This window comes from Natator depressus, chromosome 1 (assembly GCF_965152275.1).
Source record: "Natator depressus isolate rNatDep1 chromosome 1, rNatDep2.hap1, whole genome shotgun sequence".
In the NCBI taxonomy this organism is placed as follows: Eukaryota; Metazoa; Chordata; order Testudines; family Cheloniidae; genus Natator; species Natator depressus.
Window position 1 is genome coordinate 36797741 of NC_134234.1, and position 111902 is coordinate 36909642.

General features: G+C 43.0%; 2 protein-coding genes across 10 annotated transcripts in view; one reads left to right on the plus strand and one right to left on the minus strand.

The window, feature by feature from the left end:
- Nucleotides 1-14285: 14285 nt before the first annotated feature.
- On the plus strand, nucleotides 14286-79102 carry ELMOD1 (ELMO domain containing 1). Of its 9 annotated transcripts, none has more exons than XM_074957457.1 (15): nucleotides 14286-14453; nucleotides 14991-15075; nucleotides 23568-23771; nucleotides 33614-33710; nucleotides 44537-44675; nucleotides 48680-48825; nucleotides 48964-48992; nucleotides 51679-51776; nucleotides 61593-61722; nucleotides 67031-67164; nucleotides 68468-68536; nucleotides 68991-69014; nucleotides 71979-72029; nucleotides 73366-73499; nucleotides 77627-79102. In XM_074957457.1, the coding sequence occupies exons 6-15, from the start codon at nucleotides 48681-48683 to the stop codon at nucleotides 77797-77799; spliced, it is 987 nt and encodes a 328-aa protein (XP_074813558.1). In that variant the 5' UTR covers nucleotides 14286-14453; nucleotides 14991-15075; nucleotides 23568-23771; nucleotides 33614-33710; nucleotides 44537-44675; nucleotide 48680; the 3' UTR covers nucleotides 77800-79102. The 9 variants fall into 9 exon arrangements, with proteins under 9 accessions (XP_074813558.1, XP_074813568.1, XP_074813519.1 ...); XM_074957467.1 differs by lacking the exon at nucleotides 44537-44675 and adding an exon at nucleotides 44720-44781; XM_074957418.1 differs by lacking the exon at nucleotides 44537-44675.
- Nucleotides 79103-111531: 32429 nt separating this feature from the next.
- SLN (sarcolipin) overlaps nucleotides 111532-111902 on the minus strand; it is a 479-nt gene continuing 108 nt past the window's right edge. The window contains exon 1 of the mRNA XM_074943391.1: nucleotides 111532-111902. This exon is cut by the window's right edge and continues 108 nt beyond it. Within this exon, the coding sequence (XP_074799492.1) occupies nucleotides 111829-111902 (74 nt within the window). The 3' untranslated portion in view covers nucleotides 111532-111828.

Genomic DNA, 111902 nt, shown 5'->3' on the forward strand with positions numbered 1-111902 from the left:
TTGGAAAGAATAAATGGAACAATTCATTCCATTCAATAAATTAAACTTTTTCCTTAATATGAAGAAATTATTCTTTCCAGCAGAATTACTGACATTAACTGACACTACAGTCGTGATCGACGCCCTGAGAATGATCCACTGGTGGTCGATTTAGCGGGCCGAGTGAAGAAGAAATTAATATGAAGAAATTATCCTTTCCAGCAGAATTACTGACATTAACTGACACTACAGCCGGGATTGACGCTCTGAGAGCGATCCACCAGCGGTTGATTTAGCGGGTCTAGTGAAGACCTGCCAAATCGACAGCAGATTGCTCTCCAGTTGACCCCTATACTCTCCCCCCAGTGAGAAGAGTAAGGTAAGTTGACAGGAGAATTTCTCCCATCAACCCCCCATGGTGTAGACCCTGCGGTAATTCGACCTAAGGTACGTCGACTCCACCTATGTTATTCACTTAGCCGGAGTTGCATAGAGTAGGCTGACTTACCACGGGAGTGTAGACATAGCCTAAGCGTCAAGTAAACTAAATGAGCATACTAGCCACTTCACTGAGCTGTCATCTGTCTGAAAGCTATTTGAGTAAGCTTGACGCACATTGTCTCTGACGTTGTCATCATTTACATGCTGTTGTTATTGACTCAGCACCTGCTGGCAAGACCCACAAATCAGCACCTCCTTCTCCCTCCCAGCGCCTCCCGCCTGCCACAATCTGCTGTTCAGCGGCATGCAGGAGGCACTGGGGGGCGGAGGGGGAGGAGCGGGGGCAGGAAGAGGCTGGGGAAGGAGCAGGAAGAGGCAGGGCAGGGGTGGAGGTTTGGGAGAAGGGAGTGGGGGCGAGGCCTGGGGCAGAGTGGGAGTCGAGAACCCTCCCAGGAACTCAGGAAGTCGGTGCCTCTGTTTCTATTTATTTATTTAAATAGATAAACCAGGGTGAATAAAATCAATTATTTAACAACAACAACATACAGATTTAAAAAATCAAATAGGATTTTTTCATTTAAATTAAATTGGAAACTGACAACATATGTTAAGGCCTAAATTTCTTATAAACTATAAAATCATTTAAATTAAATACAAAAAATAAGATTTAGAAGCACGTTTGCTGCCAAGTTTTAAAGAAAGTCAGACCACAGAACTGCTGCAAGTCACTGGCTAAGCATCTGGAACCAGAGTCTGTTGAAGTGCTAAACAAGCCTTTGACAGCAGTAGCCTCTTCTGCAGGTGCAAAGAGAATATTTTCTTCATTTCAATTTATTCTACTAGTTCAGTTCAATGACTAGTTCATTCAAAGTTAAGAAACCAGTTGGGAGTTGAAAAAGCAGGAAAGCTTGATATCCTTTTCCAGTCTATGAATAGAAAATAGATGTGAGAGGATGAAATCTACTATTTGTAAAATCTTGAAGGACATGGTGACCAGAAACAATCAGTTCAATTCATTAATGACAGATAATGCTTCTTTTGTTTAACAAATCAGTTCATTTTAATGTAAAACATCTTTTAATAAACTTTCTCTTACGTAATCAGCACTTTCAAGGTAGTTTTATTTTAGGGCTGTCGATTAATTGCAGTTAACTCACGCGATTAACTCAAAAAAATTAACTGTGATTAAAAAATGTAATCGCGATTAATCACACTGTTAAACAATAGAATACCAATTGAAATTTATTAAATATTTTTAAAGTTTTTCTACATTTTCAAATATATTGATTTATATTACAACACAGAATACAAAGTTCTCACTTTATATTTTTTTTTGATTATTGTTACAGTGCAAATATTTGTAAACAAAAGAAATAGGATTTTTCAATTCACCTCAAACAAGTACTGTAGTGCAATCTCTTTATTGTGAAAATGTATCTTACAAATGTAGATTTTTTTTTGTTACATAACTGCACTCAAAAACAAAACAATGTAAAACTTTAGAGCCTACAAGTCCACTCAGTCCTACTTCTTGTTCAGCCAATTGCTAAGACAAAAAGTTTGTTTACATTTACGGGAAATACTGCTGACTGCTTCTTATTTACAATGTCCCCTGAAAGTGAGAACAGGCGTTCGCATGGCACTTTTGTAGCCAGCATTGCAAGGTATTTACGTGCCAGATATGCTAAATATTCATATGTCCCTTCATGTTTCAGCCACCGTTCCAGAGGACATGCTTCTATGCTGATGATGCTCATTAAAAAAATAATGCTCTAATTACATTTGTGACTGAACTCCTTGAGGGAGAATTGTATGTCTCCTGTTCTGTTTTACCCACATTCTGCTATATATTTCATGTTATAGCAGTTTCGGATGATGACCCAGCACACGTTCATTTTAAGAACACTTTCACAGCAGATTTGACAAAACACAAAGAAGGTACCAGTGTGAGATTTCTAAAGATAGCTGCAGCACTCAACCCAAGGTTTAAGAATCTGAAGTGCCTCCCAAAATCTGAGAGGGACAAGGTGTGGAGCGTGCTTTCAGAAGTCTTACAGAGCAACACTCCGATGCAGAAACTACAGAACCCGAACCACCAGAAAAGAAAATCAACCTTCTGCTGGTGGCATCTGACCCAGATGATGAAAATGAACATCTGTTGGTCTGCTCAGCTTTTTTATAGATACTAAGGTCAGAAGGGACCATTATGATCATCTAGTCCGACCTCCCGCACAATGCAGGCCACAGAATCTCACCCACCCACTCCTGCGAAAAACCTCTCACCTATGTCTGAGCTATTGAAGTCCTCAAATCGTGGTTTAAAGACTTCAAGGAGCAGAGAATCCTCCAGCAAGTGACCCGTGCCCCATGCTACAGAGGAAGGCAAAAAACCTCCAGGGCCTCTTCCAATCTGCCCTGGAGGAAAATTCCTTCCCGACCCCAAATATGGTGATCAGCTAAACCCTGGGCATATGGGCAAGATTCACCAGCCAGTTACCCAGGAAAGAATTTTCTGTAGTAACTCAGATCCCACCCCATCTAACATCCCATCATAGGCCATTGGGCCTATTTGCCTTTGGATCGTTATCAAGCAGAACCCATCATCAGCATGGATGCATGTCTTCTGGAACGGTGGTTGAAGCCTGAAGGGACATATGAATCTTTAGTGCATCTGGCACATAAATATCTTGCGATGCTGGCTACAACAGTGCCATGCATACGTCTGTTTTCACTTTCCGGTGACACTGTAAACAAGACATAGGCAGCATTATCTCCTGCAAATTGTAACCAAACTTGTTTATCTGAGCGATTGGCTGAAGTAGGACTGAATGGACTTGTAGGTTCTAAAGTTTTACATTGTTTTATTTTTGAATGCAGTTATTTTTTGTACATAATTCTACATTTGTAAGTTTATAACAAGATTGCACTACAGTACTTGTATTAGATGAATTGAAATATACTATTTCTTTTGATTTTTACAGTGAAAATATTTGTAATAAAAAATAAATATCAAGTGAGCACTGTACACTTTGTATTCTGTGTTGTAATTGAAATCAATATATTTGAAAATGTAGAAAACATCCCAAAATATTTAAATAAATGATATTCTATTATTGTTTAACTGTGCGATTAATCGTGATTAATTTTTTTAATCACGCGATTAATCACAATTCATTTTTTAATCACTTGACAGCGCTAGCTTTATTTAATAAAAAATGAACATATTGGTTTGTGCATTTTAATTGAATATGAATTTCCATTCAAAGAGGACTTGACACAAATCACAAGTAAAATATAAATCATAATCTAGTAAACAAGAAATGAATCACTCACCATTTTCTAACATAATAAAACATGTAAAAGTAAGCATATAGGTGCCGACTTCCCCTCTACCTGGGGGGTGCTCGACCCCCCCCCCCCCGCCCAGGCCCCGCCCCCACTACACCCCTTCCTCCAATTCCCTATCCCACCCCACCTCTACCCGACCCTGGTCTTCTCCCGCCCCGCCTCTTTCCACCCCCTCCCCAAAGCGCTCCACGTCCCCATTCTTCCCCCTCCCTCCTGGAGCCCACCTGCACACCCCAAAACAGCTGTTTGCAGCAGGAGGGAGGGAGGGAGAAGTGATCAGTGGGGCTACCGGCGTGGGAGAGACGCTGGGGGGCAGGGGGAAGAGGGGAGAGCTTGGCTGCTGGTGGGTGCTGAGCACCCGCTAATTTTTCTCCGTTTGTGCTCCAGTCGGCGCCTATGAAAGTAAGAATATGCACATGCTAAATAAATAAGTAAAGTAAGAATCTGAATAAATGTAAGTAAAGATATATATTTGCTTAAATAAATGTGCACAGATATAATGTGTCCTCCTGGGTAGCAAAATAGAGCACCAAATTTATGGAAAAGTTATAATTAGTGGCAAATAATATGTTTTAATGGTTACCACCTAATGAGAATCCTTTTTTTTTTTTTAAGGAAAATAATTAAAAAGTACAAATGCAAAACAAGATTAAAATCGATGATCAAATCAAGGTTTCCTGATTGCTGGTTTAAATCATTATTAAAATCAGTGATTTTAAATTGCTTCGATTTAAATCAATCTACCCGGGTGTAAACTAAAGCTCTAGCTGCCTATGCAAATAGTAAAGATGTAGGATTCATAAAGGTTTATGCGCTTGGCAACATTCAGGGCACACCCGGAGTGTTGTGTAGGAGCAGTGCACACACTGCTCCATCCAAGGGCATCAACCTTGGAATCTCGCCAAGATGATATGAACCGTGGGAAGCCTCTCAGGACTGGGCTCAAGGCCCGAGAGCAAGGAATGCGGTAGACAGAAATTGGTAAATAAGAATGTTAAACAAAGCCAGTGTATTCCTTTTATCTGTTGGAGAATGTAATGCGCGGGGGGAGAGAGAGAATAAAGGGGAAGGTGGAAAGCTGACAGGCAGAAGCCTGTTAGCAGAGACCAGCCTGCTTGCTTGCTAAAAGCTGTGTTCTGTCTTGTCATTGAACCGCCACAGTAAAGAGCCTTAATATAAAGGAGAGCTGGCTGTATTTCAAGGAATCCCTGTTGAGGTTACAGGGACAAACCATCCCGATGAGTCGAAAGAATAGTAAACATGGCAGGCGACCAGCTTGGCTTAATGGTGAAATCCTAGCGGATCTTAAACATAAAAAAGAAGCTTACAAGAAGTGGAAGGTTGGACATATGACCAGGGAAGAGTATAAAAATATTGCTCGGGCATGTAGGAAAGATATCAGGAGGGCCAAATCGCACCTGGAGCTGCAGCTAGCAAGAGATGTCAAGAGTAACAAAAAGGGTTTCTTCAGGTATGTTGGCAACAAGAAGAAAGCCAAGGAAAGTGTGGGCCCCTTACTGAATGAGGGAGGCAACCTAGTGACAGAGGATGTGGAAAAAGCTAATGTACTCAATGCTTTTTTTGCCTCTGTTTTCACTAACAAGGTCAGCTCCCAGACTGCTGCGCTGGGCATCACAAAATGGGGAAGAGATGGCCAGCCCTCTGTGGAGATAGAGGTGGTTAGGGACTATTTAGAAAAGCTGGACGTGCACAAGTCCATGGGGCCGGACGAGTTGCATCCGAGAGTGCTGAAGGAATTGGCAGCTGTGATTGCAGAGCCCTTGGCCATTATCTTTGAAAACTCGTGGCGAACGGGGGAAGTCCCGGATGACTGGAAAAAGGCTAATGTAGTGCCAATCTTTAAAAAAGGGAAGAAGGAGGATCCTGGGAACTACAGGCCAGTCAGCCTCACCTCAGTCCCTGGAAAAATCATGGAGCAGGTCCTCAAGGAATGAATTCTGAAGCACTTAGAGGAGAGGAAAGTGATCAGGAACAGTCAGCATAGATTCACCAAGGGAAGGTCATGCCTGACTAATCTAATCGCCTTTTATGATGAGATTACTGGTTCTGTGGATGAAGGGAAAGCAGTGGATGTATTGTTTCTTGACTTTAGCAAAGCTTTTGACACGGTCTCCCACAGTATTCTTGTCAGCAAGTTAAGGAAGTATGGGCTGGATGAATGCACTATAAGGTGGGTAGAAAGCTGGCTAGATTGTTGGGCTCAACGGGTAGTGATCAATGGCTCCATGTCTAGTTGGCAGCCGGTGTCAAGTGGAGTGCCCCAGGGGTCGGTCCTGGGGCCGGTTTTGTTCAATATCTTCATAAATGATCTGGAGGATGGTGTGGATTGCACTCTCAGCAAATTTGCGGATGATACTAAACTGGGAGGAGTGGTAGATACGCTGGAGGGGAGGGCTAGGATACAGAAGGACCTAGACAGATTGGAGGATTGGGCCAAAAGAAATCTGATGAGGTTCAATAAGGATAAGTGCAGGGTCCTGCACTTAGGACAGAAGAATCCAATGCACCGCTACAGACTAGGGACCGAATGGCTTGGCAGCAGTTCTGCGGAAAAAGACCTAGGGGTGACAGTGGACGAGAAGCTGGATATGAGTCAGCAGTCTGCCCTTGTTGCCAAGAAGGCCAATGGCATTTTGGGATGTATAAGTAGGGGCATAGCGAGCAGATCGAGGGACGTGATCGTTCCCCTCTATTCGACACTGGTGAGGCCTCATCTGGAGTACTGTGTCCAGTTTTGGGCCCCACACTACAAGAAGGATGTGGATAAATTGGAGAGAGTCCAGCGAAGGGCAACAAAAATGATTAGGGGTCTAGAGCACATGACTTATGAGGAGAGGCTGAGGGAGCTGGGATTGTTTAGTCTGCAGAAGAGAAGAATGAGGGGGGATTTGATAGCTGCTTTCAACTACCTGAAAGGGGGTTCCAAAGAGGATGGCTCTAGACTGTTCTCAATGGTAGCAGATGACAGAACGAGGAGTAATGGTCTCAAGTTGCAATGGGGGAGGTTTAGATTGGATATTAGGAAAAACTTTTTCACTAAGAGGGTGGTGAAACACTGGAATGCGTTACCTAGGGAGGTGGTAGAATCTCCTTCCTTAGAGGTTTTTAAGGTCAGGCTTGACAAAGCCCTGGCTGGGATGATTTAACTGGGAATTGGTCCTGCTTCGAGCAGGGAGTTGGACTAGATGACCTTCTGGGGTCCCTTCCAACCCTGATATTCTATGATTCTATGACTTGTTATGGGAGAATGTAGAAGTCTTTCACTGCTGGAGTCGGGGGGCTGGTTATATTACAAGTGCTAGTCACTAGGGTATATGGCCAAGTTTGGCAGCTAGGAGTTGGGTTTGCTTTGAACCCTTTAAACTGAAGCTTCGGATGGTTAGGGTCCTTATTATGGGGTGCCTGGTCATCCTACCAGCCTCCTGGAGACCATACATTCTCCTCTGCAGTGACCCCGGTGTCCTTTCTTCCTCTTCAAACAACAACTTGTGGCTCAGCTCTCTCTGTGCTGAGTGCTATTGTCAAGTGAATTATTGTACACACTCTGGTGTGAGATTCACTAAACCATAGTCTTTTACAATCTGGTGGGGACCTGGATTTGGGGTGCCTTAATTTCATCACACATCTGCATTCAGCTGTTGACTAGAAGGTCCCATGCCAGGACCAAGCACAGTTGCACCTAGTTTATCCTGACGTGGAGCTTGGGTTGGGTGGCTGTAGGGGAGGAGGAGCTGTGCATTGGCAGATGGGCCGAGGTCAGATGTCTGTTTAGACTGAAACTGGGAGAAAACATATTTCAACAGGCTGGGATACCAGGACAGACTTGCTAAAGCAGCACATTCCCTCAATCTGGGAAGTGTGATCATCACCTTAATTTAATCTGTCTTTCACAGTTAGGGAACTGCTGCAATAATAAAGACACGAGCTGTCGGTTCAGCTGTGTTTATTCCACTGCTGCTTCTCCACTATCAGCAGTTTCATTGTATGTGGCAGCATACTTCTATTAAATGTATGATAAAACTGGGCCCAGTTGCCTATTGCATTAAGATCCATTAAGTCACTTGTGACATAAAGACAGCAGATCTGGTCACTAGGGAATAAGGACTTCTGGATGGCAAACAGCTCTTGACACAGGGAATGTGTCAGTGGAATGACTGAGGAAGAGGGTGTGACCAGCTGTGCTCTGACTGTTCTCTGCTGACAAAATGCCCCCTCGAAGCCATAGGCAGCTCAGTGTAAATTAAAGCAGCCCTGAAGCTGCTCAAATTTATGCCAGGTGATGGGCAATCCCCTGCCAGCTCCCAGAATGAGAGCAGGTGCAAAGGTGGTGGGGTTTGAATGGAACTAAGAATCGGGGCTATTGACTTTGTTTAAAAAACTAAAGTAAGAAAATATATCTCCAGAGGGACGTACGCTCCCTCCAGGAAGGAAGGCATTTACACTCATCTAGTGTCACTCTTGCTTCCTCTCCCTCTTCTATTGCAGTTCTTATGAGTACTTCAGTGTTGGACAAAATATTTTCTTCTTATAGTATATCTGAAGTAACAGATTATACAACTAAAATATTTCAATTACAAGCTGTATTTGTTACAAAATGTAAAATGCTACTTTATACCTGACAAAGAGGAAATAAAAGCTATATAAGCGCTGGCTTCCCATGAAAACTAATTGAATAGTAACTTCATTGTCTTAATGGTAGCTGAGTGGCACTGGCAATGAGGAAGGAACATTGCTTGTAGGTGTTAAAATCATGATAAGTTCTTCATAGGGGCATATTATACACAGTTTGTGTCAACCTTGTCTCGATCAGTCAAATGTGCAACAACAAAAATTTCCCATCTGAAATAATAAGTAGCTTTGGCTTTTGATTTACATTGACATCTGAGCTAGTTGTGCTGGTATATGCTTTTGTTGCTGCTCCTGTCACCTTCTTTCCAATAAGAAATTAATCTTGTGGGTGACCTTGCTCTTTCCTTATGACTCCCAGCAGGTTCCTTGAGCCATTGCTGGGAGAGTGTGACATTACTCAACTACTGGGAGCTTGTATTTTTCTGCTGAATGTGTTTGTTTATTTTTACAGTTTTTACCATTTCTAAGTGCATAGGTGTAGGCAGACATTCCACAGATTTCCTGGGCACAAGATTTTATACAGATGGCCGGGGTGTTCTGTTTCTTATTGGGAGTTTTATGAACATCCTAGTAGCCCTGTTTACCTATCAACATCTGCTATGTTAGGGACCACATTTTGTAGAATGGCAGGTCTGCCTTGGGAGACTTAGGCTGTTCTTTGGGCTGGAAGGTGGCCGATGTGACAGACTGGACCTGATTCTCAGTTATTTTGGTCCATGAGTTGGAAAAAGTGGGGGTTCGGTTGTGCGAGAAAGTGGTTCTAAGTCACATTTGTGCTCTCTGTAGATTCATGGAACCATTCAGGGGCCATTGTGTTGACCAGTGCAAATTAGAGCAGCACTGAGTTGGTTTAACTTGCATTCTGGTTCCCACAGCTTCCTACAGGCTTCAAGAAGAACAGAATCGCTGTAGTGCAGTGTGCTCCCCATCCCTCCCCTTCATATTCCTGATATGTCCCTTAGATGCAGGAGCTTGGAGCAAGGCTGGCATAGCACCCTTATGCCAGCTGTACAAGGGCTGAGGAGGCTCCATGTGCAGGGTCTTCTCAGGGGCGTATAAAGGGATTGTAGCAGTGTAATTGAGGGTCAGGCCCAGGGCCATCCCCAGCAATTCTGGGTGTGTGTGTGGGGCCCCAGGCCTCTGCGGGGGGGGGGGGGGCCAAGGGGACTGGCCCCACGTCCACGGGGGGGAAAAGGGGGGCTGGCTTGGGGACAGGGGGGAACCACCCCCCAGCACTCACCGGTGGCACGGCTGGGGCAGGGTCGCTGCACTTCCCACTGCTGGTGAGTGCAGCCCCCGCCCTGCTGCAGAGCTCAGGGGAGTGGGGGTGGGGCTGGGGTAGCACGCAGCTGCGCAGGGTGGTGCCCCAAATTTCCTGGTGCCCTGCGCATCTGCGTACTTTGCATATGGGTAAGGACGGCCCTGATCAGGCCTATTGATTTTAATCTGTGAATGATTCATTATAGGAGGGCCTGGAAGCACCATCTATTTTTAAGGTGGCCAACACTTCCCATGGTACGAATCTGTTTTCAGTTGCTTATCACTTTGCCAAACTTAAACCATTTGGGCTGAAATTCTCCGTGCCAGGTGTCTGCCTCAGGCTAAGGTTTTTTGTTTTAATTTCAGTTAAAACAAAGGAATGTATCTGAGAATAACATTAGGGAAAAATACTGTTAAATTGATTGGGTTAAACCTCTTCTAAACTATTTTGACCTCCACCCGTCATTTACAATAGATGAAAAATAGCTAAAAAGCCCCACCCAAAACAAGGGCAAGTGCAAGACCATCCAATAATTCGAACTTTGAGGAGAGAGCACCACAATCTTTGCGTATGTGAGTGTGTCTGGGTGGGACAGAGACAGAATACACAAGCAGAGGCAGACAGAAGCAAAACAGCAGAGCGAAAAAGCCAAGCAGATACAGCATGGAAACACAATGATGTAGCCGTGAGATAAAGCTAACAGAAAATGCTTTTCCGGTACAGATTGTTGACTGGAAAGGCAGGCTTGGAACCACAAACAAGGGAACTGTTTGTATCCTGCTACTTGATTCCCTGTGTGTTCACAGAAAAAGGACTGTATGTTGCTCATAAAAAACACGATTGCATCAAAGAAAACACAAGACTCCACTGTAAATTTCTATTCCCAACTGGAACACCTACAACCCCCCCAAATTTTTGGTTAGCCACTCAGGGTTAACACTACACTGTTTTGCCCATGTTAAAAAAAAAACCCCAAAAAACTTACCATCATTTTCGTGAGAAGCTCTAGCACATCCATGCTTTAGAACAAGGGCTTGACATTTCAGGAAGGGGTCAGGAGTGTTGCTCTGGTGTCAGGGATGTGCTTGTTGCTCTCTCTATGAGGACTCATTCAAATTTGACCAAGTTATAGGCCTCTGAAATATCCCAGTTTGTACATGGTCAGTAAAGATTTGTTAGAGTTTGGCAGCTAAATTCCCCAAAGTGTTCATCTGTACTGATTATTCTCCAGAGTCCAGCCTAGGCCTGCACAAGGCTGAACAGGGCTTTCCCTGCAATTGCTTCTCCCAGCTGCTGGGGATGAGGTATGAGAACTGAGAGCAGGACTCCTGTGGAAAAAACACAGTATGTGATTGTGTCATAATGTATACACACAAGGGAGCTGAATTAAAGTTGCACATGCAGCCTTAATTCTGGCATTTCCTAACTACTGAGTGCCTGATTTTGCAACCTCAACATTTTTAGCAAAGATTTGTGGACATAATATTTGATATAGAGAAAAAATAACTGGTAAAAATGGAATTAAAAGAAATATAAGCCTGGTCTCTTTAACAGGCAGGCAATGAGCTATTTTCGAGGTCACATCTTTGGTCAGGGATGGGAAACATTTGAAAAGAGGTTAATTAGCCTCCTCAGGGACTTCCTCCAACACCAGACAAGCAATTGGACAGTGGATGGATACCAGTGTGGGCTGAAAGTCTGCATGCATACAGCTTCAGAGAAATAGCTGGAGAAATCTATGTAACTGGAGGAAAAGCTGGAATCTAGATCTGTTTACCCAATGGCAATTATCATAATAGTGAGAGACTTTAAAGCATTCTGTGGACATTTCATGAAAGAAACAATTGTGATCTTCCCTTGAAGGGGACACCTATGTAAATATCTTTGCTTGAATGCCTGGGATTATGTTGAACAGGTTGACACTTTGAAGATCAAAAGGATCACAGGCTACCATAGGGGTGGGGTGAGGGGGAGGGATCCAAGACACTTGATATGCATGGTGGTGGGAGACAGGGGAAAGCAGCAGATGACAGTTTAGCTAGTGTGCAGGGGCATCTCACTGGCAGGTTAGCCAATAAAGGGGACATAGAAGAAAGGGACAGGCTGGCTAGAAGTTATTTGGTCTTTATAAATGCTGTAATGACTTGAATTGTACCAACATCAGTTTATTTTTTGCCAGCTGCAGGACTAGATATCCTATGCAGCCCATTTCTTTTGCTTTAATCCTCTTTTTCCTCTATCCTCATTTCTATTTAGAGCAAATCGATCCTAACCGAGCAGACTGCTGCACCCACTTGAAGCCCCATTTAAATCAATGGGGCTCTGCCTGGGAACAGCAGAATGCCTGCATAGATCACAATGCAGAACTGTGACCTTCGATTGTTTTTAAGGTTCAGTCCCTGTGCTAGGTCCTTGAAGAGCAGAGAACCTTCTGACCCTTCCTGAGAAGGGCACTTGGGGATACCTGTTAGAGGGTTGCCTTGTGTAAGCGGGGGAATAGTCCCGCTATTGTGGGGAACTTTCCTGGCTTCTGCACTACCCCAGTGAAGTGGGCTAGTGAAAGGATCTGAGTCTTTGCTCCCACTTCCTTTACCCGGTGGCCTCCCTGCCTTTGAGGACTCCCCTTCCACTCTCCTGTCTGGCAGAGTCCTCGTAACCCCAACAAGGCAGAGGCCAGGATTCCAACCCTGCTGTGGTCACCTAGAACAGGGGCTAGGGTGTCCCCATTCCGGGATACTCTCTCTGCACTGGGCACTTCTCTGACCCACTGACCATTACATACAACTTAAAGCAAATGCAAGTTATTTAATCAACAATTAATTTTAAAAAGAATAAGGAAAAATGGGAAAGGTTAAAGGAAACACATCAACCCGCTCTGTGGCAGGAAACATCACAAACAGTGTCTCTGGAATGTCAGGGCAGTTCACAGTCTGTTCCTTGTAAGTCCCAGGCCTTCTTCTCAGGCCCTGGCTGTGCTGCAGGGATGCTGTGGGTTGGACACTTGCTCTAGTGGTGGCCTCACGCTCTCAGGCTCTAAGTGGCAGGACCCTTCTTCCCAGTGTCGCCCCCGCCCTGTCGGGGTTACGATCCAAGCCTGGCCTGCAGAGCCTCTTGGCTGAGGCGTCTCCCTGTGCTGGGCCCGCTGCCCAGGGTCCCCCTCGCTCTCTCCAGCTGCTCACCGCACCCAGCTCTGGACTGCTCCAGCCCCAGCTCCACCACTCTGTCTCAGCACTGCTGCTGCTCTGCCTCCAGCTCCCTGGGCTGCTTTTTTGGCCTCTCTGCCTCTGGTTGCTACAGCTCTGCTCCCAGGACAGGTCTGCTCTGCAGGCTGCTTCTGCGACTCTGCTCCCAGCACTGACCTGCTTCCTGGGCTGCTTTTCTGGCCCCTCTGGCTCTGGTTGCTGCAGCTCTCCTCCCAGGGCAAGTCTGCTCATTCTGGGCTGTGCCTCTGGCTTTGGGGCTGCAGCTCTGCTCCCAGGATAGGGTCTGCTCTCTCTGGATCTGGCACAGCTCTGCTCCCCAGCTCAGCTTGCGCCCCTCCTTTCTCCGTACCTCAACCCCACTCTGTCTGACCCAGACAATTCCAGCTCACCTGGAGGACGGGGCCTCCTGACTCTCTGATTAGCTTGCCCGCCCTGTCATTCAGGCTGACCTGGAGCATTGGCCTCTCCCCATTGTTCCTGGGGACTACCAACCTCAGGGTCCTCGTTTCCCATAGACCCTTCTCCTTTTACTACTGGGAGCTAGCCAACCAAAACACCCCCACTGAATGTTAGTAAGGGAGCAACAGTACCCTTACACTTGGCTAAGTATAAGTGTCACTCAGTAGGAGCACAGGGAAAAGGGAACCAAAAAGTCATATACAGTACAAAGTACACCAGCACATTTCTAGTGCCTGCATGCAGTAAGTATGACTAATGCAATTAAGACTGCTGTAGTCCACTACTCAAAGAATTATTTTTGGATGTAGTATTTTTATCATATTTTTGATGAGGTTGCAGTTCAGTGCCTACAAGAAACTGTGTATGCAACACATTGCCAGGGAAAAAAAGCATGGACTGACAGTGGGCACAGAACAGTGTATGCAGTTTATCTCCAGTGCAAAACCGTGCCCATAAAATCAGACCCTCGCTCAGGCCTCAATCTTTTAAGGTGCTGAGCACCCTGCCCTCCATCCAGCAAAGCACCTGTGCACATGATTAACTTCAAGCAGGCCCATTAATTTCAGTGTTAGGGAGGTGCTTAAATGATTTGGTGGATGAGGGCCAGAACGGTCTCATCTTGCAGCCCTGATCCCTTAATGTCTGCAGAGCGCTGGGGCTATGTCAAGGGCTAATGTCAGCCAGGCAAAACCTCTCCCTCAAGGCATGTCAGTTTCTATCTTTTCTGTTGGGGGGAGGTGCTATGGCAGGCGTTCCCCAGCGCACGCAGGGGCCCCGGGCAGTGCCCCGCCTGCCCCAGGGCACGCAGGAGCCGCAGGCGCTTGACCCCCTTTCTCAGCCCCGCCGCCTCCGCCCTCGCCAGTAGGTGGCAGCCGCACCGCGTTCCCCGCCCGCGGCTCCTGCGCCCGCCCCGCCAGCGCGCGTGCGGCCCCGGCCCCGCCCCGCGCCCAGGCTGCTGCTGACCCACATTCCGGCAGCGCCTCCGTGCAGCCTGTTCCCGGGGCAGCCGAACTAGCGGCTCATTGCGGCAGCTGCCGAGGGGGGGAGGCTGGCGAGCGGCGGCGGCTCCGCGGCGCTATGGGACCCTAGCACCCGCCGCGGGCAGGAGAGAGGTGAGGGAGCCGCACGGGCGCCTTGCAAATCCCCCCTCCCCCTGCACGCGGCCGCGCTGCCCTGGACGGAGCCTGGCAGCAGGGTGCCCTGCCAGACAGACCCAGCAACAGTGTGTACCCCCTCCCCCACCCCCGCGCATTTTGCATTTCTCCCCGGTTATGGTTGTGCAGCCTCCCGGGCGTGGTGCATTGTGTATCCTGTAGCCCGGTAGCAGCCGCCTCTCGCCCTTTGCTCTCAGTGGCTGGGGCTGGGCTCAGCAGCAGCAAGCCCCGTGCAGGTCGCCTAGCGACGGTGTATCGGATCCTGGAGAGGCGCGAGCTCCTGGGGTGCAGAGGGTGCGGGGGGGTCTCGCCCGCCAGCACCCCGGTGCCATCCGCATCGCAGCCAGATGGGCAGCGGCTTCCCTGCCTGCTCCGTGGGCCGGGAACGGGGGGATGCTGCGGTGATCGCTGAAGGCTTGTGGCAGGGCTGTAAACACTAGTGTGTGGAGCAATTTCTTTGAGCTTATGATTATCCGATGACTCTGGTTACTGTAGTTCCAGGCTGTCTTCGTGCCAGGACAGCTACTCACGGCCGTATCCTTTCCCAGGTCATTGTCAGGAGAGGGAGTAGCCAGCGAAGGTAAGTGCTGGAGAAAAGAGGGTTTTATTTTTATCCTTGGCAGAATGCTCTACATTTGTATAGTGACCGTGTCTAGCCCAGTGACACACATTCATAATCCTTTAGAACTGGCATGAAAAGTCTCCTTTTCTTTTGGAATTTAGTTGAGTAACTGTCATTAAAATCTTTGGAGTTAAAGTTTGTCCCTTTACATTTTGGACTTTGGGATTTCAGTTGGATTTTATGTGGTAGAGAAATTAGGTCGCTTCTTGGACTTAAGCACACAAACAAAAAATCCTAAAGCACTGAGGGGGCTATAGCAAATTCTGGGCAGATATCCAGGTGCCTTGCTCTGCAGCTCTGCAGTGTTTGTGTCATGCAGATGGTTTGACAACCATCCTAATACAAGTGGAGTTGCCAATATGGTGGAAAGCAGAGAGAAACACCTGAGGCCGGATTTGATCTCCATTGCACCATTGTGCATAACTCCACTGAAGTCAATGGAATTATACTGCTATGAGATCAGAATCAGGCCCCTTGGGGTGCTTATCTCATGCAAACCCCCAAGATATTACAGTCTTCATTCTAAAGTTTGCTCTGGAATCAACATAATTGTAATCTTCAGGTTTATATCCCCCACCAACCTCTATCCTTTTCCTTGACCCCTCCTGCCTTTTTAAAAAAAAGTATTAGAGGAAAGAGGCCACAGTGTATTCAATAATTGATGAGAAGTACTGTTACTGTCCGAGTCCCAGCAGCTCAACATTCAGATAACAAACAGTTCTGGTGACAAAGGCATTTGAAACAAAGGAGCCATTTTAGAAGATGCTTGAGAGAAATTATTTATTTCCATGCTTTTGTGGTTGTAAACCCAGCGATCACTTTTAAATTGGGGATACCGTTTTGGAGAGCGGAAAACTGAAGTAACATAGAAATAAAATAAAGGAAATAAAGTTAAATTTCCTTTCTCTACGACATATATTTTCCAGGTGCACTGCTGCTGGTTTATTGTCATCTCCTGTTACAAACATCTGGTTACACAGTGAAAGAACTATTTTGTGTACTTGTCCAGCCATGAATAGTTGAAATGGTTCAATGTGCATGTGCTGCTCGTCTTGCTTAATTGAGTACTGATGCCTACGTGTAGTAATTTCTGGGAGGATGTATTGCGTGCTTTTCATCCTGTTACATGGTGATAAATAAATTAGATCTTAGGAGCAGTGATACAGTAGACAATAGCATCTTTCTGTGGTTACCTTTAAAATTATCTTTGGGATAGTCACATTTCTAAGCCAAGCATGAAGAATCCAGATGTCTTAGTTTTTAAAGTTGGTGTATTATTTTGGTGAACACTGTTGCTAGAAATGTTAAGTGTGGTTTTCAACTTCATCTTTTGGAATAGATTATTTATTGCCTATCTAGATTCTTGCCTGAAACTGCTAGGCATTGTTTTTCAGAGATGTTATATTTCACATTAAGACAAATGGCCATCTGTAGAAAAAACTTCAGGAAACAGTTGAATATGAATGAATGCTACAGATTTCCCACAAAACACGTTTAAATTTCCTGCTAGCTTTGTTGCATTTCAGGGAATAGGTCTGTATATCGAGTTATCATGTAGCTGTGTAGAAAGTGCCTCTTAACCCTTTGTGAGTCAGAGCCCACAGGACAGGTGTTGCACAAAGTTTCAGTAGATAGATACTGTCCTTAGTTCTATGTAGCAAAGAATTTTGTTAAATGACAAAAGATCTCTTGTCCTTGCCACAGAATCATAACCTGATGAGACTAGTACTGCTAACACAGCCAGAATGCTAAACCATACTTCAGCTATGGCACTTCAAGGCTGTGCTGCACTAGCTGTCTTTTCTTTTAAAATTCCCACTGTTGCCAGCTGCAGTGTAGCTCCGTAGTGGGAGCAGTAAGGTACACAAGGTTCCAGGTGGCTGCTGGCAAATTAAGCACCTTGTATTCTAAATCTGCTCAGAGTAGGTTTGCACTCAGAGCTGAACTGTGATCAGCACTGGTCCAGCTGCAATCATTATTGGCAATGATTCTGTTTTATTATATAGAGGAGGTATAAGATGCACAAGACCAGACACAGGAGATCTTTATTTGCTCCATGGACCACTTGCAGCACTAGCACAAAGATGCGAAAAGAAAAATCTGGGCTGGCTGGAGATCAAGTCCTACTGGTTCTAAATGCCCACTGGGTCATTGGGAGAGTTGGTCTCTGTACCATTCATGAATGTCTGCTAAGCCTCATTGAGAAGAAGCTTTGTCTTATGCTCCTCGGTAGTCTTTGTTGCTTGATGGTATAGATCAGGGGTGGGCAAACTACGGTCTGGTGGCCAGATCTGGCCCGCCAGCCATTTTAATCTGGCCCTCAAGCTCTCTCTGGGGAGCAGGGTCTGGGGCTTGCCCCACTCTGGCACTCGAGCCAGGGAGCAGGGTTGAGGGCCGCTCCACGCGGCTCCTGGAAGCAGCAGCATGGCCCCTCTCCAGCTCCTACGCTTAGGGGCAGCCGGGGGCTCTGCTCTGCACACTGCCCCCACCCCAAGTGCTGCCCCCCCAGTTCCCATTGGCCAGAAACCTCCGCCAATGGGAGCTGTTGCGGCAGTGCCTGCAGATGGGGCAGCGTGGAGAACCGCCTGGCCATGCCTCTGTGTAGGAGCCGGAGAAGGGACATACTGCTGCTTCTGGGAGCTGCTTGAGGTAAGCACTATCCGGAGCCTGCACTCCTCAGCCTCTCCCTGCACCCCAACCCCTTGTCCCAGCCCTGATCCCCCTCCCACCCTCCGAGCATCCCTAGCCACACCCCCAGCTGGAGCCCTCACCCCCCCCCCCCCCCGGAGCCCCCTCTCACGCCCTGAACTCCTCATTTCTGGCCCCAACCAGAACCCTCACCCCTTCCAGCACCCAACCCAATTTTGTGAGCATTCATGGCCCGCCACACAATTTCTATTCCCAGATGTGGCCCTCGGGCCAAAAAGTTTGCCCACGCCTGGTATAAATCATAATAAGACCACAAGCCCAGGGAGAGAAGGATATTTTCAGGAGTTTATGGAAGGAAGGAGAGTCCTAATCCAGGGGGGCGGGTGTGAAAGGGGCTTGCTAGGTCCTGGGAAAGAAACCAGATGATTTGAGGAGATCCAAAATGGGGAGTGAATAAAAGGAAGGCGGATGATTGGATTTAGGTGAAATAAGATGGAGAGTGGGGATAACTGATGCTGGTGAGGGTAACCCTGAGAGTTGTAGGTTGATGAGGGTCTGAGAAGAAAGCCCGTGGGGTAGGGAGGTGATGAGAAGGAGCTGAGAGGTTCAAAAGATGGTTTGCAGACTTGATGTATGAAGAGAGGGAAATTGTGACATGTTAGAGGTGCTTGGAGGAGTAGGACTGACTTGGAGGGGGCCTAGCAGGTACAGGAGTGCTGGAATCATGGTTCTGCACCCAAAATGAATAGCACTTGAAGTCTTATACCTATGCGCCCCCTCCTCTCCCCCCCGGTGCTACAATACTTACAAAGTGGGATCTGAGTTACTATAGAGAATTCTTTCCTGGGTATCTGGCTGGTGAATCTTGCCCTATGCTCAGGGTTCAGCTGATCGCCATATATGGGGTCGGGAAGGAATTTTCCTCCAGGGCAGATTAGAAGAGGCCCTGGAGGTTTTTCGCCTTCCTCTATAGCATGGGACACAGGTCACTTGCTGGAGGATTCTCTGCTTCTTGAAGTCTTTAAACCATGATTTGAGGACTTCAATAGCTCAGACATAGGTGAGAGGTTTATTGCAGGAGTGGGTGGGTGAGGATTCTGTGGCCTGCATTGTGCAGGAGGTCAGACTAGATGATCATAATGGTCCCTTCTGACCTTAATATCTATGAATCTACTGTTGTTGGTTTATCCTCACAATAGCCCTGTGAGGTAGGTAATTGTAATTATCCATCAGCTATAGCTGGTGAGACTGAGGTGCAGAGATTAAGTGATTTGCCCAAGGCTGCAGAGCAAATCCATGCTAGAGCCAGGATTAGAACTCAGGAACTCCTGGCTCGTAGCCCAGACCACAATCCCTTGGATCGTGCTGGCTCTTCATTAATTCATTGTTCATCCACCATTAATGCTTTTATGGAGGTGTTTGGGGAAAGAAGACATCAACTGGGGAAAACATAGCATGCTTGTGAAATTTAAACCTAAATAAAAAGGAACTGCACTAGGTGATACCTTTTACCTCTTACATAATACATATAAACAAGTCTCTAATTGCAGCCAGTAGTACGTGTCTGAAGTCATTCAATTTAGAGAAGGAAAAGAACGCAAATAGGTTCCAGGTCATTCTGTGTTCATGATGCTGCCCTGCATGAACCAGGAACAGGTTGCTTTATGGGCCATTTCCAAAATACATAGACGTTAATGGAAGTCTTTGCATTGACTAAGTGGCCTTGGTATCCGTTACTTGCATAAACAATAGCATGCAAATATGATGGAAAAAGAAAAAATATGGGATCTGCTTCTCACCCTCCTCTACAGTGTTTCAGGTCATGAGAGTATATCCATCTGTAGTGTGGCAACTTCTATGTCAACATTCCTTTATGATCACAGTGCCAACAAGGAGGACTGGTACATGCTAATGTAGTGCCCCCTCTCCACCCAGTTACCTTCTTTAATGCCAATCTGCTTACAGGTTTTGATGGACAGGTCTGGATCCTGCCACTCACTCAGCAGAGTGTATCTTCTTTATTTTTCCCTATGATTTTATTTGGCGGTGCCTCCACCCCTTTTGCCCCTTCCTGGCAGGGTCGCCAAGGCAGCTTGGGAGGAAAATTCTAACCATATGGTAACCCCCACTTACTTGATAGTTGGAGACCCCCAGGAAATAGCACTAATATAATTACTGTGTTGAATACATTGTATGTATTTAACAGAAGACAAATATAACAGGGTAAAACACGATTCTTAGGGTCACTGGTGCCCATGCTGATAATACCAGTGACTTTCCCCAGTCACAGGACCTGATGTAGCAAATGTAAAATTAGTGTCCTGTTGGTACGCGTACTTTGTTGGGGCCCTTGGTGACCTATGACCCCGATATCGTCTCTGCAGTGGTTTAGCGGTGTGGCTGACTGGGTTCAGTACAGCCCAAAGGACTCACAAGTGGGAGGAGGTGGTAAGTCCCTCCACAGGTTTAATATGCAGCAGGTTATAAAATCCCCAAACCCTTACTCCCTGGCTTGAGGACACAGTTCAGGGAGTAGGGAGTCCCCAAAACAATTTCCCTGACTGACTGACTAAAAGATGGTGCACTCACAAACTCCATGAATGATCCTCAGGTTCAGAGATGACTCTGGACTCGGTCACTGCTGAGGGGCTCATCTCTGCTGGCAGGGATCCTCTTCAGGCAGGAATCAGGCTGCTTCTGGTCCCAGGATTTCCCCTCACCACAAAGTGGTGCAGGGTTCAAGGTGCAGATTACACAACTGTACTAAAATCCAAACTGTAGTCTGCTACCCCAGCGTCCAGACTCGTTTACAGCAGGCAGCAGCCCTGGACTAGCAGCTAGAGCGGAGCTGACCATGTGGTAACCAGTCTCCCCTAGGGAGCTGGAGAGCTAACTCAGCCTGGCTGGGGAAGTTTCCTAGTAAAACTCTACAAACTGGGAGTCATCAGTGGAGAAGGAAAAGCCCAGCTGAGGGATCTTGCTTTCAGGTCCCTAGAGGCCAGTTCTCAGGGGGAACCCTGCATGCAGGCCTGGGACTCACCAGCTCCCCACACAGCCAGTCTTGCCCTTGCCCTGGCTGGCTCCAGACTGTCTCAAAAAAAGACTTCTCCCCTTTCCTGAGTTTCCTGGGAAGGGCATCTCACTCCCAGGCAGACTCTGACTCTGCCTTGGCTCCCCCTCCCTACCAGGGACAGCATGCCTCTCCCTGAGCGGCTGGCAGACAGAGCCCCAGGAATCTAGGTAATCTCCTTGGGGGTTACACTCCACTGAATGCGTCCGATGAAGTGAGCTGAAGCTCACAAAAGCTTATGCTCAAATAAATTTGTTAGTCTCTGAGGTGCCGCAAGTACTCCTTTTCTTTTTACTAAGAATGGAAACACTTTGGGTACAAACCAGTGCCTGTAGTTGTTGGAAGTTCTCAGTTTCTGTGACTCTGACATGGCGATCATCATACTAAACAGGACAGCTTTTTCTCCAAACTTGCCTTGACAAAACTACAGCACTGCTGATAACTGATATTTTTCAGTCACCCTGATTCCTGCAGGTATCAATAACATTGGTGACCTGGACGTGTACAATGAAACAAGTTCTGGTTCTTTGGAACATAACCGACAGAATTATTTCTTTGAGCAGATCTTTCCCCATTGTTAACTTATGGAGATTTGATAGTCCCTGGCACAGGCAATGGTGAGAAGACGTGAGGAGAGCTGGTTTGGGGGAGGGAGTGAGGGGAACTCTCATCGCACCAGTCAAAGAGGAGAGGGGAGCACAGCTTGCCCAAACCAGGGAGGAGAAGGGGAACTCTCCCTTTGCTTCTATCAGGAGATATGGAGTTGTGCTCACCCCCATATCTTTACACCCTGGGCTTGAGCTAAAAAGGGAACAATGACTTCACAACAAGCCTCCCATGCACCTACTGTGTATGGAAACCACTCCGCAAGGGCACGCTGGTCAAACTCAAGGGGCCTTTGTGAGGCGGCCATGTTTCTCTTTCCACCCATTGCCTGTCTTATCTGTGTAGATTCCAGGTTCTTGGGGGCAAGAACTATCACTCTGTGTTTGTACCATACCTGGCACTGGATAAAGATAAAATGAAAAACGTTATTCAGCCTTGTTTGTATTGTGCAGAAGGGGAAATGTAGCTCTGAAACATTCATTGTGTTATATACAGATTGCATGGTGCGGCTATAGCTGCTTCCTATGAAGAAGAGAAGGAAAAAAATCATAGTGTGTAGAATGAAACTGAAACTTACAAATGAAGAGCCATCTCATCCTTTCTGTGGGGGAAATCCAAGTGAAAGGGAGGGAATTCTGTGAGTTGCATCTTGCAGAGTTTCCTCATCACAAGAGCAACTGATGGAACATAGCTCATGTCATGTACATTATCACATAAGCTATTGTAAAAGTTCATGGGATTTTCCCTTATGTTGTATGTGAACCTATGTGAGTTTTACTGTTTTGCATGAATACTCTGTGCCTCAGTTTCCCTGTGTGCTGCACAAATACCTCAGTGGTGGGAATAGGGGTATGTGACTTTGGCTGAGACCTCTGGGGCAGGTGAGGCTGCACCAGCTGTCTGCAAGTACGCTATGACCGGTGCCCTTTGTAACCTGAGACCCAATAGGTGGATGCGGCCTGGTGACTCTTTGCCCTAGGAAGCGAGACAAAGAGAATAAGGAGGAGCAATGGGGTGTCTGAGGTTGGGTCGTTGGAATCTGTCAGTCTGCTGTGGGGAACTGGAATGGGGGGAGTCCGGGGCATCTGGCCCAGGACTCCCCAAGATGGACTTGGCTGAAAGTCACTGATTTCTGTGGTAGCAAGTTCTGTTCTACGCTGTTCCTGTCAACTAATAAACCCTTCTGTTCTACATGCTGGCTGAGAGTCACTGCTGACTGCAGGAGTTGGGGTGCAGGGCCCTCTGGCTTCCCCAGGAGCCCCGCCCAGGCGGATTTGCTGTGGGAAGCGCTTGGTGTGGAAGGGGATGCTGAATGCTCTGAGGTCAGACCCAGGAAGGTCAAAGCTGTGTAAGCTTCTTGCGCTGGAGACAGTATGCTCAGCGAGAGGAGGCATGCTACCCCAGAGTCCTGACTGGCTTTGTATGGAGTAGTTCCAGAGCATTGGCCTGGTGACTCTATGACACAGGCCCAGATCACTTTCCCTACAGATATTTGTGAAGTGTTAGACTCTCTTTCACAAGCGATGTTGGTGCTCATAAGAAATTCTACCCTCCTATTCTTGTGAAGTCTGGAACTTCTACATCGGTGTTACTATGTTCTATGAACAAATTATTTGGTTGTATATACAGTCCAAGAGTATGACAGTATGACATAGTATGACAAAGATGCAGGATCACAGCTGTCATTCGCTACAGTGCAACTGTAAGATCTTTCTCCCGCCAAGGTTATCGCTATCAGCTTCAGCACGTAGGTCACAATCTCTAAGATGGCATGGACTGTACATCCTTACTGAATTCTCATCATATTTCCTGTCATACATTTTCTGGAGACTTAGGCTTCTGTGACTGTTCACTTTTTTTCCTTTTCAATAAAAAAGACAATGAAACTAATGTTGAAAATACAGCTATGTAAAGTGATAAAAAGACAGAGCTTGAAAATTTTGCCCAATACCTACCTACTGGTGGGCTGAAAATATCTTCACCTACATATCCTTTGCAGAGTAATGGTTCTGTTTGTGTACAATTGGATTTTGAGTAATATAATGGTAATGCTGTCAATCAACTTTCTATTTAATGAACTTTTTAAAAAAGTCATTTACTGCTGATTCTCTTGCTTTAATTATAGCTTCTAAGGCCACGTCTACACTACCTGCCAGATTGGCGGGTAGCATTTGATCTATCGGGGATCGATTTATTGCATCTAGTGTAGACGTGATAAATCGATCCCCGATCACTCTGCCGTCAACTCCGGAACTCCACCACGGCGAGAGGCGGAAGCGGAGTCGACGGGGGAGCAGCAGCCGTTGATCCCGCGCTGCGAGGATGCGAAGTAAGTGATTCTAAGTCGATCTAAGATACGTCGACTTCAGCTACGCTATTCTTGTAGCTGAAGTTGCGTATCTTAGATCAGTTCCCCCCCCCCCCCAGTGTAGACCAGGCCTTACTCTTCCTGACTTTACTCCGCTTCTTCTTTCCTTCAGTAGATCATGTTGTATCTCTTATATTCCTTTTATCTCCCTTTAGTCACTTACAGCGTTCTCTTTCCCCTGCCATATTGTGTTCTTTGCCTTCTTCCTGACTATTTACACGAAAAATCATTTTGTCAACACAATATCTCCCCCCACACACACACACCAACTCTCACATGTAGCTTGGAAATTTTACCAGACAGTTAACAGCGTAAGAGGGGGGTGGGAGTGGGAATGGGAATAGTCACTGACTAGAGGTAACACCCTGATGAGAAACAGCCCTTTCTTTCCACACAGTTGCTGGGAAAGGAGCATGGTGTGTGATTCCTACCGGGGTGTTGTTCCTGGACCCTGCTTGATGACTTTGTATTTCATATCCATCTCTGCCTATTAGTTGACTGACAAATTGGAATCTCTTTCCTGGTCTCCAAAACCTTCTTTCTTCTGCAGTGGAGACAAAACGTTCTCCGTCTCTGCTCTTAGTCCCCTCAAGCCCCACTGAGGTCTCAGTTGCCTGGCTGCTGTGAGGGTGGGCTGTTTCTGCTACTCTCTGTAAATGTTCCCACTACCCTACTCGACTCATAGCTTCCTTGTTCAGGTTTTCTTCTTCTATGACTAGCTTCAGTGCCTGCCTCTGGTGCTGCTCAGGGCGATCTCAAGCAGCAGAAGAGTGAAATTGACCTAATTCACCTTAGTTCATGATTAGTCAGAGGGTTGTGAATAGGGACAGTGAAAACTGACAAGACTATGGTGACTGCTGCAGGTTGGGGAAATGATCAGGAGCAGCAGAAGCACTGAGCCTGTTTGCAGCCTTGGGAACATGCCCCTAAATCAGTTTATACCAGGTTCACATTTGGCATGTTTGCTTTACGATCTACAAACATTTAAAATAAAATGAAAGCTTACAGTCTGCAGAAGTTGAAGACGCTTGCTTGGGAATACTTCCTACTCACCATAGGCATATAGATCTCTTTCCAACCCTGTTAAAAGACTTAAAGCTTGCTCGACAATGTAATCCATAAAATGTGCTTTGCTGTGCATTGTGCACACAGTCAGGGCTCCCAGCAAGGTCACATACATACACACAGAATTGTTCTGGTTTCCGCGGCATGCAGAACAGCTCATTGAGCACCAAGTAGGAAACAAATCAATAGGCCACAGAATTTCCTAAAGAACTGTTTCTCATTTCTGAGTCAGCTCAACTGCAGACTCATCAGGAGAAGTTCATTGTATATTGCTCGTTAGCTGTGTCTGGAGTCCTGCAATCCACAGAGGCACTGTAGTAAATAGTTAGCACTTTCCACCAGAGGATATCAGTGCTTCAGAAACATAACACTCCTCGTGCCCTCCGTCTGCAGAACTGTTGTGTAGTGGCTCACTTTACTGGAGTAATGTACATCCTGGGTCCTGCTGCAGTCGTTTGGCTCCATGAAATGTTAACACAAGGATAGTTTTCTCTCTCGCACCCCGTTTCCGCTTGTCTGTCTCCTGTAGCATCAGGGTAAAGTTGTCACTACCACAAAAGCATTCCGGATGCAATGGTAGGAGAGCTTTTCACTATATGAAGGATTTCTGCTCAATCAACATGATTCGTGTTGGAGTTTCCCTGAATTTCTAGATGGTGCTGTTGCATTATCTTCCTTTCACCTTAAAGGGCTGTCCTGCATTGTCCGGTTGCATCTCTTTGGTAAGACTTAGATGTTCATGTCAGTTGTTACCCAAAATCAGTGTGAAGGCAATTAAAGTGCTTATTGACTGGCAACTTGTTCAGCATTGTGCTAATCGAATGGTTAATTTAATCCTGTTTGCTACAAGCAAACGTCACAGAAGATACTTGTCCTTTGTAGAATTCCACAAAATTAAACTGAGTTACACCAGGGATGCATTTGTCCCTTTGATCCATTGTTATCGGAAGGATGCCAATGTTTATCATTCCCATAAACTGTTGTGTACAAGGAATTGTCAAAGATCTCAGGCAATCCTAGAATTCAGTTGCTTTTAGGAGTCAGTAATGAAGACAAAACTGGAGCAAAGGTACCATGGCCTTCAACTCTTGTCGACAGTAAGCAGAGGACCAAGAAAGCAAAATAAATAAAAATTGGGCAGCAGCATTTTGCAGTTTGGAACAGTTGTCCAAATGGCTGCTTGGTGCTTGTGATGGTATCCCCGTACCGCTGCGCTTCGCTTTTGCCAGGGCAATCTTTAACAGAGGACACAATGAAGTTAGAGTAAAAGAGGCAAAATTCATGGACGTATGTGTGTATGTATATATTTTTAAACAAGTCAAATCTCAGACATTGTACGCAAAATACCATTATCATTCCCTTTATAGAAATACAAATGACAGGAATAATGCACATTGGATGATCATTGTTAACTTTTTAAAAACATACTGTTGTGAACAAGCCATGATAACAATGAACTGCTATGAGTGCACCTTTGTGACTTTCGTAAATGAAACCAGATAATTTTGAAATGTCTTTATAAATTACTTAGCATGGGAAAGAAGTTATGAAAGAAGAGTGTTGAAATTGTCAGGTTTTGAAATTTTTGCTGCTTTCTGACGAATAAACTTTCATTTAGGCAAGTTTTGTCCTTTGCAAGGTAAAAGAGTTTGATCTCACAATGTAAAACCTGGTCATGGTTACTCAGCTTCCTGTTCCAGTCAAACCATACATCACCTGTTCTTCTGCCATGGGAAAATCTGCATAGGGCTAGGAAAGTTTGAGTTCAAATCTGGCACCATCTGTGACGTTATATGTACCACCTGACAAAGGGGTGCTCTGGAAATGCAATGTTTGAACTTAAGCTCTCATGCTGCAGGATGAATTTGAAATGCTCAGTCTTCTACAGATTCAGGAAGTAGAAGATTGAATGAGTCAAAATTTAAGCTTTGATTTCCCCATTAACTGCCTGGTGTTGCTACCGGAGATCCCTAGATTGTTTTTGTTTGTTGCCTTGGTGGTAATATTGTATCCATTTTGAAGCAACTATGTTTGCTCAGGAGCCAAATTGAGGGAGGGGGGAAATTGTGTAGTTTTAGCTCCACCCACAAACCATGCTGCTGCTGCCAGCCACTTGAGATGCCAAAACACCATTGCCTGCAGATTGTCTTCGTGATAAATCAGTTCCCTGTTATGTCTTGCATGCAGTGATGTCAGCTGCCCTCTCTTTTGCTATTTGTCAAATAGTTAATGCTGTTGGCATACACACTAACACAGGGGTTCTCAAACTTCATTGCACCATGACTCCCTTCTGATAACAAAAATTACTACATGACCCCAGGAGGGAGGACCGAAGCCTGAGCCTGCCCGAGCCCCACTGCCCCATGTGGGCGGGGGGCAAAGCCCAAGCCCAAGGGCTTCAGCCCCAGGCAGCGGATCTCTAACCTGAGCGCCGCTCCCCCCCACCCTGAGCTAAAGCCCTCAGGCTTCAACCGCGGGCAGTTGGGCTCGGGCTTCAGCTATGGTGACCCCAGTAAAACAGGGTCATGACCACTTTGGGGTCCCGACCCACAGTTTGAGAACGACTGAACTAACATCATTAGGTTTCAGTTATGTGCCTACCTAAGGTTCTTGCATGGCCCCATTGCCATAGTATCTAAACGCCTCACAGTCTCTAACATGTTTATCCTTGCAATGCCCCTGTGAGGCAGGGAAGGGCTGTTATCCCCATTTTACAGATGGGGAATGGAGGGCCGGAGAGACGAAGTGACTTGCCCAGGGTGTCAAAGGATGTATGTGGCAGAGCAGAAATTGAATGCAGGTCTCCCACGCCCTAGGCTAGCACTCTAACCAATGGACAGTCCTTCTTCACAAACACTGTTGCGGTGAATGAGGGCATCACACCTTTTACAGATATTGCTCCAGACCATCTGCAGACAGAGGGCTTGCCTGCACTTAAAATGCTACAGCAGCACAGCTGCGCCACTGCAGCATTTCAGCATAGACGACACCTATGCCAATGGGAGTAGGAGGAGTTCTCCCATCGGCATAGGTAATCCACTTCCCGAGAGGCAGTAGCTACGTCAACAGAAGAATTCTTTTGTCGTCCTTGCACTGTCTACACGGGGACTTAGGTCAGCTTAACTGTGCCATTCAGGGATGTGTAGATTTTTCACACCCCTAATTGATGTCGTTAAACTGACTAATTTGCTAGTGTAGACCATGTCTGAGGCAGAGATCACGATGTTGGTTAAACTCAGTTCATGATGTGACAGTTACTTTACAACCATAAGGACTAGACTTAATACTTTTTAAATGAAAAAGTTTAGATTCTGGAGATTCTAAAATGGCTGACTCTCAAAACCAAAACAAACAAACAACCTTGTACAACTCCCATATTTTCTTCAGCGAGGCAGTTTCAACAACAAATGACATGATTTGTGCTGATTATCTACATCCCATTAAAAAAAGAGACCAGCAACAATTACAAGTTTTCTATTGATGTGGAGTCACCTCTACGTCTTCATCATGGGTCACCTGTGTATTGTCAGTACACTGCATTTTCAGCACTGATGTTTTCTTATGACTCAAACATAAGACTTTGAAACTCTACAATAAGCATTAGTGAGTCAGATGAGTTTGCTAGTCAAATGCATGCTTAGGCCTCTGTGAAACAAACAAAACTGTGCTGGTTTTCTTTCTTTTTCTTTGTGAAATCAAATTGTATTTGAATAGGGTGATTTTCTTTCTTCAGTTGTGTCTAGGGGACCCTTTTTTTTTCTTAACAAAACCAGGACTTTAGAGTTAAGATGTGAAATCTAGCAGTTTACCTTTGATTTATCTCTGCCTCTAGCAAATCTTAACCTTTCAGACTGCTGTTTGTTTCCATCTAGCATGGCAAGATATAATCAACCGTAAGAATCATTTAAGAGCTAAAAGTCAATATTTGCTATAAAAAATATTTTTTCTTTAAAAAGTGTCTCATTGCTGCTAATTCAAGATGTGCTGTAAACCTTTATTTATAGCATTTTCTTCTCTGGCTCTTCCAACAAATCTGGTAGTGTGTGCTGCCCTTGTACCATATCGCCCACAGAGGTTTTTGTTTTTTTGGCACAGACAGAAATGTAAGCATTCTTGACTTGCAGGCAATGAACTTAAAGAGAAATTATCAATTTTCTTTTGATATTTCTTTGATCAGAAAACAGGAGACCACAAGCTGAGTCTTTTTCACAATTGCAGGACACTTTCCCAAACCTGGAATTACATTTAGCTGAAATGTTTCAATCTAATTGAATCACATTGTTCATAAGTAGCATACTTTGGTTAAAATTACGGTGTGTGGCTTTTAAAAAAATCATTGACATGTTAGTTTTGCTGGAAGCAGACGATATACTATTGAGTTGTTACATTTTTGTGGAAATGCATTATAAAGAGTCTGGCGAAAAGAAATTGTAAGGGGATAGTTCTGGCTGTTCTAATTTGTTGTAATTTCATGAATAGCCTAGCATGTATCCAGTCAAGACCAGGTACGTCTTCCTGTAGTGTAAGAAACCACTTTCTAGAAGTGAATGCTGCTAACACTGCTGGGCTCCTCAAAAATAACAGCATTTAAGGGGGTGATCTAGCTAAGAGGAAAACTTTGTAATTCTGCTTCTTTGAAGATACCATTTTACAGAACTCTCAGCCTAGTTTCCCAGCATCGCGGCAGTCTCTTAGGTCTTAGTGTCGTGGGGGTGGGTTAACTTGCTTGAAGGCAGCAAGAGCAAAGTCTGGGTCCCTGACTGGCCATCCCATGCTGAGTATGGATACTGCCTGCCAGTCACAGTAAGTTTCTACACCTACATGGGAGATGGGACTCAGGACCAAGAGACCCCTCTGCTGAAAGGCCCTCTGCCTGCTCTGCTCTCTTTGGCCATTTGGATGGAGTCTGGCTGCCTGCCTGTAGCTAAGCAGAGCTATAGATGTGCATCCTTGAGGCAGTAGCCTTTGCTGCCATCTCATTCACACCAAAGGCTTCCCGTACTTGGTGTTGGGCCAGGTCTGTGCATTTGGGTCTATAGCTTTTTAAAGTTCCTAGGGTGAAATCTTGGACCCAGTGAAGTCAGTGAGTGTTTGCCATTGATGTCAATGGGGGTAGAATTTCAACCCTAATCTTCTTTTTTTTCTAGAACTGGTTTAAAAAAGAAAAAAAAACTAGTTTTGTGAGTAATTTCAAAGCCGTTTAAGGTTCAAATGGTTCTAAGTGGACCAAGGTCTAAGTTTTTTTAGACATTTTTATCTAAAGCAGCAGTTCTGAAACTTTAGCAACCTGAGGACCCCCATTTTGATTAAAAAATGTTTGGGGACCCCCAACCCCCCCCTGCTCAGCTCTGGCCCTGCCCCTGCTCTGAGGCCCTGCCCCTCTCTCCCCTCCCCCTCCCTCACTCGCTTTCACCAGGCTGTGGCAGGGGGTTGGGGTGCAGGAGGGGGTGTGGGCTGTGAGCTGCGGTAGGGGGTTCGGGTGCAGGAGGGGGTGTGGGCTCTGGGAAGGAGTTTGGATGCGGGGTGCAGGCTCTGGGCAGGGGGTTGGCGGGGGTGAGGGGTGTAAGCTTCGCCAGGAGGTGCTTACCTCAGGTAACTCCTGTAAGCGACTGGCACATCTCTCTGACAGTGGCTTCTAGGTGGGGGGCCAGGTGGTCTTCACTCGCTGCCCCTGCCTGCAGGCACTACCCCCGCAGCTCCCATTGGCCATAGTTCACGGCCAGTGGGAGCTGCGGAGTTGGTGTTCAGGGCAGGTGCAGCGCACAGAGACCACCTGTCCCCTCACCCCAAAAAGAGCTGCAGGGACTTGCCGGCCACTTCCGGGAATGGTGCAGAACCAGGGCAGGTAGGAAGCCTGCCTTAGTCCCACTGCACTGCTGGATTTTTAGGGTGCAGGAGGCGCAGGGAGGGAGGGGGAGGAGTTGATCAGCAGGGCCTGTGGACCCCCTCGGAAGCCCCCAGGGGTCCACGGACCCCAGTTTGAGAAACACTGATCTAAAGTATTATCAATAGGGCCATGAAAAATGTGTCATGGACTGTGAAATCTGGTCTTTGTATGCTTTTATCCTATATTATACAGATTTCACAGGGGAGACCAGCGTTTCTCAAATTGGGCGTCCTGTCCAAAAGGGAGTTGCAGGGGGGTCACAAGGTTATTTTAGGGCGGTCGCGGTATTGCCACCCTTACTTCTGCTCTGCCTTCAGAGCTCAGCAGCCAGAGCGCGGCGATGTTGGCCGGGCGCCCAGCTCTGAAGGCAGCGCTGCCGTCAGCAGCAGCACAGAAGTAAGGGTAGCAGTACCGCCACCCCCCACCAGTAACCTCGTGACCCCCCCCAAACTCCTTTTTGGGTCAGGAACCCTACAATTACAACACCATGACATTTCAGATTTAAATAGCTAAAATGAAATTTACTATTTTTAAAATCCTATCACCGTGAAATTGACCAAAATGGACCGTGAATTTGCTATGGTCCTAATTATCAATATTTTTCATCTGCCAAAACTGAGTTTTTCATAAACATATGTTGTTGAGGTGTTTGCTTTTAAAATAATAACTCTGGTATGAAAAATGGAAGAAAAACAAACCCCAAACCAATACTGACCTTTTAAAAACCACTTTTTGAAACAGAACAATTTTTAATTACAAACTTTTCAAAAACTTCAGACGAGCTCTACTTTTTCCACAGGACCTGCCCTTGGCCCATGAAGACAGAAAGTTTCACAAACCCGTAATACTAATGATTCCTACCACTGCTACTCTGAATTTTGGGTTGCAGAACCATAAGTGCAGTTGATCTTCCCTCTGGAGCTCTGGTAATAGAGAAGCACGGTCTCCAACAGGAAGCTCCTTCGCTGACCAGGTTGAAGAAGGAGCTGATTGGGGATGCTCAGAGGGCAACATATATGCTTAGCAAGGGGTGGTGTATGACAGCCAGTAGAGGGCCTAGATTGTGTCCTGTTCCTGCTCCTACTGTCATTAAGGGTCAAAATATCTTACGACTAAAGGCTGTTTCATTTATCTCATGCTAAGACCCAGCAGTGAGAATGCTGTACGAATTATATCTTTAGACAGAAAACTATTGTGGGGGAGGGGGCAGTTTGTCTCCTCCAGTCTTTGCGCTTCTCCTCCCATTTCACCTGCACTTGATATTGTCTAAGGAACATCAAAAGCTTCTCTAGGGAGCATTAGAAGCCTGCTTGCTGTGTTCATTAATGAACCAGAGTTTGTTGTTAGTCTCTGTCCATCCTTTCAAGCAGGCTGTATTCAGGGGACAGCAGCATGATTCAGCCAGTCAAAAACAATCTAAATGGAATGAAGGTTTCACAGTTTAGGGATTATGTATTTTTAGCAAGCAGCATGATGTGATCCAACCAGATAGCTGTGTTTTTATAAATGGAGCACTTGATCTTTTCTTTATAGCAGGTGACAGTATAATATTCAGAGAGGTCAACAAGAGGAAAGGAAAATGATCACTAAGTGGAAGAAGGAGAGTGGGGGAGGAGGAAATTTGCATCAGATTAGCAGTATCATTTGGTCCTGCAAAAGTACAGGGTGTCAGATTTTCCAGGGTTCAGCTCCCTTTGAGCCCCAAACTAAGTTGTAAGATTTTCAAAAGGATGCTGAAAAGGATGCTCTTTTCAAAACGTTGGGTGCCCAATTGTGTGAAAATCTGGCCTTTAATCAGAAGCCTAAATGAGAACTGAATTCTTCTGAAAATCTGATTTGTAGGTAATTAGATTTTTTTTCAAGACATTTTTGCTTCCTCTGCCTTTTAAAAACTGTGATGTAATTATTACTGGAACAGAATGTGCTACCTTGTTGGTGGTTCCCTTTCGGTAATGGATGAATGGTCCCTATATTTGAAGTCTGTAAAGTGTTTTTAGATCCTCCTAGATGAAAGGTGGTAAATAGGAGATGTTTTATTGATCCTTTTGAGTATTTTGCTGTGTAAAATTGATAGTTGAATTCTACATCCTGTTAGAAGTGTTATTTCAGGGTAAAAACAATGCCACATTTTAGAAGCTTATGGAGAAAGGAGGTTGCTGGGGAGAGTCCCAGAAATCTGTCGTGTACAGGCTTGCTTCCCAGAAACAGACTTCTTATCTGAATTCCACCCACTGCTTTCAGCTAGCTGGTAATCACAATGGAACTTAACTAGGCTTGCAGGTCTGAGAAGAGTCTAGTGGAGATGCTGAGAAAAATGTGAGGAAATAAATTGCAAGACAGTAAACATATCACCTCAGGGGTCTTGTTGCCTGGAAGGGTAGTTACCTGTCTCATGTCTCCCATGCATGTCTCAAATCAGGATCCAATTATAATGCTTTGCACTTATTTAGTGCTTTTCATCCAAGGATCTTCAAATACTGCTACAGATACTTAAGAACAGAGGCTTACAATGCCCATGTGAGGTGAGGTGCATTTTTTTTTGCAGTTACAAATGGGAAGGATGTTGCAAGTTCCAAGGAAGTCTATGAAAGAGTTTTTTTTGGGAATCCAGGCATTCTTGCTCTTAGTCGTGGGCGTTATGTAAGAAAATCTGTAACCTGAAAAAGTCATAGAGCAAAGTATTATATGTAAGATTTCAGGCTGAGGACTTGAACATAAACTTACTATTTTTGTTGGCATTAGAATTCATAAAACAATTGCAGGAGGTATGTAGAAGAAATACACTGACCAACTGAGAATGTTGAGACACTATTACATCTCTGTTAGTCAATATGTCTTTTTTTTTCTACAGCATCAGTTATTTCTGCAAGAACAACTTTATCTGTGATCGGTTGAGAAGGATCGTGTGTCTGGAACATCAAAGCCACCACAATGAAGCACTTCCTGAGGTAACCCTTCTCCAAAACCATGTCTAATGATAACTCGTTTCATTGTAGAACAATTTTGCTGTATTTTGGCCATAATCTTCCATGTTACTAGTGGAATATAACTTATTATTGGTTGCTTTTCAGCCACTTTGCCACTACCATTTAATTAAAACTGTCAAAATGTTAGATTTTATTAAAACTACATTTTCAGTTATACAGAATATTGGAACTGGCCTATTGAATCAGATCAGTGATCCATCTAATCCAGTGGCGTGTCACCAGTACTTGATGTTTCAGAGGAAAGTTGAAGAAACTCACAAATGGACAACTAAAGAATGATCCATTAATGGCAGAGAATCCCTTTGGTACTGCAGATTTCAATATTGTTACTTGAGGTTGATCATCCGTAATGATCTGGTACCTAAGCCAAACTTGCTGCCATGACTCTCTTGTTTAAATGGGTTTCCTTCACTACTTCTGTCAGCAGTGATGTAGTGCTAAATTTTGTAGCGTAGGAGCCCTGTAGAGGGGATCTCAAGTTAGTAATACTGTCACATGCAATAGGGTTTGAATATGGGTGCTTTGTCTTATGGTGACACAGGGATTTTAGATTTTGGAGGCTAACGTTTTACCAAGAAATTTTATCTAATGGAAAATCTGCACAACAGCAATTGTGAGCCTTCGTGCATTGGTAATAAATACACATACGTCTCAACATGAAACACACACAACTCCGGTTTTATTTGCCAAACTTCTTATTGGCCAAACTAGGTAACAAGGCACGTTCAAAGCACACATATTGTTAGTCAAAAAGCCCACTGGCACCACATGTAAAATACTGTCTTTACAACATTCATGTTCTCTGCAAACTTCATATGAGGGGAAGATTCACTGGTTTGCTCCAGCTACTTGTGAGCTACTCCATAAACCTGATTTGACTGGCTAATCAGACCAGGTTGACAGTGGTTTTCCACAAGCCCCCACTTATCCTGACAGACGTCCCAGCAGCTGTGACACACACCCTGTTCACTGCAGCCCCTCATCCCACAGGCTCTCAACACTCCCCGTTCACCTCTTAGCCCACCGACAACTCTCCCTCCTGCCGCTCACCCACCGCCCCTGGGACTTTCCTGGCCATTCACCAGCACATCCCTGGCTCAACACTCTGTTTCTGTCCCAGGCTAGAGGGGCTCCTCTCAACCACAGCTACCCAGCAGCTTCGCTAGCTGCCATCGCCCAGCTAACACACGCACAGCACAGGCCAAATTTGAGTGATGAGTGGTATTGCAGCCTTGCACATGGGATCACAGTGCCAGTCCAGTTTGGTGCAGGCAGAGGGAGGCCAGGCCAAACCTGAGCGGCACTGACATTGAGCGCCAGGTTGCACCGTCACTAGGGGTTTGGTCCAGGAGGCTGCTCCTCCATCATGATGGAGCGGCTAGGCCAAACCTGAGTGACACTACAACCTTGCGTGCCAGGTCGCAATGGCACTTGCTCAAATTTGGCCCGGCTGTTCCCTGCCCTGAAGGAAGGGTGGCCGAGTCAAATGGGAATGGCGTTGGAACCCCGTTCACCAGGTGAAGTGCCAGTGGGCTGCTCTGTCCTGGATTTCAGGTGCCGGAGCTACGCTCCGGACCACTCCAGCACCACAACACCCCATCTGTCACTGGCTGTATATAAGCCCCCGGGGAGTGTTGCTGATGATTTGGATTTGTATGCACGCAGCCAGCTCTGATTTTAATGTGCTTTTAGTAAAGCTCCTGTTTTAGTCAAGCCCAAATCAGATCGACAGTCCCTTCATTTTGACCAATATAACCACTTCCCCGTTGTTTGTGAGTCTTTTCCTGTTGGGTGACTAATTAGGGAGAGTTGGCATTGCCCATTGTGAGCATGGTGATGGGCACACTAGAAACTAAAATTCCTGTGGATGCCCAGAAAGAAACTGCCATCTCTCTACTTCATATTATGATGCTCCAAAAGGCAGTGAATGGCGAAAGAGAGTCTTGTTTGTTTACTTGGGAGGCACTCAGGTACTATACTCGTGAGAGCCAAATAAGTATCTTTTTGGGAAATAATTTTTCCCTTTCATGGAAAAGTCTAACATTTTGAAATTACTTTCCATTCTCATTTGGATTGAAAAGTCAAAATAGCAAAAAGTTTTTGCAAAATGGAAAATTCTGAGAAGTTTCAATTTGGAAATGTTGAAGTGGAAAAAGTGGACAGTTTTGAAGTATGTTTCAAAATGAAATCTTTCATTTTTGAATTGACATTTCAAAATGAAGCGTCTCGTTTTGAATCTCCCCCATCATAAAATCCAAAACATGAATCTAAATTGACATTTTTCTCTGAATTTTTTTCTCAAAATAATTTTCCAGTGTTAACATGTTTTTTAGTTGAAAAATTTCAACCAGCTTTGTTCAATAGATAGTGAGCAGCAAACTAGATACCAGCATATAGTGGATATGATTGCAAAAATGCAATGAAGTTTTTGGAGGTGATCATTCCGGTTTAAATAGCACTAGTGAGACAACACCTAGAAACTGTGCACAATGCTAGACATCTGTGATCGAATTAAGAGTGGCAGAACAGGAGCTTTCCAAAGCTGATATCTACTGTTTGCCAAGGTAAAAGAACTGCCTCCTAGTGCAGTCATTTTTCCAGGTAGGCTCTAGGGTAGTGCTTCTCAACCTATTTACCATTGTGGTCCGTGTATGCAGCTCTCTATGCATTATGGGGACCACATCCACGCAATATGTGTATATATATTACCTGTGTGGCCCTGAGGATGTCACATGGGCCGCAGCTGTGTGCTGATTGGGCCACAGATTGAGAACCACTGCTCTAGAGTAAGGAGACTGGGTAGAAACTGAGGGTGACAGAGGTATTTTGAAGCTGCCTCTTGCTGATGGAGTTCATTTGAAGCAAAATGGAAACTAATCCATCCCTGTGGACTTCCCAGAGTGGCAGCCATTATAAAGACGACTTGGGGAGAGAGCCTGAGAACCAGAATAGGCTCTAGAAAAAGCAGATCATATGATAAAACATGTCTGTGTAAGTTCAGAGCCTGTGGCATGAGCGATTCTCTCCATTAGTTACGGAGGTAGGTTTAGGGTGTGGATGTGGCTTGTGTATTAGAAGTAAAACGTTAGAGTGGTCTTGTGTAAAGGAAGGATGACCTTGTGGTTAACACACTGGACTGGGACTCAGGAGCTCTAGTCCATTCTGGCTCTGCCCCAGACAAGTCACATAATTGCTCGGTGTCTCTTCTCTGTCTGTAAAATGAGAAGTACAATTCTTGCTTTCTCCCACCTTCGTCTGTCTTGTTTACTTGGACTGTAAGGGGCCATCTCCGATTGTGCTAGGTGCTGTACATATACATAACAGGGCCTCTAGGTGCTACTAGAGTACAAGACACTAATTCATGTCCTGATGAGGCTAAACAAGACAAATATAAGGGTCGATATAGGACAAGTTTTCAGTAAGGATGAAGATGTTGTAATTTTCATATTGGGTTCTGTGTGGTTTTTAATCTGTTCCTTTTCTGTTGATGTATTGTTTTGGGGTTATTTTTATAATCTGTTTAAAATCCTGACCCATTCCTTTGATGTGGTGATTGTTGTAAATATGGTTTGTTTTAATTAAATATCAAAATTTTCAGGGCATACTATTTAAAGCGTATTCTGTCAAAAATAGATTTTAAAAAATTGATCACTTTAATAAAAAAAAAAAAAAAAAAAAAGCAAAGCTTAAGAGGAAAATATCCTTTAAAGGCGCTTCTTACCCACAACTCAGAAATGGCTGAACTCAAAAATTACCTTTCCTCACTGTGAAGCAGTATGTCTTCCACAGGGAGGGGGGATGGTGGGTTAGTGTTAGAAAAGTTTTCAAAAATTTGGCATTGTATGTGAATGATAGTGACTCTTGCTGACATTGAGACTAAGTTGTTATATGTAGGACTAAGGTAGAAAGATTCCTACGAAGAAATTAGTTATGATGCTGCTTAGTGACACTTCATTTAATAAACTGAAGCCTTGCAATGCTTGAGAGATTAAAAAGCACAATCAGTCTTTCTCTGTATAGATTATATTTGATTTTAAACCCTTCCTTCAGTCATTCCTTGTCCACTTGATCAACTCATCCGTTCAGGCCCTTCCCATGACCCTGCCAGTGAGAGAAAATGGACTTTATGGCGTGTTTGGAAGGATAATCAATTTGCCTCTGGCGAGCCAAAGGAGTAGCAAATTCCAGAGCCAAGGTTTCTCATGGAGAATGCCCTGCCAGCAGTCCATCCTATTTAAAGCAAGGGGACTCCACCTTAAATCTCTCTGCTGATCACAGTTGTTGTAGTGCTGCACCTTGGGTTTCTCAGGTAACCAAACCCCACCCCATTTAATGACCATTTGGCAATGCTGAAACTCTTGCAGATTTTGTGGGGTGAGTGGTAGAAGGTACCATCTGCTTGTGAAAGCGTGAGGCTATTCCACATTCCAGCGGTGGTCCAGCCAACTAAAGACAATGTAGTATTCATTGTACATTAGGGATCTGCTTGGGTCTGCAACTTTCCACATTCTGTCTTTTAACATCCCTTTTGCTTTGGGAAGACTTCCCTGAGAATTTAAAAACTGGACAGATGCTGTTCCTGAATTGGGACTGTCCATATGGTCAGATTTATTTATGCACCTGAACCTTCACTCTCTTATTGTGCAGCACCAACAGAGGACTTATAAATATTGCAGAGAGCATTCTCATGGAGAGATTAATATAACCTCTCCAGAGCTGTCTTTGTTTTCGTTAGTTTCTCGCCTTCATTTGTTGGACAAACCCACGTGAAATGCTCATTAGATCTGGGCGCTCAGTTATCAGATAATGTAGAAGTAAGTGTGAATTTGATAAGCCAACCAGAAGGGAGGGTTGTTTCTTGCTCTCACTTTCTGATTCTTATCACACGTGCATAGTCTGGGGTTTGTTCTGTTTGCTTCAGTTTGACTTCCTGGCTCAACACAAAAGCAGGAACATTTTGGAGAATTTCCTGAAGTTTGAAATTTTGGCAAAAACGGGAAAAGATTCTCATAGAAAACGTCTCCACTTTTCAACCAGCTGTGCTCACAACTGGATCTTGGTGAGGCTGCCAAGATGTCACTTCCTTTTATTATTATTATTATTTTATTTCAGATACTAAAATATAATTAGTTACTTACTGTACTTAACACCTGCTGAAGTTGGTTGGAGTGCAGTTTTTCTCAGTAAATCTCAGAAATTTGTCACCCTCCCTTGGTCTACTGGTAAACAGCCTCCAAGCACTAGCAAATTTTTACAATATGTTATATATCTTGCTCTGATCCCATCAAGTAAAATAAAAATCACCGAGGCAGTTGAAAGTAGGGAATGCGAAGGTGCAGCTCCCAATATAGAATGCTTTTGAATGACTCTGTCCTGATGTGTTCCTTGGTTGCTATAGTGATTTTCCTCCATGTATAAGCGGATGGGCAAATTGGAATTCAGTCTTCCTTATGTCTGAAAAACTGTCTGATATGTCGTACAGTTGTTTTAAAAAAAGGAGCTATCAGGTTTGTGTGGGGCAGACAGATAATTCTCCTTGTAACGATGGCCAACAGAGAACCTTACTGTTGATCCTTATTTACAGCTGAAAGTTACACAAATAAAACGAGGACCAGTCAAATTGAATTGTTCATAAAAGTACAGTGTAACATTTTTAAAGGGTTTTTCTTACTTGGACAAGCTGCTGGTCTGTGGATGGAATACAGAAGTCTTATTTTTCCAAGCTAAAATCGGAGTGCAGTAACGGTACAGTGAGCAGCTCTCAGTGTATTGCACCAGCATCCAGCAGACAAAATGAATAAACATCATCCATTATCTGACGTGACAGAAATAACATCTTTTCCACTGATTTGTGTATGTCTGCAGGGAACAAAGTAGTTGCATAGGTCTCTTGTGTATCTGCAGTATGTAAAACTAGGCATGAAGGGAAGATAGTAAGGGTGGCAAACAAACTGTGGATCTATGGGATGGATTTTTAAATTAGAACGTTTGTTTTAATTTATATCAAACTTAGTCATCAGCACTGGGCATCTAATTAAAAAAGCCAGTTTATCAAGGACTCAGGCAGTTGAATTTGTTCAATACTGATCTGTTCTTGGCTTTGAAAATACTAATCTTCCTACAGCTCTGAAAAATCATTTGAGACCAGAAGAATCGGGCTTGTTCCATTCATTAATTTAAGGTGGGATTTTCAAAAGCTCTCCTCACTGGCCTGAGTTACTCCCACTGAAATCATTGAAATGCTGAGCTTTTTTTGAAAATCCCACCTTTAAACTCCTGGGGGGTTTACTTCCTGCAGGACAGGATTTTCTCAGACGTAGTAGGGAATTCGGGAAATCTTTGAGCTAAAAGAGGATTTGATCTTTTACAGTGGATAAAACAAGTACTCTTGTCTGCAATAAGAGAACTCAATCATGATTAACTTGCATTTTTCATGCCTTTTGTAGTATTTGAAAGGCTGAACAGGCAGTTAATTCACCAGTCATTGACATTCAGCCATGTTTTGGATGGGACACAGCATTTGTTTAACAGAGCATGGGCATACAGTAGAACCTGAGAGTTACAAACACCAGAATTACGAACTGACCAATCAACCACACATCTCATTTTGGAACTAGAAATACACAATCAGGCAGCAGTGACGAAGACAATACAGTACTGTTAAACATAAGCTAAAATAAAAAGGGAAAGCAGCATTTTTCTTCTCCACAGTAAAGTTTCAAAACTGTATTAAGTGAGTGTTCAGTTGTAAACTTCTGAAAGAACAACCATAATGTTTTTTTCAGAGTTACGAACATTTTAGAGTTATGAACACCTCCATTCCTGAGGTGTTCGTAAATCTGAAGTTTTCCTGTATTGCACAATGGTTTAGGACCAGAGGGAAAGAGCAAGGGAACTTTGGATAGATTATTAATCGAGTTGAGATGTGGCTTCAGTATTAATTTTGGTTGAGTCTTTTCTCAGATTTTCAGTTTGTGTTTGACAGTGGATGACAAACATAGGTCCCCATGTCTTGGTATGATGGAGAAGATCAGCAGAGTTAAACTACCCTTTATATAAAAGTCTGACTGACCTGATCAGAAAACACCACATCAAGCACGCTTTTCTATGACGATTATCAAACTCCGAGGACACTATCCACTCCATTAGGATAATGATGTTTAACACAAGTTGAAAGGACCATGGGGCTAACTGAGAGCAAATATCTGACACCCTTTGCAAGCTCAGCTGAAAATGCTCATGTGGATAGCTTCAGAGTGAAGAACATCATCTACTGAGTTATCACCACACTCATGCTGAATAGGAAAGCTTCCTGAGAGCTTTCCTATTCAGCTACTCTTCAGGACCAGCTCGACTTAGTTTGTGAGATCATAATAGTCTAAGGAGTTAGCTACATGGGTAATACACGCAAGTTAAAGCATGTTAAACCCTCATTTGGAAGCTCTAATTCAGAAGTTGTGTCCTTAGTTCGCTGTAACCTAATCTGAGGAGGAATACATTACAGTGTTCTAAGGCCACTTTACTTCTGAATGAGAGCATCCACGTGCGGGTTTAATGCACATTAACTTTGCATCTTTAGTTAATTTGTCTTAACGTCACTGAATGTCGTTGGTAGATGATACGGCTTACAGGCCTGATTGGTTATTGCTTCCCATACTTTTAAATCTGACGTCAGATTGTAGGAATTCTATAGCTTCTAGCACCCTCCTTTCTCCTCTCCACTTCCTCACTCATGGAAGAGACTCCATGGTTAGCATTATCACTGCTGTGCTCCTTCACAGTAGCTTTTTGGTTTCATCGCGCTGCTGGTGCTGCAAGGAAAATCGAGAACAACAGCGTAAGGCTATATGCCCAATTCCTTTCTTTGTTGAAGTAGCTCATGGCAGAAAATGAACATTGAGAAGACCCAGAGAAGAAGAATAGTGACATGCAGAAAGGAAAGCTTGAGTTGAAGACTTGATGAAGTGGAAGAGCAAGAAAAAGAAAGAGGTGAGATAGGGATGCGATACCCATGGTCAGTCTAGTGAGTCAAAGAAACCCCAGAGAGAAAACCCCCACAGAAATTCCCTTGTCATCTGAAATAGTATGGGAAAGATTATAGTTAAAAATTATAATTAAATCCCTGTAACATTTCAAACCACTGTGTGGTATTCTGCAGCTATTAGACATTGCTGTGTGAGCCTGTTCCTAGGTACACCGTATATCTTAAGGGGTGGGAAAGCATAGCAATGTAGGGCTGGAAGAGACCTCAGGAGGTCATCTAGTCCAGCCCCCTGTGCTGAGGCAGGACCAAGTATACCTAGACCATCCCTGAAAGGTGTTTGTCTAACCTATTTTTAAAAGCCACAGGTGATGGAGATTTCACAACCTCCCTAGGTAACCTGTTCCAGTGCTTAACTATCCTCATAGTTAGGAAGTTTTTCCTAATAGCTAACCTAAATCTCCATTGCAGCAGATTTAAGCCAGTTTATTTCTTGTCCTGTGCTCAATGGATATGGAGAGCAGTAGATTACCATCCTCTTTATAACAACCTTTTACATATTTGAAGACTGAACATGCTCAATTCTTTCCTCATAGGTCTTGTTTTCTAAACCTTTAATCATTTTTTGTTGCTCTCTGGACTCTTTCCAGTTTGTCCACATCTTTCTGAAAGTGTGGCACCCACTGGACACAGCACCCCAGTGAGACTCACAACTGCCTTATGAATGAATGACTTCTCTTATAAAATACGTACGTTTTTTACCTCTTTGAATTTCTATCTTTGCTGAGAGCAAGAGCTTGCCCATGTGGGTATCGCTGTGTCACAGGAAGCTGTGTGGTAGCAATGACACCCTATTCCGCTTCCTTGCCATTCAGGTAGAATCAGTGCGAGGCACCGGCAGGTTCTTAGAATTCTAATACGTAACAATTCATGTGCAGGTTACAGTTTATCAAACTGGTTTTTGAGACAGAATGGGAGGCTTGATACTGGTGCTTCCCTTTGAACACTTGCTGATCTTGAAGAATTCTAACCCTTCAAGCTATAAAGTATTTGCGCGAGGCATGTTGGAGCTGCTGTGCCAGGAGGAAGGCGTGTGTGTGGCAGGAAGACAATGGACCAGGACAACATTCATGGGTAAAGGGGGAGGTGGTGTGGGAGGCAGCAGCAGGGGGTAAAGAGAGGAAGAGAGAGTTCTGAGTAGTTAACTCTGCCTAGGGTGACCAGACGGCAAATGTGAAAAATCAGGACAGGGGGTGGGGGGTAATAGGAGCCTATATAAGAAAAAGACCCAAAAATCAGGACTGTCCCTATAAAATCGGGACATCTGGTCACCCTAGCTCTACCCCCAAACCCCCTTTTGGAGCCCGAAATAGAGATGAAACGTTTTCTTAGGGTCAGAGTAACCTTTTCTAAGCCATGTTATCCCCGTTACGTTGAGCTTCATTAATATATTACTCTGCATGTAACAAATCACTTTGAATACTCAAAATTTTTGGGCTAAGGGATGGAGTTCCTGTGTGTGTGCACGCGCAAGTACATACGCTCGCACGAGAGATTTATGCAAGGTAATGTGTGCGTCTGTATACACGTGTGTACTAGTATTAATGCATCATTAAGGTTCAGGCATCAAGCACTCACAATTAAGACATTTACAGTTACTAGTTTACGTCTAACATGGCCACATGCATATTATACAGTATTTTCTTTTTGCGTTTTTCCTGATTAAATGGTACTGCTAACTTATGTGTGAGGCCCTTCATTTTATGTTTGTAGTTTGTTTAAAGTTTCCTAGGAATTTATCAAAAAATTTTAAAAGGTGAAAATCAGGGCAAAAAATTAACTGAAGAGTTTTCTGGGTAAATAGGGTAAATATTGGGAACAGGAGGACAGAAAAAAGCAATAAATAGAGATGGCATCTTGGTACTGAGTGGCACAGGTTGTCAAGCCACCATCTCTCCATCCAGACTCAATCACCAATCTATGCATATGACACGCACGCATGCATGTGTGTGTCTTGCAGTACATTGCCTTAGTTTAACAGACTGCCTTGCAATTACACTTAGACTAATTTATTATTAACATAAAATCTTCTACCTAATGTAACATATTGGATTTTCATAATATAATCAGTATTTTCATAGACTTCAGTGGTCCAAAATAAGAGTGAAAATTGGTAAAAAAGCAAATAGCTTTTGTAAAACTAGGAATTTTGGGTTAAAAAAGACAGAAGGCTTTCCTTCTGTGTTAAGTATGCATAATGCAGACTGTACATATGTGTGTGATGATGTGCGTGTGTGCAGTGTTGTGGAGCTCATGCTGTGGGGGAACAAACCCTACTTTTTAGAAATGTCCTAACTTTTGCATACTTGGTTTTCTGAACCTTAATGTTGAATTAATACTCACTTGAGTGGAGAAGTTTGATTATCATTTTGGAACCACTTTGAGCAGGTGTAAATGGCTACACAAGCCAGTGGCGAATCAGGCTCTACATTTTCTGTGCAAAGAACACATGTGCCAGACCTAGAGCAAGCTTGGGGGAGGGGAGGAAGGGGAATCTATTTCCACAAGAATTTGGAAGGTATTGGCATATGTTGCCAGAGGCAGTCGTGTGTGTCATCCAACCTAATTCAGTGATCATATTGTAATGCCGCACTAGATATTTATTTATTTATTTATTTATTTTTATTTTATTTTATTTATTTTAAATTCTCAATCTTTGTTTCACTTGGTGGGTGTCTAGGAATTTGTCAGTTCACTTTAAAATAAAAACCTAGCCCATTTCATCAGCAGTGTGCTTTCATTACAGGATTTCTGCAAGCAAGAATTCATTTTTATTAAAAAAAAAAAATTGAAAACAAATTTCAGTAACTGTTCATACCATTCTCGTTGTAAAGAAGACTTCCACTATCACAAGGTTAAGATGGACGAGTAGTATAACATTACAGGTATCTACAAAACAAAGATTTTTTTTTTTTTTTTTTTACTTTAGGTTCCTAGTTATAATTAATGCAGTCTGCTTTATTAAAAACAGCCACTGTCAAACGTTTTATGGTAAGTCACATTTGCAGTATCTTTGTCATTTCTTTAGCACTGTGGTCTATTTTTAATAGCTGTACTTTTGGTTAATAATAAAAATAACCTAGCATTTATCTAGCTGTTTTCGTCTGTAGATCTCAAAATGCTGTGCAAAGGAGGTCAGTATCATTATCCCCATTTATAGGCGGGGATAGCCATGCTTAGTACAAGCCATACACAAAATTATAGTGGTGAACATAAATTGGAACGAGGGAAAAACAGCTGTGAAGTCCAAACTCCTTATACCACTATAAGCATGTTTCATCATTGAACCTAAAGGCAGTGCCAGAATAACACGTCACGACTAGCAAGTTTCCAGGAACGCTCGTTCTCCATAAAACCAGATTTTTACCAGTAATGAAAGATGGATTGTCATGTTTAAGCTCCAAGGGAATGAGTTAACTACAACCATAGAGTTTTTATAAAGGAGCTATGCTGTTTGTAAGAGTAATTCTCTGCATTGGAAATAAACATTTTGATTGAGCAGCTTGCTTGGAGATAAATGGATCTTTCTTCTATATGCAAAGAAGAGATGACCACTATGGGCTATGGACATTGCTGCAATAGAAGTACATTGGAATCGTAAAATGCACTGCACACCAAATAGTATATGATATTCATTTACAGCACATATCAGTGATCAAAAAAGCAAATTTTTTGTCTTACTCCATTTGGGTCCCAGCCAGCAGTGCTCTCAGATAGAACTCCCGTTTACTTCATTGGAGTTCTTCCTTAGTAGGAATGCAGATGAGCATTTTAACGTTCCATCAACTTCATGAGGTATCTGTTGCTGAGTTGTGCTTGTTTTGTTGTTTGAAGATAGTAACCTAATCCAGGATAGCAACAACCACAATGACTCATGGGGCATATGTGACTGCTGGAGTACTGAAATGTCCAGCTTTAGAGTCTATTTTTGCAGGAGCAGAATTGAAGATTATGGATGAACACATTGGCTGCCTTTGTATGACACATTTTATTCTCTCCTTTCGCCTGATTTATACTTCTGACTGCTGCAAAGACCTTAACAATATCTGTGCATCTGCTTAGTGGTGGGATTTTTTTTTTCCTAACTGCTGTTTTGTTTGCTCTCTTAATACTAAAAAGTTGGTTGCCTGGCATATATTGGAGTAAATCCTCACTTTTCTTTTAATGTGCAAGAACATTTTAGTGCTAGCAATTGGGGTATTCTCCATATCTGTGTATATTTGATTCCAGAGGGGACACATCATTTAGGCTATGTTTACACTACAGCTTATGTCCGCATAATTTGTGTCTCGGGGTGTGAGTAAACCACCCCCCTGAGGGACATAAATTACACCACCATAAGGGTTGGTGTGGACAGCACTATGTCGGCAGGAGAGGTTCTCCTGCTGACATAGAGCATGTTCACCATACGCGGCACAGCTGCATCGGTGTATGTGTAGACAAGCCCTTAAAAGTCATCAGGCTTTCTGACTGAATCCAAAATACAGACTTCCTGTGGCATAAATACTAAGGGCGCGTCTACACTAGGACACTTAGGCAAGTTAAGACAAATTAACTAATGGTGTAAAGTCAAAGCACATTAGTTCGGGTGCATTTAACCCTCATGTGGATGCTCTCATTCAGATGTAAAGTGGCTTTCCTTGGTTTTAGCTTAATCCTCCTTCAAAGAGGATTAAACTAAACTAAAGGAAACTAAGCACCCACACAGGGGTTTAATGCACCTTTTATCTTCACACCTTTAGTTATTGTGGCTTAATTTTCCTTAGGGTATGTCTACATTTAAAATGCTACAGTGGCACAGCTATAGCCCTTCAGTGTAGACACTACATATGCTAACATCGGCATAGGTAAACCACCTCCCCCAGAGGAAACTAGGACTAGGTCCACTTAACTAGGCCACTCAGAGGTGCAGAATTTTTCACACCCCTGAGTGACCTAGTTATGCTGCTCTAATTTTCTGGTGTAGAGCAGGCCTTAGCGTCTCTGTGTAAATGTGCTTGTAGGGACTGATCTTGACCTGTTGTGAATTGATACTGCTTTATTAATGCTGACCCAGTTTACACTGGTTGAGTATCTTACACAGTGGTCAGGTGTACACTACAAAGTTTTGTTGGCTTAGCTGTGTTGGTCTGGAGTGTGTTTAAAAAAAAAAACACTCTAGCTGGTATAGCTATGTCTGCAAACCCCCAGTGTAGATGCAGGTATGCTGAGAGAATAGTTCTTCTGTTGGAATAGCTGTTGTCATGTGGGGACATGGTGTTACTGTGTCAACAGAAAACTCCTTCTGGCAGCATGAGTCACATTTACATTAGGGACTCTGCTTGTATAGCTATACTGCCAAAGCATTTGAAGTGTAAACAAGGCTTTCGTATTTTAATATAACTAATTTCAAGAACTTGACACATAAGCTTAAATTCGGGATCTGTTGCCAAATATGTAAATTCTGTATAATGTTTTCCAAATATTCTTGGCACTTACATAGCATTCATCACATTACTTCCTTTTATATAAAATTATAGTAGAATGAGAGACGTGGAACTTAACGGGTTGCTCTTCTTGAGCCCTTTTAACATAATACCATTGAAAACTAGTGAGTCATTCTCCCAATTATCAGAACTATTTTTGTAATTAGACTGTTGCTTCTGAAATTAGGGTCTGATCCTTTGGAGTGCTGAGTGCTTCCTGCACTTCCCTTCACTCCTAGTGAAGCGAATGGGAGTTAAGAGTTATTTGACACTCTGCAGGATCTGGTCCTTCAGATCCACAGCAGTAAAAGGACTACATGGATGATTTGCTCAGAGAATGCATTTCTTGGGTCTGAAGGTTTTTCTGCAGATAATAGTCACAGTTCTGTCAAAAAAAAATTTAACTGCAGGCATGCTATTGTGGCTTTACTTACCTAATTCCCTCCTAACTAAACACAGCAAATAATAATAATAATTGTGGAACACTTGCTGCCATCACATAGTTCACTCTGTGCGTTATATCCCTTTCCCCACCTTTGTCTGTCTTGCCTATTTAGACTGTAAGCTCTTCGGGGGCAGGGACCATTTATTACCCTGTTTGTACATCCTTGATTGGTCCTTAAGAAGTACCGTAATAAATGCAATAAAACATATTGTTAGAATTTTTATTTTAGTAACAAAATAATGACATGACTGTAAAATAGAATCCTCTTCAGAACTGCAGCGTACCTAGACTTCTGTGACCTTGTGATTATTATAAACACTGCTGTATAGCTGCTCCCCATCTTCAAAGGGCTGAACAAACATTGGCCCTTCTTCAGGAATCATCCTTGTTCAGGACAGCCACTCAAATGCATGATTAAAGGAAGATTCAGTGCTTTCCCTAATTAGGGCCATTCATTCTCATGCCCTGGGAATTAGGTATCGTTGTATTAATCAGTATTAATAATCCTTTAACATCTCCATTCAAGATGAGAGGTTGAGTGACTGGCTCAAGGGGATAGAGTTTGTATCAAAGTGGGATATAGAATTAAGGAGTTGTGGCTCACTAGACTTTACAGTACTATAATCATTCTGAGCTCTGTACACCCCTTATTATATGGGCATAATTCCTGTTGACATTAAGAAGCCTTATGCACACAAACTCCTGTATTAAGGCGGGGAAGAATTTCATAGAACTAAAATTCTTTTGGGGATTCTTTTCTGAGCTGATTCGTGGTTTGGCTTTTTCTAACTGGGTAAAACTGAAGGGCCTGATTCTGCAAAAGTTACTTGTATAAGTAATCTATTGCAGAATAAGACTCCATTTGTTCCTTGTATAAAAGTTTTGTCCTTCAGATACACAGTTAGGCATCTTAAAATCTTGCCTGTTTCGTTTAGACAAATTCAGTTCCAAATTCTCACTTTAACGTTTCCTTTGACAGAATGTTTGTCCAGGTGTGCCTGTACTTCTACTGTAAATGTTTGTGGCGCTGTCTGAAATTTGTGGTGAGGAAATTAACAGGACGATGTGAATTACAAAGAATCTGTTACAATATCAAACCTGGGGCCAGCAGAACTATGAAGATAGGTAAGTGTAAAATACCTGGTATTCCTCACGTTTCTGTTCTTGTCTATAAGTGTGGCCACTACACACGCACAGTGTATGTTGTTTGGCTTAAAAATGAACTGAACTAATTACGTTTTTAAATAATTGTTTCCTTAACAGAGACATCACTGAGGGGTTCAAAAAATAAGGTGAGTGAACTTCTCTCTCCCTCTTTCTCTCGTATACTTTTCCACTCAGCATTTCACAGCATGCCTCTTTCCAATTTGTAAAATGAAATTTAACAGTTGATGACAACATGTTTGTCACGGGGTGCAGCCCTCGTCCCCAGAATGGCACTGCTGCCTCCTAGTCATGCTGCAGATTAGCTCAAGGCCAGTGCCCATGTCCGTGGTCTGTACACCGGCACTCTCTTTGCTGCTCCGCTCTCAGCTCCCAGAACTGCAGCGTCCTCTTTGCGACTCAGCCCTCAGGCTATGCCATAGTTTGTGTTTCCACCTTCCGAGGGAGGGGAAGGGAGAGGATAACTGTCCAACAGTCCAGCCATTTTTCTCAGTGGCGAGGAGGGATCCGGGCCTGCCCGCTACTCTGCACCCCAGCCGAGGGACTCTGTAAATAGCAGCCTCCTGCTGCTCCTCTGTAACCTGTGTCAATGCTGCTATGTTTCCCTGGGCCACTTTCCCCATGGCCCCAGCACCTTCTTCACCTTACCTCAGGGCACTCAGCTGCTCAGTCCCAGCAGCCAGCCAGAAGCTCCCTCTCACTCCCCCAGTCCCTGCTGGTAGCTGCTCTGTCCAGGGTGCGTAGTTCTCTCAGCCCTCCAGGGACACAGTCCTTTCTCCCTGGGCTCCCAGCAGCAACTGACCTTGCAGCTCCCCTTTATCCCAGCCTGCCGGGCCTAGATTGGGTGCTCTTTGCAACTACTCTCTGAATGGCTGGGCTTCACACAGCCTCTCTGGGATGCTCGGAGGACTCACCTCCCTTGCTCCTTCTGGGGCAGGGCATGATTAACCCCTTCTATGCTTTTGTGGGGTAGGCACCCCATCACAGTGTTCACTTGTCAAAATTAGCAGACTAGTTTTCCCACGCCACAAAACCTATATAAAGACTGACACACTTTAGCATAAATAGCAACCTCTCCTCAGGAGAAGTCTGTGGCTAGAGTAGCAGGTGGTTTTGCAAGATAAGATTGAGTTCAACAAAGCTATATTGGGAAACTGTTTGTGTTTATAAAATGCTTAGTGCATTGTAGACAGTAATGGAGACAAATAAGAAAAGGGAGACAGGATGATCTTGTGGTTAAGGCACTGGACTAAGACTTAGGAGTCTTTGGTTCAGTTCCTGATTTTGCCAAAGACTTCTTGGGTGACCAGGGGCAATTCATTGAATCACCCTTTGCCTCAGTTTCTGTATATGTAAAAATGGGGATATTACTTCTGTACCTTATGGTGATTGGGGGACATGTAGAAGTACCTGGACAGTGTGGTGTTTGTCCCTCACTTTTATGAATGTTCATACAAATATTTAAAACAGCCTTTCAGTCTTTTCTCCTCAAACTGTAAAACTAGAATTCTGTTATTCTAAATACATTGCATGAGTTAAAGAGAAGAGCATGAGAACATAAAAACTATATTTTCAAACTATACGCTTCTGTCTGGGAAGGGAAATCCAGTGTCATTGGAAAGCATGCTATTTATATCTGCATTACAAAAAAATTGCACAAAATAAACTAAATGGCATCTACTCTATACATGTTACAGTGCCGCTAATGGAAAGTATGAACCTACATTGTGAGAAGTTTTGAAAATTTGACCTATGAGGAAAGCGTGAAAGAATTAGGCATGTTCAGTCTAGAGAAGAGAAGACTAAGGGGGATGTAATAACAATCTTCAGATATGTGAAAGGTTGTTATAAAGAGGACCAGTGAAAAATTTTTCTCCAAATCCACTGACGGTAGGACAGGAAATAATGGTCTTAGTTTTCTGCAAGGGAGACTTAGGTTAGGTGTTAGGAAAAACTTTCTAACTATAAGGGTAGTTTTAAGCACAGAAACAGGTTATCTAGGGAGATTGTGGGATCCCCATCCTTGGAGGATTTTAAGAACAGGTTGGATGCTGTCAGGGATGCTCTAGGTATTCTTAATCCTACCTCAGCATGCGGGGCTGGACTAGCTGACCTCTTGAGGTTCCTTCTAGACCTCGTTTCTGTGATTCTGTTCTACATACTGAATACCTGCATATGTGCAAGTGACAAGTGAGGTTGCCAGAGCAGATTCTCAAAAGACTTAATCCATTTTGAACTTCTCTGAGTTCTTGCTAGATTTTGATAATTTGATGGTTCAGAGGGTCTTTCCTATTAATTCAGTCTAGCGATTGTGCATCTCTAATCTTGGAATACATGGGGGAAAAAATATTTTTCTTGCTTTATTGCTATATGTCTGGAGTGTGTCCGTTTACCTTACACAAAACTCGTTTACCATATACTCTGGTATTTTAATACCGTATGGAGGCCAGAAATGCAAATATATTTTCGGAGTTCGTGGTCTCAGTCTAGTTCGTATTAGACCAAAGTCCACAATACAAAATATCTTCACAGTTGGCAACCACTATAGAGATGTATAGGATTGAGTGAGCCTGGGAAGGTGACCTGGGAAGGTAACCTGGCTCCTCACGAGGAGGGAGGATGATCAGGGTCAAGGTATGGGAATTAAACACACTGGAAGGGCTGCCCAGGGTGTATTTGTTCTGTGTGCATATAGAAAGTTGGGTTTCCTGAGCTGTCAATCTAGAAGTTCTCATGTGCATCACATTCCACCGCAATGAGTATCCACTAAATATCATCTTATAGTAGTTAATTTATGTTAAAATATATTTCCAGCTGCTGCAAACTTCAGTAAGTGTTCATCCAGATGCCATTGAAAAAACTATAGATGACATCATGGAACTGAAAAAGATTAATCCAGATATAAATCCACAGTAAGTTTTTTTTATTTCTTTATCAGAAAATTTGGAACTGTTGCTGTCTTTACTGCCTGTCTCCATGGAGAATCAGGCCTTCATGCTTAACTTTATTTCTCAGTGTGAATCTGCTCTGTGCTTCTTGTCCAAATAATGCTACTGAAAAATAAGTAATCTTTTATGGTGCCTATAATTGGCAGCAGTCCTGTGCCTCTTTACTTGGTTGTTTTCTGAATCTTGCTGTCTTTTATAAACTGATATACAAACTATATAGTGGTCACTTCCCCCTGGGATGAAATGCAGCTGTGCTTGGTGTTCATGGCAATAAAAATGGTGGCTTTTTAGCAACGCACAGCAACATTACGTAGTGGTTTAGCGCAGGGAAGAAAGAAGCATACCGTAAGCAATTCAAACAATATTCTCATTTCTAACTAAAATTCTCCTTTAAATTACCCAAGTTGGAATTTTGACTGGGGCAACGTGATTAACACTGTCATTTTTTGTTTTTATTTAAATACCACAAGATGTCATTGACCAAAAATGGTCAGGACTTTGGTTTTATTTCTCATTCAAAAGATGGTATTTCAAAAAGGAGTAATGATTTTCGGGTTACCTCGATTTTCTGGGTGTCCAATTTATGACACCCTACAGGGGCTTGATTTTTAAGAAAGTGGCAAGCACCTTCTGAAAATTGGATCCCTCTAAGGTTTTCTTTTCTTTAAGCCAAAAATTGGATGCTTCCTGCAAGAGATACTGCGGTTGACCACAGGTGGATGGACTAGATTCAGGAAGCCCTGAGTGAAATAATGTGGTCTGTGTTATGCAGGTCATCTGTATAACACAGATGTAGCCTGCAGGTTATATAGACTGGAGCATCACAATGGTCCCTTCTGATTTTAAAAATCTGTGAAGGTGACTCAAACTGGGTGACCCAAAAATCACTAGCTGCTTTTGAAAAATGTTGGCCAATGTGTTCAACAGCACAATACCCCTGGATTCTTGGCTGGGAGTACAGTAAGAACTCGGAGGGAAGAATGCCATCATGTTCATCACATGGTAGGTTCAAATCCTGTCAGTGAAAATGGCAGTAATTAGGGCAGTATGAAAATATGGCTTCACCAATTGCTGGGGAAATAAGGATTGAGCTCTGGCGCTTAATTTGAGAGAGAAAATAAATTTAAATTGGCTTAGGTATTAATACTGTCCATGTGGACTGAAAACTGGCTAAAAGACCATAAACAAAGGTTCAAGGTAAATGTCAACGAATACAGCTGAAAGAAGATGCCTAGTAGGGACCTGCTGATTGGTATTTGGTCCAGTGTTGTTTAACATCTTTATCAATGATCTAGAAGGGGTACACTGATTAAAATTCACAGACCGTGTCAAACTGAGAATTGTTGAAGAGAAGGATGAATACAAATAGATATGAGAAATTGCATTGTGAGGCAGTGTGGTTCAAAGAATAGGGCTGGGACTCAGGAGGCTTGCTTTATATTCCCAGACATGGCACTCACCTGCTGCTTTATCTTGGGCAAATCACTTAACCTCAGTGTGCCTGTCTTTGGCCTCCACCTCTTTGTCTGTCTTGTCTGTTTGGGGACTTTCTCACTATGTGTTTGTACAGTGCTTAGCACAATGGGGCCCCAGTCTCTAGGCACTACAGTAATGATAATAAAAATCATAGAATATCAGGGTTGGAAGGGACCTCAGGAGGTCATCTAGTCCAACCCCCTGCTCAAAGCAGGACCAATCCCCAATCAAATCATCCCAGCCAAGGCTTTGTCAAGCCTGACCTTAAAAACTTCCAAGGAAGAAGATTCTACCACCTCCCTAGGTAACGCATTCCAGTGTTTCACCACCCTCCTAGTGAAAAAGTTTTTCCTAATATTCAACCTAAACCTCCCCCACTGCAACTTGAGACCATTACTCCTTGTCCTGTCCTCTTCTACCACTGAGAATAGTCTAGAACCATCCTCTCTGGAACCACCTCTCAGGTAGTTGAAAGTAGCTATCAAATCCCCCCTCATTCTTCTCTTCCGCAGACTAAACAATCCCAGTTCCCTCAGCCTCTCCTCATAAGTCATGTGTTCCAGACCCCTAATCATTTTTGTTGCCCTTCGCTGGACTCTCTCCAATTTATCCACATCCTTCTTGTAGTGTGGGGCCCAAAACTGGACACAGTACTCCAGATGAGGCCTCACCAATGTCGAATAGAGGGGAACGATCACGTCCCTCGATCTGCTCGCTGTGCCCCTACTTATACATCCCAAAATGCCATTGGCCTTCTTGGCAACAAGGGCACACTGCTGACTCATATCCAGCTTCTCATCCACTGTAACCCCTAGGTCCTTTTCCGCAGAACTGCTGCCTAGCCATTCGGTCCCAAGTCTGTAGCTGTGCATTGGGTTCTTCCGTCCTAAGTGCAGGACCCTGCACTTATCCTTATTGAACCTCATCAGGTTTCTTTTGGCCCAATCCTCCAATTTGTCTAGGTCCCTCTGTATCCTATCTCTGCCCTCCAGCGTATCTACCACTGCTCCCAGTTTAGTATCATCCGCAAATTTGCTGAGAGTGCAATCCACACCATCCTCCAGATCATTTATGAAGATATTGAACAAAACCGGCCCCAGGACTGACCCCTGGGGCACTCCACTTGACACCGGCTGCCAACTGGACATGGAGCCATTGATCACCACCCGCTGAGCCCGACAATCTAGCCAACTTTCTACCCACCTTATAGTACATTCATCCAGCCCATACTTCTTTAACTTGCTGACAAGAATACTGTGGGAGACCGTGTCAAAAGCTTTGCTAAAGTCAAGAAACAATACATCCACTGCTTTCCCTTCATCCACAGAATCAGTAATCTCATCATAGAAGGCGATTAGATTAGTCAGGCATGACCTTCCCTTCGTGAATCCATGCTGACTGTTCCTGATCACTTTACTCTCGTGTAAGTGCTTCAGGATTGATTCCTTGAGTACTTGTGATATGATAGCATGTTCCAGACTAGGGAGGCAATAGCTCCTTTCCCACTTAAATTCTTCCTCATGCCTCATATTTCAGCTTTCCCCAGGCCTTACATTCCCTCCAACCTGGCAGCAACATCAACCGTGGGGAACAGGACCTTCTGGTCCATACTTTCAACCAGGGACCTGAGGGACATTACAGTCCATATCTCCCCTTCACTTCTGGGAACATCTGATGGGGAATATTCCCATTCCCAGTGGTTTTAAACCCCAGGGATCTTAGTTAAAACGAAGTGCCTAGAAAAGAGGTGAGAGAAAATCATATCCAATAAACTGTGATCAGTGTAAAATTCTCTCTCGTAATAACAGGTTTCAGAGTAGCAGCTGTGTTAGTCTGAATTTGCAAAAGGAAAAGGAGTACTTGTGGCACCTTAAAGACTAACACATTTATTTGAGCGTAAGCTATCGTGAGCTACAGCTCACTTCATCGGATGCATTCAATGGAAAATACAATGGGGAGATTTATATACATAGAGAACATGAAACAATGGGTGTTACCGTACACACTGTAACGAGAGTGATCACTGAAGGTGAGCTATTACCAGCAGGAGAGTGGGGGGGAACCTTTTGTAGTGATGATCAAGGTGGGCCATTTCCAGCAGTTGACAAGAATGTCTGAGGAACAGTGGAAGGTGGGCGGGGGAATAAACATGGGGAAATAGTTTTACTTTGTGTAATGACCCATCCACTCCCAGTCTTTATTCAAGCCTAAGTTAATTGTATCCAGTTTTCAAATTAATTCCAATTCAGCAGTCTCTCGTTGGAGTCTGTTTTTGAAGTTTTTTTGTTGAAGAACTGAACTAACTTTTAGGTCTGTAATCGAGTGACCAAAGAGATTGAAGTGTTCTCCAACTGGTTTTTGAATATTATAATTCTTGACGTCTGATTTGTGTCCAGTTTGACCAATGTACATGGCAAGTGGCATTGCTGGCACATGATGGCATATATCACATTGTTAGATGTGCAGGTGAACAAGCCTCTGATAGTGTCCTTCACTACACCTCAGACAGAGACCAACACCTACAAGATCTCTATCAAGCATTCTTACAACTACAGTACCCACCTACTGAAGTGAAGAAACAGATTGACAGAGCCAGAAGAGTACCCAGAAGTCACCTACTACAGGACAGGCCCAACAAAGAAAATAACAGAACGCCACTAGCCATCACCTTCAGCCCCCGACTAAAACCTCTCCAACGCATCCTCAAGGATCTACAACCTATCCTGAAGGATGACCCATCACTCTCACAGATCTTGGGAGACAGGCCAGTCCTTGCTTACAGACAGCCCCCCAGTCTGAAGCAAATACTCACCAGCAACTACGCACCACAGAACAACAACACTAACCCAGGAACCTATCCTTGCAACAAAGCCCGTTGCCAACTGTGCCCACATATCTATTCAGGGGACACCATCATAGGGCCTAATCACATCAGCCACACTATCAGAGGCTCGTTCACCTGCACATCTACCAATGTGATATATGCCATCATGTGCCAGCAATGCCCCTCTGCCGTGTACATTGGTCAAACTGGACAGTCTCTACGTAAAAGAATAAATTGACACAAATCAGACGTCGAGAACTATAACATTAAAAAACCAGTTGGAGAACACTTCAATCTCTTCGGTCTCTCGATTACAGACCTAAAAGTTTGTTCAGTTCTTCAACAAAAAAACTTCAGAAACAGACTCCAACGAGAGACTGCTGAATTGGAATTAATTTGAAAACTGGATACAATTAACTTAGTCTTGAATAAAGACTGGGAGTGGATGGGTCATTACACAAAGCAAAACTATTTCCCATGTTTATTCCCCCCCGCACCCCCCACTGTTCCTCAGACGTTCTTGTCAACTGCTGGAAATGGCCCACCTTGATTATCACTACAAAAGGTTCCCTCCACCCCCGGTGGTAATAGCTCACCTTCAGTGATCACTCTCGTTACAGTGTGTATGGTAACACCCATTGTTTCATGTTCTCTATGTATATAAATCTCTCTGCTGTATTTTCCACTGAATGCATCCAGTGAAGTGAGCTGTAGCTCACAAAAGCTTATGCTCAAATAAATTTGTTAGTCTCCTAAGGTGCCACAAGTAGTTTACAGCTCTTGTAGTGACAGCACAGTGATTTCAGCAGGTATGTACTTTACACCTTAGAGTTCGCTTGTTTGTGTCATATGAAATCAGGATCTTTCTCTCTCTTCCTGTCAGCAATTCAGTGTCTCGGTAGCTCCCCCACTGAGTGAGTGTTCTACCCTCTGTATGTACCCTCCGTGCGCCTCAGCCCTGCCAGTTATAACCTTCCCACTGTTTCAAACAGGCAGGTGTGAGCTTGCATTAATATATTATCTGTGGAGTCCTAGCTTGTATCTGTGTAGTCACCCCAATGTTTGCATAGATGTAGTGTGTTGGTCAGTGCTTTAATCTGTTCTCAAAACTCCATTTTGAAAGCTCCTTTCTACTGTACGGTTACGTGCCTTTCTCCCCCTCTCCCCTTCTTTCACTCTCACTCTCTCACACACATAAGAACGGCCATACTGAGTCAGACCAAAGGTCCATCTAGCCCAGTATTCTGTCTTCCGACAGTGGCCAATGCCAGGTGCCCCAGAGGGAATGAACAGAACAGGGCAATCGTCAAGTGATCCATTCCCTGTTGCCCATTCCCAGCTTCTGGCAAACACAGGCTAGAGACACCATCCATGCCCATTCTGGCTAATAGCCATTGATGGACCTATCCTCAAGGAATTTATCTAGTTCTTTTTGAACCCTGTTATAGTCTTGGCCTTCACAACATCCTCTGGCAAAAAGTTCCACAAACTGACTCTACGTTGTGTGAAGAAATACTTCCTTTTGTTTAAACCTGCCACCTTTTAATTTCATTTGTTGACCCCTAGTTCTTGTGTTATGAAAAGGAATAAATAACACTTCCTTATTTAGTTTTTCCTCTAGACCTCTATCATATCCCCCCTTAGTCATCTTTTTCCAAGCTGAAAAGTCCCAGTCTTATTAATCTCTCCTCATATGGAAACTGTTCCATACCCCTAATCATTTTTGTTGCCCTGTTCTGAACCTTTTTCGATTTCAATACATCTTTTTATGAGGTGGGGTGACCACACCTGCATGCAGTATTCAAGATGTGGACATACCATGGATTTATATAGAGGCCATATGATATTTTCGGTCTTATCTATCCCTTTCCTAATGATTCCCTACATTCTGTTAGCTTTTTTGACTGCTGCTGCTGCACACTGAGTGGATGTTTCAGAGAACTATCCACAATGACTCCAAGATCTCTTTCTTGTGTGGTAACAGCTAATTTAGACCCCATCATTTTATATGTATAGTTGAGATTGTTTTCTTCTCCTCTGCTGGTGGTGTTTATTAATATGTTGTCAGCCCTTCACGTCCCAGACTGACCTGTGAATCTCCAACCAAATTAACATTCTCTTTCCCCTATCCCCCATAGGGTGTCTTTGCAGCCCCTAGAATAATTGTTAGGAAACAGGTCAGCCTCTGCATCAAAGCCTTAAAATCTTCAGTTCAGTAACTCCATCTGTAGCAAAAATGATGTATTGATGGATGCTATCTCATTTGTCACACCTTCTGCCTATGCCTCGTGAGAGTACACCTCAAGTACTGAGCAGTGCTCAGAACACCTCAGTATCAGAAAGACCTTGACATGTTGGAGTAAATTCAGAGGAGCAAAATAGTAAAGGGTTAGACAAGACTGAGTAAATACCACAAGAAAGATAGGTATGGCTTGATTAACTGCTGATATGATAGCCAGGCCAATTCTGGCATTTCACTTTCCTCATGGGCTAAGCAAGCCTTTTTGTTACTTTGATGGGATAGCTCCAAGGAAAACCCAGGAACTGTTGGTAATGGTGTTTGGTGGCAAAGACGCAACATGACGTTGTGGGATCTATGCTACTGGAGATGCTGTCTTTCAGAAGAGATCTAAAGTCAAGGTCCAGATGAGCAGTGGTCGCTCAAACCAGGGCTTCAGGGCTCCATCTTACAAAGCACTGAGCACTGGTCCCAATCTACAAAAGCATTTAAGCACATTTTAAACTTTGCCCAGGGGCTACTCACATGCTTAACTTTAAGCATGTGTATAAGTGATTTTCTGGATTTGGGTATGCTCCATACTTTGCAGGTCTGAGCCCTGAATATCATTTTTCTAGCCCTTGATTAAATATCTCCTCTGAAAGAAAGCGCCTCCAACAGCATGCATATTTTATAGAGGGGGTGTGAGTGTGAGTGGCAGCACAGGTAGCAAGGACTATAGTTAAGGTTGCCAAATGCTTTCCATTACAAGATCTTGCTTTTAGTTGCTTATAACTTAGTCAGATTTTAACCATTTGGGCTGAAAATTTACATGCCGGATGTATACCTTGGGCTGAATTTTGTTGGGGAAACTTCAGGAAAAATTGTTCAGCCATTTCTCTGAATGAGATGAGGAAAAATATTGTTCTGTCCATGTTAAAAAATAATCTAAAAACTATGTCGCTGAGGAGCTCTAGTGCCCCAGTGCTTTGGAGCAAGGACTTATAATTTGGCAGTGGAGGGAGGGGACTTGTCCTAGCACTGGAGATATGCCTTTTACCATCTCTGTAAAAAATCATTCAAATTTGGCCAAGTTTATATGCCTCTGAAAATCTGTTTGCACATTTACTCAGTAGAGACTTGTTAGAATTTGGTGGCAGAGTTTTCCAAAGATTCCATCTCTGCTGGGTGTGCTCCATCCCAGGGCTGCAGAGGTGAATGGGACTTTCTCTGCAATTGCTGTTCCTGCCAGCTAGGTGCCAAGAAAAAGAACTTAAGAACAGAAAGATTCCCAGTCCTTTGCTCTAAGTGCTCTCCCTGCTGTCACCCTAGCAGCAAGAATGAGAAAGAGGAAAGAGCCTGATTGGAATGCAAAGGTGTGAGGAGCCAGCCCCTAGGGGGTCAGGGAATGGAGAGATGAGGGGGAAGACTGGGACAAGGGGCTGAGGGGATGGAGAAGAGACTTTTTGTGTATACAGTGTTTAGATTCTCATCACTGGCAATTTTTAAATCAAGATTGGATTTTTTTTAAAAGATATGCTCTAGTTCAGACACAAATTATTTTGGGGAAGTTCTATGGCTGTGTTATACCAGAGTTCACACTAGATAATCATAATGGTCCCTTCTGACCTTGGAATCTATCCATACATCTATCTATAGATAGATATAGTGTGTGTGTACTACAAATTTTAAAAGTGTGTCCGAAAAATTGTATAAATGTTAATTTAAAAAAAAATAATTCTAATTTGAATAATTACTTTTTGTTTATCTAAATTAGCCTTGCAGTTTCAGCTGCCAATGGTATTCTTAGTTCCCTGCTCTAAACTGCGATTTGTCATTGCTGTGGTTAAGCCCAGTTGTGGCAGCATTTTAGCAGTGAGGTGAAAGCATTCACATGTAGTTTAATAAAGCATGTTTTCATCCTTTGGAATGAAAGGTACTATAAAAATGAAATGTATAAAAAGTGAAGCATGTAAACACCAAAGGAGGAGAAGACACTTGTTTAGGGTAGACCAAGAGTGTATAACTAGAAGTCCTAGTATGAAACTGAGGCAAGGAAAAATATCCTAGTGGTGATATCTGTTACACTCAGCGGAATAGTCTTCAAAGATAAGAAGTGGAAGTCTTTATGCTCAAGTCATTTAATACTACAATAGATTAAATGAAGTACTGAACAGGACAGTCTTGCATTTTTAGAGAGATGGACAGGATAACCTAATAGATCTTTATCATCTCTGATATCTATGATTTAGTGGCATGCAAACAGCATTGAAATTAAGCTGATTGTGCTTTCCTTACTCATGTTAGGGATTATATTAATTTGAGATTTTATGGAAATATTTTTAAAATACCTGCCTAAATATTCATAGCATGTTTCCATATGAGATGCGAAAGGTATTGGTATTCAATAACATTCAGTATATAATTGCATTTAATAATATGCTGTAGACTGTCCAACCTAACACTTGAATAAATTGCCTTAGTTTAAAGCATTGGAAGCCTAGTGACTTTTAAATGGTGCATAAAAATCTAAAATGTTTTGACTTACAATACAGAGTGAAAACCGAACCATTATAGCAGTTCTCAGCATGTGAGGCAAAAAATAACAACCTAAGGGCAGAGCCCATAAAGGCTGCATAAGACGCATTAGTTCAGGTTTTTCCTGTATTGTGTGGGCTTTTGTGTCATGGAAACAAAACATATAGTTTTAGTGATTAATTCAATGTGAATTTTTTAGTTCATTGCCGGTCTCAGGGCTTTTTTCTTTTCTTTTCTTTTTTTTGAGAAGTTGTGGTTTGCATGAAGGGAAAGATTTGATGCAGTCCTTTCAGCAGGCATCCACATGGCTGCTGTATACAGTCAGAATGGGATGTTAACAAATAAGAGAGATTTCACTGCTGTTCAGGGTGGGGGTGGGGAGGAGTATTAACTTACAAAGAAAGTCCAAATACTAAAGAGAGCTAGTAAATGGCAAAATTGTGCAGTGTACACGATCTCTTTAAATATAGTTTTTCTGGTGAGAAGAATTGACCCCATTAAAATTCTTCCACCATAATTAAACTTATTAAAGCTTTTGATTCATTGAGGATATTCATATAAATTAAGTGGCTGTGTACAGTATTCAGAGTAGCAGCCGTGTTAGTCTGTATTCGCAAAAAGAAAAGAAGTACTAGTGGCACCTTAGAGACTAACCAATTTATTTGAGCATAAGCTTTCGTGAGCTACAGCTCACTGCATCGTTGTTTGACTTCTTTTTGCTTAGGTTAGGAGTATCTCTTCAGGCCTGTCTCCTACAGATTGTAGGGTACAGAAATTTGATTGCAGAGGTTGAAAAGCTGCGCAGAGAGCCATATGACTCAGAGAATCCCCAACATGAAGAGAAGCTTCTAAAGGTGAGTGCTGGAATCACTTTGGCATAGAACACTTGATTCCTGGTGATTCCACGTGCCCTATTTGTAAAAGTGTCATACACAGTTTCCACAGGTATGTCTTAACTTCCTCCATACTCTCCTAAAATGGCATATTACAGCAGTATTCGTCAACACAGGTTGTAAGTTGCTAGGCATGCAGCTACATTGCACTTATGTATGAACACTGTCATGGATTTACAGGCTTTGTGGTATGCCCCTGCCTTTAAACAGTCAGACCTTCAGGGGCTCACAGTTTTCCAGAATGGTTGGCCACCTGGCCTCAACGCCTCCGAGACTGGCCTTCGGGATCCAACAATCCTTGTTTCTCAGCATGAGCTCTGAACTGTGAATCCAGTTGAGGTAGACTCCTGTTCAGAGACTTTCCACTCCCTTTCGGGATCAGTGCACGTTAGTAAGTAGAACCATCAACAACAGGAAATCTTTTCCAAAACAGTAGGTTTTAATAGTCAACTGGAATACAGTGTTGGGAAGTCCTTAGGTTTGTACAGAGAACCAAAGGTTAAGACAGAATTCATATTGGCTAAAGCCAGGGCTCCATTAGGCAAGCTTGTACTGGAATCCATTTTAGCACTCTCACACTATCCCTTTGTCTCTCAGTCCCAAGTGAGAGCGCCTGTATGTCTGAGAACCCTGTGTTTGTCACAGGCCCCTGACACCTTTACTCCATTGTTCTCTGGTTAGGGGTTTGAGCTCTGCTTCCCTTCAGAAAGGTGGAGGAAAGGAAGTTATTTGCCCTAGGAATTAATCTTCAGTCATGGCGGTTTTCTGTAGAATCTTCCATTCAAATAATGTTGATTCCAGCCAGCTCTTGATAGTGAATTCATACCACCCCAGACACCTACATGATCCAAGCACCTTATGCCTTTCCTCTTGTCAAGCTGTCATGCTGTGGATCAAGAGCGTGAGTACCAACCACAGGGCAGACTGTTACCAACTAGGGCACAAACCCCAAATTGGTTGTGGGTTCTGTAATTAGATTTCACCAACAACTCATCAAGTGTAAATTCCTGAGGCATTATAACAGCCTTAACATGGAGTCACAGACTCTCATCTTGGGTACTCCAATCTGTCTTGCCACCCAGGTAAGCTTTCCTTTGTGACAGAGATGGTACCTTACATCGTGAATCACAGCAATATTCAGGCTACTCCCAGTCCCAAAGGACCAGTCACTTTCCCCAGGTCAATTGCACCTTAGATCTCACACCAAAGACAAGACTGGCTTGTAGCCAGTCCTGTCATAAACTATATACAGAGTTAATAAAAAGAAAAGGAAATAAGAGAGTTACTTACAAGGTAAAGCTGATAAACATACATAGACAAATGAGTTCCAATCTTAAGTTTCAAAAAAGTAATAGAAACGTCTGTAATAAGCAAGCTCTATATGTCCTTTAGGGCTAATCCAGAGTAAGCACTGGGGATCTTTTGCTTATGCCTAGTAATTCTTGCTCCCTAGAGTCCGAGCGGCATAAACATACACTTCTTCCTTGTTAGAGGTTTTTATTCCTTTCCCCCCTTCTGCTCTGAGCGGCAAACTCAGCTGATGGGCGAAATCCACTTGCAAGACTCATCTTCATGGGGGAACGAGAGTAAACAACCAAGTCTTTTGTCCTCTTTAATGTTCCGTTGTAACCCTTCTGTCCTGCCCAAGGAGGAAGGTCCATTGACACCAGAACACCTTCTATTGGAGACCAGCATTTCACACTACAATAGAACCTCAGAGTTATGAACACTTCAGGGGTGGCGGTTGTTCGTAACTCTGAAATGTTCATAATTCTGAACAAAACATTATGGTGGTTCTTTCTTTCAAAAGTTCACAGCTGAACATTGACTTAATACAGCTTTGAAACTTTTCTGTGCAGAAGAAAAATGCTGCTTTTAACCATCTTAATTTAAATGAAACCAGCACAGTTTCCTTCCCTGGTCAAATCTTGTTTTTTAAACTTTCCCTTTATTTTTTTTGGTAGTTTGTTTAACACAGTACTGTGCTGTAGAGTATTTGCTTTTTATTGCATACTTCCGCTTCCAAATGAGGTGTGTGGTTCACCAGTCAATTCATAAATCTGGTGTTGGCAACTCTCAGGTTCTACTGTAGTTAATGTCTCTCTCCTGTCTGGTGATCTACACAGTTAAAAAGACTTACAGTGCAAATGCTTAAATATTACTTTACAATGTGGGATACAGATGTTATAAGTGAGATTAATGCATGCAGCAACTCACAAGTATTCAGTAAAGTCTTAAACACATTCTTGTAATTCTCACACCTATTTTAACATTACTAACACACAGGTGAGCCAGACTGATTTCAGCTGTGTATTTGTCAGTATTCAGTTGAGGCCTGGGGACCTTGGCATGGCCTGGCACCTGGTCTGCCAGTGTCACACCTCTGTTCTAGGAGAAGCATTTTAACCCCTCTGCTCCCAGAGGATAAGAATGCAAAGTCTGATGGGGAAGACACATGTTCACAAAAACCATGCCAAAAATTCCCACTTTTGTCACAAACATAAAACCTAGAAATAGGTTCTGCCATTAGGACGAGCCCACAGATGTCTGTCACTTACTTGACTGACAATCCCACGCTCTTGCTTACTTTGGCAATAGAACTGAGCTGTCATTTTTGTAGTGAAGGACTGTGAACATTTCCTTCAAGAAAAGAACCGAGCTTATTTTTTCCAGCGTTAGGCAAAGTAAATTCTCTTGTTTTTGAATGTGTTGGCCTCTTACACCAGAAGCAGATCTCCAGCTATCATTATTTCAAAATCAGGTACGTGTGTGGGCATTGAATAGATGTATAAAAACTCGTATGTAATAATATACAATTAAAGTAATATTGCAGTCAGTCAGTTCTGGTTTCTAGGTTACATAGAGCCAAAACTGACGAGTTTAGTGAGTTTTCAATGCTGCTCTTCAGAATCATTGTTGGCAGCAGTGAAACTGATAGGAATCAGATCAGAATCACTGTGCAGTTCTTTGGGGACAGCCCTGTGCTTAAGCAGAAGCAGGCAGCAGACACCCCTTCCTTGTAGCAGTCAGAGCTGAAGAAGGGGTAGAGTTATAGGGAAAGTATCTATTGCCATAATGATTCGTCCCAGTGTTTCATGCAGTCCAGTATCCTGTCTCCGACAGTGGCCAGGACCAAATGATTCGGAGAAGGAACAAGAAGCTCTGCAATAAATGGTATGGGGATAACCTGCCCCCAAGGAAAAACTTCCTCCTAAGGCACCTATCCCACCCAGCAAACTCCTGAAATCGAAAGCTCTTCTCATCATGAAAAAACTTGAACAGGCTTTGAAAAAACAAACATTTGATTATTTTATAATTGGTGTTTCTGAATAGCAGCACCATCTTCTGCAACAGCATTTGTAACTTTGCAGAATGATAGCCAAGGGTGAGTCATTGTGGGTAAAATTTTCACAAATGCCTAAGTCCCATTTTAAAAGGAGTCACTGAAATCCATGGGAGTTAACTGCCTAAGTGCTTTTGAAAATGCCAATAGGCATTTATCTGCATCTTTAAGTCCCTAAATAATTTTAAAACCCTGGCCTCCCCCAGGTGCCTGAATCTCTTTGGGATATAGGCTCCTAAATCACATAGGTGCTTTTGAATTTTTTTTCTCCTAAATTAGAACTAAAGCCAGATGGAAACTGATGATAATGAGAGAAACATTTGTGCACATTTCCTTTTAAACAGTAAAGTTCTTCCTGTTTTTAAAATAAGGACTTTAATGTCCCTTTTCCACTATTTGCCTCCCATACCATATATCAAGCATCAGTTTACAGCATGCTTTCGACATAAGAGTTAGTGAATACCAAATAGCGGTCTGTCTGGGACTTCGATTTGTTTTCAATTCACATCAGGGAAGATTAGGCTGATGCCTCCTCATTGTTTCTAGACATTCTGATTAAATGATCTCTCCAGTGGGAAATTGTCCAAGTTCTTAATGGTTATTATTTATTCATGTTACTAGAAGGACATTTTGTGAGATAAGATAAAGATTTATCTGATGTGATTGAACTAGCGAAGAATAACATTGATGCATTGAATACTGTTGCTGGCTGTATAAGCAAGAATTAGGAAATGTGCTTAAAATATCTCATGCTATTGCATACCATGATAAAACAGGAAATGTTAACAAAGGTAAAGCTTAATTTTTTAAAAGTTGAACAAATGGTTTTATAAAGTTTTAAAAATTAAAATGCATTTTGAATTCTAGAATGTGAAATTTCTGTAATATTATAAATTATGAGTTCTGGAATTTCATCCCCCTCCCTCCCCAGTATTTCATGACTTTTTGCACTTCAGGAATACTTTTTCATGAGTGTGCTCCTTGAGACATTGGTCAAGAGTATATGAGTGAGCTGATGATATGGTGTCAGTAGATTTTAGATTAACAGTTGTCTTATTCACATCAGAATGAGCAAATGTATTGCTTTATACCATGGTACATAAATATGTACGTTGTGTGCCTCTTATTTGAATAATCCTGCCAATTTAAGCATTTTATTGGGTGCCCATCGCAGTTATATCTAGGCGTGGTATTCACTGTGGATGTACTTTCATAAACAGCTTTAAAATGGTGACTGTAAAAAGATATGTAGGAGCAAAGGCATCTAAAATGCCTATGAAAATGACCAGTCTCTCCGACTATCTGTACCCACAACTAGATACTGTGGGCCAGTGAAGCTAGGTTGATTTACACCAGTTTAAATCATGGTAATTTTTCCTTTTGTTGTTTTTATGTGAACTCAATGAAGACCTCGTCCTTGAATTAAGTATGGAGGGTAAACTATGCCATTCCTGTTTAGGTTTTTCTCTTTTATATTTTCAGTGCAGTGTTAGTGCAGCACTCTCTCAATTTCCGATAATTCTAGAGTATTGCAAAAGATGTCTGAGAAAAGATTCCTGCACAGTCTTCGGGAACTGAGAGGGCTGATTGCCTGCTGGCATGTCAGTTATTTTCAGCAAAATGCTAACGTATTTCTGACTCTGCTTATGGAGGCAGTTTCTATTTCGATGCATAAAGTATAAAGAAAGGAGTGCTTGTGAGGGTTTGCACAACTCTTGTATAAGGTCAAAGGGGGTTTCCTAGGGTAGTATTTGAACTGTTCGCAGTATTAAAGAAAAACTTTTAGGGGCTGGTACCTGGCCACAAGCTCTAGTTGCTGAATGCTATGCACAGTGATGCACTTACGTTGCATGGAGAATTTCATAAAAATGAAGACCAACTATATACACGAAAACTTAATCATTAACTTCTCTGTAATATTCCTAGTTATGGAAATGTTTGAAGCCTGATTGCCCATTGGAAGCTCGGATTTCGAAGCAGTGGTGTGAAATTGGTTTCCAAGGAGACGATCCTAAAACAGATTTTAGAGGGATGGGCCTACTGGGATTATATAATTTGTTGTAAGTAGATATACAGATACTTGAGTTTGAAGATGTAATGCAGCTTATACTAATATAACACAAATGTTGATATTGTTAACAGTTTATAGGCATAATTCCTGAAACACTGAAGACTCTTATCTCAGAAAACTGTGCCAAAAAACCCCAATTTTCTCTTGAGATGGAAATATTTCTTTTAAAAAAAATAAAACTTTTTACTTAATCCATGAATCCTGAAATTTAGACAATCCCCCATGGTTTACTGTAGTAATTGTGTTTATGTTGTGTTTGGACGCATTTGTGAAACATTAATTAAACATGGGAACAGAAACATTTCCGTTAGGCATATAGCATTTATTTTGCTTTATAGTATTCTTTGTGTAAAGATACACTCTGTATAAAATATAAAAAACTTGTCTGTCTGCCTCCATATGTTTGCTCCTTTTGGGAGTTTTGTTCTGACTTCTTGGTTGGAACTGATCAAATGCAGTCCCTGTTGGTTGTTGTCTGCAGTTAGAGCACATTCAACCTTAGAATTAGGTGCTGAAAGAAATGTAGCTATGATTGCTTTGGTGAATTTTAAATAGCCATTAATTTTTTCATTATTTGCAAACATAATATCTGGCCTTTTGATTTTTGACATCTCTGTCAGTATTAAATAAAAATCCTGTGCTTCTCCCGTTCCTCGATCTAAAGATATCTAAGTATTTTACAATTATTTAATAAACTAAGCTTCACAGTATCCCTGTGAGGTCAGGGAAGTGTTTACTTCATGGTACCGAGTGGGAATTAGAGAGGTTGAGCGACTCAGCCACGTCGGTCTGTGGCAGAGCTTACCTTAGAATTCCGGCTCCTGATTCCGAATTTGGAGCTTTAATCACAAGAGAAATCGTTCCCATTCTACTTCTCGTTGTGATATTGCGACGGCCAGTATCTTAGGTGAAAATTTGGGAATTGAACTGGCGTTCTCCAGAGCTAAAAGCAGGAGCTGCTACAATTTGAGCTCAAGTGCCACGGCTCTGTAGCTGGGGCTGTAACAGACGTCTATCCTGTGTGCATCAGGGACAGAGGTGGGACATGTAACACGCACTCCTTAATATGTACATAAAGATATCTGGATACTTTATATATATACACACTGATAGTTTTTAAAATAGATTATCAATATATTAAAGCATTTTATACACCATCGTACCTATGCAGAACTGCCCTTGGCAATATTTGAAAGGACTGGGACAATTGTATGAGTATAGCTTACCAGCATTAAGAATTTCCTGACTTTGTTCACAAATTGCATTAAGTATTTAAATGTGTGCACCTACAGGTATTTTGCCGAACGGGATGCTGCAATAGCTCAGCAAGTTCTCTCCGATTCCCTTCAGCCGAAATACAGGTAATGCTTGAGGCTAACAATAAATTGGCTTCAAATAAATTTTTGTTAGACTTGCGTGCTTGAGTATTGCCATATGCTGTCTCTGGGGCTGTCTATGTGGAGAGTTAATGCACGGCAAGCTGGGGTGTAAATCTTCAGCACCCTAGCCTGCTGCACATTAACTGGCCGTATGGACCCTGCTGTCATGTACTAAAAGTTCCCTAGTGTGCTTTGACTTATTGCTGTTTGAAAATCTAACTCGCCTTATAGACAAGCCCTGTCTCTAAATTAACATGGCTAGCTACTGTAAATTGATCAGATTGAGAGGACAAACTCATGTATTTCATGTACTGAATCAGACATATAGTTTATTGTATTGCTCAATATTTTCATTTTATTCCATATTCTTTTAATTTTAAGTTACTTATCTTTTTATGTGCTTTTCTTTAATTCTCTCTTGTCTTTCACAATGAAGAGAAGTCACTAAAGAGGAGCTAAGGTATTTTTTTCTTTCCTTTCCGTTTTGTAAGATTTTACATGTAAATAAAGATCAAACCATATTTGGAGTAAACCCATCATTTATGCAAGCATTCTCCAAGGGTGTACTTGATGTATTCCCTTCTTCAGCTCAGTGCTGCAGTGGTCACCAAATCTTGCTGGCTGCACAAGGATATGGTGCAATTAAACATGCTGATGTATATAAGATCAAATGTCAGCCTTGCTTCATATTTATAGAAGATTCTGCATATTGTAGCTACAACTGGTCAAATTATTTGTTGAAAACAAAATGTGTGACAAATTTAGCTCTTTAATTAAAATTCTTAGGTCATGCAAACGGTTCCAGACTTCTGTGACCCTGACTTACTAGTCATAAGTATTTGCCAAATAGTTTGGGCTAACAGTTTTAAGCTTACAAGTTGTTCATGTCAACTGTCTGGTATTCCTTAATTGTGATCACCTGGCTACATTGGCACTGCCATACCAGATCAGGCCAGTGGCCAGTGTCAGATATATTAAAAGAAGGTGCAAGAAGCTAATGTAATGGCTAATAATGGAAAAGACTATCTGTAGGAAAAGTTTCTTTCCCCCCTCCCACCCTCCATACCTGCAGGTAGTTAGTTGCCCAAAAGAACAAAAATGTTTATCCCTTGTGTTCTCATTATCCACGTAAAGAATCCATTTTTTAGTCCTGCTAAGCTCTTGGCCTCTGTAATACCTTGTGACAATGAGTTCCACATCCATTGCATAAAAAAGCAGTTTGTGTTATTTTAAAATTTGTTTGTGTCAATAGACATCCCCTTAATCTTGTAGTAAGAGAATATGAAAATTGGAGCGATCAATTAACTTCTCTAGGCTATACCTTAATTTATATACATCTATCATGTGTCCCCTTTAATTCATCTCCTCGCTAAATGTTTGTGTTGTATACAATGGAAGCGCAAAGTATTATGAAGGCCTGTCAGAACCAGCAGTAGGAACAGGAATAGGATTTGAGACCGCCTGGCACCTAGGCCGGTAGTCTTTGTATCTTATTTATTGTGATTTAAGCTATAAGGGGGGGAAAGTCCATACAGAAGTTATAGGCACCCTGACAGTTAATTATTGTACGCGACTTCTTTTTAATCTCTTTATTAAGTTTAGTTTGTTTTATTTTTAGCAGAGTTTGCTTCATTTCCAGTTGGTCTGACCTAATCTTTATATTGCCCACCTTGTGGATGGGGGACAGGCTTTTTTTTGTTTTTTTGTGTTTTTTTTACCATTAGCATCTTCATGAAAGGAAACTTGTATTTGCTAATGAACAGGGTATGTCGTGTTTATTTTTAAATGGTTTTGTCCTTCAATGTGGAAAAAAAAAGATCTTAATTAAAATTTTCATTAGTTTACCTGGCAAATTGAATCTGGATTATGAGCCTTTCAATGCTAGGAAATTTCGCACCAATGTAGCTACACGAGCAATATGTATATTCCAGTGGCCCGTTTGTGAGACAGGGAATATCAGTTCCATTAGTATTCTTCATTTACATGTTATGTTACTTAGAAACCTTTTGGAATGCATGCTCCATCCTTGAAAGAGCACCCACAGAGAGTAAAATGCTTCTAGTGATGCTCTTTGTGTTTGTTGATGTGCTTTTTTTAGTGGCTGTGCTGGTGTTCGTGTGATGATGATGAATGTTGTTTGTTTCTATTGAATTGTATTACTGGTCTATCTTTTCACTTAGCAATTCGTTATCTTCATTTGAAGACACCACTGAGCTTGTTTCACCTTCCACTATGATAATATGACACTAAATGTGAACACCTTTTAAATATGGTGTCTCCTTCACTGGGCCAGGAATAAACCCCCTTCAGCTTTCACCACTTGCATGAGATGAAAAACGAAGTTTTGTAGATTGGGAAGATAAGTGGGTCAGCATTCTGATGAATGTGTGCACGAATCCTTGTTCTGCTAATATCTTTAATATCTTTTGAAGGACTAAATGTGGATATTTATAATCATGCAAAAATTATTCTAAATGATATGTACATGGAAGTATGTACTGTATAATATAGTCTGAGTTCTCACAATTCAGGTGCAATCTAAACATGGCATGTGGCTGTATTGTTTGCACTCAAGTATATTTCCCTATAGTGGGTCCAAACTCTGAAAACTCTCCTGAGTGCTTATTCCGGCAAAACTCCCATTAACGTCGTTGGGATTTGGCATATACAGTTCAGCTCTGGCCAGTGAAACCTCAGTTAACTGACACTCTGTAAACTGTATCAAATTAGCTTTTCTACAAATCTTGCCATTGTCAAATCCTCGTTTGTATTATCTTTCATCCTGAAAGATAAAGAAGTTCCTTTGTTAATTGTCTGTTTTGAGTGATGCATAAGCATCTAAAAACTGCTCTAGACTTGTAATTATTAGGCATTGAACATGGCTGCTTTTGAATGTTCCTTAAATTGTAGCTGCTAATTTACTCAGATTAATAAAAAGCATATTCTTTAAGGTAACATTTCCCCTATCCATTCTCTATTGGAGAAGTACTATTTTTCATGTTTGTTTCAAGTGGTTCATGTCATGTATATCTTGGAGAACACCAAAGGCTGAAGTCATCCTTGATCAAAGTTAAAAAGAAATGTAGGGTTTTCAGCACTTGTTCAAGTTTAAGTGAGGCGGACCATCTTTTTGAAGAGGATACAGAATAAATTGATTTTGACTGGAAGAATAGCATAGCCACAGCCTCCTTTCAGATTGCACTGATGAGAACAATACATGGATGATGCTATAAGTCAAGGAAGCTAATCTCACTTCAAACCTATTATACGAGTTTGATCAAACTGCGGCAAAATCATAGAAGCAAAGAAAAATACTACTAGACAGCTCTGCTGCACTTAAAGTACCCAGCCTGTGCTAGATAACATTACAGTATAAAACAAATTGGAAAGCAGTGTATGGTAACGTCTGAATTCATTTTTTCAGCCAATTCAGCAAAGCTGAATGGGAGAAGAAAAAGTTTGATAAGGCAATTGGGTAAGTACAAGATCTTTAAAAATAAGTTGACATAAGCACAATGACGCTGATTGATGTTGTACATGTAAAAATTTGTTCTCTTTATAAAAAAAAAGAACTTTTTTAATGCAATTTTTAATGAAATGTCAGTATTAACAACACCATTTGCTATTTTATGCTTATCTTAGCCATACGTTGATTATCTAATGTACTACTTTTCTAATTGCTTCTTAGTAACTGGAAGGACTTCTTAAAATGATAAGCATTTACTTGTGACTGTGTGTAACTGCACATATGAAGGGTTGAATAAACCTCATGAGGTGGGGTCTCACTTTTGACTGTGGCACAGACAAGTTGTGATTTATTAACAGGCCACTTGCCACCAACTGTACTAACAGGATGTGTGTGGCCTGGGATAAGTGATGTGGGATTTCTTAGCCATGATTGAGGCATGACTGCATTACTTCCTTTGTTTAATGAGGATCACAAATCAAGGGACCATGTCCTTTTTCTTAACACAAGGACCATATTGACTGCTTATTAAAATACATCTTCCTTGATCATTCACTTTCTTGACTGTGTAGGATGTTGCCCCATTATGCAGATAATTCATTTCCATTTCAAACAGGTCTTTGATCTATAGTGAGGTAACTTAATCATTATACTAGAGATTTATTTACATGTTGTTTGGGATTTTTCCAACAGCAAAGTAAACCTGTGGGCATTCAAAGAATATTTTATCCGTTTTTATCATTTCCAATGTCTGCTAGGACAAGCAGGGAACCTATGCATATTTTCAACTGGCTTTTTTTTTATATGTTTAAAGAGACTGTGTACTACCCTTCTAGGCAGTTTTGTTAATCCCGTGCTGGTCCAGAGCTGACATTCTTCACTATCGGGGTAACTATATATGTACAATACAAGTGGTGGTTTAAAGTGTAGCAGGGCAGTAATAATAACAAATTACTTGTCATAATGAAAACTGTGTCATGTGTGGCACTCCCTTTCTACAATGAGTTCAAGAACACCAAGATGTTAATAAGCAGGTCTTACTCTTCTTCCACAGAAATATTTCCATGGTGCTTCTGTGGAAATGATTAGCAAGATGATGAAACTCTTATTTTCAGTGTGGTACAGGCAGATATCATAGTGTGATACTGCCATTAAAATGTACAGAATACAGAGGATAAATCATTTTTTGTTCTCGGTTACTTTGTTCTAAGAGCCTTGTCAGATAAGGGAAAATAACCAATGTCAAGGATTATTCTTAAAAGCAAAATCTGTGGTAATTTACTTCCCCCAGCCTTTTAGTTTCACCAGCATTTCCTATAAATCCTACTCTTTACTCTTCTTCCAGATACTCTTTTGCTATTGTTGGCATTAACATAACTGACCTTGCATACAACCTGCTTGTGAGTGGCGCGCTGAAGACCCATTTCTACAACGTTGCTCCAGAGGCTCCAACGTTATCCCATTTCCAACAAACATTCTGTAAGTTTTTCGTTTTGTTACTGCATTACCAGTAACACTGCCTTAAAATCACTCCGGGATGGTGAATTGCAGTGAACAACGTTGGTGCAGCACGGGTGGGCATCATCCTAATCTTATTATTTTATCTTTGTGATGTTTGGACCCCGGAGCATACTGTGTATGTTGTTGTGCAAAACAGACAGGTGAACCAGTTCAGGGAAAAAGATGGGGGGGGGGGGGAATGACAGAATCATACAGAAGGACTCCTCCCATCTATCCAAGCCAGACCCCTCTCTCTCGATATAATCTCCTATCCATTCTGCAGTGCTTACCTGCAGAACATCTATGATACGGATACTACGGAGCAGGAACTCAGCACTGTAAATAGGAGTGATGAACCGATGCATTGGCAGCTGGACCTTTTTCAGAAGTATAGGGCCTTCCACTACCTCAGCACAACTGGTGAATTAGGATCTGAATTTAACTTTAAAGAAAAATTAAAAATTGAACTTACAAAAAGGGGCTTTTCAGGATGAGAAATCCTGTAAATGGTTTGGAGCTCCTGATGATGGTACAGGGAAAGGAGAGTCTGCCTGAACTATGGAAGAGTAAGATCTGGAGTTAACTAGTAGGCAGCATTTGGTAGCACCTGATGGTTGAGGTTAGAGAAGGGAATGAATTAATGGATGAAGTGTGTGTGTTGGGGGGGGACATGGGTGAGAAGGAGCCGAAAATAAAGTGGAAAATAATATAAGCAAGCATTTGACAAGAGGAAGTTGAAGGTGTTAGATTTTTTTTTCAAGTAGGATCATCAGAGAGAAAAGGAATGGAAATAGTGTCAATAACTCCTATTGCTTGTTCCCCCTTTCTGATGTTTTTGGTTAGATTACAATAAGATCTTTGGGGCTGAGACCAGTCTTATTTTATGTCTGTAAAGTGCCTAACATGCTTCTGGGTGGTAGATATAGTAAATAATAAATCTTAAAGTGCTTAAAATATTCACTAATGCTCTTCAGAACTGTACTCCTGTATAAGACGACTCATTACCCTGTGGGCAAGCTCCATACACCAGCAAGGATCAGCCCCTGTGGTTTTGTGATGGATTCTGGGTTGTCACAGCTGGCTGGAGCAGGCTAGCATAAATTCAGGGGAGCTAACCTTCTTACTGTGTGGTATGTGACAGATACAAAGATTCCACTATAATCTCTGCAGACTACAGCTGAGTGTGTGTGTTTAAGGTAAGTTTACAATGAGTTGTTTGCCAAACAAAGAGGAACAGATACTTCAACGTTTCAAAGGCCCTTTCTCAGCGGACTTTCAGAGACTCTTTCTCATTGACGCTGTCCAGTCAGTTTCTGCAAATCCCTTCTTGGCCAGTGCGCCTTAGTTTTTTGAGTGAGTGAGTGGATCTTTTGGATAGGCTCATGTTGTTTTCACATTGTTATCTCCAGTGTTGCTGCATCGTCAAAGTCTTGTGAAATCCACAAAGTTTTAAGTAATTTTTACACTTTAGAAAGGCCTTTCCAGAGGTGACTGCTTGTTTTCTGTGCACCAGTGCTCAGCTCCAGCCACCAGATGTCACTGTTCTGCTTGGTGATCCCATTGCAGATACTTCTTTCTGCTCCAATCTTTACTGACCCTACAATTCCATCTTATTTCACTGCCTGCCCTGTGTGCCTACAAAAAGAGGGGAGCTCCCTGGCCAGACATGGAGACCGTTTGGGAGCAGGCACAATAGGGCCAAGAAATTACATTTGCCACCCTCTCTCCTAGCTTAATGCTGCAGTGGGATAAAAACCACAGGGCTAAGAATTCCATGGTGGAGTAGACTTCCCATGCTGATTGGGGAGGTGGTGGAGCTGCTGGGGATGTGGGGTGGCTGGAGTCGTCCCAAGGTGGTGGGATTGTGTGTGGGAAGAAAGTCAGGATATATGTAGGGAAGGAGTGCTGCTTTCTCTATGATCAAATATCTGACAGACTGACCACGCCAAACATACATTGTTGTTAAGCCAGTCTCATTGTTTGGGAAGTGGGGGGCATTATGAATTGGTTTTTTCATGCAGTTTTTCACTCACACAGTTCTATATTCTTCCCCACTACACACTCAGACAGTTTTCCCCCACGGCCTTAGTCATCCTAGGTTTCAACTAATTGAATGCAGCTGAGAAAAATTGAAACACAATTAGGCTGTAGTAAATGCCTGAGGGCTGTATGTCTGAATCTGAAAGTCAAAATTACAATGCACAGCAAGTAGTCTTTCTAGGTGAAAGAATACAATAGCTGTACTGATTTGACCTTCCAACGCTGGGCCAAATTCTGCTCTCGTCTGCACCCATTCAATCCTCCTGGACTTCGGTGGGTCTGCCTGGGTGTAGCTGAGTGCAGAATTTGACTCACCATTCCCACAGCAGCACGGAAATCTCTTGATACTACAAGCAATGCACTCAATTCTATATCGTTCATTAAGATGAAGTTTCTTTTGATGTAATAAAAATAACCCTTCATGCTGAACACCAAGCCACTTCTCATGCTGTGTAAATAATACTTTTGAAACACCTGGATCATGAGAATCACAACCATAATATATTTCCCTTTAATAATAATTTTTAAAGGTGTTTTGCTGAGCTACGTTTTTCCTTCAAAGAAAAACCTTCCAGCTTTAGGAGGAGTATCTGTCTGCCCCAGTACATGAAAATGGTATTGTTTATAAATTAACCATGGAATCCACTGTGTAGCTTGTAAAGTCTAGCAGTAAGGTACCATTTTGAAAGTGAATAGACTGGGTGAGATGTTTATCAAACCAAAGATGGAATGAAGTACATAACAAAAGTGTCCGGGAGTAAGTCCTGATTGAGCAAAGCCCATGGCATATGCTTAAGTCCATCCCTATTCGGGAAAGCACATAAGGCTGTGTGTAAGGCCTGTTGGCTTCAAGCACACGCTTAAGTGCTTTGCTGAACTGGACTACACAACCCATAGTATTTCTTGACACAGAGCTGTTTGTTGACAATGTTCTACCTCCAGACCACTGCTGGGAAAGTGATGCAGAAATCACAGAGGGAGCAAAGAATAAAAACAATGCCTTTATCAGGGCAGGTGTCATAGGGTATATGTTTTATCTCATGCCTTTTCCCTACACAAGGCGGGTTTTCCAAGGCCAATTATTTCTTGCCCCTGGCATTTGTCTAGCCACGATTATGTGCAAAGCCAATATGGTGGAATCCTTTATTCATGTTTAGAAAGACGTGTAAAACTGAATGTTCCTGGCAAAGATCCAGTAACTAGTTGTTTTCAGACTGTAAGTTAGGTTAACTCACAATTGATAAATTAAATGGTTTTTAAGTGTAGGGCTTGTTCAGTAAATATTTTATAATCGACACTTCCCTAGAGTCTGTTTATAATATAGAGTAAGTGTTGTTGCATAGATATTTGAGCATGAGAATAACTGAATATAAACAAAAGACACTTGGTAAAGACTGATTCTTATTAATAATGTCATCTCTTAATACTTGTAGCCTGCAGTTTAATATTAAAATATATTTTGTATTTCACTTGTTTTATCCAGGCGTAAGTTAACAATTTTATAACTGCATATCAAGAGAGGAGAGAGCTAGTAATTTGAGATTTATTTTAGTTATTTATTGGTAAAGTTAGGCCATTTCATTGATATAGGTAACAATAAAAATCTTTAAAGTTTACATTAGCAATTGAGTAATCTTTCAAAAGTGCTTCTCTAAATTCAGGCCTTAATTCAAGACAACATCCCAATTTGGGAAAGCTTTAAAACACATGAGTAAGTGTCCTCCTGAATGGGAGCTCTTGGTGTCATAAAAATTAGTGTATTTTCTTCTGTTAAGAAGTACATTATAGTAATTCCATTACTATTGCGAGCACATCTTTATAAGTTATTTCATTTTAATTATGTGAAGATGCCTCTTAAAGGCTTGTTTTAATATTGTATGCTGTAGTGCTTTATTTCTTAGTATGATTAACACAGCTTCATCAAATAATACATCAGACTTCAATGGTACTAGTTTCACCTACCCCACAGTATGCATTATGATGTCTGATTGCAGTGCTTGCTATTCTGTAGACGAGAGAACATCTTTACCTGTGTTCCAATTCTTCAAATTTTGAATTTTTTTTAGGCTATTTGATGCATGAATTCCATAAATTCTGGATTGAAGAGGATCCACTGGACATAATGGAGTTTAACCGTGTGCGAGAGAAATTTCACAAGCAAATTTTAAAACAGCTCCAGAATCCAGACATGGCCCTGTGCCCTCACTTTGCTGCCTCAGAAAGCTTAATCAACATGTAGTCATTCACTTGATTTGATTTGAGAACACTGCCTCACTCTTCTCTTAGGTCACAGTTTAGATCATCACTAACATATTGAATGACCATGGCGATTGTATGCATGCCTTTTGGTGCAGTATTCATCTATTTTTGTCATAAATATTAGATCCCCTTACACGTCTCTTTCCAGGGGATTTCTCATTAAATGGGTGCTCATATTGCGGCATTATGCAGTGTTACGTTCTGAGTTGATGTCCAGGTATCAAGAGTTTTCTATTTTTTTAGACCTTTTTTCCCCCATAATTCGGCATTGAAGAATTGTATTTCTCTAGCATTGTTTTGTATATGTGGAATAATTATCTGAATCTTGTATTGTGAAAACCTTTTAACTTATTGATATGTTTTGTGATAACTACTGACATTTCAAGTAAAGTACATGTTTGGATTTCATCTAGAAGATAATGTATGTAACTTGAATCTAATGCACAAAAACACATTAAAGACCAATTTTTTCCATGCAATCATATATGCTTAATGAAAAATTAATGAGGTTTGAGACAAATGTCAGTGGGAAAAATTTATTTAAAATATGCAGAATTGCAATGGGACTCCACAGCTGCATGAATACGAAAAGAGCTGAAGACTTTGCTGCATTCACACTGAAGAGCAAATATATTCATAATGACTGAACATCTCAGGTGGTCTTTACAAAAAGTTACATAGGGTTGTAGCTACCCAGCACCCACTAGCCCGTCTAAATTCCAGTGCACTGCTTTGAAAGCAAGGGGTTAATATGTCACATGTCTGAATGCAGCATGATTTGATCATGTGTTGGAAGTACTGAAAACTTTACTTTGTGTTGTCAACTCAATTCCCAGGAGGGAACTGGGGGGAGGGATAGCTCAGTGGTTTGAGCATTCGCCTGCTAAACCCAGGGTTGTGAGTTCAATCCTTGAGCGGGCCATTTAGGAATCTGGGGCAAAAATTGGGGATTGGTCCTGCTTTGAGCAGGGGGTTGGACTAGATGATCTCCTGAGGGCCTTTCCAACCCTGGTATTCTATGATTCTATGAACTGAGAGAAATAGTTGATTAGAAGGTTTAGAAGAAAACCACACAAGTTTCCCAGGTCACTTTAAAAAAGGGTGTCTGTCACTATGATTGACCAGTGTTTACCAGGGCATTTCATACCCTGGATATTTTTTTTACCTTCTGAACAATCAATTTTAGTATTAGTCCAAGTTTGTTACCACTTGCGTATTGAGATAAAATGTAGAGTATTGCCCAACTATGTGAATTATATGAATAAATTATCTGTCATTCTCAACAGGGAAACAGCATGGGATTTTATTTCTAAGGTACCTACACGTAAATTAAAATGAATGTTCCTGTGCTTTCAGGGATGTCATTGGGTGAAAGGGAACATACCCATCTCAGCAGCGCCTCTCTCTGGCCGACATGAAAAGCAATATGGGCCTGATCCAAAGCAGATCTCCCATTGACTTTGAGGCTGCAATTTTTCCCCAATGACTTTAGAAACCAGAGAGACTCAGAATACCCTCTGTTGCACACAAGGTGCATGAAAATGGGAGAAATAAGATATTTGTTCAATTCTTTTGGTACTACTTGGTTAGCACTGATTTGGAGAGAGATTACTTACAGTATTGGTGAGGACAATGCATGTAATGCCAGCAACATTATATTTAAATGATGTTTTTCTGTCTCAAACTCAAAAAGCATCTAAAACAGGGTCTGGATTATAACTTTTGATGCTTTACGATTCTGTCTTCCCCGTTCCCCCCATTTAATTGAGCAAAGCAATCAAATTCAGGCTGCAATGTTTTGCACGGAGTTGCAGCCTGCTGAGATTTTAAAAGAAGACACAATATTTGATCCTCTACATCTGAATTTGCAAGAGAAAATCCAGGTCAGTGTTACCTTTCTAAGGGCTGGTCTTCACTACTGGGAGATCGACACTGCTGCAATCGGTGCAGCAGGGGTCAATTTAGCAGGTCGAGTGAAGACCCGCTAAATAGACAGCAGAGCGCTCTCCGGTCGACCCCGGTACTCCACCTCTCTGAGAAGAGTAAAAGAAGTCAACCAGAAAGCGTCTCCTGTCAACACAGCGCAGTAAAGACAACAAGGTAAGTCGACCTAAGCTATGTTATTCACATAGCTGGAGTAGCGTAACTTCATAGGCGCTGACTCCATGGGTGCTTCGGGGCTGGAGCACCCATGGGGAAAAATTAGTGGGTGCTCTGCACCCACCGGCAGCCAAGCTCCCCTCCCCGCATCACCTCCGCTGAGTGCGCCGTGTCCCTGCTCCTCCACCTCCCACCCAGCATTTGCCCTCTGTGTAGCAAGCTCCAGGAGGGAGGCGGGAGGAGCGGGAACGTGGTGTGCTCAGGGGAGGAGGCGGGGCCTGGGTGGGGATTTGGGGAAGGAGTTGGAATAGAGGCAGGGAGAGGGTGGAGTTGGGGTGGGGACTTTGGGGAAAGGGTTGGGGTGGGGGCGGGGCAGTGGTGGAGTTGGGGCGGGGCCGGGGCAGAGGAGGGTCGAGCACCCACCGGCGCCAGTAGAAGTCAGCACCTAAGCGTAACTTAGGTCGACTTATACCAGTAATAGTAAACTCACCCTAATAGTGTGACCTTCACAGCTATGGTATGTCTTTTCTCGAGGTGCCTATATGTTCAGAAAATAACATCTAGTTGTGTGTTAGCAAAATGATGACCCAGCTGCTTTCGTGATACTTCTGCTATCTTCCAGCGAGAGTGGTATGCCGTGGTGTTGTAGCTGTCTCAATCCCAGGATATTAGTGTGACAATGTGGGTGAGGTAACGTCTTTTATTGGACCAACTTCGGTCCGTGAGAGAGACAAACTTTTGAGCTTACACAGAGCTCTTCTTCAAGTCTGGGTTAGTTTCCCAGACCAGAAGAAGAGCTCTGTGTAAGCTTAGAAGCTGGTGTCTCTCACCAACAGAAGTTGGTCCAATAACAGTGAGTAGTGTGCAGAGAGATGGATTCAATGGTGCTAAACATGTAATTTCCCTTTCCCTCGGAGACCAATCATATCCCCTTTGCCGCCGAGGAAGCCCCACTATTTTTGTTTTGTGTATTTTATTTATTTATTTTTGCAGTCCATATTTTCCTCAGTTTTGATGGGCAGCACCCTTGTTCTTCCTGTTCTTGTCCTATCTGCAGCAGAGTGGCTCCATCAAGATGACTGTGAGCTATTCGGAGAGGGTGGCTCAGGGAGTGTGTGCTTTCTCCTATTGAGATCTGACTTCAGATCCTGCTGCACAAGAAAACAAGCTCAGTCTTGCTCCTCTCCATCCATCCCCTGAAATGGTGCAGTAGCTGACTTTCCACTGAGCTTGCTGAGAAGAGGTCATTTATTTTGTTTTGCACAGTGCCCTGCACAAATGGTCCCAAACTAGTTGTGCCCTTTTAGGTGCTACCACAATATAAATGATAAATATTGAGATCTTAAAGCCACCATCTTTCTAGCCCGGAAGGGTTTTCCATCACAGTCTGTCACCAGCGTTCCAGAGAGGCCGTGATGACTGGAAGGCTGAGCGCTGGACTGTGAGCCAGGATCTTCCCAGTGTGAATTGTGCCTTTGCCTCTTAGGCTGTGTGGGTCTATTACTTAATCTCCGTGTTTCCCAATCTGTAAAATGAGGGTCTTGCTTACTCTTGGTCATGGCTTATAATTAAAAAAAAAAAAGTTTGTCTAACACTTTGAAGAAGTAAAATGCTGCATTTGCTAAATGTTCTGATTGTTGGTACCTTGCAATCTCCAGCCACTCCTGCAGCATTCCTAGTCCTTGTTGCCAGTCATGGGACCAAGAGATTGAATTGATTAAAAATGTAACATTGGGTCCCTGTGTCTATCAGCATAGAGCACTGCAACTAGGCTGCTAGCTTCACATTTGCTAGTAAGAGTGAGTTATGTAGACTACATTGTCCCTCTCTTTTCCTGGAAATACTTTAAATTATTTGAAAACTAATTGGTCAGCTAGATCATCTTGGGTTACTATTGATGCAAAGAAACAAAGCATTTTACTTGTAGTATTTAGCTTAAATGACACACTGTATTGTGGCAATTTAGCTGAGCTAAGGGTGGTGAAGCCAGACTATTGGCAGCGCAAATTATAACATGAGTGTGTTTAGCTAAGGGATACTGCATGAGCACTTTGCTGGTGGAATCCCTCTAATTCGACTGTGTATCTCTATTCCCCCACACTGTGCATGCAGCTCAACCATGTTCTTTTTCCAGATATACCATGAACTATAGAAAATGGCATTTGGCCCTGATCCTGACAAGTGCTGAACTGTCAAAATTCCCATAGATTCCAGTGAGATTTGTGGGTGCTCAGCATCTCAGGACAAAGAGAGAGGTTTCTATTGCACTTGAAGGGATGCTGTCAAATTGTATTGGGTCAGATTCTGCTGCCTGTAATCCTGTTGAGTAGTTCCTTACCCTACAAGTTGCCCAGCTGAAGTCAATGGGACAATTTGCAGAATAAGGTGGTATTAAACATGGGTGAAGGAAGCAGCATCTTCACCCCGGGAGACAGGGTGAACCCACATTTCTTGACTTGATATCAACACCTTTTAGATTAGACTGAAATAATTTTGAAATTCAATTCCCATGTCACTGATGATGCTGTTTTCCTGGCATTTCTTGCAGCTTGTTTTGCTTCTGTTCATAATCATTTTCACTTTCAGGTTCTCAGTGTTGCAGTGTTCCTGCGGGAATTCTGCACACGCTATTTTAAAATTCTTCCAAATTCTGCATATTTTATTTGTCAAAATAACATAATATAATCACACCAATTTTAATTATTTGTGGTTATTTATTTCAAAATACTTGTCAGCAAGTATGTCTGTAATGATACAGATGACAAAAAAAGATTCAGGAAGTGTTTTTTGACAAATAGGTTCCTTACTAGGCATATTAATATAGAACTCTGAGTAATCATTTATTTAAACTACAATACAGAACTGTATTTCCTGCACCCCTTAGAAGTAGTTCAAAAGTTTGGGGGAGTTGGGAGTAACAGAGGAACTGAGGCAGAGGGAAGTAAATTGCTGGGAAGGAGCCTTGATGTGAACTTGGAGGGTTGTTGGGTATGGGTGGGGAAAGTATGGAACAGTTTTTTTGGGGGGGGCGGAGAGGGATTGTTAGGGAGCTTCCACCATGCAGACCCTGGCTGACCCCTAGCCTCTCCCATTCAGTCAGGCATATCTTCCCCTGTCCCCATGTGTCCTTGCACCCCCACTCAGTCACCCACTCCCCCACTCAGTCACCCACTCCCCCATCCCTTATGTGTCTCTGTGCCCCCACTCAGCCATCCTCAGTTCCTATATGGCCCTGCAACCCCTCCACCATCACCATGTGGCCCTGCACTTCCCCTCCCATTCAGCCCCTGCCCCAGTCTGTCCTCCCCCATTAGCCCTTATGAGCACCTGTCTAATCCCCCCCACAGCACCCCATGCTGTCTGTCTCCCCATAGCCCCTGTCTCCTGACCTGGCCCAGGCAGGCTCTTTCCCTTCCCTAGCTGGCTGGGAGCAGCTGCTATGATCTATTGCCACAGCAATAGGTGGGCAAAAGGCAGAACTGCAGCAACAACTCGGCAGTCTCTCTTTTCTGCGCAAAAAATTAAAAATATGCATGGCTCGTTAATTGTGTGTGCACAGTAGCACAGAATTCCCCCAGGAGTACAGTGTTTAGTGTATACAGTGTTGGAGAATACCTTTGAAAACAGGGTTTATAAAAAATCATGGAAACTGTCCTTTTAGTTTTAGGTTTTGTTGTGTTTTTTAAACAAAAATTGCAAAAATTGGCCCAAATTCAAATTGATGGTGTCCATTTGTTTTCTGTGATTTTACTTTCTGGTGTTTGTATTAGACTTAAATTAATTCGTGTTTTTATTTTTCTGACCTCTTCAGCGCTTTGTTTCTGGGGCTGAAAGTTTGTTGTTCTATGCAATTCCCTATTGTGTTCTATTCTGTTGTGTTTAACCTTCTTTACAGGAGACGTTTTGACTGGATGCTAGCTTCTTATAAGCAGGGAGAGAAAACAGAGAATGTAAGCAACTAAAGGGTTTGTCTCATTTTTTGCTGTTGCCTTCTATGGGAACAGAATTGGGCCCATTTTGCTGTGCTGAAAATATCTCAAACTTACTCATTGAGTAGAGAAAAGCCTTAGCTGTGAAATGCTAATTTCACTTACTATTATCGGATGTCTTAGATCCTATCCTCGATATCTATGGCTTTTGCTCCTTCAATTTGAATAAAAGATTTTAAGGGACTGTTGTAATCATCTGGTCTGCCCTCCTATATACCACAGGCTATAGAATTTAACCCAGTGCAACCCATAACTTCTGGCTGAATTGAGGATCTCTCTTTAAAAGATACCCAAGCTTAGATTCCATAGTTTAACACAAGTGCTAAATAAGTCCTATGTATTTTTATATCCAGCCACTGTGCTGGAGTAAATAGGATGCTGAGACAGATCCCAGAGGCTGTTGTTGCCAAGTGCTCTACAGCAGCACCCCAGTGCTGTGAAAGGCCTCAGTGCCCATAGGGCTTCTTTCTCTGTCACTGCACTGGCAGATAATTACAAACTGCTTCATGTTACATGCCACACCCGGGGAAGGTTGTGGCTATGGGAAAACCGCCCTGGCACTGAAAGGTTTAGTGTGGTGTGCTGCAGAAACGGAAGCGTGGAGCTACTGATGGAAAATGAAGAAAGGGCCATAGGAAATAAGTGACATCACGTTAACTTAAGTCCGTGTGAAATAGCATGGGGGTTTCCAACCTTTCTGACCATGCCAAGATTAATTCAGCTGCAACAACATAAACCCCTGGACTTAAATGGATTTGGTTGTGCTCTGAATTCTAGCTGTTGTCAGGGCTCCTACGGCATTGCAGGGAATTGACTACTACAGAGCTATGACAGTGTGAGGCTCTTGTTTTGCTTATAGCCCCACATAGATGATGCGTGGGAGTGAGAGGTGTTGCTGTTAGGTATCAGCTTTTCATCTGGAGTTCTAGCTTTCTTTGGGTTTTAGTAAGTTGTTACTATTTTGTCCAATAGCTCAGAGTTAGTTTCACTTTTCTTTGATTGCTTTTCTTTTCCAAGGGAATGCAGTTTTTACTCATTTGCTGGCACAAGTCTATTTTTGTGTATACATACATGTCTCCAGAAGGAGCCTTAGTTCTTGGAATGTGCTATCCCTTGGCTTCTTCCTGCACCAGAGCTGCATTGAGAGTTGCCCAGGGTGGAGGGAGGAAGGTGGAGGATGTTGCTCTACAATAGGTTTGAGCATTCAGCTGATTTTAAAGAGCCCCTGTGATTGGTGTACATGGGAGATGCTGTGCCATCTGCCCCAGGAGACCTTGCAGGGGAGGTGGTGGAGTGGAAATGCTGGCCAGAGTAATTCCCAGCCAGTAGGGAATTTTCAGCACATTGTAAATTGGGATTGCTGCAGACGTTTGGAGTAGGGAGTGTGTGTATAAACTATGGTGAATTGGGTGTCAGGTGGCTGTGATCTTTTTCTTCCCACCCAACCTTTGCAAAGAGAGCCATTCTGGAGGAGGGGCACCTGCGTATCCATGAGGGAGCAGAAAAGAGGCGTTCTACATGAAAGGGTGTCTGGGCAGCATCCCCTCTTGTGTTGCTCCCACAACGATCAGATGCTTTAAAGCAGATGGGTCAGCTACTTAGCAGGAGCTGTCAGATGCTCCCTCCTCCCACCCTGCATCAGTCCTACCTGGGGGTCACCGCTGTAGTGTGGGCAGGAGAACTGCTGCAGTTCAAATACCTTGGTCCCTCTGTTCCCTACTTCCTCTCAGGGCTGGTGCACCCTACTGTTCTGCCCACCTCACAAGGGCCATTGGCAGCTCAAGGAGTTCAGAGGTTCCCTTGGAGTCGGGTAGGATTCCATCACTGACGCTGCAGGCTGTGTGGCACTGGTGGTCACACTCCGCTTGGTACTGCCCTGCCCCTCCTCAAGCATCCTCATGCCCTGAGTAGTGGGATGTCAGCCCTTTTCAGCAGCTGAAGAGGGGACTCATTCTTCCAGTCCATGAGCCAACTCCTCAGCTAGTGTAAGTCAGCACTGACTGCAATGGATCACTGCCAGTTCACACCAGGTGCAGATCTGTCCTCTTATCAGCAGCTACAGGTGATGGCAAGGTAATCCTCACTTAGCTCATACCTGGAGATGCAGCTCCATAAGCACAGGAATATATTTAAGGAGCAGTGTTCAAAACACAGCACACTCGTTCCCTTGGGCAGGTGAAAAGTTACATTCCCAGGCAATGATAGAAATGTCAAATATCTGCTCAATAGGGCAGAAGAAGTTCCCATCCCATGATTAGCAAATGAGTGTCTCTGAGCTGCAGTATGAGAGTTGAGTATCTCATGAATACTTGATTTCCCCCTTGAAAAGCCATTCAGTGATTCAGGTATCCTGTAGGAATTCCAGTGCTGTATGAATGTGGAACTCCTTTCAGATTCAATAAAGAACCAAACGTTACCTTGAGACTTGGCAGTGCCGTTGGAAAACTACAGCACTCACATGTCTGATCTGCGGAATTGTGCAGAGACCGAATCTTTGTCACCTAGTCTGCTACCTCTTCTACAATTCATGCAGATGAAACACCATTTGTAGCAGAAGCATTGTACATAATTTCCTTAAATGTAGTATGGATGTCTATAATGATTATCTACCATTCTCGTGTATTATGTTAAGTATGTTCTGTTCCACGTGTTCTATTCCATAGTATCATAGAATATCAGGGTTGGAAGGTCATCTTGTCCAACCCCCTGCTCAAAGCAGGACCAATCTCCAACTAAATCATCCAAGCCAGGGCTTTGTCAAGCCTGACCTTAAAAACTTCTAAGGAAGGAGATTCCACCACCTCCCTAGGTAAGGCATTCCAGTGTTTCACCACCCTCTTAGTGAAAAAGTTTTTCCTAATATCCAACCTAAACCTCCCCCACTGCAACTTGAGACCATTACTCCTCGTTCTGTCATCTGCTACCACTGAGAACCGTCTAGATCCATCCTCTTTGGAACCCCCTTTCAGGTAGTTGAAAGCAGCTATCAGATCCCCCCTCATTCTTCTCTTCCGCAGACTAAACAATCCCAGTTCCCTCAGCCTCTCCTCATAAGTCATGTGTTCCAGTCCCCTAATCATTTTGTTGCCCTCCCCTGGACGTTTTCGAATTTTTCCACATCCTTGTAGTGTGGGTCCCAAAACTGGACACAGTACTCCAGATGAGGCTTCACCAATGTCGAATAGAGGGGAACGATCACGTCCCTTGATCTGCTGGCAATGCCCCTACTTATACATCCCAAAATGCCATTAGCCTTCTTGGCAACAACGGCACACTGTTGATTCATATCCATCTTCTTGTCCACTGTAACCCTTAGGTCCTTTTATGCAGAACTGCTGCCGAGCCATTCAGTCCCTAGTCTGTAGCGGTGCATGGGATTCTTCCATCCAAAGTGCAGGACTCTGCACTTGTCCTTGTTGAACCTCATCAGATTTCTTTTAGCCCAATCCTCTAATTTGTCTAGGGCCCTCTGTATCCTATTCCTACCCTCCAGCATATCTACCTCTCCTCCCAGTTTAGTGTCATCTGCAAACTTGCTGAGGGTGCAATCCACACCATCCTCCAGATCATTAATGAAGATATTGAACAAAACCAGCCACAGGACCAACCCTTGGGGCACTCCATTTGATACTGGCTGCCAACTAGACATGGAGCCATTGATCACTACCCGTTGAGCCCGACAATCGAGCCAGCTTTCTATCCACCTTATAGTCCATTCATCCAGCCCATACTTCTTTAACTTGCTGGCAAGAATACTGTGGGAGACCGTGTCAAAAGCTTTGCTAAAGTCAAGGAATAACATGTCCACTGCTTTCCCCTCATCCACAGAGCCAGTTATCTCATCATAGAAGGCAATTAGGTTAGTCAGGCATGACTTGCCCTTGGTGAATCCATGCTGACTGTTCCTGATCACTTTCCTCTCCTCTAAGTGCTTCAGAATTGATTCCTTGAGGATCTGCTCCATGATTTTTCCAGGGACTGAGGTGAGGCTGACTGGCCTGTAGTTCCCAGGATCCTCCTCCTTCCTTTTTTTAAAGATGGGCACTACATTAGCCTTTTTCCAGTCGTCCGGGACCTCCCCCGATGGCCATGAGTTTTTGAAAGATAATGGCCAATAGCTCTGCAATCACATCCGCCAACTCCTTTAGCACTCTCGGATGCAGCGCATCCGGCCCCATGGACTTGTGCTGGTCCAGCTTTTCTAAATAGTCCCGAACTACTACTTTCTTCACAGAGGGCTGGTCACCTCCTCCCCATCTGTGCTGCCCAGTGGAGCAGTCTGGGAGCTGACCTTGTTCATCATTCTACAGATAACATGGTGACTGTGCTTGGATAGTAAATTGTCAGGTGTTATAGGAAAAAAAAACCCTAAGATAGAATGGCAGTAAGTGTGTAAGGCAATGTGAAGAAATGCAGCCTACTCTATTTGGGGGAATATAATTTGATACTAAAAATGTAATCCCCTGTATAAAATTGACATCTAGCAGAGTCATGCTGTGACATTTTTAGTCAGGCATGCAATTAAATCCTTGCATGCAAACAGGCATTCTCCATGCAGACTGACCTTATATATGCAGTGCGTGCAAAGTCACACTGTGCGGAGGATGCCATTTTGCAGAATTAATTTTGTTCTTCAAAATAGCATCTTCCATGTATGTTCAGAGGCCATATGGATTTAACCCCCGGGCACAGCCAGTCCTGGGGCATGCAATGTGTGCCTTGCATGCACAATGGCATGCCATTGATATCTGATGTCCATTTGGGTCAGATCAGAAGTTCTGGTAATTGTTTGTGTCTTTAAAAGAAGGCGGGTTTGAATTATCCATAGGCAAACTGAAATGGCAGATGATGTATTATCTGCATGCTTGAATGTGACAGTTGCCATTCTATGCCTGCTTTGAACTGCCAGGAATTAATTCCAGGACACTTCAACTCACTGCTTTTTAGAATCAAAAAAGATTGTGGAAAATTAGCTTCCTTCTTATTAAATTACCTGCAGCAAGCCCTGCAGCAGAAAAACATGCACAGGACCTCTGGCAATAAAAGAAAGCAGGGGATTTTGAAGTAACCTGGCTAATATAAATAAACATAAATGTGCACGTTAATTTATAAAGAATAATACTGAGCACTTACATGGCATCTTTCAACCAAGGACGTCACCTTGCTTTACAGCTGGGAATTAATTCAATGAGTACCAGCTGCATTTTACAGAGGGGGAAGTTTCATAGATTCACAGATATTTAGGTCAGAAGGGACCATTATGATCATCTAGTCTGACCTTCTGCACAACGCAGGCCACAGAATTTCACCAACCACTCCTGCAAAAAACCTCACACCTATGTCTGTGCTATTGAAGTCCTCAAATCGTGGTTTAAAGACTTCAAGGAGCAGAGAATCCTCCAGCAAGTGACCCGTGTCCCATGCTACAGAGGAAGGCGAAAAACCTCCAGGGCCTCTTCCAATCTGCCCTGGAGGAAAATTCCTTCCCGACCCCAAATATGGCGATCAGCTAAACCCTAAGCATATGGGCAAGATTCACCAGCCAGATACTACAGAAAACTCTTTCCTGGGTAACTCGGATCCCACCCCATCTAATAGCCCATCACAGGCCATTGGGCCTATTTACCATGAATATTTAATACCAAAACCATGTTATCCCATCATACCATTTCCTCCATAAACTTATCGAGTTTAATCTTAAAGCCAGATAGATCTTTTGCCCCCACTGCTTCCCTTGGAAGGCTATTCCAAAACTTCACTCCCTGATGGTTAGAAACCTTCGTCTAATTTCTAGTCTAAATTTCCCGGTGGCCAGTTTATATCCATTTGTTCTTGTGCCCACATTGGTACTGAGCTTAAATAATTCCTCTCCCTCTCTGGTATTTATCCCTCTGATATATTTAGAGAGAGCAATCATATCTCCCCTCAACCTTCTTTTAGTTAGGCTAAACAAGCCAAGCTCCTTGAGTCTCCTTTCATAAGACAGGTTTTCCATTCCTCAGATCATCCTAGTAGCCCTTCTCTGTACCTGTTCCAGTTTGAATTCATCCTTCTTAAACACGGGAGACCAGAACTGCACACAGTATTCCAGGTGAGGTCTCACCAGTGCCTTGTATAACGGTACTAAAACCTCCTTATCCCTACTGGAAATACCTTTCCTGATGCATCCCAAGACCGCATTAGCTTTTTTCACAGCCATATCACATTGGCAGCTCATAGTCATCCTATGATCAACCAATACTCCAATTACTTCCTCCATTACTTTTAATTGATGCGTCCCTGGCTTATAACTAAATTCCTTGTTATTAATCCGTAAATGCATGACCTTACACTTCTCACTATTAAATTTCATCCTATTACTACTACTCCAGTTTACAAGGTCATCCAGATCCTCCTGTAGGATATCCCTGTCCTTCTCTAAATTGACAATACCTCCCAGCTTTGTATCATCCGCAAACTTTATTAGCACACTCCCACTTTTTGTGCCAAGGTCAGTAATAAAAAGATTAAATAAGATTGGTCCCAAAACTGATCCTTGAGGAACTCCACTGGTAACCTCCCTCCAGCCTGACAGTTCACCTTTCAGTAGGACCCATTGTAGTCTCCCCTTTAACCAATTCCTTATCCACCTTTCAATTTGCCTATTGATCCCCATCTTATCCAATTTAACTAATAATTCCCCATGTGGCACGGTATCAAATGCCTTATTAAAATCTAGGTAAATTAGATCCACTGCATTTCCTTTGTCTAAAAAATCTGTTACTTTCTCAAAGAAGGAGATCAGGTTGGTTTGGCACGATCTACCTTTTGTAAAATCATGTTGTATTTTGTCCCATTTACCATTGACTTCAATGTCCTTAACTACCTTCTCCTTCAAAATTTTTTCCAAGACCTTGCATACTATAGATGTCAAACTAACAGGCCTATAGTTGGAGGGCAGAGGGCAAAGTGACCTACGGTCTATGGGTTAATTTGGCCATAATGTACAGGGAGTCACTGGTAGAATCAGGACTAAAGCCCAGGATTCCTGACTGCTTTAGCCATGAGAAAAGAAGAGTGATTAGGACTCTCTTCAAGGGCCATCAGTTCCGCTTTATGATCATCTGGAAAAGTCATTGTTAAGGCAGGTAGAACTCTTATCTCCTATCTTGCTTACTGTAACCACCTCCTCTCTGGATTTCCCAAAGCTCATGTTACCCCTGCCCATCTATACAAAATACAAATGATGATTTTTCTTGACCGTCATTCTGGTCATGTCCTCTCCCCCCTTAGTCCCCCTCAAAAAAACAACAAAGTTGAATCCCTCCCTTGAGTAACATCTAAAATTTAGATTATAAGATCCTTCAGATAGGGACCATGTCTTTCTATGATTTCTGTTCATCATATTCTTGGAGTGCTAATAAATAATAATCTAATTATCTCTTTGTCTCTCTCATCCACTCTTGTTGCCACACCTTTTCCCTGTAGTCTATATGCCTGGAACTTGCTGCCTGAACTGATTCACCCTCTCCTCCTTCAAGGATCAAAGAATATAAGCCATACTTACAGGATAGGGGACTGTATCCTGGGAAGCAGTGACTCTGAAAAAGTCTATAGTCATGGTTGATAGTGAGCTGAACATGAGCTCCCAGTGTGATACTCTGGCTAAAAGGGCTAATGTTGTCCTGGGATGCATACACAGGAGAATCTCAAGTAGTAGTAGAGAGGTTTTTACCTCTGTATTTGGCACTGGTACGACCACTGCTGGAATACTGTGTCCAGTTCTGGTGCCCACAATTCAAGAAGGATGTTGCTAAATTGGAGAGGGTTCAGAGATGAACCACAAGAATGATTAAAGGACTAGAAAACCTGCCTTACAATGATAGACCAAAGAGCTCAATCTATTTAGCTTAACAAAGAGAAGTTAAGGGATGACTTGATTACAGTCTATAGGTATCTACATGGAGAACAAATCTATGTTAATGGTCTCTTCAAGCTGACAGAGACAGGTATAACATGATGCACAAGGGGGGACAAGCAGGGGCACACACACACACCCCCCAATAATCATTGAGAGCACTCCTCTGGCCCCAGGGATGTGGGGGAGGGAAGAGCGAGCACCTGCCAAGGCGGGGGTGAGGAGGGGGGCAGAGTTAAGTTCCTCCTGGGGCACGGATGTTGCCCTGGGTTTGAGAGGTGTGTATACCCCAGAATATGATCAAGCTAATTGCAACCATATTATGTGCATTCAGTCACCTTGAATTAATGAAATAGAACACCACATAGTTAAAGGTTAATTTGAAGAGAGGCTTTCAGAAGCAAGGTCAAAATTAGCTACAGTTTCTGTTAATCAGAATGGGAGGAGGGGACAGACAAGTAAACAATTGAGACTGAAAACCTTGGTGGCTGGAAAACCTTGAATCTAGACACCTCTGATATTAAGTTTATTGAAAGTTAGGAAAGTGATAATCCAGTAGAGGTCATTATGACCTATGTGGTTTGTAGAAGTTAGCTAATACAGTGTACTTTGGAGCCACAGTGTACTCTGAAGAAGCCATCTTGAGAGATGTTTTTCCTGACACCCTTTTTCCCCAGTGGATGAGCAACTGGTCACTGTGAACCAGCTGTTAATTATTCAATACCATTCCAGATGTTAGGTAAATATCTAGGTAAATAGGTGTTCTAAACCTATTGCTTATGTCTGTATGTGCTTAAATCTAATAAATTGCAGTGTTAGACAAGAGCACGCTTACTTGCATTTAATCCTTGATCAGACAGAATTGCTGAGTTGCTGTTCATTTATTCCTGACACTGCCTGGAGTGAAATAGTTAAGTTACCATTGTTGGGGGTTATGAAAACTCTGGGTAACTGGGGGGAGGGGTGCAGAATGTGCCCCTTCAAAAGGGGGTCAAATTTAAATTCCTGTGCATGCCCCTGAATTAGACAAATTCAGACTGGAAATGAGGCATAAATTTATGACAGTGAAGGTAATTAACAATTTACCAAAGGTCATGGTGGATTCTTCTTCACGGATCATTTTTAAATCAAAATTTAATGTTTTACTAAAAGATATGAGCAAGGAATTATTTTGGGAAAATTCGATGGCCTGTGTTTATACAGCAGGTCAGCCTAGATGATTGCAAAGGTCCCTTATGGCCTTGGAGTCTACTAATCTATAAGTTCCTTCTCAAAACACATTTTCCTCTCACAGGGCTCCAAAATCTATTCTTTCCATTTTAGAATGGGTGTTTGGGTGCATACACTTGAGAATGTGTTGAGAAGTAATTTGCAGTGGTGCTGCAGCTGTGCTGGTCTCAGGATATTAGAGAGACAAGGCGGGTGAGGCAATAGCTTTATTGGGCCAACTTCGGCTGATGAAAGAGACAACTTTCAAGTGCTTCTTCAGGTGTAAGCTCAAAAGCTTGTCTCTTTCACCAACAGAAGTTGGTCCAAGAAAAGATATTTTTTGTATGGCAAATAATGTAACACACCACCTCCAAGGTGCACGCAGCAACATTTTTATCAGCCACATTATCTTAGCCCTTGTCCTCTTTTCCCCTTCTATGGCTAATGCTTGTGTGTACAATTATATATCTTGTAATCGTGCTGAGATATATATTTTGTTCTCTTGTCAGTAAAGTGCCATGCTTATTTATTGCACTACAAAAATAGCCATAACAAGGTAGCCGTTGTATTCTTTGTTTCAGTACCTTGGAGAGCTCTCTGCCTTATTGCTGCAAGATGAGAGCAGCAGTACCATCTCTAACGGGTAGGAAATCTGTGTGCAGGTGGAACAATCACATTTCTAAATATTTGTTTCACTGTTGTATGCGAAAAGGAATATTTTATAGCTACATATTATGTTTGGATCTATTGTAGCTAATACGTCTGCCTTAGACTGGTTGCTTTTTGGATTGTTTGTTTAGTGTCTCATGAAGAAGTCAGCCATGTCAAATTAGATTATTTTCTGATGTTGCAGAAAATGACTATCAATTAGCTAAATGCTTGTCCAAACAACAAAGAAAACTGCAGTCCTTGATCATCCTATTAGAATATTCAGTGCTCTGATTTAACCTATTCAGTGCCACTTTCCCTTCATATACTTCCCTAGCCTCAAATATTCCCCTCTCTCACTCTCTTGCTAACTGAGTTGGTGGGATCTGGGACCTTTTAAGAAGCTGAGAGGGTTACCCTTGCTATTTGCTACAATGACACCCGCAATAGCATCCTTTGTTTGTGAGAGCAAAGCAAACTGCTCTCATCCTTTCCAAGCTGTCTAGAAGGAATAATCAAACATCTCCTTTTATGCTTACTACCTACTTCTGAACACAGTGAGTACTGTAATGGCTGTAATCAGCTTACACTGGGGTGGTCTGGCAATACTTATGGGGAGAGTGTTCTCCAAGAATAATGAGTCACTTTCCCACCCCTGTTACATAAGAATGGTCATACTTGGTCAGCGCAATGGGCAATGTAGCCCAGTATCCGGTCTTTCCACAGTGGCCAAGAGCACCTGCTTCAGAGGGAATGACCAGAACAGGCAATCATCAAGTGATCCACCCACTCTTGTCTACTCCCAGCTTCTGGCAGGAAGAGGCTAGGAACACCCAGAGTATGGGGTTGCATCCCTGACCATCTTGGCTAATAGCCATTGATAGACCTATCCTCCATGAACTTATCTAATTCGTTTTTGAACCCCGTTATAGTTTTGGCCTTCACAACATCCCCTAGGAAAGAGTTCCACAGGCTAACTGTGTGTTGTGTGAAGAAGTACTTCCTTTTGTTTGTTTTAAACCTGCTGCCTACTAATTTCATTGTGTGGGCCCTGGTTCTTGTGTTATGTGAAGGAGTAAATAACACTTCCTTATTCACTTTCTCTACATTCATTATTTTATAGTCTTCTATCATATCCCACCCCCCTCCAGACACATTTCCTAATTTACTTATGATGTTGGCTTCTCTGAAGCATTTAGTGCTGGTAGAAAAAGAAACCCATAAAACACTTTCAATCCACACCACCATTCAATGTGCAGTGAGAACTATTCATCACAATTTCATGATGGTTATTCATAGTAATCATCTCCCTACAAGATATTTTTTCACCAGCGTACTACTTGCTGTGGTTTGTTTGTCCTTGGGAAATTTCTTACTCCTACAATGCTTCCCTAAATTATCTTTTCTTTGTTCAATGCAAGAAGAAAATACTAGGAAATCAATATATCTAGTAGTTTTCCAGCTCTACAATGCCATCTATCATGTCAATGGACCATTTATTAACAATTACTACAGTGCTATTTTAAGTTCTTACCATGGCAAGAAATTTATTGGAACTGGTATCCAAGAGTTATTTGAGATTAATGTTTTAATATGGATGCTTAGTACTGAAGGTAGAACTGCAAAGTATCTCATAATATATAATTAAGTGCACAATATATTAGAAATCAGATAAGATTTTTTTTTAATGAAGATAATTAACCTTTGGAACAATTTACCTTGGACTGTGGTGGATTACCCATCACTTGAAGTCTTTCACTCCAGACTGGATATCTTTCTAAGAGATATGCTGCAGCTCAACCAGAAGTTGTGGACATGATGCAAGAATGACTGGGTGAAAGTGTGTGGAATGTGTTATGCAAAAGGTCAGACTGGATGATGATGATCATGGTCCTTTCTGGCCTTAAGAGCTATGAATCTACTCCCACTATAGTGATACACCTTCCACCAGAAGCCATCGCAAAGACTCTGAAGTTGAACATATTTTATTCAGCATCTAAACATGTACCAAACAATTCAAACTGAATGAGAATTTGCTTCCATGGCATAAGCCAAGATCTGAAATTCAAGAAGGATTCAGGACAGCAGGAGTAGGTTCATTCATTAAAATATTAATGAATTTAGCTTAATGAACACAGGGTATAAGACTTCCTATAGTTAAATCCTTCTATTCAACACTGCATTAAGCAACAAGTCTAGTACTACATTCTAGCCCAAACTACCTCCTTCATTTGATGTATGCATAGACTTCCACTGAAAATAAAGCAATACCACAAAAAGACAAATGCAGAGATCCACAGCCGGTGTAAAATAGTGTAGCTCCACTGAAGTTAGCTCAGGATCTGGCCAATTGTTCATAGAGATGAAGCTTTCCCATCACTCTTGAAAGGCTTAGATTATTCATACTGAGTTATGCAGCCATCAGCAAAACTACAAGTCAGATATTTTAAAAATGATGTCACTACTCTGAAAGCAATAAATAAGGACAAGAAACTTAATTTAAATTGTATAAATACTTCAGCAAAGAGTCATTCATCCTAGATATTTATTACTCTGTTTCCATAGCTTAGGTTGAAAAGTTGGGTCACTCCTGCTGATTAGTTAGAATTGTTTGCCTAGGCTGGTTTGTTTCTGAAGTACAGTGAAATGCCAGTGTCACATAGTGAGTCTGAAGGAATGTACAGATTCCAACAGTCATCTAATGGGAAGCACTCCAGGAGTACATAGCTCTAGGCACAACTCTGTAGACTAGAAAACCCCTTTTAAGGAAGTGAGAAAGTTACTGAATATCTGGGTCAATGATGAGTGCTATGATACAGTTGAATTTCAAGCTATATGCCATCTGGGCTGCACTCCTTCTGTACCTCATTATAAGTTGGCAGGGCTAGCAGTACAGCGATGTGAATGGGATGTGGTAGTTCAAAGGGGTGGATCACATACTTCTCTTGGCTGATGTGCTGATTTCCTCCTCTCAAGGCAGAAAGTTACAGAGCTGTTGACTGCTTTACAAAGGCAAGGGATATAAAACAAAATGAAAATGGGCATTTTGGACCAAGATTACAGTTCTTCTTAAGCTCATGCTCAGCCCATGTGTTCACCAAAATAGGAGCTGAAATTAAAAGTGGCCCAGATCTTTCAGTCTCAGGTTCGTCTCCTACCTGTATCTATCACCGGGGGCTTGTAATCGTTACATAAAACTCAAACCAATAAAGGTACAACAGAATTTATTAAAGGGGATGGCAAGAACTCCCAGGATAAACCAGACAAACAGATAATGATCAGGCAAATTACAAAATAAGGCAAGCTGTACCAATAAGGGAACTGTGGATACAACCAAGTGATGGTTACTATACCATTTCTGGCAGCTTGATTCACTGATGTCTTCTCCTTAGGGTAGCACAGCACAGCAAGACTGCTGGATCCCTCAGATGGAACCAGGGAACCCGGAACAGGATCAGATGAGTGCTTCTAAACCCTCCCACTCCCTATCCTGCGTCATTGTGCGTGTGGTGAGTAAATCCTATACCAGTGGGTCAGGTGTGTGTAGGTAAATATGACAAGTAACCCTTGTGGGGTGAATGGCCTACCCTCAATTACTGAGTTTGTCTCCACCAGACACTACCACTCAGATGGGCAGCCCCGATCTGATTTGAACACTGCCTTATATAGACTTTTGGTCACTAGGCAGATTAGGTGATTGACAGCTACTGTTATTTCCCGCCAAAACAGAAAAAGCGCCAAACTACAGCTAGGAGGGGACAAGAAGGGCTTACAAGATGGACACCCAGTTGTCCTTTAGAGGAATTCAAGATGGCCTTATGATTTTATCTCTACACATGTTCTGGGTATGTGGAGAAACGTGTACAAAGTTAAATGATCTTTGCACCTGAGCTTCTTGTATACGAAGCTCATATAGCAAAAGTACCAACTGCAGTAAGAGAAAATATAATAGCAACCACAGCTAAAATTTCAATCCGCACTAAACTATCACTCTTCTTCTTCATCCTAATCATTAAAAATGAAGAACTATTGAGAACCTATTCTGTATGAAGGGCCAGCTGATGTAAAATTGGTGTACCCCCACATTCATTTCCAAGGCATGCTGATTTATACCAGCCAAAGATCTGACTCATGGCGAGTAGAAAGGAGAGTCTTGTAGCAAGTTACTGGCCACAAAAAACAGTTCCTGCTTTAAAAATAGAAGCTGAACCTTTAAACTGTGAAGTCAGAGTTGATTGGCTTGCACATCTGTATTTTATGGTCTTGGGAAGAATGCCAAATGGTTTTCCAGTCCAGACTATTGAGTTGCTAATCTATGAGCAAGCCCTGTGCCCAGAGGACAGACCATCTCAGCTGTATGAGTGAAGAATGATTTAATGCCCCTTGCCATATAATCCAAAAGAGTCAGCATTTGTCAGACTTCTGATCTTACTTAACTCCTGGCCCCAGTAAAAACAATCGATTGAATCAGCAAACAACTTTGCAAAGCAAAGAATGTTCCAATGCCTTTAAGGCATTTACAAACAGACCTGTATAAATAGAACCATGCTTGCATTGTTTTGTACCACAGTAGTTTAATGGTCCACATCCTGAAAGGTATTTAGGTACCTAGCTCCCATTGGCTTTAATGGGCATTAGGCGTCTAGATCCTTTTGGGGAGCTGGACCAAGATACTCAACGTTGTCTTGGTATGGTCCAGAAAGAAACGATATACCTAAACTGCAGTGCTATCTTGATATGTCCAGTGGAAGTGGTCAGAAAGTTGGGGGTCAGATGGAGTTGTGTGTGAAATATTTTGCCAACCCCCCCCACACACACACACACACACACAATATTTTCCTAAGCTTTCCATGGTAAAATTTAATGAAACTTTGAAAACTTAAAAATTTTGGCCAAAAATCAAAGTTTCTATTTGGAAATACTGCCACAGTGCCTCATGGGAGCTAAAGACTACATGCTTCATGGCCTTTTTTCTTCTCTATAGGTGAGGCTCCCTGGTTGGACTACATTTCCCATGATGCATCATGGTTTCCTTCTCTTCGAGCAGGGAAGCAGTTCATGGGAGTCACTGACCATGTTGCATCACAGGAAATGTAGTCTGGCTGCAGGGGTTCAGCCCATAGAAGAGAATGGAGATATGAGACAACTGAACTACAGCTCCCATGAAGCACTGTGGCAGCATATTCAAAGCCGAATGTTTCCGTTTTCAGGTATTGAGTGTTTCAAAGAAAAAGTGGAATTTGTCATAGAAAGCAGACACTTTTTGCAAAAAAATTAATTTAGTCAAAAAAAAACAATTTTTTATTGATGAATATTTTTGATGGAAATGTTTGACCACTCCTATTGTCCAGTTTCATAGCCTTTGGGAAAACATAATTGAAAAAGTAAGCTAAAATTTTCAAATATGGATGCCTAACGATTGGCCATATTTAGGCACCCAAATCAGTCAACTGATTTTCAAAATCACTGAACACCCTGTGCTCCAGAGTACTTCAGCTGAAGTGATGAGTGCTCAACACTTCTTAAAATTGAGCCCTGAGACCAAAACTTTGAAACCTGGATGTCTACAATTAGACATCTAGGGTCTGATCCAAAGCCTGCTGAAGCTAATAGAAAGACACTCATTGAATCAATGGGCTTTGGATCAGGCTAATTGATCCATATTTAGGCACCTATATAAAAGTGGCCTGATTTTCCAAAGTAAATTCCCATTGACATTGGCAGCTGCAGATGTTCTGCACCTCTCAGAAAAATCTAGCCACATCTATTTAGGTGCCTAAATTTGGATGCTGTCATTAATATAAAGGGAAGGGTAACCACCTTTCTGTATACAGTGCTATAAAATCCCTCCTGGCCAGAGGCAACATCCTGTTACCTGTAAAGGGTTAAGAAGCTCAGCTAACCTGGCTGTTTTATGTGAATTTTCCCTGTGTTAAGAGGGAGGTTTATTCCTGTTTTCTGTAACTTTAAGGTTTTGCCCAGAGGGGGATCCTCTGTGTTTTGAATCTGAATACCCTGTAAAGTATTTTCCATCCTGATTTTACAGAGGTGATTCTTTTACCTTTTCTCTAATTAAAATTCTTCTTTTAAGAACCTGATAGATTTTTCATTGTTCTTAAGATCCAAGGGTTTAAGTCTGTGTTCACCTGTACAAATTGGTGAGGATTATTATCAAGCCTTCCCCAGGAAAGGGGGTGTAGGGCTTGGGGGGATATTTTGGGGAAAGACTTCTCCAAGTGGGCTCTTTCCCTGTTCTTTGTTTAAAGCGCTTGGTGGTGGCAGCGTACTGTTCAAGACCAAGGCAAAGTTTGTACCTTGGGGAAGTTTTTAACCTAAGCTGGTAAGAATAAGGTTAGGGGGTCTTTCATGCGGGTCCCCACATCTGTACCCTAGAGTTCAGAGTGGGGAAGGAACCCTGACATGGTGGCAGAGCGGTGGGATCATTTTGAACCAGAGATCATTTTGAACCAAAAGCACACACCCGAAGAGGTATTTTTAAGCTGAGGGCAGCTAGAGGGTTTTCTGTCTATTTGCCTGGAGACAGAGGTGTTAGGTTTTTTTACAAAGGGATTTTTCTTTTTTGAGCTGGAGTTTTCTCTACCTAAAGGCAGGGTAGTTAACCTCCTGCAGGGAAATACACAAGTTTGTTTGTTTTTTTCCCCCTAACTCTCAGGTATAGCTAGAGTTAAGCACAAGAAAGCAGGAAAATGACTACCAGTGAAGCAGCTAATAAACTAGAGCTGGCCAGATTCGAAGCTGAAGAGAAACAAAAAGAGCATGATAGAAAGATGGCCTTAAGGTGCTTGGAGGTGGAGGCAGAAAAAGCCAGGGTGGAGGCAGAGGAAGCTGCCCACAAGAGAGCTGTGGAGGCAGAGGAAGCTGCCCACAAGAGAACTATGGAGGAGAAAGAAAAAGAGAGGAAGCATGCACTGGAGATGGAGAAGGCAGGGGCTCAGCAGAATAAGCCAACCAATCCTAGCAATTCTTCTCCAGGTACCGCTTCCCATCCCAGAAAGTTCCCCACCTGTAAGGCAGGCGATGATACCGAGGCCTCCTTAGAAAACTTTGAAAGGGCCTGCCTTGGGTACAGCATCTCTACAGACCAATACATGGTAGAGCTGAAGCCGCAGCTCAGTGGATCCTTAGCTGAGGTGACGGCTGAAATGCCTAAGGAACACATGAACAGTTATGAACTTTTTAAAACCCAGGCAAGAGTCAGAATGGGGATAACACCCGACCATTCCCATCGGTGGTTCAAAGCCCTAAGGTGGAAACCAGACGTGTCATTTACCCGACATGCCTACCACATTGTGAAACATTAGGATGCCCGGATATCAGGAGCAAGTGTTAAATCTCCAGAAGAGTTGCCCTTTCTAATGCAAATGGAGCAGTTCTTAGAGGGTGTTCCTGAGGAAATAGAAAGGTACATCCTAGATGGGAAGCCTAAAACTGTAATCAAGGCACGGGAGATTGGAGCCAAATGAGTGCAGGTGGCAGAAAAGAAAAAAACTAGTAGCAAGTTGGAGCGAATATCAGAAGGGGTAACCTGAAACAAAACCCTATCACCGGGGGCAACCCAAGGCCCCACCTACATCCCAAGGAAAACCCCAGACACCTTATCATCCCACCACACCATTCTCCAGCAACCCACCTCGCCCCAGTGACCAGTCAACTGGGTGATGTTTTAAATGTAATGAGCTGGGGCATGTGAAGGCCAACTGCCCCAAGAACCCCAACAGATTACAGTTCATTGCACCGGGGTCACACCAAAGGTCCTCAGGCGCTGATGTCTCCCAGATACCCTTAGAGCGAAGGGAAACTGTGAGTGTGGGTGGGAAGAAGGTTACAGTGTGGAGAGACACTGGAGCACAGGTGTCAGCTATCCATCAGTCCTTAGTGGACCGCAACTTAATCAATCCAGAGGCCCAAGTGATGATTCAACCCTTCAAGTCCAACTCTTTCGATTTGCCTACAGCCAAGCTGCCTGTCCAGTACAAAGGCTGGTCAGGAATGTGGACTTTTGCAGTCTATGATGATTATCCCATTCCCATGCTGCTGGGGGAAGACTTGGCCAACCAGGTAAAGCTGGCCAAGAGGGTGGGAATGGTCACCCACAGCCAGACTAAGCAAGCTTCCACACCTATCCCTGTTCCTGAGCCTTCCACCAGCCCCCCATCTGTGTTACCAGAGACCCAGATGGAGGCGGTGGAACCGGATCCCCTGCCAACAACTACAACGGCCGTAGTGGAGCCAGTCCCAGAGACCCAGCCAAAGCCAGTCCCCGAACCGAAACTGGTGAAGCAACCAGCACCAGAACCATTGCCAGCACTGAGTCCAGTGCTTGTAACCCCATCCACAGCTCCAACACCAGAGGGCACCACCAAGCCTGCACTGGCAGCAGCAGCAGATGACCCTACACAAGAGGCTCAGCCAGAGCCTGAAATACCCCATAGTGCACCAGCAGACAGCGGTTCACCATCAACGGAAACAGCCCCATCACCTGCATCGCTTCCAGAGGGACCAAGCCCAGGTCCACAATCCATTGAGGAACTGATGTCTCCAGCATCAAGAGAACAGTTCCAGGCCGAACAGGAAGCAGATGAAAGCCTCCCGAGTGCTTGGACAGAGGCACGGAGCAACCCACTGCCTCTCGGCTCTTCTAATCGATCCCAGTTTGTTGTAGAAAGAGGACTTTCATACAAGGAAACTCTTTCTGGTGGGCACCAGGAAGACTGACATCCTCCAGACAGTTGGTAGTTCCAACTAAGTACCGGGTCAAGCTCTTGAGCTTAGCCCACGATCATCCTAGTGGCCATGCTGGGGTGAACAGGACCAAAGACCATTTGGGGAGGTCATTCCACTGGGAGAAAATGGGCAAGGATGTTTCTGCCTATGTCCGATCTTGTGAGGTATGCCAAAGAGTGGAAAAACCCCAATACCAGGTCAAAGCCCCTCTCCAGCCACTCCCCATCACTGAGGTTCCGTTTCAGCAAGTAGCGGTGGATATTCTGGGTCCTTTTCCAAAAAAGACACCCAGAGGAAAGCAGTACATACTGACTTTCATGGATTTTGCCACCCGATGGCCAGAAGCAGTAGCTCTAAGCAACACCAGGGCTAAAAGTGTGTGCCAGGCACTAACAGACATTTTTGCCAGGCTGGTTGGCCCTACAACATCCTCACAGATGCAGGAACTAATTTCCTGGCAGGAACTATGGAAAACTTTTGGGAAGCTCATGGGGTAAATCACTTAGTTGCCACCCCTTACCACCATCATAGAATCATAGAATATCAGCGTTGGAAGGGACCCCAGAAGGTCATCTAGTCCAACCCCCTGCTCGAAGCAGGACCAATTCCCAGTTAAATCATCCCAGCCAGGGCTTTGTCAAGCCTGACCTTAAAAACCTCTAAGGAAGGAGATTCTACCACCTCCCTAGGTAACGCATTCCAGTGTTTCACCACCCTCTTAGTGAAAAAGTTTTTCCTAATATCCAATCTAAACCTCCCCCATTGCAACTTGAGACCATTACTCCTCGTTCTGTCATCTGCTACCATTGAGAACAGTCTAGAGCCATCCTCTTTGGAACCCCCTTTCAGGTAGTTGAAAGCAGCTATCAAATCCCCCCTCATTCTTCTCTTCTGCAGACTAAACAATCCCAGCTCCCTCAGCCTCTCCTCATAAGTCATGTGTTCCAGACCCCTAATCATTTTTGTTGCCCTTCGCTGGACTCTCTCCAATTTATCCACATCCTTCTTGTAGTGTGGGGCCCAAAACTGGACACAGTACTCCAGATGAGGCCTCACCAGTGTCGAATAGAGGGGAACGATCACGTCCCTCGATCTGCTCGCTATGCCCCTACTTATACATCGCAAAATGCCATTGGCCTTCTTGGCAACAAGGGCACACTGTTGACTCATATCCAGCTTCTCGTCCACTGTCACCCCTAGGTCCTTTTCTGCAGAACTGCTGCCTAGCCATTCGGTCCCTAGTCTGTAGCGGTGCATTGGATTCTTCCATCCTAAGTGCAGGACCCTGCACTTATCCTTATTGAACCTCATCAGATTTCTTTTGGCCCAATCCTCCAATTTGTCTAGGTCCTTCTGTATCCTATCCCTCCCCTCCAGCGTATCTACCACTCCTCCCAGTTTAGTATCATCCGCAAATTTGCTGAGAGTGCAATCCACACCATCCTCCAGATCATTTATGAAGATATTGAACAAAACCGGCCCCAGGACCGACCCCTGGGGCACACCACTTGACACCGGCTGCCAACTAGACATGGAGCCATTGATCACTACCCATTGAGCCCGACAATCTAGCCAGCTTTCTACCCACCTTATAGTGCATTCATCCAGCCCATACTTCCTTAACTTGCTGACAAGAATACTGTGGGAGACCGTGTCAAAAGCTTTGCTAAAGTCAAGAAACAATACATCCACTGCTTTCCCTTCATCCACAGAACCAGTAATCTCATCATAAAAGGCGATTAGATTAGTCAGGCATGACCTTCCCTTGGTGAACCCATGCTGACTGTTCCTGATCACTTTCCTCTCATGTAAGTGCTTCAGGATTGATTCTTTGAGGACCTGCTCCATGATTTTTCCAGGGACTGAGGTGAGGCTGACTGGCCTGTAGTTCCCAGGATCCTCCTTCTTCCCTTTTTTAAAGATTGGCACTACATTAGCCTTTTTCCAGTCATCCGGGACTTCCCCCGTTCGCCACGAGTTTTCAAAGATAATGGCCAAGGGCTCTGCAATCACAGCCGCCAATTCCTTCAGCACTCTCGGATGTAACTCGTCCGGCCCCATGGACTTGTGCACGTCCAGCTTTTCTAAATAGTCCCTAACCACCTCTATCTCCACAGAGGGCTGGCCATCTCTTCCCCATTCTGTGATGCCCAGCGCAGCAGTCTGGGAGCTGACCTTGTTAGTGAAAACAGAGGCAAAAAAAGCATTGAGTACATTAGCTTTTTCCACATCCTCTGTCACTAGGTTGCCTCCCTCATTCAGTAAGGGGCCCACACTTTCCTTGGCTTTCTTCTTGTTGCCAACATACCTGAAGAAACCCTTCTTGTTACTCTTGACATCTCTTGCTAGCTGCAGCTCCAGGTGCGATTTGGCCCTCCTGATATCTTTCCTACATGCCCGAGCAATATTTTTATACTCTTCCCTGGTCAGATGTCCAACCTTCCACTTCTTGTAAGCTTCTTTTTTATGTTTAAGATCCGCTAGGATTTCACCATTAAGCCAAACTGGTCGCCTGCCATATTTACTATTCTTTCGACTCATCGGGATGGTTTGTCCCTGTAACCTCAACAGGGATTCCTTGAATCAAACAAATGGCATGGTGGAGAAGTTTAATGGAACTTTGGGGGCTATGATATGTAAATTCGTAAATGAGCACTCCAGTGATTGGGACCTAGTGTTGCAGCAGTTGCTCTTTGCCTACAGAGCTGTACCACATCCCAGTTTAGGGTTTTCACCATTTGAACTTGTATATGGCCACGAGGTTAAGGGGCCATTACAGTTGGTGAAGCAGCAATGGGAGGGGTTTACACCTTCTCCAGGAACTAACATTCCGGACTTTGTAATCAACCAAAAACCACCCTCCAAACCTCTTTAGCCCTTGCTAAAGAAAACCTAAAAGATGCTCAAAAAGAGCAAAAAGCCTGGTATGATAAACATGCCAGAGAGCGTTCCTTCAAAGTAGGGGACCAGGTCATGGTCTTAAAGGTGCTCCAGGCCCATAAAGTGGAAGCGTCGTGGGAAGGGCCATTCCCGGTCCAAGAGCGCCTGGGAGCTGTTAATTATCTCATAGCATTCCCAACCTCAAACCAAAAGCCTAAGGTGTACCATATTAATTCTCTAAAGCCCTTTTATTTCAGAGAATTAAAGGTTTGTCAGTTTACAGCCTAGGGAGGAGATGATGCTGAGTGGCCTGAAGGTGTCTACTTCGAAGGGAAAAGTGCTGGTGGCGTGGAAGAGGTGAACCTCTCCATGACCCTTGGGCGTATGCAGCGACAGCAGATCAAGGAGCTGTGCACTAGCTACACGCTGACATTCTCAGCCACCCCAGGACTGACTGAACGGGCATACCTCTCCATTGACACAGGTAATGCTCACCCAATTAGAGCCCAACCTTACCGGGTGTCTCCTCAAGCTAAAACTGCTGTAGAACGGGAGATCCAGGATATGCTACAGATGGGTGTAATCCACCCCTCTGACAGTGCATGGGCATCTCCAGTGGTTCTAGTTCCCAAACCAGATGGGGAGATACGTTTTTCCGTGGACTACCGTAAGCTAAATGCTGTAACTCGCCCAGAAAACTATCCAATGCCACTCACAGATGAGCTATTGGAGAAACTGTGGCTGGCCCAGTTCATCTCTACCTTGGACTTAACCAAGGGGTACTGGCAGGTACCGCTAGATGACTCCGCCAAGGAAAGGTCAGCCTTCATCACGCATGTCGGGCTGTATGAATTTAATGTGCTCCCTTTCGGGCTGCGGAATGCACCTGCCACCTTCCAAAAACTTGTAGATGGTCTCCTGGCAGGATGGGGAGAATATGCAGTCGCCTACCTTGATGATGCGGCCATATTTTCAGATTCCTGGGCAGAACACCTGGAACATCTACAAAAAGTCTTCGAGCACGTAAGGGAAGCAGGACCAACTGTTAAGGCTAAGAAGTGTCAAATAGGCCTAAACAGAGTGACTTACCTTGGACACCAGGTAGGTCAAGGAACTATCAGCCCCCTACAGGCCAAAGTGCATGCTATCCAAAAGTGGCCTGTCCCAAAGTCAAAGAAACAGGTCCAATCCTTCTTAGGCTTGGCTGGATATTACAGGCGATTTGTATCTCAATACAGCCAAATCGCCGCCCCACTGACCGACCTAACCAAAAAGATACAGCCAAATGCAGTTCAGTGGACCAAAGAATGTCAGAAGGCCTTTAACCAGCTTAAAGCGACACTCATGTCTGACCCTGTACTAAGGGCCCCAGTCTTTGACAAACCGTTCCTAGTAACCACAGATGTGTCCGAGCATGGTGTGGGAGCAGTCTTAATGCAGGAAGGACTGAATGAAGAGTTTCTTCCTGTCGTGTTTCTCAGCAAGAAGCTGTCTGAGAGGGAAAGCCACTGGTCAATCAGTGAAAAGGAATGTTACGCCATTGTCTACGTTCTGGAAAAGCTACGCCCATACGTTTGGGGACAGTGTTTCCACCTGCAAACCACCCATGCTGCGCTACAGTGGCTTCATACCGCCAAGGGAAATAACAAAAAACTTATTCGGTGGAGTTTAGCTCTCCAACATTTTGATTTCGACATCCAACACATCTCAGGAGCGTCTAACGAAGTGGCTGATGCACTCTCCCGTGAAAGTTTCCCAGAATTAACTGGTCTAAATCGTCCTTGAGATGTGGGAAATATTGTTAGTCTTTATGTACTTGGTAGTATATTTAGAGATGCATGTGTCTTAACTGTTTTTCCTAGAGCTCCAGGAAGAAATCCCAGCCAGTGTTTCACCCTATCTGTGATTTGGGGGGCGTGTCATAAATATGAAGGGAAGGGTAACCACCTTTCTGTATACAGTGTTTTAAAATCCCTCCTGGCCAGAGGCAACATCCTGTTACCTGTAAAGTGTTAAGAAGCTCAAGTAACCTGGCTGGCACCTGATCCAAAGGACCAATAAGGGAACAAGATACTTTCACATCTTGGGGGGGAAAGGCTTTTGTTTGTGCTCTTTGTTTACGTGTGTGTTCTCTCTTGGGACTGAGAGAGGCCAGACAGAAATCCATCTTCTCCAACCCATCCTAATCCAAGTCTGCAATATTGCAACCAGTATAGGTAAACCAGGCAAGGCGGATTGGTTTATCTTTTGTTTTATGTGAATTTTCCCTATGTTAAGAGGGAGGTCTATTCCTGTTTTCTGTAACTTTAAGGTTTTGCCCAGAGGGGGATCCTCTGTGTTTTGAATCTGAATACCCTGTAAAGTATTTTCCATCCTGATTTTACAGAGGTGATTCTTTTACCTTTTCTTTAATTAAAATTATTTTTTTAAGAACCTGATTGATCTTTCATTGTTCTTAGGATCCAAGGGTTTGGGTCTGTGTTCACCTGTACAAATTGGTGAGGATATTATTCTCAAGCCTCCCCAGGGAAGGGGGTGTATAGGGCTTTGGGGGGATATTTTGGGGAAAGATGTCTCCAAGTGGGCTCTTTCCCTGTTCTTTGTTTAAAACGCTTGGTGGTGGCAGCATACCGTTCAAGGCCAAGGCAAAGTTTGTTCCTTGGGAAAGTTTAACCTAAGCTGGTAAAAATAGGCTTAGGGGGTCTTTCATGCGGGTCCCCACATCTGTACCCTAGAGTTCAGAGTGGGGAAGGAACCCTGACAGATGCCCAGTTTGAAATTTTTGGCCTAGATAGAGTTGAAGGAGCTTTCACATAAACATGTCTGAGTTTGTGACTTCAGACTCAAATAAATGGCCTTATCTTTATTTGAATGTTTTCAGATTCATAGAGGATGGCATACTCTCATACACTACATAAATGCGTGCACCGTATTCAGTATATAATGCTTCCAATAGCTGCATGCACAGCACCTTTATCTGGAAATGGCTAAACTGTGTTTGTAAAGCAAATTTCTTCCTGAAAGTGTTTTTCCATGTCAGGCCAGAAGTTTTAGAAATAATCCATTGGGAAATGAATAGCAGACAGCTTAAGTGACTTGGCAGAACTGATTGTAGATCTGAGTCCTAGTGTTAACCACTAAAACATCCTGCTTTAACTCTGGTCAATTGATAATATTCCATTTGGTCTTTTTTGAACGACTGCATTTTGAAAAAATGACCATTTTCAAAGACAATTCACCTCTGCGTTGAGAATGTGCAGGAGGAATTTCATCCAAATTTTTCCAGAAAGTCAGAAATGCCTGAAAAGCGAGGCACTTATAACATATCTATTTACTCATATTGGCTGATGTCCAAAGGTGCTGTGCACCTAAAGCTCCCACAGACTTCAGGGAGAGTTGGGTTGCTCTGCAGTTCCAAAACTCTGGCCAAAATAGTTAGCAGCTTCTTCAACAGTGAAGTATCTGTAATTTTTTATCACTGTGTCTTGTGACAAGACCAAATGTGTTAGATGGCTCCGTATCGTATGCCACTGAAAGTGTTGCTATGCAGTAGACTAATCAACAGGAAAGATTCTTCCAACCCAAGTGGTGCGCAGTGTGTTTCTTACCACTGAAGTGGCAAGAGTTGGGTGTACAGCTGCAATGTCCTAAGCCCTAAGCTGTGATGCATGAGAGAATCTGAAAATCTATTTTTAAGCCACAGTGTAGATCCGATAATACCGGATGAGAGAGGCACAGGCGGGGTAGAAAGGCCCAGTATATGAAAGATGAGAATCATATTGAATTATCAGGTATTCACTATATTTAAAAATAGATTTTCCATGTCCTTCCCCAGACTTGGCTGCCTGTTTCAGATGTGCCCTTGGAATGCAAACAAATTGTGTAAATTAGCGGAATCGTGGCAGCTCCTGGTGGCAGATGGGTCAAAACCCAAGGTTGCGGCTTTTGTTGGCACAGGCTAATTTAATGCCATCTCAGCTTTCTCACAAGAAATTTCACATGCCTGAGACCATATCTACACTAGCACTTCTGTTGGTAAAACTTATATCACTCAGGGGTGTGAAAAATCCCCACCCCTGACTGACATAAGTTACACCAACAGAAGCGCTGGTGTGGACAATGCTATGTTGGCAGGAGATGCTCTCCCGCCGACATAGCTACCACTGCTCATTGGGGGCATCACAGCAAAATCAAAATGATCAACACCCCAGCAACCACACCCTTTTAAAGATCCATGGATCCTACTCATGCCTATCACAACATGTGGTGTACCTCACCCAGTGCACGAGATGCCCCAATAACAACTATGTGGGTGAAACCAGACAATCTCTAGCCTCTCAAATGAACTCTCACAGGAAAACAATAAAAGACAAAAACACCCTGTGAGTGAACGCTTTTCACAAAACACTCACTCTATATCTGACTTATCAGTCCTCATCCTCAAAGGAAACATGCACAACACTTTCAAAAGATGAGGCTGGGAGCTTAAATTCACAACTCTGCTAGCCACTAAAAATCATGGATTGAACAGAGACTCTGAATTTATGGCTTATTACAACAATCTGTAACCCACTAACTCCCTCTTTTTGTCCTATGACAGCAGAGGTGTTAACGGGCCTCTCTACCTTGAATGGTCCCTTAGGATTATGTGATAGCTATGCTAAGCTATGTGATAGTTTATGCTAAACCATCTGTTCCACCTGGCATTTTGCTGTGACACACGGAATACCTTTCCCAGACCTGAAGAAGAGTTCTGTGGAGCTCAAAAGCTTGTCTCTCACCAGCAGAAGCCGGTTCAATAAAAGATATCATCTCCCCCACCCTGTCTCGCTAATATCCCAGGACCAACACACCTACGACTACACTACATAGTTTAACAAGCTTCCTGCTAAAGAGAGGATTTCTTTACAGGAGAGGATTTAGTCTATTAATTGCAGAAACAGCTTTGCAATCATCTTTGAAACAGAGGAGGAGGAAAACTATAGAGCAGCGTGGAAAGTACAGACTAAACAGAAAAATGACACTTAATATCCACTTTTAAACAACAGATAACTGTAGCAGATGGAATAATGCCATGCAGCCTGAGATTTTCAGTGTTGTCCTTTAAAGCACTAACCTGATTCTCAAAACATGCTTACCATCATGCTTCTAAATAAAAGTATAACAAATCATCCTTGGATAATATGCACCTAATCTCCTGACCTTTACTCATTCCTTTAAGTGTCCTAGCCAGGAAGCAAGCCAATGTAAGTACAATGAGATGTATTTAAATGATCCAAACTTCTTAATGCAAGCCTCATTTTATCTAAAATGTTACATCTTTTGAAGCCATTAGGATGGCATGTTTGAATTCTTGGGAAGACTTTAGTTGCTGATTGACAGATGAGAGGGTTGGAAGGGACTGCCTGGGTCCAAACCTAAGCACTGCTGTGTAACAGTCCCAAAGTTGGCCAAAGTAGATAACTGATGCGTCCTCTACTGCTGGAAGACTCCAAGCAGCATAAAACCAGCCAAGCTACTCTACAGCATTCCCTCGCAGCCCTTTGCCTAGGGGAGGTGCTGAGGGCAAGGAGGCACAACGGGAATGCCTCTGTGCTCTGGTGATCTCTGGCTGCTGCAGTGGAACCTTTCACACTCTTGAAGTTAGAGCAGCCTTGGGGCTGCTGTAATAATTTATACCAACCCATGCCTCTGCTCCCTCTACCTCATGTGCCAATCACAGTTTGGTGACTAGACTAGATGCCCCCTGCACAGCCTTCTAACCCTATGATTCTGTGAAATCAAAGAATTAGACCCTAAAGGTGACATCCAAAATCCATCCCTAGAAGATGCAATTATATGGCAATGCCAGCAATAAGGCAAAGGATTTCTTTAAAGTCTAAGTTCACAGAACTGGTAGCATAAATAATGGTCTAGCCATGAAAATTCTCTGGCCATTTTACTGCACTAACTATTGTGATGAACTCATTTGGTATTCATGTAACTCAGTATGAGTTCCACTGGGACTCAGTAGCTATTAACTGGACCTTTATTTGTACTTTTTAACTAAAGGCAATCAAGGCACCAAACTTCCCTGGCTGTTGTCCTGTATTTCTCAAGTAAACACACCATATCCTTCCCTGAAAAGTAATCAGATCAAGGAAAGGATAAAAATTACTACAAAACATGTCTTACATTTTCTTCTTTATTCAGGAGAGTACAATGGTGAGCAAATGAAAAGGTTCCACATTTTTCATCTCAGTAGGTTTGTGCTTCTTTTGTCTCTGTTTATGGAGACAGTAACTGTTGGGGGGACAATCACATGTAACAACTACTGAAGATCTTGCCTTGTACATTTTACAGCTGGATTGCCAAAGAATAAAATAATTACATCATCATAGACCCATGTAAAACACACATTATCTCAGGTAACAGGTGTTTTAGAGTAAAAAAAAGTTTACATTCTAGATCTACATGAAGCTAATCACACAATTATACAGTAGATGTCACATACTTCTGCAGACACAAACTTAAATTCATTCACGGAATATGCCACAGTCTTTTATTCCTGATAAGATTTCACCAGAATCCACATGAGGAGCACAGTTATGAGGACAATCATGAAGTTGAGGAAAA

Excerpts from the sequence above, each read along its gene's own strand:
- ELMOD1 (XM_074957418.1), top strand. Across the intron at positions 48,826-48,963 it reads CAGCAGAACTATGAAGATAG|AGACATCACTGAGGGGTTCA; the intron begins GTAAGTGTAAAA and ends TTTCCTTAACAG. Across the intron at positions 67,165-68,467 it reads CTGGGATTATATAATTTGTT|GTATTTTGCCGAACGGGATG; the intron begins GTAAGTAGATAT and ends GTGCACCTACAG.